The sequence below is a fragment of the Equus przewalskii genome, chromosome 21 (genome assembly GCF_037783145.1).
Source record: "Equus przewalskii isolate Varuska chromosome 21, EquPr2, whole genome shotgun sequence".
Lineage (NCBI taxonomy): Eukaryota > Metazoa > Chordata > Mammalia > Perissodactyla > Equidae > Equus > Equus przewalskii.
In genome coordinates this window covers 12,825,999-12,947,894 of record NC_091851.1, presented here as the reverse complement: position 1 = coordinate 12,947,894, position 121,896 = coordinate 12,825,999, and the positions used below count along the sequence as shown (strand labels likewise).

Here is a 121,896-nt window from a genome sequence, read left to right as displayed (position 1 = left end):
ATTCTGGATACGCTATTGCATGAGCAACATCTTTTATTATCTTTTATTCAACAACACATAAAAAGTGGATGTGTTCTTCTATTGGTCACTTTTTGGAATGGAGTGATTTACTAAGGAGCAGAAAGGACTTCATCTCAATGATGTGATTTCTATATAAAATCAGCTAAGAGTCTGTGGCAAAGATTTGCCTGTATCGTGCTCTCACTTCATCCTTGGGACACAGCTGGACTGTATTTCCCTTACAGCTTGATGTGGTCATGTGCCTGAGCTTTATCCAATGGAATGTGAGTAAAATGATAGGTGCTACTTCCAGGCCTGGCTCATAAAACCCTCTCATCAACCATCTCTTTTCCTTTTTCCCAGGAGCTGACTGAATAGGGATGATCCCTAAGACCTAGAGGAAGGTAGCGCTACTATATAGAAGGAGCTGGGTCCCTGAATAAGCACATGGAAGACTACTTCACCAGAAAAATCCATTACTGGCCAGGGAGAGGCAAGAAAATGAAAACGTTATTGTGGTAAGCCACTGAGATTGAGAGATTGCTTTTTACAGAAGCTAGCCTGGCTTTCCTGATACCGGATTGGTTTATGTCATGACTAGGGTGATGGCTTTATATGATGATAATGGTCCTATTATCTACATCAGGTTGTCTAGATTTTGGTCCTGGCATCTGCCTGATAGCTGATGGATGATTCTGAGCAGATAACTAACGTTCCTTGTTGGTCTCAGTTTCCCAGCAGTAAAATAAAGAGCTGGGACCAAAGTCTTTAAGATAAGTTAAGTTGTTTTGGATTGACAGAAATTCTGACAAACTTAAGCAAAAGGAACTTGTCATAAGATGCAGGTGGCTCAGAGTATCAAAGATGATGTTAGGGAGTCAGGCTCAGAATCAAGTGAAGAGGGGAAGAATCAGGGATGACCTAGTGATCTAGGCAGCAAGAAGTAGTTAAAAATCTTGTCATGGGCCTCTCTGGGATTATCATAGGTCTTTTCCGTCATTGAGCATTGGTTAGCTTTTCTTGTGTAACAAACTACTCCAAAACTTTGTGGCTTAAAATACACTGTGTAGCTCATGATTTTGCAGGTTGAGAGTTTGGGCTGAGCTCAGGTGAACTTTTCTGCAGTTCTGGTCCAGGCCCAGCTGATCTTAGCCAGGGTCATTCATGCATCTTCCATTAGCTGCCATATTGATTGGGGGCTGGTCTATCTAGGACAGCCCAAATGGGATGGCTTGTTTCTACAACACATGGTCTCTCCTCCTCCAGCAAGCCAGCAAGAATTTGTTCATATGTCAGTTGAGCAGGGATGTAAGAGTGGAACTATGCAAGGTCTCTTGAGTCCCATGCTCAGAACTTTCATGTCACTTCTGCCACATTCTTTTGGCCAAAGCAAGTTACAAGGCCAGCCTGGATTCAAGAGGTAGGGAAATAGACTTCACTTCCTCATGAGAGGAGCTGCAAAATTCATCTTGCAAAGCAGTATATGGATATGGGGGCAGTGGTGGAGAAGAAGTGTGACCATTTTTGCAATTCACCAAACCTTACTTGGATCATATATCTATCCCTTGGGTAGGAGAGAGCTGATCAATTTCATACTCTTCCTAAGAGTAAACACAATGTGGGAGAAGTTAGTTCTCCCCCAAAAATTAAAAAGAAGGGGAGATGACCTGTGTTTGACAGACCTGGTTTTGAAACTCATCACCATGAGCTAATGTGTGACCTCAGCAAAACACAGACCCTCTCAGAGACCACTTTCTCATCTACAAAGTGGATTTAGTAATACTTACAAGGCTGTTGTGAGAATTAGAGTTTATAAAAGTAAGGCACGGGTACCATGTCTATCTGTAGTAGGCACCCAGTACCTTCTCCAGTTTTCAGCTTGAATTGACACAGTGGAATGAAATGTAGATACACACATTTCAGGTTTTCCTTTCAGTTCTTCAGAAAGTAGTACAGGAGAACTTTTAACGTTACAGCTTGACCTACTCTTGCTTTTACCACAGCATTTAGAAACATATGATCATTAGGAAGATCTCTCCTCACCATTGTCAGAAACTTAGGCTGCTACAGGGCTGTTTTCAGCTGGTAAGTATTGGGGTGGCCACAGCATATTCTCAGCTTCCTCCTTTCTTATTGGTTGAGTGGTGGGGGTGTGTCTTAGTCCATTCTGGCTGCTATACCAAAAATACCATAGACTGGGTAGCTTGAACAGTGAATATTTATTTCTCACAATTCTGGAGGATGGGAAGTCCAAGATCAAGGAGCCTGCGTCTGGTGAGGACCCGCTTCCTCGTTCCTAGACAGCTGTATTCTTGCTGTGTTATAACATGGTGAAAGGGATGAGGAAGCTCTCTGGGGCCTCTTCTTATTAGGGCACTAATCCCATTCATGATAGCTCCATTCTCATGACCTAATCACCTGCCAGAGGCCTCATGTCCAAACATCATCACATTGGAGATTAGTTGGGGGGACACGAATAGTCAGTCTATAGGAGGGTATCATTCTGATTGGCTGGTGCCCATGCTCTACCATTGTTAGATAGTGTGAATATCCCCTCGACTATATCTAAGGAACATCCCACAACTGCAGCAGGGTTCTCTTCTGGAAAATATTGCAGCTTTACAAAGCCTAAGCTGCCATTTGTCTCCAAAAGTGTTTGACAAATGTGCATTGAAGGGATATTTGAGTGAATGAATAGGTAAATGAGTGACTTGGTGAAATCTCCTAGTTTGCTGGTGACAGCTTTAAAAATAAGGAATATCCTAATTAAATGCAGAGTGTGATCTAGCTCTGAAAGCTGCGGGAAGAGAGATTTTAGGGGCAGAATTGTGGATGTAAACTACCACAAAACTTCTTGCTTGCTTCACCTCTTTTTCTTGAAACGGTTTCTCTCTTCAGTCGAAACTAGCTCTTGAAGTAAGTAACACCAGGATTTGCTGTGTGGAATGTAAAGTTGGATGTCATTAATTTGTCCTAAAACTAGCTGTTCCAAGCTTTTGGGACTGTGTGCAGGGAAAGTACCTCCTAGATTTTTAAACTACAATCGTGAGAGCAGGTTTTGGCGGTTTTGTCCACTGTAGACTCCCAAACTGCAAGTGGAATATAGACAAGGATTGAAATGATGTGACTGCCCTCGTGGTTACCCTACGCCGTCAGGCTTCATGAGGGTTAAAAGTGCATTCAATACCCCTCTCTTCCTCGTTTTTCCAGACGGAAGGCTCTGATGGCTTTCAGCCTGTTTGTGCCTCCTCCTCTCCTCTCCTCTTAGAATCTGGGGGACAACGAGCTCAGGAAGAGGGCAGTGAATGGTCAGCAAAGCCCCTTCTGAGGCTAGAGCAATGAAGTTTCATTAGGACACGGTGGATTCTTTTTGCTAAGCAGATCCCATTCGGAGGACCTGAAAGATGGATACATTACTTATCTCCACGGGGAGGCTCCAAGGATTTATCATTGTGAAGAGGCACAAAGGTCGGGTGAGTGGCTGTGCGGGATGCACTGGTTTGCTTGGGCATTCTTGGTTGACATCTGTTGTTCTGTCATCCACATGGGTTAGCTTTTGTCCTTGCCATTTTCCTTTAAGTGAAGAACTGTTATCCGTATCTGGATTAAAATGATCTGCGAGAGGCCTGGAAGCCCTCCACGTTGTCCTTCCACTCCTCCCATGCCCTTGCCTCGCAGTGTGTGAGGTGGGTGCGGAGTAGATAGGGTTCTCATTTCAACAAGTGGTCAAATCTGAAAAGGAGTAGAGATGACCAATTTTTCTTTCCTAACTCTTTCCAGATACATCAAAATCAACATCTCCCTTTCTAGAACAGCATGCACAATGCATCCAGGCGGGAGTGGCTGCAGTCAGCTAACTTCCTCTGGAGGTGGTGGTGGGAGAGGAACGAAGGCTCTGTTCCTGCCAGACACTCAGTGTAGCAGCCAGTTGTGCCATGGCCCTGGGGCAGCCTGCACAATGCTTCCAAGGCACGCTTTGAATAGAAGATCACTGAAAGTGGCTCTATTAATGATTTGACTGGTCTTTTTGTCACCTGGCTCATGGAATTTAAGATTCTGGAAGTTCATGCTGGTGAAGGTGAACTATTTTTTGTGAATGAGTTTTCTCGATTTGGTTGCATCTTCTTCAAAACCACTTGGAAATCATTGAATAAAATTGTTCAGTGAATGGAGTGTCAAGAAAATTTCAGCAGTTGAAGCTCTTAGAGACCTGAGACTATTGACAAAAAAGTTTACAGATAGGAAGATATTTGAGTTCATTTTTACAAATTAAACATGTTAAACAATGAGGGCTCGAATGGTGTGTGAGATTTCCATTTGAAAATAGAATTATGGTATCGAAAAACTCTTGTGCGAAGTTTTATCTATTGATAGAGCTCCTATTTTTAACCAGATAGAGTTGTATTCTACATACTGGAAGAAAATGAAATTGAGAAGGTCCAGGATTCTGTATCATCGAAGTTTGGCAAAATATTCAAAAATATTATCAATAAAAATGAAGTTGTTTTGAAAAATTTTGCTTGTAAAAATATTTGCCTGAGTTCTCTGAAGAGAGACAAAAGTCTGTACCTGTGAAAATATTTGGGCTGAAATATTTCAATAAAAAGGTAGCCTTGATAATGGCCTTTGCTATCGACCGCACTGTGTAACCCCCCCACCTGCCGCCCCAGTTTATCTGTTGAATATCTGTCCCCCAGTGTGACTACATTTGGAGATACGGTCTATAAGCAGGTATTTAAGGTTAAATGAGATCATAAGGGTGGGGCCCTAATCCAACAGGGTTAGTATCCTTATAAAAAGAGACACACAGGAGCTCTCTCTTGCTTTCTCTCTCTCCCCGCTTCCCTCATCCTCCCTATTCCGTCCTCCATCCTCTCCCTCCTCCTGCTATGTGAGGACACAGCAAGTAGGAGCCCACCTATAAGCCAGGAGGGGAACCTCCAGCAGAAACTGAATTGGCCAGCACCTTGATTTGGACTTCCCAGCCTCCAGAACTGTGAAAAATAAATTTCTACAGTTTAAGCCATCCAGTCTGTCATATTTTGGTATAGCAGACTGAGAAGACTGAGATAGCCTTCATTTAGTAGAATTTGCTGTGAGCTTGGCAAGTAACACAGTAAATGTAAAGAAATTTTCTCTTTAAAAGAATAAAAAGTTTCGCATACTTTAATCATGCAATTCTGAAAAAGAGCTCAGGCATTTTTATGAAAATAAGAAAAATTATGAGATAATGTTGAAAAACATTATGGTATAAGAGACTGATTAACGTATATAAATAAATACAAAGGAAAATCGTTTTGCGTGTGTGTGTGTGTGTGTGTGTGTTGTTGGTGAGGAAGATTTGCTCTGCGCTAACATCTGTTGCCAATCTTGCTCTTTTTCTTTTTCTTTGCTTGAGGAAGCTTAGCCCTGGGCTAACATCTGTGCCAATCTTCCTATGTTTTGTACATGGGTCACCACCACAGCATGGCTTGACAGAGGTGTAGCTCTGCGCCTGGGATCCGAACCCATGGACACATGCTGCCAAAGCAGAGCAGTCTGGACTTAACCCCTCCACCACAGGGCTGGCCCCCTTGTGTTCTTTTTTAATGTTCAGACAATAAATATTGTTTAAAATTTAAAAGATATATATGGCTACATTTTATGTTAATACTTTAGAATATTATTTTTCAAAAATAGTTTTGAATAGAACTACTTTATAGTTCTACTGATAAATTAAAATCAATATGTTGGCTAATTTTTTTAAATTCAAAACATTAGTTCATTTTGTTTATTTTTAACACCTTTTCTCATTCTCAGAATTGTCCCAGATTGGACCAAAAATTATATGGTCACCCCTGGGGCCAGCCCGGTGGTGCAGTGGTTAAGTTTGCACGTTCCGCTGTGGTGGCCTTGGGTTCACCAGTCCGGATCCCGGGTGCAGACCTATGCCGTGCTGTGACAGGCGTCCCACATATAAAGCAGAAGAAGATGGGCACAGATGTTAGCTCAGGGCCAGTCTTCCTCAGCAAAAAAGAGGAGGATTGGCAGCAGATGTACACTCAGGGCTAATCTTCCTCAAAAAAAAAAAAAAAATTGTATAGTCGCTCTTTGTAAAGATGAAATGTTCACTCTGGATAAGGCATTTTCATGGAAGTTTGTAGCTGTTGTCCCTTAATTAACTTACTTTCAGCTCTAGAGCATTATATTAACCATGGTAGAGACATTCATTGTTAGTCCCTAGACCTCTTAAATCTCACCATGATTCATGATTTGTGATGACGATAATGATTGACGTTTCTGAACGGTCACTACTTGTCTGACCCTGTGCTCCGTGCTTCACTTGTGACAATCTGTTAAGTCTTCACAAGCATCCTGTGAGACAGACGCTGTTACTGTCTGTTATGTGTGTACCTGGTGTGTCTAGTAGTTACAGTAAGCACTCAATAAATAGAAATCAATCTCTAGCTTACAGAAGAGAAAACTGAGCTTAGAGCCTAAGTCACTAGCCAGAGCATCTCGTGGGAACGTTCTTTCAAAGAAAGTGCCTTGGGCACCTTCAGTCGTTCTGATTCAGTTTGGGCAGGTTGCAACCCTTCTCGCTAAAGGAAACCATGGCAAGAGAGGGAAAGAAAGTAGTGTGGAACCCTCGAAATTAAAGCAACCCCCATGTTAAAGAGGAATGAGGAAATTCAGATTTCCTAAGTTGGATGTTACCGTTACTTTAAGAAAGAGGGGTATTATATTCCCCCCAACACTAGCCCCCCTCGTCCCCCATGACCCCTTTGCACTGGTTTTGTGAATCAACAGAGAACACAATTCTGCCGAAACGGAGGTAGCCCAGTTTGGCTTCAGGAGCCTGGTCACAAAGAGTCTTCACCTTGACTCTGAGCCAGGAGGGAGAAGCAGCAGACAGAGGATGGAGAGATTTTAGCTGCATGGTCTGGCTCTGTCTTCTCTACCACCAAAAATGACGGAAAAGAAAAGAAGCAGAAAAACAAAACCCCAGACAGAAGGTAGGAGGAGACACTGGGGCAGCTCCAGCTTTCAGCAAGCCGGCTCTGTTCCACTTCCTTTTGATTGTCCAGGAAAGCTAAGAAAAGTAAAAACAGGGCTGCGAGTGCGTGAAAGCAGCCCCGTGGAAACGTTATGTTAAACAATCAGCCAGTGGGTCAATTGTGAAGGGCGTTAATGTGCGAGACCCCGATAAAGAGATTTGCACGAATGGCCACAAAGCATTTCATATTTAAATACGGATCCAAGTTTGTTCTGCACAACAGTATAAATATAACTAAGGTGGGGTGGAGAATGTGATTTGGAAATCAGCCGATTTTAAGGAGGCCAACACAAACACTCCAACAAATGCAGTGTTTCGCACAGGCTTTTGTGCTCATTACTAGTTGTTGGCATGAGCTCATAAAAACAGAAAGGGCCGTGAAACATAGTGATTGAGATTGGTATGCCCTGGTGGTAATAAAGTATACTGTTTACGTGAAAACAGCCTTATTGTCATGTACATTGCCTTTCCTGGAAGATGATGGTCTTGTTTTATTTTGTTTCGTGGTGGTAGTGAAATCCTAGAGAAGTGTACATTTCAGGAGGGCTTCAATTTCTTTCAAAGGCTACCTCCTCATGCAATAGGTCCAAGGGCAAAAGTCTCCAACTTTGAAGGCTTTTTAAATTAGGTTTTTAATATAAAGGAATATATTTTAGCCTCTTTAGCAAATTCATACTGCATGAAAGGGTATTTTATAATAGACTGAGCAGGCTATATAAAATTAAGTAAAGCTGGATCTGGTGCCTGAAAATATTTGGCAGATATCCCTGGAAAGCCACATTTGAACATTTTTAATATATATTATGAGGCAGAAAAGAATAATTATCTTCTATTGAAGTTCCCAAGTGAGAGAAATCTGTTCGTAGAGCCCTTTCAAAGAAAACTGTCTGTGTTGCAAAACTGTTGTGTTTGGGATGATGTCCTCTTGCTCTGGCTTATAGCTCGTGGCTTGTTTCTCATAGAAAAGGCAGGCACGACCCAGACATTACTCCACTATTTCATGAAACTGCTACCTTAAGTAAGGTGTTTTTGCCAAGGGCCTTGAAATACTCGGCTAGGAAGTTTCCAGAATAAAGACTTTTGAACCCTAGGAGTGTGATACCGTGGAGGGTTTGGGAACAAAACCTACCTTGAGTGACTCTCTCTCTTCTTTCTTTCTTTCCTTTTTTTTTTTTTTTGGGGAAGATTAGCCCTGAGCTAACATCTGCTGCCAATCCTCCTCTTTTTTGCTGAGGAAGACTGGCCCTGAGCTAACATCCATGCCCATCTTCCTCTACTTTATATGTGGGACGCCTACCACAGCATGGCTTTTGCCAAGCGGTGCCATGTCTGCACCCAGGATCCGAACTGGCAAACCCTGGGCCACCGAGAAGCAGAACGTGTGAACTTAACCGCTGCACCACCTGGCCGGCCCCTCTCTTCTTTATTTCTAACTGGGCTCTTGATTTAGAATAAATTGCTTCTCTTATTCCTTTCTCCAGAGAGGGGAACCTTTCCCTGGAAGCACTCATGTGTGCCCAAAACACTGCATTTCTGAGGCCAGCCCCGGTTTTAGTTTAGGTTCCCTCAAAGGCAGACCCTCTAATGAGACTTTTGGTGTAAGTAGATTATTTGAGAGTGAATCCTAGGGAGCACACGGAAGGAGTGGGGAAAGTGAGAGAGGGAAGGGAAGAAAGCCAATGAAGGTTGTGAAGGGACAGAATACCTCCACAGGGCTCAGTCCTGCTGGGGACCCTCTGGATCACTGTGTAAAACACAACTGAAAATTGTCCCGTGGAGGATGAGGCAGCTTGGAGATGTATTCACGAACTCTGGTCCCTCTTGTGTTGGGGGTTGCTCCTAAGTTGTTACCATCCAACTGAGACTTTCCAGTCTGCCTTATGTTGGTAGAGCCAGAGCCAGAGAATGGCCTTGGGCAGAGAGAGACGAGGAGAACCAGGTCCATTTATAGTGGAGCTCTTTGCAGGCTCCCTTGGGGATAGGCCAAGTGGATTTCGGTGGGAACCTGGGAGCGTCAGCTACAGCCAACAACTCTGCCAGTTAAGGCAGGCTTCTTACAAACAAAAAGCTTGTAGTTTTGATAAGTGCCCCATTCTGTGTTTTTTTTCTTAGTGTAAATCTCCCTAGTCTTTTGCCGTAAATGGGTAACTGTGGCATTTAATATCCTTAATTGCTAATAAAAGGAATAATTATAGAATTTATCATTTATTGAGTGCTCACCCTGTGTCAAATGTGGCCCTTATCTCATGACATCATATCCTCCACTATCTGAAAGTAGAGCGTTCCTATGAAACTTACATAAGCCAAAATGGCGTAAAGTGAAGCAGCAATTACCATTAATTTGAATGGGGAAAATTTTGAATGTTCCCAGACAGAAAAAAATCACCTACCAAATCAAACCAAATAACACATAAAACCTAAAATAACACTAACATCTAGTGAAAGCAGCAACGATATGATAAATACACAGCCGGTATAAAGTAGAAGTAATTGTATGTACAGTAATTTCACTTACCAGAATTGGGAGGACGGTGAGTGCACTGGAAGACTGGCAAGTGGCAGTGGTGGTAGTGATGTGTTGGGCTGAGTCGTCGGAGGTCGGGGTGGTGGGAGGTACAGGAGACGGGGGTGTATGACAGAGAGGAAGAGGGTCATCTATTAACATCTCATCGTCATCCAACTCTATCAGGACAGGCGGGTCGCTAATGTCTATACTTTCTTCTATGTCTGCCTGCCTCCATGTCGAAGTTTGAGGTTCCTCACCTGCTGTGGCTGATGTGGAAGGCTTGAAATATGACAGTATGCTTGACTGCTTAGCCTTAATAATGGCTCGCTGCAAAACAAATGCTGAACGCTATTTTTGCCTTTTATCATAAAAACAAAAATCCTCTTTGGATTTCTTTTGATTAGCGAAAACAGGCACTAATGTAGGTCTTTTGTAAAAGCAAAGTGGTATAAAGTGAACTTTTGGATAGTGGAGGAAACCTGTATGTAAAAATTAACTCAAACTGAGTTCTAGATCTAAACATAAAAGCTGAAAATAGAAAATTAAAAATAGAAACTAAAAATATAAAACTTTAGAAGACGTGGGGCAAAATCTTCACTACCTTGGGATAGGCAAACCCTTCTTAGATATGACTCAAAAGAACTAATTTTAAAAGGAAAAAAAGGGGCCAGCCCCGTGGCCGAGTGGTTAAGTTCATGAGCTCTGCTTTGGTGGCCCAGGGATTCATGGGTTCAGATCCTGGACCTGGATGTGGCACTGCTCATCAAGCCATGCTGAGGTGGCATCCCACATGCCACAACTAGAAGGACCCACAACTAAAATATACAACTGTGTACTGGGGGGATTCATGAAGGACTTTTATGTAAAATATATAAATAGTTCTTACAATTCAACAATAAGAAGACAGATGACCCAATACAAAAATAGGCAAAAGACTTGAATAGGTATTTCAAAATAGAACTTATACAAATGGCCAATGTTATAGACTGAATATTTGTGCCCCTTCAAAATTCATGTTGAATTTTGCCCAATGTGATGTCTAATGCCCAATGTGATGGCATTTGGAAATGGGGCTTTTGGGAGGTAATATCATTAGAGAGGGTGTAACTGCAGGGCCCTAGTCTGATAAGATTAGTGCCCTTGTAAGAAGAGACATTAGAGAACTTTGTCTCTCTCTCTCTCTCTCTCTCTGTGTCTCTTGTCCCATCCCATCCCCAACCCCTCAACCCCTGCTGTGAGTACACAGCAAAAAAATGGCTGGCTGTAAGCCAGGAAGAGTGCCCAACCATGCTGGAACCATAATCTCAGAGTTCTAGCTCCCAGAACTGTGAGAAAATAAATTCTGTTGTTGTTTAAGCCACTCAGGCTATGGTTTTGTTACAGCAGCCCAAGCTAACACGAAGTCTGTGAAAAGATGTTCAACATTATTAGTCATGAGGGAAATGCAAATTAAACACGCAATGAGGTATCACGCTACACACCCACCGGAAGGATAAATTCTAAAAGATTGACACTACTTGAGACAGAAAGTAGAATGGTGGGTTTCAAGGGGCTGGAGGGAGGGAAAAACAGGGAGTTGTTATTTACAGGGTGTAGAGTTTTAGTTTTGCATGATGAATAGAGTTCTGGAGATGGATGGTGCTGATGGTCACATCACAATGTCAATGTAATTAATGCCACTGAACTGTACACCTAAAATGGTTAAGATAGTAGATTTTGTTATATATATTTTACCACGATTAAAAAAAGAGTCACATAGTTAGAACACAACAGAATGATAGAACCTAAACCCAGGTCATCGGTTCCAAGTTCAAAACACTTTTCTTTACAGCCAGCTGCCTTTTGGATGTTGTTAGGCAGGTTTCTCCCTAGCTGACTTGATAGAGAGGAAAAGCATGAATTTGATCACTTAATACCATGACTTCAGAGATGGTGGGCTAGCCCTGTCTCTCATAAAAGAGGAGCCCTCCTAATTTGCTTGATGCTGCCTGATATTGGACTATTTTAGTGTTTCTCAGTCTTGGCAGTATATTGGAATCACCAGGGAAGATTTAAAAAATATTGATGCCTGGCTTCCACTCCACCTCCCAACCTGAGTATTCTAATGCAACAGACTCTGGGGTGTGGCCTGGGCATCAGGATTCTGAATGCAGCCAAGACTGAGAATGACAGCTCTGTGACGAGATGGGGTGTCTTGATTCCTAATAGCATAGGGTACCCCTGTTCGGCAGAACTCTGGACGTTTCTCAGATCCCAAGTACCTGAGCCAAACTGTAGGCTTAGGTATCTTATCCTCAGCTCCGGAGGAAAGTCTATCAGATCCTTTCCTGAACCTCTTAGAGGGAGGAGGAGTTAACATAACGTGTTTAAAGCAGGGGCCCTGGAGTCTGGCTGCCGGCATTGAAACCCTGGTTGCATCATCTACTCTCTGTGTACCCTCAGCCTAATTGCTTAACCTCTCTGAATTCCCAAATGGGCATGATGCGGTTCCTCACTCACAGAATTATTTGAGGAATGGGTGAGATAATTTCTCTAAAACACAATATCCAGCAAAGCCTGAAAACGTAATGAGTTTTACGACTGATTATGAAGAACTCATAAACTTGAGGTCTGGTATTCTTTTAAAATTTTTTTTCTCAGTTTATAGTGAGACAAATTTCTTCAGCATAATATATAGATGGTATATACTGACTGCCTGCGTGGTATATACTGACTGCCCTGGGTTTCTAAAGGCGAAGAGAGAAAGGGAAGGAGAGAAGAAGGGATAGAGAGAGAGAAAGAAATAAAGGTGAGGGGAGGTGTGTGTGTGTGTGTGTGTGAAAATGGATAAAATAGAACAAGAGAGAATGGTCAGACTACCAAAAGGCATTTACTAAAAGATGGGAATTGGGGAAAATGTTTTGACTTCCTGAACTTGACACCAGATAGAAACAGAAGCTTCGAGAGACCAGAGAGCAAAGATTTAAAGCCTCCTCTGAAGGGAGAGGGCTGCCACCCAGGGATGACAAGAACCTTGGCAGAAGAGATGGGGAGAAGAAAGAATGAAGCTTGGAATCAGCCAGGAGGAAAGAGACTTCAGAGAAAGACCGTGACGGCCAACACTTCAAATATTTATTTTTTTATACTGCTACGTAAAAAGTTAAACTTGGAGGAAAAGCATGTTTGGATTTATATTCTGAATCATTTCTGTAATGAAAAAAGCCCGTCTTTGAACTGTGCGTAGGAGCTACAGAAAATGGACTCTGCCTTGTGGTGAATCCCAATTCACCACCACATCTTCGTCCAGACTTGAGGGTGGCCTGAGCCTCTTGAAGTACTAACCATGAGATCTTGAGTTCTACTCCGGAGAGCTTGCAAGTCTGTTTACCGTACTCCCCCCATGGCCAAAGTCATACCCCCTGCAGTGGGGAGGAAACACTGCCTTGACCAGCTGCAGAGAGCTCAGAGGAGGGAGGCACCTGCCCAAGAAAATGAGCTCAGATCCTCTGATGATGGTGCAGCTGGAGGCTTGGCAGGCATCTGTGAGGGTCCCCCTGGATGGTTTTCATCGTTCAGAAGGGTGTGTTGTCCATGCACCTCAGGGTGGGTGCTGGGAATGTCCGTAGCTCATTCCCAATTGTGTTCGTTCCATCTGCTGACTAATCCTTCTGAGACTTAGTCAGAGGGAAGGGTTTTGGCTGCTCCTTTTTGTGCACAAAACATGGGCCCCCACTATTCTCACTGGTTGGGAGAGTTAGCCCTTTTCTCCATCATCTGGCAAGTCGACAAATTTCTGCTGTAAGACTGGCTACCCTTGCCTTTCACTCCCTCAAAACTCCTCTGTCCCGGAGCTCAAACGGGTCGGAGTGTGCAGTGTCTGAACCTCAAGAGGGTCCTCCATTCTCTTTTCTCTCTGCTCAGCACGTCACTCCACACAGGGGTAGGGAGGCAGTTCGGGCCCCTTCATGCCCATTTTCTACCCGCCCACCAACTTGATGAGTCCCAATGAGATTAACTCAGGGAAAAGAAAATCTCCAAGGAGATCCCACAAGCCAAGGGCTGGGCCCCCTCCCTGGTGCCATTGGGTCGGCTAGCCTACATTTTTTGAAGTTGTATTTTTTTTTTTAATATGACAGTTCAGGCTTGAAAACCAGTACATTTGGAAATATAAACTAGATGAAAACAAGCTATAATGAAAGTGAAAAAAAAAAACGTATCAGTTTACTGCCTATTGAAAATCAGGACCAGATGAGGCTGTGAGGCTCTGGGCATTTAATTCACTGGAGGAGGTCACTGCTTGGCGAAAACCAGGCCCAGCCTGCGTTGGCTTCCCCTCAGCAATATTGTCTTTATTTATTTGTGCCTTTCCCTAGTTTGTGGAGGGAAATAATGAGCCAGATTGTTTGAAGTTCTTCCTGCCTTTCTATATCATGGTGTGTTTCATTTCATTTTATTTCATTTCATTGGAGAGAGGGGTAGGAAAAGGGCATCAGTGGCCAACTTGAGAATCTATTTTGTTTCCTAAAATATGCTGAGGGCTAGAAGAGGGAAGGAGAGGTGTCAATAGGCAGGTAGGATGCTCAGTGAAAGAAAGGTGGGAGATGGAGGCTGCTCCAGCCAGGACTATGAAATATTGGACTTTATATAGTCACTGCATAGGGTGGAGAAAAGCAACATGGAGTAGGAGTACATAGCGGTGCTATTCCAAGTGTGGTCCACGGACTGGCAACATCAGCATCAGCATCGGTATCACCTGAGAGCTTGTTAGAAATACAAATCCTCAGCTGTCACATCAGCCCTTCTAGATCAGAATCCCTGTGATTCTTTTGCTTAGAGGTTGCACACTGGTAAGCCAAAGACCACTTTAAATCAACACACCCGTTTTGTTTGAGCTATAGAGTGTTGGCCTGCAACGTGTTTTTAAAAATTAAATTTGTTTCCAGCATTTACAAATCTGGATGTGAAAGAATCTTGATTTCTGGCTTGTCATGATAAAACTGAAGGTCTAGCATCACTGGGCTCTCAGTCTTGTGTAGCACAATCTACTGGGGCACTGTAGAGCCTGCCCTCTTGGGTGTGTGTGGACTTCCAATGTGTTCTACTCTCTTCTCAGCCTGAGGTCAAATGTCTGCTGCAGTTTAGCATTGCCTTAAGGTCTTCGGTGAGTTGTTCAGGAGTGGGCATGTGACTTAGCCCATTGGCCAAAAAACACGAAGGAAAATCTGAAGAAGGGCTTCTGGGAAAACTTTTTTCCTCTCATGGAATTTTTCTTTTCCCTGTTGATGTCACCATGTGTGTATGTGACATCTGTGCCCATTCCAGCCTGGGAAGGAAACCAGCACTGAGGGGGCACAGTGGAAACATGAAGAGAACGTGGACCCTTGAGGGCCTTGCTGAACGGTTGAATCCACTCACCCTGGATCCTGTCCTACATCTGCGCTTCCTGTTCTGGGTTACAATGTGCTTCCTTATTGTTTAAGCCATTTTGCTACTTGCAACCAAAACCATCCTAACTCATTCAGAGGAAAAGCAATTTGTCAACAGAGAAGGCTGTGTGCTTCTTACATCTGCCATCTTTATTGATTCTATTGTCCACCTGGCATGGGCCTTAAGTTTCTTCATTGGATATCAGCATAATAAGCTCTGCTGACTTTTCTGGGTAGGAGTGTGGTTCAAATACGATCCGTGCATGTGGATGTACCTCGTGCCCCGTGTGAAATGATGTAGTGAAGCACAGTGTGTGCTTAAGACTGTAGGCTCTAGTTCTGATGTTGTTATCTTGATGATCTTGGCAAGTCCCTTAACTCTGCTAAACCTTGATGTCCTCCTCTGTGCACTACCACCCTGCCTTAGAGGGTCATAGTATGGATTGAATGAGAGGATTTGTCCGACCTCAATTTTTGATGTTTGATTGCTGACAACGTTTAAGCCTCACTCCTCTGTCTTTCCCTTGTGCCCCACATCTGAGAACACTGAGAAGAAAGCCTGGTGCTCCTCCTTTTGGAGCTGGTAGGAAATTGAAGCCACACAAGCCCCTGTCTGCACACAGGAACCCTTACCCTGCCCCACCTCCAACGCAATAAAAACACCATGCGTTTCAGACCAGGGTGGGGGGGCCTGCCCTGCTGTCGCTGAAAAGTCTCACGATGAAGTAATACATCTTTTTATACCCTCTTGGTGTGTGTCTAGCATCATCATTCTAGACACCTGAGCCAAATTTTGGGTGGGAGTTCGACCTGTTCCTATGGAGTGGCCACAACCATGATGTATGTAGAGCAGCTTTCATATCACAAGTTCTCAGGAAATGTGAACTCTGCACATCCATTCAATTTAGCATCATCATCATCATCATCATCATCATTATTATTATTAACTTTAAGGATGTTTTCAAACATATCAATGTAGAGAAAACAGTACAGTAAATCCTTTGTGCCCCTCACCCATCTCTAACAACCAGTGTCTTTCTGCCATTCTTGTTTCCTCTATCCTCACTCCTTTTTTTTAAGAAAGTTTTTAAGCAAAACCTAGCAAATTCACTTGTAAGCACTTCCGTGTGTGGCTCTAATAGATAAGGACTTATCTTTCTTTTTGAACATCGACACAAAACCACTATCACTCAACAAAATTAACATTAATTCTTTAACATCATCGAATTCATTGCTGTGTTTAGTTTTCCTCTATTGATTAAAAAATGTGTTTTACAATTAGTTTTCCAATCAGAATCCAAATAAAGTTCACATATCTTTAGTTTTCTACAAAGCACTTAACGTCATTTGATATTTTTCTTACTAATTAATTTGTTTATTGTCTTTTTCATTAGTTAGCTAATCATCTTTGTCCACACTTTAAAACTTTGTTACAATGGAAGCTACATGAATGCATGGACTCTGTCAATTTTGTACGCCACAGTCCCCCAGCACCTTGCTTAGCATACATACTAGATTCTCAACAAATCTCTACTGAAAGAACAAATGAATGAATGAGTGAAAAGACATGTATGGAGATTGCTTTGTCCATACATTAACTTGTGTATATTTGCAACCTCCTTTTGGGAGCCCACAATGCACAGGGTTCATGACTTGCTTCTTCTTTTCCTTTTGCTCAAGAGGAAGAAAAGAAGACTGAAAACTGAGCTAAAAGTCATGAGATGGCCCTGAGGGTGTCCTCAGAAGGCCATACTACATAGTAATGTATTCTGACAAGTTTGAATGATAAATATACAGAGATGACCTTTTTCAAAGGTGAATTAGCTTTATTTAGAGGAATTTACCTAATAAAAGGAGACATAATTTAGAAAGGACTTAAAAATGTATTTACTTCTTTAATCCTTTATTTTATCAGCATCTGTCATAAGAAGTCCAGATTCTTTTGAGCTGGACCTCAATTTAATGCACACTGAACTATATAACAGAAATATTTTGCTCAATTGCCACAAACTCTACAGGAGTTACAATTCAATCTTGAAATGAATGTTTGCTCTGAAACAGCAGGTAGTTTTAAAGTTAATCCATAGGGACTTGAAAAAATGTCCATGAGATTGCAAGGTCATGTACTCTGGCATCATTTCAGAAATGGTACACTTGTATTTTATTTTTTGTAAATTCAAGAAGAGAATCTCACAGAATTTCTCTCATGAAACTAGGTGACTCTTGAAATCTCCTTCCTTTAGGAGGATTGGCAGAATTGGCACAGATGATCGAAAAGACGCAAACTTTGGTCTAAAGGACAAATGGGATCCTTTGGATCTTGTAGATGGCTTGGGAGCCAGCATATGACCTATAGTATTAAAGAGGCTTGGAGAAAGAAGAGTGAAAAGGCAAAAGATAACTTATTTGAGACTCAGGACAAAACTTCAGAAAAAACTCAGTCTCTCCCTCTCAATTATCAGAGAGATATTGAAATACTAAAGACATTTAATATAGAATTAAAATACCTATGCACAAACATACATACATTCAAGTTATCAAGTAGCTCTGGGAAATTCTGTAGTTTTCCCCATTACTTACCCAGATTATGCATGTGGCCCCTAAAAGTAAAATATAAAAGAGGATCAGGGATACCGAAGTTGCCAAGATCACAGAGAGACTGCTATTTTAGATAATCTGAAAAATGTTAATGATCACACACGTAGATCTGAGAGATCCAGAGGCACACAGCTGTGGCTTTCGAACCCCAGCTCTATTTACCATCTGTCTGTTAGCACCATGAGTCTTGGCTGAGAGAACTGCTTTGCAGATCTGAGAATTCTGTCTTTGCTTCCAAGTGCCCTGGGCTGGGCTTTCCAGAGGATTAATGGAACCTAGGAGAAATAACTTTTTTCCCCTCCCATACTTGGGGCAAAAGGAGGGAAGGTTATTGACTTGAAGTTAGTTGTGGAGCCTTTCATATGTTTTTGTTTGTGACTCTGTGGTGGAGACATTAGTCACTCACCTTACATGAAAGGGATCACTTCAAGTAGATGCTCAAGGACTCCACGTCCAAATAGGGTCATTGCTGAATTTGGTGGGGGAAAAAAAGACTTTGTATTTTTGCTGGCTAATACGAGATTTCTAGATGCTCATTAAGCTGTTAAAAAATGTGAAATGATGATTCACTGTGAACCCCTCCCAGCCCCCCTCCCTGCGCCAATTTGCCTGTGGGTTGAAGGAATGTATACCGATTTGAGTTAAAGAAGAAACTTGTGGTTTCCATTATAGTCTGTAAACATCGATTGCTGAAAGCCTCAAGCGAGCTATCATCTCCCGCCACACACATGCTTTATATACAGTTCATCTCGGAAAACAGATCAGGAGAGCACCGTGTTTACAACTCAGCTAATGGGCACTGGGTTTGCCTGCGGGTCTCCAGATCGTCACTGTTCACAGCTAAGTGGAGGTCCCCTCTGATGTCTTCTAAGCCAAAGCATCAAGAGAGAAGCCAAGGCCAATTCTCTTTAAAGAAAGTCCTTCCTGGTGCCTGTGGTGGCCCTTTGCCACCCCATCATCAACATAAGTTTTTTTTTAATCTCTTCGTAGACCAAAAAAAATGCTCTTTGCTTTTCTTTTAGGTTTTATCCTTGAGTCTTTTCCCTAAGGTTGCTTGAAAAGTTGGTTCATCTATCATTTCCAAAGCTATTGGCAATGTTGCAATTTTGGATTCAAGATTAATTACATGGGGGTGGGGGCAGAGGCCAGCCATCCAGGGAATGACTGTATCGGTGGGTAATGGGTTAAAGAGCACCTCAGAGAGAGATTATGGAGGGCATCCGGAGATTTGGAGATTTGCTTGGCGTCCTGACCGTAGCTGATAAGAGCTAACCAGGGGCCAGTTTCTTCTGGAAGGAGGAATCGTGGGTGTGGTATGGTGGAAAAAGTACAGGATGTAATATCAGAGGGTTTGATTTGCCTTCTGGCTTTAACTTTTCATGGCTTTGTGACCTAAGGCACCACTTCTTAAACTGTAACACGGGTACGAATCCCCTGGGGCTTTTGTTAAAATGCAGATTCAGACCCAGTAGGTATGGGAGGGGCCTGAGACTCTGCCTCTCTGATGAGCTGCCCGTGGATGCCCCTGCTGCTCTTTCTTGCTCCAGCTGCGAGTAGCAGGGAATCCAGCAAGACTTGGAACCATTGGAAGTCTCAGTCTCAGTTGGCTCCTTAGTAAAACAGAGTTTACAACGATGTCCAGCTTCCAAGATTATTTTCAGGACTCAGCATTCAGCACGTAAGAGTGACTGGCATGGAGATGGCAAGGATTAGATGTTGGCTTCGGGGTCCGGGAATGTTAATGGTGGAAGACACCTGAGGAAGGATGTAGTTTTCTTTTTTTTTTTGAGGAGGAGGATTAGCCCTGAGCTAACATCTACTGCCAATCCTCCTCTTTTTGCTGAGGAAGACTGGCCCTGAGCTAACATCCGTGCCCATCTTCATCTGCTTTATATGTGGGATGCCTACCACAGCATGGCTTGCCAAGCGGTGCCATGTCAGCACCCGGGTTCCGAACCGGCAAACCCCAGGCTGCTGAAGTGGAACATGCGAACTTAACCTCTGAGCCACTGGGCCAGCCCCAGGAAGGACCTAATTTTACTGCCTCCGTTTACAGATGGAGAAATGGAGGTGTGGGGAAGGTAGTCACTCTTGTTGGGCTCAAGAAGAGCGTCTGCTCTTTGCGTCTACGTGGAGGTCCGGGAGACAGAGGTGTCTGATTTGTACTTAGGGTGGATGTGGCTTACATCTCTGGCATCATCTGACCTATGATTTGATATAAAATGAGTCATCGTTGCAAATATTTCAGTTCCCTGTTTTCTCTTTCTCTTATTTATTTATTTGTTTTTAATAAACTAAGGAGGTCCCATTACAGGCCATGCTGATATCTTTTATTCCAAATAGAAGGGGGCAAGGAGTGTGTGATTTCATTCAGGGTGAGCTAAAGTGTTGGCTTTTCCCTGAGGTCCAATCCCTCACCCCTCCTAACTCCTCATTCTAACTCATCCTTTCCTCAGCTCTTGAGAATGCCGGGCAGTTCTAGTTGCCATCTTTAATCAAGTAACGTGATCAGTAAACACCATAGAATTATGCCTTTCGGCTCTTTCTGCTTTGCAGTAGTGGGGAAGGTACTAATGATGTAATGAAAAGGCTAATTAAAAACCAATAAATTTCACAGTCTTTGAGTTTGGCAAGTGGCTAACAAGAAAGGCCTGATTCTACTGCTTGCTTACTAATAACTCAACGGTCCTTATCAAGAAGTAATTCTCACTGTCTGCTTCTCTTTACTGAGACTGGTAACATAAGGTTGTTGAAAGACCCTCTACAGGGCTCGGCTTCGAAGAGGGCAATGCTTACTGATTTCCCAGCTTTTAGAGTGTTGTGTTTGCCGTCGCCTCTGTTAGCTGTCTGAGCCAGTGGTCTGTTACCATGATACCAATGGTGTTGGAGTTTTCATCCCAGGCATGTTCGTAGGACTCAGCCAGGACACAGAGATAGTTGATTCTCTGACCCAAGCCAGCACTGCTCATGTAAGTTTACTTCCTCTGAATATGAAGAGGACCAGGAGACAGCAGAAGGCTGGCTTGATGAACCCCAAAATCTCTGCTGAGCAAAGGCAAGTCTCTCGCTCTGGAAAAGCTGGGTCAGTGACCTCATCTGAGTTCACAATGGATGGACTCAAGCAGTAAGTGAAGGGGAGCAAAGAAGTGGCATGTTCTTCAAGAATCACCAGGAAAGAGGTTGCACAGGAAGACCCATAGGTTTAGGGCAAGCTGTGGGACTGAATGACAGAGATGGCTGGGGGTAGCAGGACCCCAAACCTAGATATGAAGAGTAGTACCTTTGCTTCCTGATTACTGCTTCAGGTGAGTAATTACTAACTTTCCCTGGCCTGTAACCTCACCTGACCAAAATACAGATCTTCCCTCTCTTCCGGGGTCTGAGGACATCTAGACTCTGAAAGTCCTATGCTGGTGAGTGACCAAAATCAAGTGAGCACGCCAGTCTGACAGTAGAGGCCCAGTTGCTTTGTGGTAACAATGATTAGCAACCAGCAAGGTGAATGTGGTAGGTTGCAAGAATGGCCCAATTCTTTACCATTCCTATCTGTTTTCTCACCTCTTGAGTCTGGGCTGGCTTTATGAGTTCGTTTTGGCCAGTAGTCTGCAGTGAAAGTGATAATGTGACATTTCCAAGCTAAGGACTTAGGAAGCCTTGTACACTTCCACTAGTTCTCTGGATTCCTGTGAGCATCATGTGAACAACCCCCTGCTAGCCTGCTGGAGGATGAAACATGGAGGAGAGCCATCTGAGGGAAGACCATCATAGACCACATAGTCCCCAGTGGATCTACCGTGTCATAGGGTAGATGCATGAGGAAGCCCAGTCTAAATCAGCCTAGCCCATCCAGAGTAAGAAGAACCTATATATTTGTGAACTCAATAAATGTGTGGTTTTTCTTTCAACTTTTTTTTAATTAAAATTTTCAGACATATGGAAGAATTGAAAGATTTTTTCAGTGAACAGCCATATACCCACCACCTAGAATTCTACTATATTTGTTTTATCACCTATCCATCCATCTACCCATCCTTCTATTCATCCATCAGTCATTTTTTCATAGTGATTATTGTTTTTAGCCACTAAATTTTGAGGTGGTTTTCTATATAAGCATTACTCGTGACAGCAGGTAACTGATAGAATAGACATAAAAAGAAGGCTTCGTTAGGGAAGTAAGCAAGGGCTTTGAGAAAAGTGGCTGATTTGGAGTTCTTCGCATGACACTGTTTTCTTACCAAAGGGGATTGGTGAGATCTCCTCTTCCAGGAAGATGTATATTGACCAGAAGATGTGAAATGGCTCCGAGTGCATCAGCAAGCCAGGGCCCCTGATCAGACTGTAGCACTTTCTTATGTTCTGTGTCGCCCTGGCAGTTAGAAAAGCTCAGAACTTTTTGACTGAAAGAGTAGATATTCAGGAAGCAGCTGTCCATGGGGATGAAGAGGAAGAATGTCCCTTACATGTGCATACATTCCCATGGTTTCCAAGTGTTTTTCACACAGATGGATGCTCATTTTGGCATCTTGTAGATTTGGAATCAAAGCTTGGAGAAGTTTCTGACCCATCCAATGTCACCAGTTAGTTTAAGACAGACCTAAGACTCAAACCCAGGCCTTTGTATTTTAAGTTTCTGTGCTCTTTCCACCACAGCTCAACTATCTTTTTTGTTAAAAAAATCAGAAGGATGGTAAGTGAAATTAGGAATGAGAAAGATAGGAAAAGAGAAAAGACATTGCGGGGTACATGATTGATTCATTCTGAACTTGTTTCTGTCAGAAATATTTATTGCAGCTCCATCCAAATATCTGGTGCTGTGCTAGGTACATGGCATGAAGAACCTGCAGTCCAAGTTGGCATGATAGACATAGAGCAAATGCCTCTGGCACTGGCATGCGTCATAGACCCATGATCTGCCTCTGATTTCAGCCCACATGGTGGGAGACAATTCCATGAACTAAAGACTCAACTCCAGCTGTCAGCATCTCACTTCAAGGGTGTGCTGTGTGGCTTTCTCTCTTCTGCCCCAGGGCCTTCTGCCAAGCCATGGGAGCTTGAGCTGGTTTGGCTTGTAAGTGCCACTCAGAAGAGTTGGGGAATCAATACCCCGAGGGTGACGTTCAAGCAGTGGGGGATGAACTCTGGTGGGTAAATGCTCCAGCCTTCTAGCTTGCAATTGGACAATCCCAGGAGGTACTTGCCTGCTTCTTAGTGTGCGTGGTGGAACTGAGCCTTGTTACTTATAGCAGCTACCTTGATAATGTACCCTTGTATTAGCTTTTCCTCTTTCCCATCTCATGCTCTCTGTTCCCTCACTCCTGGTTCCAGGGCCAATTCCCAAACAAGCCACTTAAATCCACATCCTTTTCTCAAGTGCTGCTGCTTTTCCCAAGCTAAGACAAAAAGACAAAACATAGATTCACAAATAAAACCATAAATAATGTAGTGATATAATACTATAAGTCAGTGTGGCATGAAATATATATAGAAAGATAGATAGATAGAGGACACATAATACAAGGGTTGTAAGAAATAAGAAGAAGTCGCTGAAAATTGGAGTCTCTAGAATCAAGCCTTTAAGTGAGAATATGATTTCAATACATCGTTAAATGGAATCCTGGGCATGCGAATCTGTGGGAGAGGATCTTTCTGGGATTCTTATAAACCTCTGTCTTTCTTTGCTTAACCGTCAGCCATTAACAGTGCTTGAGCATCCAGTGGAAACTTCGATCACCAAGTGCCCATCATGAAATAGTGACTTGTTAATTGCTAAGACTACTTGAAACCCAAGTTGTCTTCATTTTTTCTATCTTTGTGGCATAATTTTATTAGGGTTGACCCTTTACATTTTAGAAATGACCATATAGCTCCATTCCCCAGTAGGATATTTATGAACATATTTGATGCCAAAATTACTTATCTAAGTCCCATGGACAAGTAGGATGGGAAAACCAAGGCCAGTTTGTGATTGAACTTGTTAGTCTAGGAGAAGTGCAAATACCATGTGGTTGGCTTTTAAATAAAGATCAGATGGCAAATAGTGTTTGGTGGGTCTTGGCTATACTCCAGTTGTCTAATGCTCAGAAGTCTCACGAAAAGTGGAGCTATTTTTGCCACAGTGAAATTCTGGCATTGGTAGCCAGTTGCCTTGATTTCCATCCCAGATGGCCAGTTCTGCAGCATGACTCGTAAAAGAGGCAGAGAGGAAGGCTTAGAGGGAGAGGGGTGGTCCTATTGGGTCAGCCATCATGCTAGAGAAAGGGCAGGGTGGGGAGGTTCACATCGCAGCTTCCTACGTGGTGCTTGATCTTGTTTTAAGCAGACAGCTTTATTTTCTAGGACTAATTTCTCTCTTGCTCTTCATCAGCTCAATGCCTGAAAGGCAAAAGAGTCTCAAAGGGGAAACAAGAAGGAAGAGCCTCAAAAGGGAAAGAAAATATCTGCACATCATGGAGAGCATAAACAAAATGTAAACCTTTAATAACAGGCACCCATAGGCAGATGAAAGGAATAGAAGCGAATGCCCCCCTCCCAAGTTGCCACAGCTGCACAACTGTCTGTTGAAAACACTTTAGAAGCCCCAAACATTAACTATTTTGTTCTTTTCAAAGTTTATAACCTTTTCCCTTTTTGCTCAGCTGTGTTCTAATGACAATTTTTTTTTTTCTGTTAAAGAGGATCAGTTTATGAGAACAGGATGTTTGTATTAAATATTAAATAGTCAAGGCTTCCTTCAGCCGAAGGTCCCAGCTTGGCTTCAGTTTTGATTGAAATAGACAAACCTGCATTCCTACAGAACTACAGAGAGTACAGAGAGTTTGTCAAATCTTGATAGTGTAACCCTGCGTTGGGCCAAAAACAGAATAAGTGGTTAATGTCTGCATAGTTCTTTGAAGATAGAAAATACTGTGTATGTTCTAAGTAGTATTGAGAGCTGAGCCAGCTCTGGAGGGCCTGACTCTAGGGGTCAGTTGACAAAACTCTTTTCCAAATTGACTTTCGACGAATGAAGTCATTGGCTCATGTAGATGAACAGGATTGTTTGCGGGAGCCATTGGGGTCTAGAAATTGGCCTTCAGCCCTGGAATGCCTATTCTCACCCCTTCTTCTTGGAGGTTTAATTATGGCCTTAGCTGTGTCATCTTTGGCCTTCAGAGGCTGTGCAATGTCCCAGAAGGTGTCCTTCATTTCATGCAAAATATTCTGGGTTTAGGAGGTAGAAATTTGGGAAAATAGGCAAATATATCTTGTAGGATTTACCAACTCTTCAGCAGGATGTCAATACATGGTCCCCAAAATGAAATGAATATGGCAAAATAAGGCTTGGGCGTGTTCATTCCTCCTCTTGGAGAGTCATAAAACAAGTAAGTGTGTTGCATCCATTACAGTTTTTCAAGAAAACCAAACCTACACCAGGTGGTTTAATAGAATTTAATACAGGAACTGTACTCGAGAGTTATTGGAAGAGGTGAAAATAAGGGAAGGTGAGGCAATCTAAAGATGAACAATGCAGGAAACCACTACTGCATCCAGGGTTGGAGGACAGAGCAAGGAGGGAGTGTTAGCAGAGCTCAAGTGTTGCTTGTAGGGATCTGCATCCTAGGAGGAAAGCTCACTTGGCAGGAGCTACAGTCACGGAGAAGATGTAACCTCTGTCCGAGAAACCTCTCAAAGCAGAGAGAGGAGGAGAAATATTCTGGCTTCCTCCTTGCTCCTGCCCCAACCCCCAAGGCCAGTGCTTCCCATGGTCCCAACCTAATTAGAAACAAAATGAGCAAGTGGATCTGTGATCCTTACCCTGCACAGGCCAGCCCTGTGTCCAAAACAGAGCAGGGGAAGAATGGGGAATAGATCCGAGGGTCAAGAGGCAAGTGAATGAATGAAAGGCTCATGAATGAAAGGCACAGAGAAGCCCTGCAGTCATGAGGTCTGTTTATCATGGTCTGACCTAGAGTCAGGCACAACTATTTGGCGGTGGTACTTTTTTCCTTTTTTCTTTCTTCCTTCCTTCCTTCCTTCCTTCCTTCCTTCCTTTCTTCACTTCCCTTGATCCTGTGCAGCCATCTTGTATGGAGTTTCAATAGGATTTCAAATTACTAAGTAACATATGGTAACTTTTCACTGCAGCAGCTTGTTGGTTTGATACTGAGGTTAATCAGAGATGTAGAAGCAAAAGTAATTAGAGGCAGAGACTTGTGGCTTCTCTCAGTGGTTTTCTTTCTTCTCCCTTCTTCACTCGTGTTGTGGAAGCAGGGGCAGGCATGGAGGTATGGGGAGTCTGGTTAGTGCTGGCCGATGGGATGCTGGCAGAGGGAAAGTCCCTTCCAGGGAGCAGGACAGGGGACATTGCATCCCAGGCATGTTGGCCAATGGATGGATAGAGGGGATCCTCCTCAGGGAACTCTGAGGTGGACATTATCAATAAGTTTTGCAAATAGGTATGATTGTCACATGGGAAATTTACAGCCAGGAGTTTGGACTCAAGTGTCAGATCCTCCATTTGGAGTGGGAGTTCTATCACCCCAAGTGCCCTGTAGAGCCACCTACCCATCTTCTCCGTACTCTGGGTCTCCTGTCTTGTTGCCTGATCCTTCGTAGTACTACGACCATTTCCTCTGAGAACCACCTTGGCCTTCAGCCACGTCTGTCTGAAGTGGTTCACAGAAGTGAACATACATTCACAAATGCATATATAAATATATATGTATGTGTGTATATATATATATTTGAAGTATATAAACAACTTTGTAAGTCTTTTGTATAGTGCGCATGTGTGTTGTCTGCATGCATTTATTTCTACTCGTGCACTACAGTGAGATTGTTACAAAGGGCAGTGTAGGTTCTTAAGGGGAGAATTCATCCCACACCTTTCTTGTGACACATCCCTCAGCTTTAGGACCCTTTGGGGTCTGCTACCCTAAGCCATGCCTGGAGACAGGGCATCAATAGTGGATTTGGTACCTAGTGTCAAGGTTTCTTCAGAACAAAAGAAGAGACTTTTCAAAAAGCAGCATCAAGAAATAGACTTATTTTGGCTTTAGGCTTTACCAAAACTTGCATCTCAGATCTAGAAGACGTGCTTGAGAGAGGCACATTGGGTAGAAGACCCTGGTATCCAATGCTCAGGCTGCTGCCATCCGAGGTTGGTGAGTGGCAAGGGAGCTCTACTCTGAATCTGCCACTGCATCCCCCAATCCTTTTCATTTCTTCTCTCTTCTTTGCCACAAAATCCACATATTCGATAAGACCCATCTCTGTAAGTGTGATGCTAAATACTTCACTGACTTCTGACAAGTAATGTGGGTAATTTAGGCCTTGGCAATGAAATATTTAGTAATTTTCAGAACAGGGTGTGGCTTTGTACTTCTCTTAAGATAAATTTTACTGTTTTCCCTCTTGTGCTCTGGACAAATCTCTGCTACTTGAAGCAGATCCTACATTCTAGGGTTTGTCTGGCTGCCTGAGAAGTCTGCTATCTATGTAGTCTGTATCTTCAACTGCCTCATTAACCACATTTTGCCTCTTTCCCAACTTTGGCCAGATCTCTCCTCCTCCTGTTCTTTTCTGCTTCTCCTCCATCAGCATGAGCAAGAAGGCTTTCTGACTAATCAATAAGGCAATCCAGTCTCTTGGAGATACTATCAGTTTATCCCAAACTTCAGACAAATCCCTGAACACTTTTGCACACAATAGGGATTGTTTTCCTAAACAGACCAGACAGACCAGCCCAGGGCTTCTCTTCTAGTCTCAAGATTTAGGGTTCAACTCAATATTATGAGATGAAATATATCACAAGGTGAGAAGGGAGGGGAGATAAAAAAGGTGAATGATTTTATAATTGAAGAAATTAGCTGTCTTCCACCTGCACTAAAAACCAAATGAAAGCTCTTTGGAGGTTACATAAATGAAATTTCCCACAATGTTTGCCTTCTCTGTGCTACTTTACTCTTTTTGATTCTAGCTGAGATAGCAAGCGGAAGTACCAAAAACCACTAGAGAGGCTGTGTTGCGATATTGCCAGCCTGACTGGAAACAGGAAATACCAGGAATCTTGTAATAAATGTGGAGATTTCCAGCCTAATTTCACAGTCTCAGATGTTTGAATAGAGGTTAGACTGGGCTGCAAATGTTGGGTGTACATTTCAACAAAACTTCCGGTCTCATGGTGACCTGCCCTATGTCAGAGAAGTGACTGCTAAACACAGTCTTAGTTATCTAAATTCTGAGATGGACAAGTCTCAATGCCCTTTCACTTTTTGAATGGACCATGAATAGAAGGGCTTGGCTATGTTGAATAATGGGAAGGAGATAGTATCACCTTGATAATTATCTAAAGCCAGATAGGAAACCATTTGCTGTGGCTTAGATAAAGCCCTATTAGGAAAGAGAGGAAGAATCTGGAAAATTACTACTCATAGTAAAAGTATTGCCATCACCTGGGAGCTTGATAGAAACACAGAATCTCAGGTCCCAAACCACACGTACTAGATCAGTCTGGGATTTCATAAGATATTCCAGGGTTTTGTGGGTGCAGTGAAGCATGGCAAACACTGGTTTGGAAGAATTCTGGTAGTTCTTTGGAAGTTTAGTCATTTCTTCTTGGGATGTGAAAGATGAATAGTTTCAATAGGTAGTTATACAGTTACGTAATACTACCTATATAGTGTAGGAAATATTGTAATTTCTGTATACTCTAAAGGCTCCTGTAAGTCTCGTCTCCAATTAATCCTCTCAATTGCTTTTACACTGTAAAGATTTGAGTATATATGCATATGTATGTGTGTGTGCACATATATATGTATCTAAACGCATATATGTGTTTATATGTGTATGTATGCGTATTTCTCCTATTACTGTGTAATAAATTACAATAAACTTAGCAGTTTAAAACAACACAGATTTATTTTCTCACAGTTTCTGTGGGTCAGAAATCTGAATGTGAGTTAGCTGGGCCCTCAGCTCAGGTCTTTTCAGGCTGAAATGAAGGTGTCGCCTGGGACTGGGGTCTTACATGAAACTCAGGTTACTCTTCCAAGCTCACTGACTGTCAGTAGAGTCTATTTCCTTGTGGCTATAGGACTCAGGTCTATGTTTTCTTGCTAGGTCTTGGCTGTAGACTGCTCTCAGCTCTGAGGTCAGTGCCGCATGGCCCTCTCCTTTCACAACATGGCTGTTTGCATCTTCTAGGCCAGCAGAAAAGTATCTGTGGCTGTCTCTTCTCTCTCCTATGGGCTCACCTATGGTCTCAGGCCTACTTGAGAAAGTCTCCCTTTTGATTAACTCAGAGTCAACTTATAGGAACCTTAATTATATCTGCAAAATCCCTTTTGTTAAATAATATAATATAATCATGACAGCAATAACTTGTCATATTCTCAGGTTTTGCCTGCATTCAAAGGGAAGAAATTATACAGAGCATGCGTACCAGGAATATTGGCGGTCATGTGAGAATTCTGCCTGCCATTATAAATACACATACACACCTACATAAATTATCTATAATTCACATGTGTGCAAATTACAGGATTATAGATAAAAATTCTTCGGAATAAAGTTGTTTCCCAAACTACATTGCTTCACGTAACACTGTGATGATTTTTATATAAATTTGAAAAAGCCACACACTGCTCTTTATATATGTTTTTCTTTAAATTGATTCCTTTTTAAACTTAAAAATGTGCTAACAAAGGAAATTTTAATGTCATTAACATAAATTGAAGGCTGTTGTCAAGGCCATACCTTCCTCATGAAATAGAAGGTAAGACAAAATATAAATTCAAGGGAAATAAAACATTATCAAATTAAGCCTACCAATCATTGCTTGAACTTGAAGTCTGCGCCTGATGCTTGGATCTCTTTGTTAAAAAGGGAGGGTAGCAGTGTTGAAAGAGGGATTAAGATCTCCTAACTCCAACCCAAGTTTTTCTCCCTGATATAATCAACTGCTGAGATGAGTGTAAAAAGAATCACTTTCTCACTATGTGATTCAATGTTCTCGAGGCTGTGCAAATGCTCCCTAATTCAAGTGAATCCCACACTTTGTGATACACTGATTTCTGAAGGTCTTTATTAAAACTTATGTCTTTTGTCCTGATTGGGATTGTATATAACCTTTGTTTGTAACCTTAAATTGTTAGGTCTTTGTTGCCTCCTATAGAAAATATTCATGTTATTATATCAAATATTCTGAGAGCACGAGAAATAATTTCTGAGAACTCTGCTAGCTCCAGGATCTATGATTATAAATGATTAATGGTATTAGATAATTGCATGCAATTATTTATTAGATTGACCAACTCTCCACCTAGCAAGGAATAGTTTTCCTTAAAGGATTAGGATGTAGAAAGATGAGAGTGGAATATAAAGACTGAGCCCATCTGAAACATGGACTGTGACTCAAGGAAGGCAGCATGGGATGGTGATGAACTTTTGGTGGTGGTAGTGGACCAGCCGAGGAAGAGATGGATTAGGAAAAGATGACCATTAAAATGTTTTGGAGCTGATTAGAGACAAACTGTTTACCTCGCGTTTGCCTAAGGCACAACCTGACATTCCACAGCATATTTGGTATCTTCCACCTGCGCTTTTAGATCCAGTGCCATATTATTTACCTTACCCTGACTCCTCTGGATCTCCTCTGACTTCCACTTTGGTTGTTCAATGGGAGGCATGAGGAGAAGATGGGAGGACTAGAGAATGATGATGAGTATTTTCCCCCCGGCTCCCTCCCTTCCCTCTAACCTTGGATCCATTGATCCTGACATGGAAGGTTCCTGTAGAAATTCTTCAGCCTTCTAGTAACTGCCTCCAACTCTTGCCCTTTCTGGTTTAGGAGTCCCAAACATGCTCCCTCTCTTGCCATTTCTTGGTGGTCACCTAAACCCTGCCCACCCACTGTATGTAGTCTCTTCCTTAAACTCTCTTCCATTTGTGCATTCAATCTTTTCCCTTTTGGGATCCAGTGACACACACATCATCAGTAAATTTAACTAACATATGTTTTGGAATACTCAAAGCCTGTAAGGAAAAGAGATGCTCTCTTGCTAAGATGCATGTTTTCCACCTTGTTTTGTGAAGTTGGATGTCCTCAACACTCTTCTTAAAGGGCCACACATCCAGTAACCTCATTTGAGTCCTCACTCCACACCACAGACCTGACCTCTATGTAAAAAGGTACTTGGAAATGATAATTTACTGTTTTTTCATTTTAAGAAAAACTATCTTCTGAAGTTGTAGGTAGTAGATTTACTCTGCTAAAGTACAGTTAAGTCTGACCTATTTTTAATTTAATCCCAAAATGACAGAAGTGCTTTTGAACTTGGGAATGCAGTGTGATCTGTCCTTCGCCTTATTAGTATAAAGACTTGACTTGAAATGAGACACTTAGAGCCATTGAACCTTCTCAATTTTGTCTATGAAAAGGATCAAAGTAGTGGATATAAGCCTGGGACAGGACGCTGAGTGTCTCATAAAGGAAAGAAAATTGAGGCTGGATGCCAATTATCCTAGAATTCAATGGTTTCAATTTCAAACGGGATAGAGATTGAAAGTTTTGTTTAAAGTGAACAATTATCGTATTCTAACAAAAGATTAGGTAGGATGAACCTGAATTTGAAGACAAAAAGACGTGAGTATTTCTTTAAAAGGAATAACACTAAGCTAGTTATGTATTATTCTGGTACATCAAAATATGAAGGAAGAGCTCACCCTGTTTTTGGTGACTCAAACTTTCTTCAGCCAGAGTAGGCTTAGAGACTGTCAACAGGGACATTTCAACCAGAAAATTCAATGACAGTTGTTTTCTATGTATGTAACTAGGTGAAATAGTGTGAACAGATGATCATAAGCTCCTTTGTCTATAAATATGAAACAGTCTAGGCTTGTATCAACAGCTTCTCTCTGAAGGATTTGTCTTCCTCATAAGAACAATGACTACTTTTCATTTATTGAGTGATAGAGCTGAGTAAATATGGCTATGAACTGCTGGTGCTGTGGGAAACGTTCGCAGGTGATTCACAGGCAACCCAATAAGTAACACATTTTGTGACAGTTTTTCCCTTTCAATAATCTCTCAGGCCTTCAGATTATGTTAAAGAGCCAGTCTCAGTTTGTTGAAACCAAATTTCATCGATTCTAAGACACACATAATTTTGCATGTTAATGTCATGGGAACTAGGATGGGTCTTACAGTTTGATGCATTTCAAAATTGTTGTCAATCGTATGGCTGTAAGGAGTAATTGCAATGTCCTTGCATGTCTGAACTTCGATGTGGTTACTGTTCATATTGTTGTCACTTCTATCAGTAAATAGGTATAAAATAGATCTTTTAATAAGTATAAAATATAGATTCTAAGTGAAAAGAGAGTGTTGTGTCATAGTTTAATTGGCAGCATTTTCTTTTTCTTTGTGCAACGTCATACAATAATGTGTCTTACCTCTATGATATCTTAGATTATATGAAAAATGCACTCTGAGGCCTGGGGACTGACAGACTGATTTTGCCAAAACTGAGGAGCAGGCTGGACTGAAGTGACACAGCTGCAATAGGGTAGAACCAGAGACTTCTCCACGGATAGCGTGAGCAACCACGTGTGACCTTGGCCAAGCTGTTTAATTTCTCTAAGCCTCAGTTGACACTTTTAGTAAATCAAAATCAAAATAATATCCCCCTGTAAATTGTTGTGAAAATTAGATGAGAATGTATTCATAAGCATGTCTTGTTAAACAATTATGCCTAGAAACATTCTTTACAGGGTTATTTTTCCTAAGAATATACTGGAATTAGCCTAAATGTCCTACAGAAGGAGGTGGCTAAATTATTGTGTGTGCCCACACAATGGATGTTCATGCAGTGCTTTCATACAGTTTAATGGTATGAGGAGATGCATAAGATAAAATATTAGCCTTCAAAAGGAGGATACAAAAACAAATATATTAAAGATAAAGTGAGTAATTTTAAAGTGTTTTATAAGTTGTACGGGTGAGGTATTTCTACCAAAACACAAACAATAACAAGTACATTTCTCATTACAATCTGTAAAGCAGGTTCACCCACATTTTCCCATTTCATCTGCTCACTGGAGCTTTGTAAGCTGCCAAGTACTCTCCAGGGAATTGACATAAGCCTTAGAGATTTGCTGAATGTCGCGATAGCTGCTGCCAGCTGTTCTTTGTCTACCGCGAGGGATGAGTTCATGTCGGGGTCTGTGGTGAGAGGGAAGGGGGCACCTGCAGGGCCACGTGTCAGAAAACCTTGCTTCTCATTCTGGCCTTGGTCCTGAGGCGTTCTGCCACCGGTCACTTTAGGTTTTAGACAAGTCATTCTGAGTCTGAGGTAAATCAGGCCAGAAAAGGAGGTGAAAATGTCATGAGTTTGTTGAAAGCGAATCTGACACTATTCAACTTATGAATCCACAAATTCTATCCCCCCAGTCCAAAGTGTCGGATCGTCCCTCTATTTCCCTGATGCTTCACAGCATCCATCTACTGGGTCACTACTGGTGTTCTCTTCCTCTCTTTCTTTTTTTGAGGAAGGTTGGTCCTGAGCTAACTACTGCCAGTCCTTCTCTTTTTTGCTGAGGAAGCCTGGCCCTGAGCTAACATCCGTGCTCATCTTCCTCTACTTTATATGTGGGACACCTACCACAGCATGGCATGCCAAGTGGTGCCATGTCCGCACCCGGGATCCAAACTGGCAAACGCCGGGCCGCCGAGAAGTGGAACGTGCGCACTTAACTGCTGTGCCACCGGGCCGGCCCCTCCTCTCTCTCTTATATCCACATTCTCTTCCTCACTGCTACCACCTTAGGACAGATCTTCATCAACTCACAGACAGAAACTGACAATTCCCTTTGCCACCTCCAGACCACTAAAGATTTCCATCATCCGTGGACTCTATTCTCCGCAAGTTATTTGCATGTCCTGCTTGATCTTTCTCTGATAGTAGTTTATTAAATCTCAATTATTCTGACTGGTATTTTCGAGGCCTCCATAGTATCGGCTCATCTCTCCTGTTCACTCCATTCCCTTGAGGCCCCTCTCTTTGCATCCCTAACGGTTGTCCTGCGCATTTCCTTCCTCTGGCCTTCTCTCAACTAGAATATTTTCTCCTCTGTCTGCCACAAGCTGATATCACACTCATTCTCCAAGGCCTTCAGCAAGCATCACAGTCTCCACCCTCTCCCAGTGCCTATAACCTTGAGCAAACAATTCAGCTCTCCCCTAGAGACTGAACTATAATGGGTAATCTTATTTTTGCTAATTTAGTTTCACTAGAAACAAGTCATTTTTCTCCTCTGGGCCCAAGACCCCTTTTTTGTCATAAATGGACAACAATACTGCATGTCACATCTGTCACACAGTGGTGTTTTGAAAATCAAATGCTAAAAGTGGGAGAGAACATCGTTTGCAAAGTCAAAGCATCAGACGTCTTATCCCTCAGTGTTGGTCCCTAGAGGCACAAAATCCTGCAAACCAGTCGTAGAGGACGTCGCCAGGGCCCTGAGCAGACCCCTGGGATCACTCCTAGTGGCTCTATGTGCTCACCTTCAGCTTCTGTGTGCTTTATTTTTTGCATCCCTCAGTGCAGCCCGTACCTCATAACTGATGGGTGAGGAAGGTTGAAATCGCAATTCGTTTCCCTGAGGAGGGACAAACTGTGCGGTAGGATCTGTGCTTCAGAGCTCCCCAGGGATCAGGCTGAAGCTGGGATGTCACCTGAGATCACATTCTTGCTTGATGTGTCCTCTTCCCTGCCTGCTTCTGCTACGTGCTTAGCAGTTTCTCTTTGGAGAACCTTCTTGACAAATCACTTATGCACATAACCTCTCCTCAGGTCTGCTCTGGAGAACTCAACCCAGGACATCAGTCTTCAAAGCTTGTTCAGAGATGTGATTTCCACAGAACAGGACGTTTATTGACTCATTCATTCAGGCACAGATTTATATTCACGTGCTTATCGAGTATCTATTATATGGCAGGCACTGTCCTAGGCAGTGAGGTGCAAATGAGTGGTGGAAGTCCCTCCCATTGTGGACATATAGGCATACAATTAAACAGTTACAGAGCCAGGGTCTGAAGAGAATATGTTGCCTTTGAATCCAGCGTTCTTTTCTCTGCTTTCTGTCCATGGATGCAGGATGCTCTCGTATATTTCCCTGATGAGTTTTGAAGGTATAGGGCATTTGTTGATTGTAAGGCTCTCCCAGAGTCACATTAAAGTACTAAAGTACTAAAATGATATTTGTTTTTATATCTCATAAGCAAAGGTGCGTAAAAAATATGTCACATACATCTAGTTTGCTTTTCAGTTCTGCTTCAGTTTCCTGGAAGAAACATGGTAAGTTTAATCAGTCAAAATTGCGTGTAATTCCTACGTTGATCTAGAAATTAGACAAAGGTTTTGGACGAGCCAGGCTTGGCTTCCTAGCAGCCAGCAGTTCCATTCTACTGATGGCTGAGGCTTGAGACAATGGCAAAAACTTATTTATAGGCTTTGTGATAAAACCTTCACATCAAGGATGATATCTCAGGAAGGTAAGGCAGCTTAGCAAAAGGTGTAAGACATGTCTTTCAAAATTTGAGCCACTAATCCCCAAGCTAGGTATTATGTCTACTGATATTTTGAAGTCCAAGGGGAGGGTGGAGCCGCAGATGGAATGCTAAGAAGTTTTCCCATGATGTCAGGCTTGTCACTGTGATTGCTTCTTCAACAGCACAAGCAGACAGTTTGGCCACCTGTGTAGGATTCTGAGTGTCTTCTTGCCACTTGAATCCAGGTTTTTGGTTTCTTGATGCCATAGTCCGGAAAGTTTGAACGTCCGGAAAGTGCAGGAAGAGCACAGGGGAACCATCAAGATCTCTACATTGATCTTAAAACACTCATGCTTAGTGTAATTTATATTTGCACTGACCAATTTAGCACTCCTCCGGGATGGATCACTTAATTAGAAAGAATAAAAAAAGCTGTTGTTTGATGTATGTGTCTTAATTATTTCCAAGCGGCAGAATTGATTCCCCCCCTTATGAATTTGCCTCCATTTGTGAGACTAATGAAGCACCATTAAAGGGAATGGAAGGTCAGAGGTCACCCTTTCTTTACATTTAATGTCCTCAAGCTGATAGATTATTTATGAGGGTTATTATGCCTCGGGTAATGTTCCCAGTTTTTCAGAAGAGCTATATCGATACATAACGATGAGATACCACCCATCGCGACTTCACTTGAGCTCCAGATGTCAACTGGAAAGAAGAAGACTGGGAATATGATTCATTGTCATGAATATTGATAGCAGTCAATATGGCTTTCATCATCTAGGAAATAATGATTTGGCCACTGTGGGTGATAAACCTTGTTCTTACCCAGTGTTGTAGACAGTTCCTTGTATCCTTAAGAGAAAAATAGTGCTTATTTATCAAGAATGCTCATAAACTGGGTTCTGAGATGGTATTTCTTTTGGATTGTGTGCAAACTTTCAAGCCCAAATTTATAACCCTCCCCCAAAATGAGATCATGGAGTATAACTATACAGAAGATTTATCACTTCCTGAATTCAAATACCAATCCTGTTACCCATCATTTCTGTGGTCTTGGGCTAGTTACTTAACATCCCTGTGCCTCAGTTTCCTTATCTGTAAAATGGGCATAAGAGACAATGTTGAGAATTAAATGAATAATTTCACGCAAAAATGCTTAGAATAATTTCTGGCACGTGTTAAGCACTCAATAAATGTTAGCAGTTATCATTGTAAAGATTTAAAATTGACTGTGGGGTTAGTTTCTTCATTTCTGCCCTATTTCTGGCCCACAGTTTAATTCTTGGGCTGGTTCAGTGGGTAGACCCTTTGGTGGGTTATCTGTTTGTTTCACTCTGGTTTGTTCCAACTTTCCCTTAACCCCACACTCTGTCAGCTTCTCTCCCCGTGCCCAGATAGGATTCCCATTACCTCTTTGGGAGGCAGGATGATTTGCCATAGGCAAGTTCTCAACAGGACAGGAGATAGAAAGTCACTGTGCACGTGTTTGTATATGCCCAAGGGGCTGTGGTAGGGTAGTGGTTAGACCATAGATTCTGGAGGCAGAGGGATCAGGTTTGTAGCTCATAACTGGAGCTTTGTAGCTGTATGATCTTGGACAAATTAATTCCTCACTATGAGGCTCAAATATTCACCTATAAAATGGGAACAATTCATAAAGTGATTACGAAAATTAAATGCAACTAAGTCGTTGGCATAATTCCGGGCACATGAGAAGTCTTAAATAAATGTTAGCTACCCTATTTACACATTCATATACATAAAATACATAGTCATCAGCTAATACGAAAGTCCCCACAATATGTGGAGGTTGTTATCTTTTAGAGACTGACTGGTAATTTAAAATTTAAAAATCTGCTATCTAGTTTCTAATCAACACTGTTTCAGTTGCCCTTGTCAGCTTTTGAATGGGGAATCTCACTGAATTATGCAAATACCAAGAGATAAATTTTACCTCTTCCAGTGTGCTAGAGATTCAGACAGTTCTACTCCTCATTCGATCTTCTGTCTTTTGCAGAAAACCCATGGGCTCACTTTCATTTGTTTAGATGGTTGGTGAAATGGTATTCATCATGACCAATAAAAGGCCTGACACACTCCTCAGACAGATGGCTGGGCCTGGGCCCTCATGAATTTGTTATTGCTGTAACTGAAATTACATTTGGGGCTTGTCCTCTGCCGCTGGAGGAGAAATGGGCGGGCATCACTTCGAAAACACAGAGCTGGGAAAATCCTCCAGAAGATGAAATGCGGGTGGGGGCAGGACCAGAACTCCACAGTCATGAGGCAGATGCACAGTCCATGGCTGACCCTGGGTCAGGCACACCTGATTCTTCACAGCTGCAAGAGTTGAGGTGGAAGAGAAGCAGAGAAACCTAGCAGACCCCTAGCTTTGATTCTTTCAAAAATCAGCACATCTGGGAGGGCAGTGTCTTCCTGTCTTCTATTCCACGGGACCACGGGACCTGAGGCAAGTTTGCCCGCCTCCTAAGATCCTGGAGGCCCAGCCTTTGAGGGATGCTATAGCATGTGTCATATCCATCATTGGATGTTAGTGTGGGAGCTGTGATGGAGTTATTTCTGGGGGTCAGTGTATTTTACCTAAAATATCCTAAGATGGATGGAGTGATTTGTGGTGATAGTGGTTCAATCCCATATGACAAATTTCTTCCCAGGTGATGTATTTTAAATAATAATAGCTAAAATGTATTGAGTGCTTACTATGTAGCAATTTAAACATTTAAAATTTATTTATTTTGAGGAAGATCAGCCCTGAGCTAACTACTGCCAATCCTCCTCTTTTTTTTTTTTTTTTTTTTTTTGCTGAGGAAGACTGGCCCTAAGCTAACATCCATGCCCATCTTCCTCTACTTTATACGTGGGACGCCTACCACAGCATGGCTTTTTGCCAAGCGGTGCCATGTCTGCACCCAGGATCCGAACCGGTGAACCCTGGGCCAAAGAGAAGCAGAATGTAGGAACTTAACTGCTGTGCCACTGGGCCGGCCCCAAACGTTTACAATTTATTATCACACTTTTATTCATAGCAGTCTTGAGAGGTAGCTGTCACCATGGTTCTCATTTTACAGATGAGGAATTAGAGCTCAGAGGGAGGGAGTTCCAGAGAAGCCTCATAGCTGGAGAAGAGTCGAGTCACATCAAGACCTAGAATAACTGATACCTGGAGTGATCGTGGAGTTTATTGTCCAAGCTGGGATGTTTTGAGAGCGAGGAGGTGCACTGTCAAACCACAGGCAGGTCTAGGACCAGTCATGCAAACCGGGACACAAGCACTCAACCACCAACCATGTTAACTCCCTATGTTTGTGTATTATTGATATAATATATAATATATTCATATGTATGAAATATATGTATATTTAATAAATCAATCCAGACAAATGATTAAAGATAGATCTTCCAGGCATCTTTTGCTAGGTGAGAAAATGAATGAGTTTTGGGCAGGGAAAACTTTGAACGTTCCTCAAATGTAGGCATAACGTATATGGTTTGTAGGTCCGATTGACGGCTATCTTTCCTTTTGTCATTCTTTTGTAAAATATGCCCTGTGTTCGCCACCCTCAGACCTTTATTTCAACTCCCAAGGATCTTTCCCAAAATCCCAAGGATCTTTTCCCTTTAACATCTAGGCTTTGCTTAGTACTGAATACCACACCTCTGTCACCAATGATCCTGTCCTAAGATAAATCTGATAAACCTGTGAGGTTGTCACAGGCAAGGCTATTTTGAATTTAGTTTTCATGGAAGAAGACATGAGGAGAATCACCTGAATTAAGAATTGCTTAATAGAAAGTTTCAGGCTACGAAGGCAAAGAAAGTCAGAACAGAAAACATTCTGATCATCTTCGTAGGACATGTTCCAGAACACAGGAAGATGGGATCAGCCCAGTTGTGCCAAATACTGATAAGCAATGGCTTTTAGTTAAATATTCATGGAAAGGATGTTTGCTTTTGCCCAGGGGCACAATGGTCTGCTCTGTTCGGGGTAGGTGATGCCATTCACACTTTCTTGGAATAAACACAGATGACCCCAAAATGGATCATCTGGGACTGGTATATTGATAGTCCCTGCAAACTTTTGTTTGGTTGGACAGTACTGCTAAGCAGAAAATTATCTGGACTTCCTTGAAGGGCCTCTTTGTACAAGGGGTACCACCAGATGGGCCTTTGAGGGGGCCCAACTTGTCCCAGAGCTTTGATGTTCTGGTCCCTGAACAAACCAAATGAGGGGGATCCCAAGTGACTCTGTGTTAGTACATGATCTAGTCTGAAGGATATTTTAATAAGCAGGTTTTGACTAAGACTGGCCTTAAGGTGGGTTAAATCTCTTGCTGCCTTCATTTGTAAAGGCCAGAGTTCACACCTGATTGCCAAGGACGGAATGAAGCCTGTGGTGATGCATCGTTTGACCTATACAGTGCGGGTCTTCCTTATATTTTCCAAAAATTTGAACTAGTTGACAAGTAGTAGTCAGAAAATTTTGTATAAATATTTGGATTTTGGGCTTCTTGGAAAGACTGGAAGTTCTAATGACAATTGTCTAATTGTCATAAGCAGATATATCCACATGGATGGGAAGTGGCCCATCTAGGTCCCTGTATGGTCCCTCCCAACATGCCTGCCTCATTTGCCTCAAGGCTATTGAATTTGCTGCCCCCTGAATAAGGTGTTACACCTTTCAAGTTACTTCCCTGTGTTTTCATTTCACTAACCCTCTTCCTTTGAGATAAGCAAGGAATGCATTATTTTTCTTAACATACTTAAAAAAAGAAAGTGAGATCTAGAAAGATTAACTGACTTGAACAGACATATCCAGAGTGTTATTGGTCGAGTCAAAACCAGACACTAAGTCTCCTGACCTTTAGTCTAGCATTTCCACTGCAATGCCAAGCCATGCTCACACACCTAGAACTGTTCCAAATCATGGAGCCAGTGTTAAGTTGTGCCTTATGTAGGTCACACTGTGCTTGCCTTGACACGCACACCAGGTACCCCAGTGTTTCTGCTACAAGTTCTGGCTTTGGAGGGCTATAGCCTGGAAAATGTAACCCAAACAGTCCTGCAAAGATGGTGGTTGTTATTGCTGCTGCTGTCCTTCTTTCTTCTTCTTCTTCTTCCTCCTTTTCCTCCAACTCTTCTCCTCCTCTTTTTTCTCCCTTGTTCTCCTCTTCTTCCTCTTCTTTCTCCTCTTCAACCACTTCCATCTCCTCCTCCTCTTTCTTCCTCCTTTTTCTCTAATACTTTCTTCCTTTCTTCCTCCTCGTTCCTTTCTACATACATAACATTTAGCCAAAAGCTTCCACTTGCATAGTCTTGTAGGAATTAAAGGCTAAAGCATCTCTGGCTGGACACATTTAAGCCCCAGGATCAGGCAGTCTGTCTTTGGTTGGCATCCATCAGAGGCTGATCCCGAGACAAGAATTTAAGTGAAAGTAGTCTTTATTTGGGAGTGGGGAGATTTTAGGAAACACCAGTAAAGACATGGAGAAGTAAGACAAGAGAGGAAGAAAAAAAATCAGTCAATGGTGTGTCATCAAGCAAGTAACTGTGGAAAATTAAAGCTTCATCCCCCTGGGGAACCGTGAGATAGTACAGAACATGTATCTCAGAGTTACCCTGCTCAAGAGGCGAAGGTACTGGAGTGTTTATTTACTAACGCCTGACAGTCACTGAGGGGTGCTCCTTGCCTATTGGACATTAACTCTCTGGCATTTCTAGCTTGCACTGCACATCAGGAGAGTGGACTCCAGCATCCAGAGAGAGTCCTCAGGCAAGGAATCCCAGGAGCTGGAAACTGGACGTGAACCACCATTCACGGAAATGACAAGCGTAAATGGGATATAGATGGGGCATTGACAATACGTGCTATGTAGTCCTTCACAGTGGGGACAAGATAGAAGGCAAAGGGTTGGATGAACCAGGGTGAATCTTTTAAGAACTTATACCTGAGTCTACACGAGTCCCTCAAGGTCATTCCCATGGAGTTGTCCCCATAGTCCCTAACCTAGAGCTGTTTAATATCAATTAGGAAGAATGATATAAAATGACATAATGCCCGAAGTTGAATTTCATGGTAGTTGATGAAATCTCTAAATGTAATTATTGGTGTGTACATGCCTCTGTTTATTTTTTCTAGTTCTTTTCATTCATTCAATGTACAAAGGAGTCTATCATGGCAAAAAGAGTTAAGAACTGCAATTTTAGAATTTACAGATCAAGCTCCAGTGTGTTAGTTACATTTTAACTTTTTGGAAATTTGATATTACTCAATTTAGTCATTTTTGGGGTCATTTTCCTAGATTCTTTTATTTGCATTTTCCATTTTCTTCCTAATGCTACTGAACATATTTTAAATAGTCTGGATCCAAGGTATGGGAACAAAGCATAGACTTTTGAAATGTTGGTTTTTTGTTTGTTTGGTTTGTTTCTTTTTACTCCAGTGGTATTTTCTGATATGAATATTTGGAAATAAATAGACTTGTGTTATCATCTTATATATTTATATATTTATATAGCTCTCACTGGTTATATATATATTTGTGTACCAATACCCCCCATACATAACTTTATTTTTCTATCTAGTTTTGGGGGTAAATCAATCATACTTATTTAATTTCCATTCACTACTATATTTATCTGTCTTTCTGTTTGTCTCCAAACATATACAAACACACATCACACGATTGAACTTGATTTTTCACAGAAATTAAGAACACATAATCAGATTTTTACCCATATTACAAATTCGGCATTTTAGAGAGAGAAGTGGGTCTTCAGATCTCTGGACCCGTATCTAAGTTGCTGGCTGAAGGCTTGTTGAGGAAAACAGGGTTAAGAGGGCTGGTGACAATATTTCCCGATGTAACAACGGAAGGCAGCTGGTACTTAACCAGCTGAAAAAGTTTTAAGGTAGAAACTTTGCCTCTGAGATTTCAGTGAATGCTGGGGCTTTATGCCAAATTCAAGCCTCTGTTAAAACACAGAGGTGTGAAACTTTTGTTCTGTTGGACACAGAGTAACCAGGTTGGCGTTGATTGCATCGATAGGTACATCAAATCTATCTTATCAGGAAGAGATAGATTCTGGTCCAAGAGGGAAGAGCCAAATACTTAAATTCTACCCACAAGTTCATGCCACATCATTTTCTTTCTCTATGAAATATTCATTGAGCGCCTCGTATGCTCCAACCACCCTGCAAGGTGCTGGCTCTCAGTGGCTATTCCTACCCTCTTAACTCATCTTCAGGTAAGGCCCTGAACTTGTGCTTCCTGCCTTCTCTCTCCTTTGCTTCCAGGTGGGCAGGCATGTATACTCCTGTTAATTATTTGCCCAGGCCTTGAACTTTTAAGAGAAGCATTCTAAGTATGGAAAGAATTCTGCTAAGAATTGCATATTGATCATCTACTCTTTAGAATTTTTAAAAGGTCAACTTTATTTGCTCATGTAATCCTCCAAGAAACATGGATATGCCATCTAAAGCATGAAAACAGTGGGATGGCTCTGTGATTCGTTTTTGACCTGAAGTAAGTCATAAACCAGAGAAAGTTAAGCTTTAGCAGAAGGGTGGAGTTGAAGAGTGAGGGCCCTTAGGGATCTGGAGTCAAATGCTGCCTCAATCATTTCTCAGCTATGGAGCAACTTCCATTCTCAGAGTTGGGCCAATGGGGCTCCTACACCGGGCCCTGTGCTGGAGCAAGCCATACCCTGGTTCTCCTTGACTGCATTTCTCCCCATGGGGCAAGATATCCACAGGTCTGGGGGATGTACCCACCTGGAACTCACAGTCTCCCTTTTAGACCATGCACCAGGCAACCTGGATCAGAATTCCCTGCCATATTGCCCTCAGTCCTTTCCAGGGCCCACAGGGGACTCATCTCCCAGAGTATTCTCCTAAGAGTGAATGGCACTGCTGGTGCATTCACTTTTATGTCTGAAGAGTTGCTGTTGGTAGTGTGGTAGATGTGGATGAAGCTTGCACAGGTGGCCTGAGTTGTCTACACGTTGCATGCTCGGCCCCTTGTGAGAAAGATACCCTTGATGGGGTAAAGGGAAGGTGGCAGGCCTCATCTGTATTCTTGCCCTGGCCCCACAGATATTAGGAACAGGCCTGTATCTAACAGTGGACAAGTTATATAACTGCTCCAAGCCTCAGTTTCCCCAAATCTATAGGGCAATAACAATGCTTAAGTGATTGCTCTTATGATAAAAGATCATGCATATAAAAGGCACACAGTTAGCCCTTATTAGAACTTTCCATGCCCAGTGTGTTTAAGAGGGGTACACCTCTATACAAAGGCAGAAAATAAATTGTGTGAGGGAGGAGAAGAAAAGAATATTGAATGTGCTCTGAAAGCATATAAAGAAGATAATGAGAAAATATTTGACATATTATGCCCTTCAGAGATAGTTTATCAAAGGCTGGGGCAGCTTCATTGGTTTCACAAAATCCCCTCGTTATAGGGAAGTTTTCCAGAGCCAGCCTGTGACAGTTGTCTGTGGGTTTCAAGTTCAAAAGAGATTATCATCTCCAAAGTATCATTTTTAAAGACTTTTTTTTCTGGCACAGAATAGGCAATCTAACCTATGCATTTTTTGTAAAGAGGACAAAGGGCTTTGAGTTTCTATAGGAGTGTGTCAGGCAGCTCAAGCAAAAGGAACCAAGTTTGCTACACACCTGAGTGACAGAGGCTGAGGTGGAGAGAGGAGGGGAAATCTCATCAAGCATGTAGTCAATAGTGAATGCTTTCAAAGTGGTAGCATGCAGTGGAGAGTTACTTTGAAAGTTAGAGGTGGAGTTGACCAAGGGCAGCATCCACTTTAGGGTCCTAGTTGCTGAAAATTTTCAAGATCAGTAATGAGGGGTTGTTTCATGTTTCGTTCCCTGGAAGTGGAGCCTGAGACAGGGATTCAGTGCACATGACTTATTGGAGAAGTGCTCTCAGGAGAAAGAGAGTGAGGGAAGTAGGATGGGACAGGGAAGGCACTGAGCAAGTGGGTTGTCTCATCTGCAGCTGAGCTTCAGTCTCATCCATTCCATGGGGAGATCTGGAGATGAACTGTGCTACAGTTGGTCCTACCTTGAGGCAAGTAAACTGGTCTTTTTTTTTTTTAAACATTGTTAATCAATCATTGGCTGCCACTCCATAGCCCCCAGGAGCAAGGAGAGTAACCCTCCAGGTAAGGTAGATCTGGTTGGCCAAAGGCAATTATCCAAATGAGGGAAGAATTTTAAAATACCCACAGCAGCTGGTGGATGGGTACACCAGCCTGTTAAATGTAATTAGGATGGGGAACCAAGAGTGCCCACTACAAGTATTGTGATATGTCATTATACATGTGTGTATGTATGTGGATATACATATATTTAATTTGGAATCTTAGGATTATGTTTACATAAGCATGTTTCCAGGAATCACAAATATGTGCTGCAAATATGATTACATTTTTTTTATGTTTGGATATCTGGAGTCCCATTGTGAGTATTAAAAAGATTTGTAGAAGAACTCGGATCTTTCAAGAGTGTCAGATTCCTACTCTGTGCAAAACTATACACCCTGGGTTAACACCTGGCCCTAGTTCTGTAAACCTTCATACTTACTCCATAAGGTTTTGCTTCATCTTCATTCTGGGGAATGAGTGGAGAGCAATGACTGTGTTTGGAGTGGAGAAGGGGAGAAGGTTTGCACTGAGCCTTTGGAGGCAGACTGTAGAAGAGAGTCCTCCACTGACTGGGTTAGAATTAGATGGAAAGAGAGGGGGAATCCTTTCTCTGGAATTTTTAACACTTGGTAAGCTGGGCTGAGAATGTAGGCAGCTTGGATCCATTCCACCTCTTCGCCTTGCTATGAGTTTCAGTTCCAGGACTCTAGGAGCCTAGACTTGGGTATGCGATGATAGACAAGGCCAGGGTGAATGGGATCTCATGTTTCCAGTTTGCCATGATTTCAAATTCTGCTGCTGAAGGAATGAGGGGTCCCCTGAAATTGACAAACTGTCTACATACTTGCAGCTTGTTATTTGTCAGCAACTGCTGCACTTGTACATCAGAAGGAGGCAAATTAGCTGTAGCATTTCCAACAAATGTGACAAGCTTCATGGCATGGATAAACAAAGCTGGTGAGATACATATATTGCATCTTATAGTAGAAATGAGTACAGTTTCCCTTCCTCCATTTCAGAGGTACACCTAATACAATGAACTAATTGTAGAGAGGAAAAAGACAAATTTTTCCAACAAGTTGCAGTTTACTTTAGATCCAGAAGTAAATTCAAGAAAATAAATTTTCTATTCCTTGGAATAATTTTCTACTCCCAGAAAAATTTTCCATTGGTCATCTGGGGCGGGGCGGGGGGGGGGGACCAATTAAAGAAAGACAGTTAAGCCATATTGTAGAAAAATACTAAGAAATCTTTCAGCTGTATTAAAAAGTTCTCTATCATAAGCCTGCCTGACAAACAGGTCAACAAGAGATAGAGAAGTCACAGAATTTGATAAAGCAAAATAACTTGTACCTTGCAGTTACATTAACATCATGACTTTACTTTCTCCATTGTGGGTTTCTCAATTTACTTAAATTATTTAGGTCTTTTTATTACTTTTTTCATAAGCTTAAGATTTTGGTTTTGTTATGTGTTCTATTATTAATCCTATTACTCTTTGGAGGATGGGTGTGTGGGGTGTTTCTGACGTGTTCATTTAAAAAACAATCAAAGCCATAAGTAAAGTGTGACTGACTTACCCCTGTCCCCATCCCAGAATGCCCTCTCCACCATCACCCAATTAGAAGCTGTAACTGCTTTGCTAACAGTACTGAAAACCCATGCCACTTAAGTATCCAGGAGACAGGAAGTAGGGGAGACTGCTGGGTAGGGCTTACAGTCTTCCAGAACTGCCTCTGACTCTAGTAAGCTGTGTGAAGGGCTCTGGCCAATGGGATGGTGGCAAGTATGATGCAAACAGAGACTTGGAAAATGCTTGAGCATCGGGGCTAGCTCTTTCTTGCTGCTCTCTGGAATGTTGAGACCACCAAGTGAAGAAGCCTGGACTTGACTGCTGGAGGGTAAGAGACACTTGGTTCAATCGTCCCTGTCACCCCAGCTGACCACCAGGCATGTGAACGAGGCTATTCCAGATCAACCAGCTGCTAGCTGAACCCAGGAACAAGCAAGTAAGAGCTCAGAAACGCCAGACAACCTGGCCCAGACCAGAGCTGTCAGTTGACCTACAAAATAATGAGCTAAATAAATGGTTGCAGTTTTAACCCTGTAAGTTTGGGGCTAGTTTAAAGAAAACCAATATAGCCTGGAAAACATACAACCCATATTATTTCTAAGGTCATTTTGTGTCTACAAACTTTTATTTATCTTCAGGTTACTAGAAAGATGGGTGAATTTTTATCTTATGGTGCAATGAATGGGTAGCTATTGAGTTTTTCATTTGCAGGTAGTTTATTCCTTAGGACTTAGCAAACCTGGCACCCCACTAGAGATGAAACCTACCAAAAAAGACTCAGATATCCGCCATGGCCCATCCTGTGCTCAGCCAAGCTCCTATCCCTCTCTTCTCCCGTCCCAAGGGGATCTTAGTGAAGGAATAGCCTCCCTTGCCAGCACCTTCCATAACCACCTGTGGAATAAAGGCCATGTGGGGGACTCTGACTTCGTGTCAGATTCGTTCTGCTCATCCATGTATGTTACAGAACACACAGTGGGCTGGGCTTGATGGCTTAGTGATGTGACCTCACCAACAGCAGGGTCACTGCAAAGCAAGGGCCTGATGGGTGGGGCCCAGGGCTCTAGTCTGAGAGTTGGACCTGGTATAAAGGAAACAAATTACTTAAGGAAAGATTCCGGGTCCTTGATCCATCGGATGTGGGCCTTTACCTGCCTGACATGTGTTAACTTGTTAGCTAACACATTCCACCTGGAACAGTCAACAGGGAAACCCCGACCCTGGCCTGGCTCTGCCTATGGGAATTCCTGACACACACCAACTCACGAACAACGGAGCCTGCAAACAGAGGAGATGTTTTGATCTTAAGCCACTGGTTCCAGACATTTACTTCTAAGAGTTTCTTTACGGATGAAAAGGATTTGCAGAATATAAGGTCCATGAAGAGAAGAGTCAGAAAGCTCGAGTTCTTCTTGCCTGAGCTCTGCCAACTACTGGCTGTGTGACTTTGGCCAAGCCATTGTCCTTTTGAAGTCTTCTATTTTATCACTGGTAAAATGAGGAAGCTTAACTGTATCATCTCTTGGGTCCGTTGAGAGCTGATAGTTATATTGCAGTGGTCTTGGACTTTTAACTAAGTACTGTGGAGAATAGTCTTTCAGGTGGATCCTTGACTAGAGTTAAGCAAGAGATCCTAGATCTGAGCCAGTTGAAAAGAAAGATATTTTTCGAAGTTTTTAACTCTAGTCATAGGATAACAACTAGTACCAACCTTCAGGGCTGGCATTCACGGGAATATAGAATGCTGGATTAATCAGACCATTCTCTCCATCTGGAAGAATTCTGTCTTGGCTTCCCAACAGCACACTCTCCTACTTTTCCACCTACCTCACTGGCCACGTCTTCTCCAACTCCTTCCTCTTCTCATCTAAACCTTGAATATATGGGGCCCAGTGCATTTTAACAAGACCCTCAGGTGATTCTTATGCAAATCAGAGTTTAAGAAGTGCTGCTGTCACTGGGCTTTCTGGGTTGTTAAAATGCACATTCTGATTCAGGAGGTTTGGGGGTGGGCCCTGAGAATCTGCATTTCTGTTAAGCTCCATTAATGATGCTGATGCTGATGCTGCTGGTCCATGGACCACACTTTGAGTAGCAAGATCCTCAGAATGTTTTTCTCATGTTAACCTCTCAATTCCAAGTAGAATAGAAATGTTTATTGCAGGCTAACAAGAGCAAAAGACTTGAAAGTCACAAATCATTTAGATTTGTTGTTTTTCAGTACTCATAGCACGAGGAACCAAGAGATAATTTTTCTTGTGGTTTCCTAAGTGTTTAAAGCTAAATTTATTTCTGGAGTCTCTTCTGATTTTGTTGAGTGCTTCCTGTCAAGACCTTCCTTTCTTACTGTTGTGATTTGGAGTATACTTCCAGAGAGGAATGTCTTAAAAATGGCCTTTGATGTCTCTTATAGAAAACTATTAATTTCACAGTTGAAACATTTCAGGATGACAAAAGTAATCATCAGATTCAGGAGAACAGCTAAAGCTTATGTTACAGTTACAAAAGATCCAGGATGACTGAATTACTTAAAAAAATCAAGAGTGTTTGGTGATTAAAGGACAAATATTTTAGAGGGAATATTGTTCTTTTTTGGGTGTGTCTCTAATTTTTTTAATAGACAATTTTTTTAGAGAAGTTTTAGATTCACAGCAAAATTGAGAGGAAAGTACAGATTTCCCATTTACCCCTGTCCCCACATATGCATAGCCTCCCTCATGATCAACATTTCCCCACCAGAGTGGTGCATTTGTTGCAATTGATGAACCTACATTGACACATCATTATCACTCAAAGACTATTAGGATTCACTCTTACTGTTCATTTTATGAGTCTGGACAAATGTATAATGACGTATATCCACCATTCTAGTATCATACAGAATAGTTCCACTGCCCTAAAAATTCTCTGTACTTCACTTATTCATTCCTGGCTCCCTAACCTGGAAACCGCTGATCTTTTTACTGTCTCCACAATTTTGTCTTTTCCAGAATGTCAAATTGGAATTGTACAGTATGTAACTGTAGGGGAGTAAGACAAATCCTCCGGGTCCTTCTGGCTGAGCTACAAATTAAATTGACATGAAACAGAACAACAAGACAAAGTCAAACAAAGTTGTTTTTATTTTTTTTAAGGTATGCTATTTTTGATGAGGAATATTGGCCCTAAACTAACATCTGTTGCCGATCTTGTTCTTTTTTTTCCTCCCCAAAGCCCCAGCATATAGTTGTACATCCTAGCTGCAAGTCATTCTAGTTCTTCTATGTGGGATGCCGCCACAGCAGGCTTTATGAGTGGTCTGTAGGTCTACGCCCAGGATCTGAACAGGTGAACCCCAGGTCTGAAGGGGAGCATGCGAACTTAGCCACTTGGCCATAGGGCCAGCCCCTCAAACAAAGTTTTATAACATGTATAGAGGGAAGAAACTCAGGAAAATGAAGCAACTTGCCCAAATGGCCAAGATTGTTATCTTAAATACCATCTTCAGCCAAAGACAAAAGAGGACGTTGGGGTTGGGGGAAGTCAGTTATGGGAGATCACCAGAAAAGCACAGTAAACAAGAGTAAGGTTATTATGCAGATTTCAGTCCTTGCCTTCCACATTGATGAGAGTTTCTAGAGATAAGGTCATCCCCCTTCTTCCTGGTACAGAGAGGGAGACACCTTTACAGATGGAGATTTCCTTTACAAGTACATGTCTGTTACAGAGAGTAAATTCTACTTTTCAGAGCTTCTCCCATGTCTGCAGTTTCTTAAAAGTAACCAGTCCAAAATAGTCCTCATGCCAAAGAGACACAATTTGGAGTGGCTAATGCTCATCCCCCACGTAGTCTTTTCAGATTTCTTGTTTCACTTTGTAATAGATGTTTAAATTTCCTCCATGTCTATTCAAGAATTGAAAGTTCATTTCTTTTTAGCACTGAATAATATTCCATTGTCTGGAGGTACCACAGTTTAGTTATTCATTCATTTACTGAGAGACATCATTTTTTTCCCTCCTGGTTGGGGAAGGAAGTGGTGGTGGTAAGAAAGTCTAGGAAATTATTCAGCACTAGGCTTTAAAATAATTTCTGCTCTGGGGCAATGCATTCAACATCAGGGGTTAGAGGGATGAAAGAAGACTGTCCTTTATGTCTTTCTTGAGAAAAAAGAAAAGATGTAATTTTGCTTTGTTTCCCAATAGTTTAAAACTTTTCCACCAATTTTTATTGTTTCCAAAACACTTAGGCGTGGTAATTTCCCCCACTCTCCTTAGCAAAGTCTAGACAGGGGTTACAAACTTAAGTGCCTGCAGGGGCCAGGTGAGTAACATAAATGAGTGAAAGACCAGAGCTAGACATTAAGGAATGGTGGGGATTGTCTAAAATGGAAAATTCATACTCCATCAAGAGAGTATAGCCTTTATGCAGCTCCCTTTCTTCTAAAGAAGTAGGAAATCTCTTAAATTTTTAAGTGTTGAGACTTTCTAAATTTTTGAAGGAAACACTGTATGGGCCCAACAAAACATGCCTACAGTATAGATTTATCCCAGAGAAAGGATTAGCAATAGTTAGAAGATTTCTGGTTTTAGTTACAGATCTAGTCTTTGGTAAGTCACTTTGTACTCCAACCTTCAATATCCTGACCCATGAAAATCTTGACATTATTTATTAAAATGATGATTAAATATTTTGAAATTTGAAGAATTGTGATTAATAATTCTGTTTGTCACATCTCATATTAATAAGAGATCTGCAAGAATTTAAAAGATATGATCTTATCAAAAATATTTCACTGGGAATTGAATATTAAAAAAAGGCATTCAAAAATTTCAGGCAAAACTATGTGTCCTCAAAGATAATTTTTTTATATTAAAGATATATATTTTCTGACCTTCATATCATTGAAAATTTAAATATTCCTAAAATGTAAAAAATAAAATAAAATAAAGGAGAAGGTAAGCGAGGAGAAGGTGCATATAGAGTGAACCAAATTTATAAGGCGTAGAACCGGATGACAACACCTTGATTTTTGTATAGCAATATACACAACATTTTAAATAAACTCTAAATATATGTTGTTATTAAGTATTTTCTCCTTACAGTCTTCAAAGCCGTTGGTATAGATTTCCTATTCTAGAGATGAATTAAGTTTGGTGGGCTTCTCTTTGAAATACTGGACTCTTCCTGCTTCTGTGCATAACCCTTTCTAGGATCTGCTCTGAACTTTGAGGCTGTTTCCTTCTCCTCAACAAGAACATCCCTAAGAAAGTTCCTAAACTCTGTTCCTCTGTAGACACTTCCTTCTTCATAAAGCTCATTCTTTTTCCATAGTTTTGAGTAGAAATCATATGAGGCCAACTTGCACAGTTTGTGGATTACACCCGTGACTTGCCTTCCTTCCAGTTCCCACTGCCATAGCCCTTGCCAAGGACCCTCAACTCCTTGACCTTGATTGTTTTCCCCGTCAGGCTGACCTTATTGAATGCTGCTGATTCTTTCTAGTTCTGGTTATCTAGCCGACCCTCAGCTATCAACCAATGTCAGTTAACATGTTGTATGGTTTTCCTTTGTTTACTTCTCCTTCTGTTATAGTCTTTAGGTCTCCAGGAGGTAATTTATTTCCCAAGGACCAATCTCTGCGTTTATTTTAATGGTTAAAATACATGTGGATGTTATAGCAGCTCAAGGAGGAGAGCCTCAGGTGAAAATGGGTATATGTTCTAGGCTTGTCTTTCCCACTATTAGAAAAATAGTTACCAATTCTGACAACATAAAGTTAACTGAACACTCTTAATTTATATGTGGATGATAGAAAGTAAGTAGCTCTATTGGTCACACATTACTCCACCTCATATGTGCTCACTCCTTTGACTCTCCTATTTCTAGGAATATATTGTCCTCATCACTACTTCATGCTAGTGGAAACATGCATGTAGTTTTTCTACCTTCAAACTCTTCCTTACTCTAATCTAATCTTTGACAGATTTATTAGATATAAAATACTTGCTACATTTCATACCCACTCAAAAAAGCTTTCATTGATTACTTATTTTACTGTAGAAAAAGAAACCTAAAAGCCAAGATGCTTCATAAATTTATCTAAATGACTCTGGCAACATTATCTTCCGGGAGATAAGCTCAATGTTATTTCTGACTGTAGCAGTATCTATCAGTACATCCTTGATAAGTAATAAAAATTAGCCTCCGCTACACTGAATACCTAATATTTCAATGCTTATTTTTTAAAATCTCTCAAGTAAACCATTAGGTTCTTGAGGGGAGGCAATATGCCTTGCAAAAGTGTTTTTTTTTCTTATTATAAAAGCTTTTATTTTGAAATAATTTGAGATTTATAGAAAATTTGCAAAAACATTACAAAAAATTCCCATGAGCCCTTGCCCAAATGTATGTATATGTATATATGTGTGTATATATCTCCTTAGATGTATGTGTGTGTGTGAGATTGTGTGTGGATAGTGTTCTCTGGACTGTTCGAGGGTCGGTTGCAGACACGATGTCTCTTTCACTCCTAAACACCTCACTGGGTATTCTCTCACCTAAACCACAGAATAATGATCAAAATCAGACTATTGAGAATGATGGAGATCTATTGTCTAATCTGCAAACTTTATTGCAATTTCACCAATTGTCCCATTCATTTCCTTTATAGGAAAACAGAGAGAAGTCTGGTCCAGGATCCAGTCTAGGGTCACTTGATGAATTTACTTGCCTCTTATGTCTCTTTTAATCTGAAAAGGTCACTCAGTTTTTCTTGCTTTTCACACCTTGACATTTTTAGAAAGTACAAGCCAGTCATTTTGTAGAATATCCATCAGCTTGGATTTTTCTGAGGTTTCCTCATGATTAAATTCAAGTTATGAAGTTTTTTTGGAAAGAATATCACAGAATTAATGATAAATACTTCTCAGTGCATCATATCAGGAAGCATTTAATTTCCATTTGTCCCGTTAATGGTGATATTAACTTTGGTCACTTGCTTAAGGTGGTATCTGCCAGGTTTCTCCACTGTAAAGTTACTATTTTTCCCTTTGCAGTTAAGCATCTTATAGGGAGATACTTTGAGACTACGTAAATACCTTTTCCTTTTTTTTGAAATAATTTTAGACCTACAGGAAAGTTGCAAAAGTTATACAAAGTTCAAGTATACCCTGTTTCCAGCTTCCTTTTATGTTAGCAACTTACAAATACATACTGCAATTATCAAAATCAGGAAATTAACATTAGTACAGCACTCTTAACGTAGTTCTTGCTGGAATTTCCCCAGTTTCTTTGCTCTAATGCCTTTCTCCTGCTCCAGGATCCGATCCAGTATCCCACATTGTTTCTGTTTGTTGTGTCTTCTTAGTTGCCTCTAATCTACGATTGTCCCTCAGTCTTTCCTTATCTTTCACAACCTTGACACTTCTCATAGGTGCTGGTTATTTATTTTGCAGACTTTCTCTCAGTTAGAGTTTGTCTGCTGTATTCTCCCTATTAGATTGGGTTACTCATTTGTGGCAACAATGCCACAGAACAGATGTTGTGTCCTGCTCAGTGCATATTATCAGGAGGAACGTCATGTTGATATGTCTTATTGATGGTTGTGTTAACCATGATCGCTTGGTTAAGGTGTGTCTGCTGGGTTTCACCACTGTAAAGTTACTATTTTTCCGATTGTGACTGATCAATATCCTGAGGGAGATGGTGGGAGACTATGCAAACATATTATTTCTCTTCAAACTTTCACCATTGATTTTAGCACCCATTAGTAGATTTTGCCTGTAAAAGTTATTACCGTGGTCTTTGCCTAATGGTGGTTTTGTCTGATATACTATTTCTAAACAAACTTTTACTCACTAGTTTTAGCATCCATCAATGATTCTTGACTGGAACAGTTGTTACTATGGTGATTGTCAAATGGTGATACTCTAAATCCTCGATCTTGTTTCTTAATGATGAGTATGAATTTTTCAGGAGCATAAACTAGAACTGGTAAGTTCCTATTGTCAGCTCTGGATCCACTGATTCTACTTTGTGCAGTCCTAATGCTAGACTCTGATTTCTAGATGGTCGTTGAAACCAGGGTTGCTTTGAGAAGACCGATGACCTCAGAGGAATTATTAAGACAGTTCTATAGGGCTATACCATATCTCTGTAATTTTGGAAGTAGTTTTCACCTTAATTGAGTGCTAGGCATAATAGTAGCAATCTCTGACATTTGTTTAGCTCCTTATAATTTGAAAGCAATACTTAAAACACTTTGAAATATATTGTTTGTTATGTCCACAGGCCAGATTTGGCTTACTGGAACTTGCAAATACCTTTGCACAGACGATCTTTTTCTATTTTCTAAATCTTCTTTTTGGGGGAGAGAGGATGGTCAGAGTAAGGAACATGAGCTTATTATAACAAATATCACCAATAGCCCAATCTCAGCAGCTAAACATAATACAAGATTATTTTTTGTTCACAGAAAATATAATGTAGATGTTCTTGACCAGTGAACCTTTCAGAGGGTCAGTCAAGGACCTAGGCTCTTATGTTGTGGATTCCCTTCTCCCAAGGCCTCTTAGTTCTTGCCTGGATTCTCTGCATTTGGATGGCAGAAGAGAGAAGGAATTTGGAGAATTGCTTGGGAGGTTCTTATGGCCAGGCTGGAGATGGCATATAGAACCTCTGCTTGCATACCATTGGCTAGAACTTGGTCACATGGCCCTTCTCACTGCAAGAGAGGCTGGGAAATGTAGTTTTTCTGTATGTCCAGGAGGTAGAGGAAATAGTTTTCTTGAACCTTAGCAGTTTCTGTCACAGTTTTGATTCTTGGTGGTTATCTCATGGCATTATGAAGCCCATAGCTTGGCTCAGAGTTGATTAATTAATGTGTTGTGTTGAAGGCATCAGGTGTATGGGGACATCCGTGAGGTTAGGCCTCTGCCTAATTCATAGAAGGATGTCTTCCTGACTTTTTAATTTCAATCGGCTTTGCAGCAACTTTCCTATTTCACCTAATAGCTCTCCTCCTCTTGAATACACTCTCTCTAAGAATTTTTCACTTCAGTAAATTAGTAAATTAAACTGTCCCTTCACCTAAGCAGTATACCTACACTTTCAGGAAAGAGTCATAAATAACTCTTCAACCCCAAACCAGCATAGAATAATCTGGAAGAGTGAAGGCATCAGAAGCATTCCTAGTGTGGAACTGAAGAACCAACATAGGGAGTAGAGAGAGGACCTTTGGGAGAGAAACCTCTCTCTTGCCTAATTTCTATCAGGAAAAAATGCCAGTTAAAACACTTGGAGTCCTACCATCTGGGGACAAAATGAATTTTTAAAATGATTATTTTTTAAAGCTCATTAGCAACAGTGTGACTAATTTATCCCTCTTTAGCCAGAACAAAGGTGCAGTCTCTTTGAATTTGTACCTCCTTCAAGTTAAAACTCCCACCACCATCCACATAGTAAAGAAATTCTGGTCACTCTATCACATATTGGAAGAGGCCAAAACCCCTAGCAGTTTGGCAATGAACGCCCTCGCTGCTCATTAAATAACCTCATTAGAGAAACCTATTGCATGACGGGTGAGGCAAACCTATTGAAGGCAGGGCGAGAAAATCCTTGTAACTCTTGATGTTTTGTTTTAAAGGAGTGAGGTTCTCACTGGGAATTGCATAAGATTGTACCCTGAGAGAATTAATAAATTTAGTTCAGTATTGAGTTTTCTTTATCAGAAAAGAATTATTCCAAATCCCATATTATGGGTAGAATGAGCTGTTTGTGCATCAGAAGGATGTTAAGGTAATATGACAGGGAAAATGTTTTCAGCTGAACATAATTCCCTGTGATTGATCCTGGCTTCAAAGTTTTCTGACAGCAGAAATTTACAGCAAAGTTGGCAAGGCTGCCCTCACTGTTGTACTGCCACCCCCGCTGTCTGGACAGGCAGACACACACTGGGACACTGTGCTTTTCTCTTCTGAGGCATCACAACGTCATCATATTATTAAAAAGAAGAAAGTGGGGCTTCCCTTCTTGTCTGATCTACATCTAGTTCTGTAATTGATGTGAAACGTGGGTTTTACAGTTGGGGGTCAACTGCCACATGACCTCCCAGCTTCCACTGAGTCATGTCATCAAACTGCTCTTTCTCATTATTATTATTTATTGTTCCTTGAACTCAGCAAGCAAAAGTGGCTCATACAATAACTCTGGCAGTGCCAAGACAAATAGACGCACTCCTGCCCTGAGCTGCTTAGGGTCTGGAGACACAAATGGTACTGTGCAAAAGAAAAATGCAGAACAAATGAAGAATGGAGAAGGCATTTTTCCCCTTTGTCTTATTTCTTATGCCGTCAACTCCACTCTCTTTGATTCAGTGAAGAAAAACATGCTTGAAATATATATCTCCATTTCTGAGTAATTCTTTGAAAAACAATGAGAATATTTAGGTATTTTAATAACTCCTGCAAAAAACTATTTTAAAAATTCCACAGATTTAGAAGTTTCAGTTCTTGGAAGAAAAATAATTCAACTTAATTTTGTGGCTGGTTCTTGAGAAAAGAATACAGCTGAATACTATTGTTAAACCTAAGTGCAAGTAGGGGGAAGAAATGTGAAGGACAGAAATCGCTTAATATCACACCAGAACACACCTCTTTACTACTTGATATTCACAATTTTAACTGAAAATGCTAAATTTTACTGCATGTAGACTTTGGGTTGGAAGGCTTCCCTGGAATTAGTTGAGAAAGTAAACCATTTCCATGCACAGAGGAAGGGGTCAGGTCTTGCTGAAGACTCAAATAAATGATTATCACATGAATGAATGAATGAAGGAAGGAAGGAATGAATGATGGAAACTTCTCGGTTCTTTTCCATCAAATTTCTTCTCCTTCCTTCATTTGTTTAAAAAATTATATGCTACTACATCTCCTCTTGTCCCATCTATTTTTAAAGTACTTTATGTCTGTACATTGGCCCATATGGTGGGCAATTGCTGTTGTTTCTCTGTCCAGTATCTCTTCTGTGTTCTGGTAACAGCATTCACATGTTCCTTCAAGACTTTTCTTCCTCCAAAATCAGGTCATGTGGTTTGGACAGAGCTGACTCCACCTCCATATCCCAGGGTGTTCACATGACCCAGGCTCCTCAGGTGTGAACACATGACCCACATCCACCCAGTTGTAGCAAATCCCAGCACTTTTCCTGCAGATACAGGAGGTATGGAGGGAGGTATAGAGGGAAAGAGGTCTGGGAGATCTTGTCTGTCTGCTGGCATTACTAAGAAGATGAGAAACTGTTCTAGAGCTTCTGAGTGCCATCTTGCTATCTTGGGTCATGGTGGCGGAGTCTATTTTGAGAGGAGTCCCCCAAGAAAGCCGTGATTCCTGGATGTTCTGTGGACATCGTTTGAGTTCCTAGATGTAATACTTCCTGAAACCAGTCATGGGTATCGAGTGAACACAATTTTTATTTTTTCTTACACGAGTTGAGTTGGGTTTGCTGTCAATTTGCTGAAGGGTTTGGACAAATGTGTCCCCCCCAGAAACACTCCAGAATCTTTATTTGAAAGAAGAACATAAGCTAGAATCAGAGCGTGTTTCCTAGATAGTTTTCTTTATTTCTGCTATCACTACTAATTTTTTTGCTCTATTCCTTGGTATTTTCATGCAAGTTAAATGCTGCAAAAATCTCTCTGTGCGTTATTGTCCGCATCCTGAGAATAGAAGAACTTGTCAGGTATACTTTAGATTATTAGAGTGTCATTGTTAGGGCTCTGAGTTAAATTGTGTGACGGCGTAGTCCTTCCCTCATGACTGTACTTTGGCTCAATCCTGTCTCCAGGGAGAGGAAATGTTTCTGTCACTCTCCCTCTTCCTGAGGAAGCATGTCTCCAGGCTTGCAAAGTCATCAGGCCTGAAAAACTCACCACCAGGCTGTGATAACACGACAGATCCCTCCCATGCTGCTAATTATGTTGTTCCCCCCTTAAAGCCACTCACTGAGTGCCCATCACTGAGTGATGGGGTTTTCCTGGAACAAACACGTACAGTTGTGCTATAAATGCAAAATCAGGAAAACGCCAGACAAAGAGAAAAGAGAGGTGCTGCTTTATGTTTTGTTATTTCGAACATGATAGCTTTTATTCCTTCTTCCTTTATTTCACCTTCATTTGACTGGCATTCAGGAGGTGATGGCACATGGAGGTCAGAGAGTCATATCCGGAATCCAGGCCCCTCTGTTCACAAGTATATAATCTTGGGCAAATAACTTAAACTTCTTATTCTATATTCTCCTATTTGTTAAAAATAAGAAAATATTAATAATACATCTCACATGATGATGCTGGCAGAATTAAATAAGATAATATGTAAAGCATTTAGGACAGTGCCTTGTATGCAGTAAGCACTCAATTAAGGTCAGTTCCTGTTTAGTGGTTGTATAGTTTCTCTCTGTCCTCCTGTCCCCAGCATGCCTTCCCTCCCTGCCCCAGGTGAGACTGGTCATCTTCTTTGCTTTTTAGAATGGGCAACCCCTTCCAAATTATGACTTGAGGTGCCTCAGGAAGGATCTTTTGGTACTAAAATACTTATCCCTTTGCGTCTGCTGAAATTTCCCTTGTAATCTCATTCTGTGCTTAATGTTGAAGGCCTCTATTAAAATGCAGCAGCTTCAGTCCTTACATACTCTTAATTCATTTACTGATTCCCAGCAGAGATCACATTCTCGAGATACGAGGAATAGGATGAGTCAGTGGAAGAAGACAGGCCAAAGCTCAGTACTGTGTTTTGTCTCTGATTTCAGAGCTTTGAAAGAGATGAGAACAGGGTGTTAAAAGGAGAGGACCCTGCCTAGTCAACCAGATGGCCAGAGTCAACTGGTGAACAGCGGGTGTCAAACGTCAAGGTGAGAGCTCCATTGCCTCCTTATGGGATGCTGTGGGGGCAGCTCAAGGCTGATGCCCACGCTGGATGGCATAAAGCTACTCTAGGCTGCAGTCAGAGGTCAGTCAGGAGAACAGACACTGATCTAATTTGAAAGCAGAGGAAATTAAAACAGGGAATCAGACACACAGTTGATTGAAGTTCTGAGATGCCAAATAGAGGCTGGTAAAGAAATGCAGAGATTAGCAAAAGCAGGAAGCCATTATCACTCTGGAGCTAGAAGTACAAGGGAGCAGGTGTCATTCCTGAGACTGAGAGTTGAGGCCCCCTAGCAAAATCTAGAACCCCAGTGGACGTCTCTGGCAGGAACCAAAGCCATGGAGAAGGGAAAGTTGCTGCCTGAGACGCTGCCTATGGAAGAGAAGGATGGAGGAAATACCCTGGCCTTTCCCTTATTCCTGCCTCTAACCTCCTGTAGGGCCTCCCAGTGGGTGAACCTGGCTGGAAGCTAGCTGGTGCAGGAGCCTGGAAGACAGAGGCTGAGGGCTCTCCTCCTTGGTACGCAGAGCAGATTGGGAGACAGGGCTAAGAAGGATATAAGAACAATGAAATGATGGGCATAGTACTGAGAGGAAGAAAGAAAACCACTTTCCTATGGTCATATAAGAAGGTGACACTCAGGAATCTGAGCTGTCGAAAGGTCTTCTTTATGTTTGCCACGCAGAGCAGAGATTTTGGCTTGGTTTTTAGGTCTGGGCTTAGAGGTGGAATATTATTCACCTCAGTTTTTCTCAAAGGGTAGATGGTGGAGTCTTTGCACTAGAAACAGCTGTACTGTCGGTTCAATCTGCTAATTCCTGGGCCTCACACCAGATCTTCTAAATGCGTTTACCTTATTGAGGGGCCAACTGGTTTGCCTACTTCTCTCTGTGTTGTTAACTGAGGTTTATGTTCATAAAGCCTTTAGATTTTAAAACCAGGACAATCACTCTCTGAACAAGATTTGCTTCACTTCTTTTTCCTCCTAGATGATGGGTGATGCTGTCCTTATGAAGTTCTAGTCTACTGGCCTGTTCAATATCTATCCAAGGGTTCTGCCCAGGACATTACATGGCTGATGAGAAATGTCTCTTGTCCAAAGATTGATGGTTTAACTCAAGAGAAGGGCAACAAATTCTCAAGCATGTTAACAAATCTCCCATCCCAGGAACAGAGTTGCATAATTGAAAAAGTTAGAAATAGAAACCAGAGGAATTCCTTGGTGCAAGAGGTCAGAGAGATAGACGCACCAGCTGGATCGCAGAGCAATCTGCTCACTGGCCTCGGGAAGCCATTCCGGGTGTTTGAAGCCAATTGCTTTGTATTTCCCACAATGTTGCTGTAAATGATTTGATTTTCACTGCTATAACTGGTGGTGCGTAGGTGCCTGTGTAATGAGCACAACCTTGAATACAGATACTTGAGTTAAGTAGTCCTTTGGCGAACGAGCTCAGACTTGCATCCTCTCTGACCCTGTTTTCATCTGCAGTATGGGGGCATAGCTGCTGTGCTTCCTTTGTAGAATAGTGGGAAGAATCACCTATCTTAATTGAATAAGGATTTAGTTATTGAGAGTCTCTGCTTACTAGATCTCATGTTAGAAATACAAAGACAGAATTCTTGCCTTTGAGGGCATTTCAGCTTGTAAAAAGAGAATCTGCACATAAAAGCAGTCTACGTTTTGCAGTGCTCCGTTGAGTTAAAAGCTATGATTTAAACAGCTATAGTCACGTCACTTGCTGTGGCTGTAGTTGAGATAAGTGAGTATTAGTTTCATACTCATGGGATCTGAAGGACACGTTAGGAACGTCAACTTCTTAAACCTAAGGACCTTCAGAGGGGAGTCATCAATTCCTGGGGTGCTATTGGAAGGTCTAAGTCTTCACTAAGGGGAGGAAGAAGAGAGGGTAAGTAAGAGAAGGACGATTAAAAGACAGCATATGGTGACGACGGCAACTAGACTTTTGATGGTGAACACGATGCAGTCTACTCAGAAGTCGAAATATAATGATGTACACCTGAAATTTTATAGTGTTATAAACCAACGTGACCTCAATAAAAAAATAAAGAAAAATAAAAACCAGGCATGTCTACTTTGCAGAAAAAAAAAAAAAGGCAGGAAAAGAAAAAAGAGTGGAAGGAAATGAAATGCAGAGGAGCGGGGCGTAGCTGCTAACGTCTGTAGCAGCTACTGCTCAAGGCACCGCCTCGCCAAATAATTCCATCCCCATTTTCCCTTTGTGAAATATTTACCACAAGGGATAATATAAACGTGAGCAAAAATCTGTTTTCAGGGAAAACCAAAAGCTTGCCTTTTACATTTTGGAATTGATTTCTTCTTTCTTATACGTGATCGCCCACATTTTGTTTTCTTTGGTGTGTTTTACTTCTGAGGGTGATGGTACCTTTCTTTCATTCTTTCAATTTGGGTTGACACGTTGTGCTATCCTTTAAACACTTCTAATATTTTACCTAATGCTTTCTTTATTTTAACAGCTATTTTCAAACTTTAACTGCGTCAGAATTACCTGGAGGGCTTGTTAAAACGTAGATGGCTGAGCCCCACCTCCAGAATTTCTGATTTTTGTTTCTGGTCTCCATAACTTGCAGTTTAAAAAAATTCCCAGGTAATGATGATGCTGCTTGTTCAGGGGGGACCGCTTTTTTAACATTTCAATAACTTTATTGAATATGTCCTCCTATGGGCCTTGATTTCCCTGTGCTTGGTGGTCTCTCTTCTTCCTATCGAATGTATCCACTGTAGAACATTTTCCTAGAATCTGACATGTTAATTTGTCTATGGATTTTTGTGCAGTTCTCATGCTAGAGATTTGTATTCCAAAATATTTGGGGCTCTGTGTCAATGAGTGATTCTGTATTCATGCCGGCCACGAGCGAAGGCAAGTCCTTGTGTAGGTAAATGCAGAAGATGTGCTTCCTTGGACTCAACTCTTCAGTTCTAAAGTGGAAATAGGAATGTGTGGGTTGGACAGGTGAAATGAATTTAGTCATAGAAATATTGTAAAGAATAATTTCTGGTTTTCAAGAGTGACCCCAACAGAGTAGATATTATTCCTACTTTGGCTTATGTGAGAAGGTCTGACAAGAGAAAGAGAATTGGATGGATGGTCATTGTGCGGGCTTTGAACCAAGTTACGCTACTCTTTAGCTATGCGACTGGCCAAATCCACGATCCTGTCTTTCAGTTGTGAAATGGGACAAATGATCATTTCCCAGACTTGTGGAGTTGCTGGGAGGTTCAAAGGCTGCCAAATATGGAAAGCCTTCATCGATACATCAGCTGTTCCTTATTCGGTTCAGGTTTGCTTTCTTTTCCTACTGTGTCACTGTGGCCTGGTATGTCGCTTCCTGATCTAAGTGAGGTGGTGACAGATTGCTGTGCTACACTGAATGGAAACTGTCCTGCCCAGGGGCTCTTTGCAAGATAAAGAGTCATCATATTATAAGGAAAATTTCCTCACAACCCTTGAAGTGGTATCAAAGCTGCTATTTTCATAAGTTTGGTTGACAGCATGGTGGGGGAGCTGTCAAAATCTCCAACATTAAAGGCAGCAATCTCTTGATTTTGTGTAGAAGTAGATTTGGGGAAAGGAAAGAACTATAATTGTGTTTTCTCTACTGCTTTGTAGAGTCTTTAGCAGTAGTTTACTTATCAGTCTTAGATGGACTTGAAGTTACCCAAGGGAAATTATAGTAGATTATACTGAATTCGGTGCCGTCTGGTATTAGAGAGCAATTTTTAAAAATATGAACTTTTTATTAAAGTGTAACTCACATACAGAAAAGTACACACAGCATAAGTACACAGCTTGATGAATTTTCAAAAACTAAACACTCTCATGCAACCAACACTCAGATCAAGAAACTTTATCAGGACCTGATCTTCTTAATGTTCCTCTCCAGTTACTACCACGCTTTGCCCCAAAGATAAGCACTATCCTGACTTCTAGCACCATAGCCTAATTTTGCCTGTGTTTTTTATTTGATATAAATAGAATCAGATAGGATGTAGTCTTTTTTTTAATTAAGATTATGATAGATTACAACCTTGTGAGATTTCAGTTGTACATTATTGTTAGTCATGTTGTGGGTACACCACTTCCCCCTTTGTGCCCGCCCCCCACCCCTCCTTTTCCCTGGTAACCACCGATCAGTTCTCCTTGTCTATATGTTAACTTCCACCTATGAGTGGAGTCATATAGAGTTTGTCTTTCTCTGTCTGGCTTATTTCGCTTAACATAATACCCTCGAGGTCCATCCATGTTGATGCGAATGGAACCATTTTGCCCTTTTTTATGGCTGAGTAGTATTCCATTGTGTATATATACCATATCTTCTTTATCCAATCATCAGTTTCTGGGCATTTAGGTTGGTTCCACGTCTTGGCTATTGTAAATAATGCTGCGATGAACATAGGGGTGCAAGGGACTCTTGGGATTGCTGATTTCAGGTTCTTAGGATAGATACCCAGTAGTGGGATGGCTGGGTCATAAGGTATTTCTATTTTTAACTTTTTGAGAAATCTCCATACTGTTTTCCATAGTGGCTGCACTAGTTTGCATTCCCACCAACAGTGTATGAGGGTTCCTTTTACTCCACAACCTCTCCAACATTTGTCACTCTTGGATTTGGATATTTTTGCCAATCTAATGGGTGTAAGGTGATATCTTAGTGTAGTTTTGATTTGCATTTCCCTGATGATTAGTGATGATGAACATCTTTTCATGTGTCTGTTGGCCATACTTATATCTTCTTTGGAGAAATGTCTGTTTCATGTCCTCTGCCCATTTTTTGATCGGGTTGTTTGTTTTTTTGTTGTTAAGCTGTGTGAGTTCTTTGTATATTATGGAGATTAACCCTTTGTTGGATAAGTGGCTTGTAAATATTTTTTCCAATTGGTGGGCTGTTTTTTTGTTTCAATCCTGTTTTCCCTTGCCTTGAAGAAGCTCTTTAGTCTGATGAAGTCCCATTTGTTTATTCTTTCTATTGTTTCCCTCAACTGAGGAGTTACAGTGTCCGAAAAGATTCTTTTGAAACTGATGTCAAAGAGTGTACTGCCTATATTCCCTTCTAGAAGACTTATTGTTTCAGGCCTAATCTTTAGGTCTTTGATCCATTTTGAGTTTATTTTGGTGTGTGGTGAAAAAGAATGGTCAATTTTCAATCTTTTGCATGTGGCTGTCCAGTTTTCCCAGCACCGTTTGTTAAAGAGACTTTCTTTTCTCCAATGTAGGCCCTCCGCTCCTTTGTCAAAGATTAGCTGTCCAGAGATGTGTGGTTTTATCTCTGGGCTTTCAATTCTGTTCTATCGATCTGTGCACCTGTTTTTGTACCAGTACCATGCTGTTTTGATCACTGTAGCTTTGTAGTATGTTTTGAAATCGGGGATTGTGATGCCTCCGGCTTTGTTTTTCCTACTAAGGATTGCTTTAGCAATTCGGGGTCTTTTGTTGCCCCATATGAATTTTAGGATTCTTTGTTCAATTTCTGTAAAGAATGTCCTTGGGATTCTGATTGGGATAGCGTTGAATCTATAGATTGCTTTAGGTAGTATGGACATTTTAACTATGTTTATTCTTCCGATCCATGTGCATGGAATGTCTTTCCATCTCTTTATGTCGTTGTCAATTTCTTTCAAGAAAGTCTTGTAGTTTTCATTGTATAAATCTTTCACTTCCTTGGTTAAATTTATCCCAAGGTATTTTATTCTTTTCGTTGCGATTGTGAATGGGATTGAGTTCTTGAGTTCTTTTTCTGATAGTTCATTGTTAGTGTATAGAAATGCTACTGATTTATGTATGTTGATTTTATACCCTGCTACTTTGCTGTAGTTGTTGATTGTTTCTAATAGTTTTTCTATGGATTCTTTGGGGTTTTCTATGTATAAGATCATGTCGTCTGCAAACAGCGAGAGTTTTACTTCTTCATTACCTATTTGGATTCCTTTTATTTCTTTTTCCAGCCGAATTGCTCTGGCCAACACTTCCAGTACTATGTTGAATAGGAGTGGTGAAAGTGGGCACCCTTGTCTTGTTCCTGTCCTCAGAGGGATGGCTTTCAGTTTTTGTCCATTGAGTATGATGTTGGCTGTGTGTTTGTCATATATGGCCTTTATTATGTTGAGGCACTTTCCTTCTACAACCATTTTATTGAGCGTTTTTATCGCAAATGGGTGTTGGATCTTGTCGAATGCTTTCTCTGCATCTATTGAGATGATCATGTGGTTTTTGTTTCTCATTTTGTTAATGTAGTGTATCACATTGATTGACTTGCGGATGTTGAACCATCCCTGTGTCCCTGGTATAAATCCCACTTGATCATGGTGTATAATCTTTTTGATGTATTGCTGTATTTGGTTTGCCAGAATTTTGTTGAGGATTTTTGCATCTATGTTCATCAGTGATATCGGCCTGTAGTTCTCCTTCTTTGTGTTGTCCTTTTCGGGTTTGGGGATCAGAGTGATGCTGGCTTCATAGAATGTGTTAGGGAGTACTCCATCTTCCTCAATTTTCTGGAATAGTTTGAGAAGGATAGGTATGAAATCTTCTTTGAATGTTTGGTAGAATTCTCCAGAGAAGCTGTCTGGTCCTGGACTCTTATTTTGGGGGAGGTTTTTGATTACTGTTTCTATTTCTTTACTTGTGATTGGCCTATTCAGATTCTCCATTTCTTCCTGATTCAGTTTGGGGAGGTTGTAGGAGTCTAGGAATTTGTCCATTTCTTCTAGGTTGCTCAATTTGTTGGCATATAGTTTTTCATAGTATTCTCTTATGATCCCTTGTATTTCATTGGTATCTGTTGTGATTTCTCCTCTCTCATTCCTAATTTTATTTATTCAAGATTTCTCTCTTCTTTTCTTGGTGAGTCTGGCTAAGGGTTTGTTGATTTTGTTAATTTTTTCAAAGAACCAACTCTTTGTTTTGTTGATCCTTTCTACTGTCTTTTTTGTTTCAATATCGTTTATTTCTGCTCTTATTATTATTTCCCTCCTTCTACTGATTCTGGGCTTTGTTTGTTCTTCTTTTTCTAATTCTGTTAGGTGTTGTTTGAGGTTGCTTATGTGAACTTTTTCTTGTTTAGTGAGGTGAGCCTGTATTGCAATGAATTTCCCTCTTAGGACTGCTTTTGCTGCATCCCAAATGATTTGGTATGTCGTGTTCTCATTTTCATTTGTCTCCAAATAATATTTGATTTATTCTTTAATTTCTTCAATAATCCATTGTTTGTTGAGGAGCGTGTTGTTTAGTTTCCACATTTTTGCACCTTTCTCTGCTTTATTCTTGTAGTTGATTTCTAGTTTCATAGCATTATGATCAGAAAAGATGCTTGATATTATTTCAACTCTCTTGTATTTATTGATGCTTGCTTTATTTCCCAAAATATGGTCTATCCTTGAGAATGTTCCATGCGCACTTGAGAAGAATGTGTATCCTGCTGTTTTTGGATGAAGTGTTCTATATATATCTATTAAATCCATCTGGTCTAATTTTTCATTTAATTCTATAATTTCCTTGTTGATTTTCTGTCTGGATGTTCTGTCCATTGGTGTTAATGGTGTGTTGAGGTCCCCTACTATTATTGTATTGTTGTTGATGTCTTCTTTTAGTTCTGTTAAGAGTTGCTTTACAAATTTTGGTGCTCCTGTGTTGGGCGCGTATATATTTATAAGTGTTATGTCTTCTTGGTGGAGAGTCCCTTTGATCATTATATACTGTCCCTCTTTGTCTTTCTTTATCTGTTTTGCTTTGAAGTCTACTTTGTCTGATATTAGTATAACGACACCTGCTTTCTTTTGTTCATTATTAGCTTGGACTATTGTCCTCCATCCTTTCACTCTGAGTCTGTGTTTGTCTTTGGGGCTGAGGTGTGTTTCCTGGAGGCAGCATATTGTTGGGTCTTGTTCTTTGATCCATCCTGCCACTCTGTGTCTTTTGATTGGGGAGTTCAATCCATTTACATTTAGAGTGATTATTGAGATGTGGGGGCCTACTGTTGCCATTTTATGTCTTGTTTTCCGGTTTTCTTCAATTTCCTTTGTTTCTCGTCCCATGGTTTAATCTGTTCTGATGGAGAGCTGCTACTCTCTGTTGTTGTCCTTCTACTTATCTCCTCTGCTCTTGGTTTTGTAGCCCCTTTCCTTTTTTTGATTTTTCAGGAATGAAGGTTTTCCTGAGCATTTCCTGAAGAGGAGGTTTTGTGGCAATGAACTCCCTTAATTTTTGTTTATCTGGGAACATTTTTATTTCTCCATTGTATTTGAAGGATATTTTTGCTGGGTAGAGAATTCTCTGCTGTAGTTTTTTGTCCTTCAGATTTTTGAATATATCATTCCACTCTCTTCTACCCTGTAAAGTTTCTGCTGAGAAATCTGCTGATAGCCTGATGGGGGTTCCTTTGTAGGTTAATTTCTTCTGCCTGGCTGCCCTTAGTATTTTCTCCTTGTCGTTGACTTTTGCTAGCTTCAGGATGTAGTCTTTTGCATCTGCTTTCGCTTACTTAACATTGTGAGGAACACTCATGTCATATGTGTAGTTTGAAATTTGTTCGTTCTAATTGCTCTATAGTATTTCACTGTATAAAGTAACTACAATTTATTTATTGACTCAAATATCGTGGAGATTTTGGTTGTTCTTCGTTTGGGTTTTTATAAATAGTGCTGCCATGAACATTTCAGCACAAGTGTGTGGTGAATATATGAATGCATCTTGTTGGAGTGTAATTGTTGGGTTTTCGGGTGTGCACAGGTTCATCTTTAGCAAACACTGCCAAACAATTTTCCAAAGTGGTGCAACCATGTACACATCAACCAGCAGTGTATGAGAGCTCCAGCTGCTCCACATCTTTGCCAAAACTTAATTTTGACTGTGGTTTTATTTTAGCCATTTTGATGTGTGTGCAAAAACCCAAAAACCCCAAAAAACAACAACATTAAAATGGGTAGAGAATTCTCCCTGCCCCAATATTTGTTTCACGATATACTAAAGAAACTATTCTTTGGTGAGAGTAATCTCCACAAGATGGCTAGTTGAACCTAAATAGAGGACTTGAGTCAGTTTAGATTAACTCCAAGGGCAGCTGCATGAGAGTGAAGCTTGAATATTGCAGCACAGGGAACCTTCTAGGTTTGTTATTGCTACGTACACTAAAATTCTTTTCTAGGCCAGACTCAACGTGGAAATTCTCCTTTACTCACTGAGACCAGGGAGTATAAATCTCTTCAACTGCTGGAATAGAGAACATGTGCACCCATTTTAGAGAAAGAACCTGAGATTCACAGAGGCCGCAGAATAGAGTCCATAACATTGTAGTGTCTGAGATGACATTCCCTGATACTTGGTGCTGGTTGCTGGAAATTTATAGAAAATATTGGAAGAATGAAAGCTTTAAATTATAGCTTTCATTGCATATACAAAGAACAGTAGTAAGGACCCAGGATATTCAGTTAATGGGTGTGTGTCTATGTGTGTGTGTGTGTGTGTACATAAAAGATGAACCTTGAAAATTGCACACAGCAATTTCTCTGCAATCAGTATTAAAAACTGGGTATGAAGAATTGATCATTCTAGTGAGATAGATGTGGGAGAAATAGAATAAATAATTCAAAGGATGATAAAGAAAACAGTATGCAAAGTGTCATAGGACAGAGATATTTGTCTTAGCTATGGCTGACTAAAGATTTCAGGAATTCGCCGTTGAGATAGTGGATAGTAATATCGATGTTCTAATATATTTTATTTATTTATTTTTTTGGTGAGGAAGACTGGCCCTGAGCTAACATCTGTGCCGATCCTCCTCTATCTTGTATGTGGGATGCTGCAACAGCATGGCTTGATGAGCGACGTGTAGGTTTGGACCTGGGATCCGAACCCGTGAACACTGGTTCACCAAAGTGAAGTGCTCGAACTTAACCACCATACCATTGGGCCTGCCCCCATGATTTGATTTTTAATATGTTATATTACAATTAATTTCCAATTTCCTGAAGCCTCACCTCTCTGTAGGAGCTAAGGAAATAATAACTAAATTTCACCGTCACTGTATCAGTTATCTACTGCTACAATAATGCTGTGTAATAATCACAAAACCCACCCATAAATGGCAATAAACATTTAGCCAGCTTATAAGTTTGTGGGGTTCAGATGATCTGCATTGAAGGGGGCAGATTTTGGCTAGACTTGTTTATGTGCCTGTGGTCCCATTTGGCTTAGCTCGGTTACTGTGCTGATCTTGGCTGGGCTTGTGCACATATAGGGGAGTTGGCTCATCTTGCTGAGGTGACTGGGAGTGACTTGGTTCCACCCAAAACTCAGTGGTATACAACAACAAGCATTTATTTACTTTATTTTATTATTTTTTTAAAGATTGGCACATGAGCTAACATTTGTTGCCAATCTTTTTTTTTTTTCCTTCTTCTTCTTCTCCCCAAAGCCCCCCAGTACAGAGTTGTTTATTCTAATTGTAGGCCCCTCTGGCTCTGCCATGTGGGACATCACCTCAGCTTGGCTTGATGAGTGGTGCCATGTCTGCACCTAGGATCTAAACAGGTGAAATCCTGGGCCGCTGAAGCACAATGGGTGAACTTAACTACTTGGCCATGGGGCCAGCCCCAGCAAGCATTTATTTAGTTCACAAAGTTGTGGGTCAGCTGCGAGGTTCTTCTGCCACAAACTTAGTGGCTTAAACAATACACATTTATTGTCTCACAGTTTCTGTGGGTTAGGATTTTGAGTATGGCTTAGCTGGGTTCTCTGCTTCAGTGTCTCAGCAGACTGCAAGCACAATGCTGGCTAGGCTGTGCTTTCATCTGAAGGTTTGATTGGGGAAGGGTATACTTCAAACTCACTCAGTTTGTTGGCAGAATTCAGTTCCATAGAGCTGTAGGAGTGAGGCCCTCGGTTCCTAAAGATCTCTCATGGTTTTTTGTTTGTTTTCTTCCACATGGGCCTCTCCACATTTCACACATTTCTGCTTCCTTCTTCAAGGCCAGCAGGGGGGCAAGAGTGATTCTACTGAGATGGAGTCTTGAATGACCATTATAATCATATGAATGACTTCCTATCATCTTTGCCATACTCTATTGGTTAGAAGTAAGTCACAGGTCCCCTCACTGGAGGAGACTCGAGTGAGTGGACCTGTGGGAGGGGAGGGAATTACATAAAGCTATGAACACCAGGAAGTGAGAATCATTTGTTATCACCTTACAGTCTGTCTGCCTCGGCTGGCCTTGCATACATCTTGGGATTAGCTGTGTCAGCAGATCTAGGGTGGCATGTTCACAAGGCAAAGAGATGCAACAGTGGCAGTGGGAATGCATAAGTGACTTTTCAGTCCTCTGCTAGCGTCCTGTCTGCTAGCATCCCATTTGCCAAACGAAGTCACATGGCTCAGAGATGGAGTGGGAGGACACTACAAGGTTACCTGATAAAGGGTGTGGATACAGGAGGAGTAAAGAATTGGGGCCATGGATACCATACTTACCCTTATCTGCACAATCCAAGAATTCAGCCCGATATAAATCTCATCCCTCTCTTCCTCTGGTCAGCATCTCAGGAAGAACCAAGTGTTCCAGTTGGTGCCTCACAAATACTCACAATCCTGGTTGTTCCTCCTGCTCTGACACACCTTCTAGACTATCTGCTGCCTGCAGACTCCCACATGGATGGGAACTTGCATGACCCCCCTTGCTATGACTAATATCTAAGTAGATATGCTTTCTCCAAAACTCTTTAAGATAAATAACCTTTTTGTTTCCTACCAGAAGAGAGGAGAATGTTATTATTACGCATTCTGTGTCCTATTCCTTGTCTCAGAGAATCATTCATGAATAAATTAATTTCTGTCCACTGTCCCTCTCTTTTCAGGGTGAAGCTAAACTCACAGTGTCCTTCCCACTCACTCTACCACATATTCAGAAACCTATAGAACTAACACCCCTTGTGCTCTTTCCTGATTGAAAGAATACTCTGGGACTTGTTATGGGCCAGGGCTTCTCGACACTGCTTGTACATTAGAGTCACCTGGGGAGTTTTTAAAAATTCCAGTGCCTGAGACACACTCAAGAACAATCTCTGGGAGTTAGTTGCAGACATTAGCATTTTTAAAACTCCCCCAGATGATTCTGAGAAGTAGCCAAGATTGAGAACTCCTATTATGCATAGACATGTAGACCAGGGTGTCTCAAGTAATAACTGCACTTAAGATTTTGGAGCTTCGAGTAGATAGAAAAGTTTATTCCTATTTGACTGTGGCCAAAAGCGTTTTTGTCTTCAAGGGACTTTTCATGAGAAGTTTCTCTCTGCCTCTCTATATAGAGAGAACCACATTTGCTTTGAAATATCCTCTCACCCCTCACCCTGGCACCACAGATGAGGAAAACAAAAGCCCGGAGAGATTTATTCACTTGCCCAAGATCATATGATTAATTAAAGCACAGCTGGGGCTGAGTCATGAATCTTCTTTTTCCTTCTCCAACATCAATCTGTTTTTTTCAAAACATGAACTTAGAAGTTTGGAGAGTAATAAGTTGGGTTCTATAACCTTCCCAATATACATAAAACTACCCACAGTTTCTGTTGACCAAACAATAGAAGGAGGGCTTCAGAAGTTTGTAGGAAATTCTAGAAAAACAAATTACATGGAGCTTTCTACAGTGAAACTCCAAAGGTTATCTAATGTCCTTGGCCCAAAGCTGTCTTCCAGATTATTCTGAAGATTAAACATCAAGTTTTAAAGGGCACACTAGAATGTCTTCATGTGCTATTTGTTATTGAAAATTTTGACTGTCTTTATTCTAATTTAGACACAGCTGTTTTGGGGACATAAAGAAAGAAATAGCTGGTGTTATTTGAAGTTTTCCTGTGTATTTAACGTCTTTAAAGATAATTTCTTCAAATAGTCTATGGATATACATTTAATATTCATACTCAAAGTTGCTCAGTTTTGAGAAAAGGAAAAATTCGAGTCTGTTCTACATACTTACTACTCTTTGTGCTATGTGGAATATAGGAAAACAAATTCTAAAACTGTGGATCTGAAACTATAGTGTGCACCAGAGTCATCTGGAGGACTTGTGAAAAGAAAGACTCTTGGCCTAATGCTCAGAGATTTTGAGTCAGTAGGTCTAGAGTGGTATAGCAACCATGTCTTGTATTGTCTGTATTCTGATGCTTTGACATCTGGGATTTTGCTGATCCTGGAGGAACGGCCCCTCCCAGTGCTAATCAATTGCTAGAGATGTAAACAATTTGCCCTTTGGCACACTTTTCAAAGGTGAACCATTCAATCCAGAGCCCACAGCCCAATCACCTTGTTTATTGGGTTCTCACATCCTAGACCAATATCCACCTGCCCTAATCACCCCAGGACCAGGTACTAGATAACTAGGGAGAGTTCTCACGCCCCAGAGCCTGCTGAAATTATTCAAACTAGCTAGTCCTAAACCTGTGTACCCTGCCTCTCCTGTTCCTTCCCTCGAATCCTCAATAAAGACTCTTGCCCCTCTCTCCCTCCGTCTCCTGACCCAGCCTCATGCCTCACGTGGAGTGGGCTGCCCCTTCCTCTTGGGATCTGTGTGTACAACAAAATATCTTTTTAATGGCAATGATCTCCTGATATATTGGCTTTACCATACACCAATAATAATCAAACCTACATTAAAACAAGTGGGATATAAGAATTTGTATTTCGAACATATTTTCAAGTGATGCTCATGCTGCTTTTGTTGGGGACATACTTTGAGAACCACTTTCCTAAATCATTTGAAAGCTACCATGTTTATGTCTGTTAGTGGCAGAAGGCGAGTGAGGGGCAGAAGCTGATGGAGGGGTCCTGGGGTGACATACAGAGAATGGAGATTTTTGTAAAAGCTGTTTCATCCACTTAACCATTACACTTCTGTGCTCATTTAATCATTTTAACACCTAGTGGAATCCTCATGTGAGAGCTGTGTTATCATTTCTCTATCCTAGTATTATGGTCTTTGTTGAGTTACTTGTGGGAGAATTAGAATACCAGAAAGGGGATTAAGAGCACTTGTTTTAAGTCTAGCCATGGTTCTAACACTGAGTTTCATGACCTTGGGAAATTTCACTTCATATCTTTGAGCCTTAGTTTCCTCTTCTGTTACTTGGAAATAATAACAATATCTACCTCATAGGGTAAATGTTAGGATTAAATGAGTTAAATGTCAAGAAAGTGCTTAGTACAGCCCACGGCATATAGTTAGATTTCAAGATACAAGCTATTGTTATGGAAGTTATTTTGGGGAAAGCACAGGATTGTGATAAATTTCATTGTCTTACCCTTTATATAATATAATCTTATGCCTGGAGTTTTAAATAAAGAACAATGGTGTATGACCAAAAGAATTTAAAAATAAGATCCCATGGCATTTGTTGTTCCACAAAGCAGAAAACCAGAGTCCCTGGAAGAAACTCCCTGAGATTGTTCTCTAAGTGATAAAACTACAACTGATAGGATCTTATGCCAGAAGAAAATCTGCTTCAATTTCAGTCCCATTGGCAAGGCCAATGGTGTGGTGAGGCATGGTGTAATTTCTCCCCACGTGGTTGCGTTGTCAGAGTAGTGGCTGTGCAAAAATGGCCCCTTCCAACCCAACATGTCTGCTGTGTGCCTTGCTTTAAAGTCATGCTACTTCCTGTCACAGACAAGCTTTCACTCACGATTACTTTGAGGTACTCTAACAGGAAGGGAAAATCATTATTTCTTCTTCGATGTCCATCACCAACATAAGTGACAGATATACTCTGATTACAGTATCCTTTTTACTTGTGAGGGCCAAATCAGTAGGAAAAAACCCACTAAATTCCCAAATATCCAGTTGTGTCAGGCTTAAATTTAGTCATTGTGCATTTATGATGCATCTTTTGTGATAAAATGTCTGATGTTCTCTCTGAGCTAACAGCACCAGCAATTTGGCTCAGGAGAAAAGATTACACATTTTAGTGGGAAAGAAAGGAATCTGAAGAAGAATATTTTAGTAGAGTTGATCGAGTGTGCTGAACAAGCAGTGATTGGATAACTGGACGGTGTGGAGATTTCTACATTGAATGGGTTAGGGGCATGAGTGTCACAGATGTCTCCCAAAGTTTAAAGCAATGGTTTTAAAACTGTGACTAACAACACACCTGCAGGTCACAACTGGCATTTCAAAAAATTAAATAAAGCAGAAAGTATCAGAGTGCATCATGTTTGATAAGGGTAAGTCTTTATATACACCTGTGTGTGTGTATGTGTGTGTGTGTGTATAGTTTGCGACATACAGCCCATTTCTTCAGTGAGTCATGGCTGAAAAAAAAGTTTGAAAAACACTGCCTTAGGTATTTCTTGAAATGATTTATTTGGAGTACTGACACAGAGCTAAACACCTTTGGATCCCGTGGTGAGATTCCTTTTCATTCTCTTTCATTTCTTCTGATTCAGTAGACAATCTCCATTTGCTACTAACACGTCTCCATCAGCTCTCGAACTCTCGCTAGTCTCCCTTTCAAAGAAAGAGAAGCAGCCTCAGGCCTAGAGTCTGGGGCAGGAAGACTTTCTGTTTATGGTAAATGCCGCTGACTTTCTGTTGTGTTTGGTTGGAGCTTCTCCCATACTTTGGTTTCCACATTTCTAATTCCATGTTATTCCACAGGATTTATTGTTTCTTTTTCAGTGATTTGATTTAAGCAAAAAAATTGTCGTGAGGAAAATATTAACTAGCTCATCTATGGCAAACAGTGTTGAAGGGGGTCCAAGATAGTCTGGGGAGTTTGGGAATCAGTGCGCTTGGGTGTCTTGGCTGTGTCACCCTCCCTAGAATTCAGGGTCATCTGGTGGACTTCCCCTTGACCAGCACAATCGGAACTCTCTTTATGAAGGCAATTGGACTGATTGCCATGGATGTTCCCAGACTTCCCAGGTGTTGCAGGTGACAGCTGCATTTCCTCCACAAAAATGAAGAAAACACAGGCAGCCATGTCCCAGGAAGTCCTCTGTGCTGGCTTCCCACTGTTAATATCCTATCATTGTGCTAACATTTTCACCAGAGACGATGTCTTGGTTCTTGGAACTATTCATTTTTTCTTAGTTTGGCCACACTATCTTGATTTTCTTTTTTCTTTTTTCTACCTAAGCATTGTCCCAGCAGGAAAAAAAGACCGACTGGATGGGAAAATCAAATGAGGTGATGATGCAGACCCCACTGGGGACAGATGCAAAGCTCACATGCTCAGGTTCAGTGGCTACTCTGAGATCTTGGCTGTACCTTCTGGCCAGATTTCGATGGAAAATTATTTGGGACCTTTGTGTACAGGGAAACCTGAGAAAACCAAGCGTGGTCTGAGGCCTGAAGTCCAACTGGCCCTGTTCTCCTTTCTCTGATGGAAGAGCCTAAAAATAAAATAGAGACAACAAGTGTTAGCACAGGCATCAGTTCTCTTCCTGGTACAGATAACACCTCTTTTAATGCAAGAGTAAGTAGGCCAGAGGGTAAAGTGAGAGTTGCTTTTGTCCCGTCCTGTATCAACACCAGGGCTAATTTTCTCTTTCCTTCAATTAGCTTGGCACAGCCATTATCGTGACTCCCTCTCCAACCCCCAGGGGTGAGAGCCAGGAGAGCTACTAAAATGCAGTCTGCATCCTTGTGACTGGCCACTTCTCATGGGACCTACAGCAATGATCTGGACACGAGTTTTTCCCTCAACTGCGGCAGGAGCCGTGTTGGCACCTTATGTGCCGAGACTCAACTTTCACCCCAAACTGTTGTGAATTTTCTTTCCTCTTCCCTCCTGGATCCCTCCCTGAGTGACATCATTTGGGAGACAGCACTTTGATCCTGAGGGAAGACAGCTTTGTGAAAGGAGGTTGCAGATTTTGAGGGAAAAGCCCATATTTCTGCCCACATGGCTTTGGCTGTACTTGCCTGCTAATTTGAGTACAGAGGAAATGCAGACAGAATGAATTGCCCTGGCGATTTATGCCTTTGGCAAGTTGTTCCGGGGCTTGCGAGAACGAGAAGAGAGGACCAAAGGGTTCCGCATTTCAATTTAAAAATAGCCAGCCTTGGGCTCCTCCTCTTCCTGCTCCTGTCTCCTCTTCTCACAGGGAGAGCTTTTGAAAGGGATTCCCCTCCCCCAGTCCTATTCCCCCTCCCCCATCCCTCCCTTCTTCCACCGCATCTGTGACGCCAGTTCATTTGAATGGCAAGATTTTTCTGAGCTGGGATAAGCAAGATACAGGAAATCACTATTGAAAGACTTCTTTATGCTTGTTGTCATCATCACCTTAGTATGAGGGACAACTAAAGGGTCCAGTGATGAAAGCAGAGGACTGGGCCAGCAAGGATGTCTGAGGACCCAGAGGTGATGGAGACAGAACTGATCATCCACAGAGGTCAGTGGCCACAGCGAGGTGGTGAACCTCGCTTCCTTGGGTCACATCGGTGGAACTTCAGATCACACTCTGAAACCAGATTTTTTAGATGCTTTGTTGTGCTGCTAATGACAATTGGGGTGAGGGAGGCAAACCAAAACACCAAAATACTCCCACCTCCCCCAAAATTCTTGATACTTTGTGCACCTCCATGGCCAGGATTACGTGGTGACCAAAGGAGCTTCCTTAGACTGGAAATTAAGCGACATCTGACCTAACTTCGAGTCTGTTGTGCTCTGCTAGAGCTGAGCTCAGACCCAGGGTGATTCTGTTTATACCAGGGATTATCTACCTTCAGTTTTTGGTTTCCAAAATAGGTAGGTGGAGGCTTCCTTCTTACCTACCCATGGGCCAAAATGTTTAGATGGCTTGAGGCCCCGTAGAACAGAAGGGAGTAATGATAGCTTTCTGTTATTCAGGCATCTACATAGGCTTGGGTCAGTAGTTCTCAAAGTACAGTCCTCAGACCAGCAGCACAGCATCAGCATCAGCATCAGCATCATCCAGGGACTTGCTAGGAATACAATTTCTAAGGTTCCAATCCAGAACCTTGGAATTAGAAATTCTGGAGGTGGGATCTGTGTTTTAACAAGCCCTCCAGGTGATTCTAATGCAGCCTCAAGATTGAGACCCTTTGATTTAGGTAACTCAGCACTGTTTCCTTATTTGCTCATTTTAGACTTGATGGTAAAACCGCTAGGCTTTTACCACCTGTCAGGTGGCACAAATAATTTTCTGCAGCTCACAACTTTTATGGAACATCTCTAATATAGAAATTAGATGTAATTATATATAATTACGGCCAACTTCATGGAATTGTACCCATTCTCAGAGGATTACCATAAGATAGATGTATGTATGTTGAGTCTTTTCCCCTTCACTAATGTTCATTATAATATATATATTTTTTATTGTATTCTTTGTAATATATTTCAGGAGAAATATTTTCTGACTGGAGAAAAGACTGGTCTCAGAAGACCAGAATGTAGCAAGATAAGATTCAGAAAAATCCTTTAAAAACTGTTCTAAGAAAAAAAAAAGGGATCCTTTTCTGGCAACAGCATTTCAAAACTCTTGATAGACATCAGCTATAGATGCCATCATTTCGTGTTTTTATGTTTGGTATTAAATGGCAGTGAAGTTGATAGAGCACACTGAAATGAATAAAATTCTCTTTCCTCTTTTCAAGGTTTCTCAGAGGAATAATAGGATTTTTTCCCCTGCTCAACCACCGTTCCCAAATATTTCATGACTGGCTCTTAGGAATAGGATGATTTGAACAAAAAAAGAAGGACAAGTTTCTAAATGCAGAGGTAAATCTAAGGGAATCGGGGTTACAGAAACATGAGACTTTGGATGCCTAAGCTTTTTTATGATGTAAGTCTTAAGGTCACATAATCTACTAGTTTTTTTTTCAATTATTTGCATAATGAAATCTACCAGCAACTGTCCCAGCGGACATGATAGCCGTCTTGCATGTTCAATGATGTGTGGTTCGCTAACCTCAAATTTGAAATAAAGCAAACAAAAGTAGAAGAAATCTGGGAAATAGCAAGTTGTAGAAAGCAAGATTCCAGAATAAAATGGACTCTAACTTTGTACATCAAATGCTGCCTCCAGGTAGGGCATCCTCCTGAAATCTCAGGTATTTGCAATATCAACACTTGCTAACCTTTGCAGAATATAGCAATATATAGAATATAATATATAAGCAAATATATGATTTGGGTGGTCTTGGAAATCCAGCTTGGCCCTCTCAACCCTCTCATTTCAAACAGTTTAATTTCACTAGAAGTACCTATTTTCATACAGTTTTCAATCATTGTGAAGGAAATAAAAATTATTTTAGAACTTTCTTGATGCATAAATAAATGTCTTTTATATCCATTCTGTTTTGTTAGGAAAATAAATGCGCAAAATACACAAGTTGGCGATTTTTTTTTTCTTAATAGAATTACGCTGTGGCTAAGACCGCTTTTGGCACCTGTTTATTCTCCATATTGCCTCATTTACCAATTCGATCTGCTTAAGAGCCAACGTTGCTGCACTTTTGTTTCCTGTGTAGAGAATTCAGTAGGGGCCTAATAAATTTACTGACTCCTGATTTGCCAATTAATATCTAGAACTTGACCTTTTTTTTGTTTCTCATTCGAGCGCATTTGCTAGTGTAATCTTGAATTTGCACTTTCAGGCCTGAAAGAAAGCTTTGCACTCATATCATGCAACGCTGTGATTTTATAGATGAGGAAACTAAAGCATAGAGATGTTAACTGAAAGTCACACGGGGACTCATGAATAAAAAATCCAGGAGTCGAACCTAGGACCCCCAACTCTCCATCTTGGTCTCTTCCCCTTATGGCCACTGCTATGAACAGTAATTAGCAATCAAGTAGCAAATACTTGGCACGAGCAATGTGGCGTTTCCAGTTTCTGACGCATTTACTTAAGCTTCTTTGCCTGCTCCTACCAGTGCATAAATCACAGAAGGGTGCTCGTAAGAACTGAGCCCCTGAGAGCATGAATTTCTCATTTTTTGAATTTGTAGATTATTTATTTGACAGTGGCTGGCCTTGGGAAAATCCTTAGCTGAAAGGACATTTTTATGTTACTTAAAAAAATAACTTTGCCTTTGGTCTGGCATTATTTCTTTTTCGTTTTTTATAATAAAGTTTCATTACGTTTATTTTCAAACATACTTTTACAAGGAGAGAGAATAGTCTATTGATCTTCCATAACCCAAACAAGATTCAACAATTATGGAGGGTTTGCTATTTGGTTAGTCTTTTCCTTTCTCTTTCTGTCCTTTTTTTCTCCTGAAATATTTTAAAGCAAATTTCATACGTCATTTCATCCCTGCCCTACATTCCTCAGTCCTCGTCTCTAAAGAGTTATGGATATTTTGCTACATAAACCTAATGCTATTATCACACCTAAAAATTATAATTACAAGGTCATCAAATAACCAGTCAGTGTGACAGTTTCCTTGATTGCCTCAAAAATACTTTCAGACTTGCCATTTTCCATTCTTTATATGGGTGGCTATAGTTTTAGGCTTCCAGCAAACACTGCAAACTTAAAAAAGAAGGAAAGAAAGAAGACGAAGTAAACTTACTTAGCAAGAAGTGTTTTCCCAAATTCTCACAGCTCTAATCTGGATACCATTCAGTGTGACAGCCTTCTCGCTGGGTTCCCACAGCTGGTTAGTGTTTTGAATTCCAGCCCCATGAACTCATATCAGCCTACATGGGCTACTGCTCAGCGCCTAACCTAGTGCTGATATCTCTGATGACAGAGTAATGGAGCAACCGCGGGCACTGTCTGCCTCTTTCTAAACGCACTGTCATCTGTGTTATTCTTCCATCTCTGTAGGGAGTGAGTGACTCTAATGCCTCTTGGAAGCATTTAAGCCATTATGGAGGCAAAAGTAATGCCATGCAGGCATCTTTTGTTGAAAGACCAATAAAATAGCCTGATACGTTGTGAACGACCGTCTGGATCGTCGAGGTCACATCAGGCTGGTTTAGATGCACACATCTTCCTGTTCAGGTTTCTGCTTCTATGTTGAGCTTTGAGAAAGATGTATGAAGATAAAATAGGGAGAGAGAGGAAAAATACAAAGACATATCACAGTTAGAGATAGACTAAGTTAGTTTAGGCACTGAATTTTGGTTATGACTTTTCTATCAGCTCCCAACATAGAATTTCTTAGAGAAAAGGCAGTCTTCACTTATTGTAAAGGAAAAATTTTTTCCATAGGAAGCTACATCTAAACGAGAGCTCCTCTACTGGAAAACGTGACGAGCTCTTCTTCAGATGTCCAAGGGATGCTATTTTGGGGACCCCGCTTGACCCTCCCCAGCATCTGAAAGACTATACAGTACTTATTGAAGGATGCCTGAAATTTGAATTGTTTCTCATTTTTCCTAATGGAAATGTTTTGTTTCCTTTCCATTTGTATTGATTTATAACTTAGTGTGAATAAGAATGGGGTTTTTTCCCCAGCTTTATTGAGGTTTAACTGACAAGTGAGACGAGGTTTTGAGAAGGGGTGGGAGGAGAGGGTGTGAATGTTAGACTTGTTAGAAGTGTAGGGGATGTATACTGGACCTATACATATATAAAGAATCTGGTGCCAGGGCCGGCCTAGGGGTGTAGTGGTTAAGTTTGTGTGCTCCACTTTGGTGGCCTGGGGTTCACCAGTTCAGATCCCGGGCACGGTCCTACACACCATTCACCAAGCCCTGCTGTGGTGGCATCCCAAAAGCAAAATAGAGGAAGATTGGCATGTTAGCTCAGCAGCAATTCTCCTCAAGCAAAAAGAGGCAGATTGGCAACACATGTTAGCTCAGGGCCACTCTTCCTCACCAAAAAAAAAAAAAAAAGAAGAAGAATCTGGTGCCTATTCTAATGGAGTTGTACATTCTAGTTGGGGAGAATGGGCCATCAACTCTAATCTTGGGAAGTTGCTACACGGACAGTACTGGAGGGTGTCTGTTGGTAGATACTGAAAGGGGTGTCTGTGGTGGAGGACTACTTTACAAAAATGTGACATTTAAACAGGAACCTGAATGAGCTAAGGAGTCAGTCATGAGAAGGTTCCAGGCAAAGTCCTCAAAGAGGGAATAAACAGGCCTTGCAGAGTTATATATAGCATATATGGCATTTGTGGCTGGAACCTGCAGGTTGGGCTAGATCGTGAGGGCCTTGTAGGTCACAGTAGAGGGAGCTTGGGTCTCAGGCCTGGGTGGCATCTATATAGCAGGTACGCGAGAATCCTTTTATGGCAAAGATTCTCAGACTGTAGTGGCATCAGAATCACCTGAAAAATTTGTTACACCTCAGATTGCTGGCCCCACCCCAAGGGCTTCTAATCGAGCAGGTGTGTGGTGAGGCCTGAGAGTCTGCATCTCTACCAGGTTCCCAGGGGATGCCCAGGCCGCTGGTCCAGGGCCACACTTGGAGAAACACTGCTTAAAAGAGCAGCTCTAGGCAGGTGGTTTTTGTTTATCCTCTGCAGCTACCCCAGAGAAGAGGTTTGCAAGTGGAGGTATTTAGATGGCAGGTATTTCAATGTGATTCCCACTTATCTATCTTTCCCAGAATGCTTTGCTTTTTCTCTTCTTTAGAATGAATCTGAACCTCTGCTTAATATCCGCCCCCAAAGTGGAAAGAGAATTTCCACATGCCATCAAATCACCTTATCAAGTCGCTCCCTCCAGGTTCCCAGACGCCTGTCCTTGTCGGGGCAGTAGGCTGTGACAGGCACTGCACAGGTTGCAAGAAGGGGCTGCTCTCCGCCGTCCCAGGCCCCCTGTGCCCCCATCCTCCTCTCATTCTGGGGCTCCCTGAAAACCCCATCTTCCCAGACATTTATACAAGAGTGAAACAGTTAACAGAGGCCAGCAGCATCACTGAACTCCAACCAGGAAGCGTTCAGACCGTTAGGAAACATGGGCGAGCAAGTGTTTACTGACCGTGTAATTAATATGATGCCTTGCCCTGTCTATCGGCCCTTAGCACCATATTTCCTGTTCAAGGCAGTGGAAAACGAAAATATTAGTTGCTGTTTGACCAAAGGAATAAGTGTCTTCCAAACGAACACATGATCTATTAGCAGTCCTGCCGAGTCTTCCCATGGGAACAGGCATTTTACTTTGTTTTACAGCTAATTTCTTTCCTACAGCAGGTTCCCAGACACATCAAATGCCTCGCATGTGAGCCTGAAGTTAAGATTTATAGTCCAGGCCCATGTAATTCAATGTCAAACAACTCTGATAACATAAGGGCTGGAAGTCAACCATTTTCTCATGAGTTCTCATAAAAAAGTCATTTTAGCCAAATTGAGTTTGAATAGCGGGTGTGTCTCTGTGACTTGATGGATGCTCCCTAGCCATGAGCCCCTGGGAAGAAGCTGGCTACTTTCTTTTGCTACTGTAGCAATAGAATCTGAAAACAGACTAAGTGATTTCTGGTTGATACTTTTGGATTTTGGATTTTGTTGCTTTTTGCTCTATTTATTTCAAAGGGAGAAAAAGAAACGCAACGTTTTCTCCTCTGATGATGCATTGTACCTACCTTTTCTATCTTCAATTTTATCCCCCCTGTCCAATTATTTGCTCAAGCCAGCCCTGGTGGTCTAATGGTTAAGATTTGGGGTTCTCATCACTGCTAGCCACGTTCATTGACCGGTCAGGGGACCACACCACCCTCCTTTTGGTTGTCATACTGTAGCAGCTGCATATTTCTGTGATGCTGAAAGCTATGCCCCTGGTATTTCAAATACCAGCAGGGTCACCCATGGCGGACGGGTTTCAGCAGTGCTTCTAGACTAAGACAGACTAGGAAGAAGGACCTGGCTACCTATTCCGAAAAAATTGGCCGTGGAAACCCTGCAAATAACAGCAGGTCATAGTCTGATGCAGTGCCGGAAGGTGAGAGGATGGCACAAAAAGGAGGGACAGGATTCCCTCCTCTGTCCACAGGGGCGCTAGGTGGCAGAATCGACTGAAGGATGCTAGCAACACATTATTTTCGCAGCATCTCTTTTTGACCCACGCAACGTGAGGGTTTATTTCTCTAAAGTAAAACCACCACCTGTGCCAAGAGTCAGTGGGAAAGGAGAGTTTGGTTCTTATCTGCAAGTTCATGGGTTCGCAGACTCCTCTAGAAGGAAAGACCTTTGGGATCACTTAAAACAGTCCCTATTTCACACTTGAAGGGGAAAGGAAGTTAAGTGGCCTTCATAAGAGTGACACAGCCAGCTAGGAGACAGATCAAGCATCTAGCCGTTCCTTTCCCTCAGCCCCTATATGCTACCTTGAATTGCTAACTGGCTGTGGGATACTAAAGCCAACACAGCGTTTTGCTTCATGTAGCCCAATGCTTTCTAGATTACAACAGGATTGACCACGTGACATAAGGAAGCTGATCATACCCATCCCTCGACAGAGCTCACGTCCTGCCAAGAACACCTCAAAACTCGGGGAAAGACCTGTACTGTGTTGGAGCTGAGCATCCGTGGAGAAAAACTGCTCTGGGTTTTCTAAAGAGTGGAAAACAAGAGAGGTGTTGACAATCGCTTCAGGACCCACAGGGGGCTTCACCTGCAACATAGTGTAGTGAGTTTGTTCTCTTCTCAAAATACCCGGATTAGGAAAAAAGCAAAGCGAATTAGTAAAACACAGAGGAATTCTAAGAGATGGCTTTAGGTCCTACACGAAAGACCCTACAGATCCTAAGATCCTTTAGATCCTACAGATCTGGAATTTCTTTCTTTCTTTACTCGCTTACTCTGGCACAAAGCAAAGTGAACTGTAACAAGCACACACATCTTGCGGAGAAATTTGGATCCCGGAGGGCTTGCAGTTCACAGGAGAGCAAAGGACAGGCAGAGCTCAGACTCTCGGGAACCCTCATGGCCAATAATCTCATTGTGACTCACAGAATGATGACCGTGACACTAATGATGATAAAGACAGAGGGCCCTGAGGATCAAGACAGAGCTTGGGGTAGGGGTGGGGAGGCCAACGGGTCTCTCAAACGATCACACAGACCTAGCCTGAGGTAGTAGCTATAAATATTAGTGACCAAAACACAGGAATCATCCCCCGAACAAGGCAATTGTGGGCATCTCTTCCACATTGTCTGTCCTGCATAAAGCAGTACTACTCCAAGTGTGGTCCCAGGACCGACAGCATCAGTACCACCTGGAAGCTTGTTAGAATGCAAATTCTCAGGCTCACCTCAGACCCAGAGAATGAGAATTTCAGAGTGGGGTCTGGAAATCTGATCAAACAAGCTCTCTAGCTGATTCTTGCTTACCAAGAAGATTGAAAAGTGTTGGTAAGAAGAACTTATATGATGGACATATAAAGGCAACCTTATGGAGAGGATGTGTGTTTGCTAGGACTGTAGGAGGATTTGTTGCTTGAGTGTTAAAGTCTGTTTTTTGTTTTTGTTTTCCTTAGATACCTGGCTATGGAGATAACTGAGATACTAAATGTGAATTTACTTTTCCTTATTTGCTCAACTTGGAATTGATTATAGGAATTATTAATTAACTCTAGGTAATCGAATTAAATCCAGGATTCAGATGGGTATTTCTTAGCATGAAAGGGGACTGAAATTTGGGGTTTTATGCTATCTTTGCATTCAGAAAGTCAGTGTAGAGAAGAAATATAAACTTCTTCCTCTTTGGAATTTCCAGTTTCTACCTGTAGATTTCCCATGGCTTCCTGTGGAGAAAGGGGCACCTGCTTTAGAATCAGATCCTGGTTTCAAAATTTGCCTCTGCCACTTTAAAAACTGTTTCCCTGCACAAGCTGCCAATCTTATTTCAGCCTCTGTTTCTTCATCTGTAAAATGGAAGAATAGCAGCTGCCTCATAGCGTTCTTATGAGGATTAAAAAGGTCAAATGAGGTGGTATAAGCAAAATATCTAGAACCTAGCTTAGCTTGTGGCCAGTTCCCACATAATGGGGCATATGATTATGGTGATGATGGCTGTGATGATAATGATGTTGACTCCTGGTAAACAGGATTGAGGTCAGAGGGTAACAGTCTTTTCCTTAGTAACTTCTTTCAGAGGTTTTAATGTAAATCATATTGAAGGATAATGTATTTGATGAAGGATACAGATCATAAATATGCAGCTCTGTGACTTTTACAAAGCAATTACAAACCAGCACTGAATCAAGAAACAGAACATGGCCAGCCTGAAGTCCCCATACCCCTGGCCAGTCACCATCTGCCTAAGGGTAGCCACTATTTGGTGATTTTAGTACCAGAGACTCATTTTTCCTGGTTTTGAAACTTTATATAAGTGAATCATAGAGTATGTGCTTTTCTGTGTCTGGCTTCTTGTGGTCAAATTTTTTTTTATGGTGAGAATGATCCATATTGTAGCATGTTATTGTAGATTGTTCATTCTCATTGCTAAATAGTATCTTACTGTTTAAATATACCATAATTTTTTTGGTAGGTATCGTTTCCAGTTTTTTAAATTATGATTAGTGCTTTCTGAATATTTGTGAACATTCCTTGATGAACAAATGTATGTGTATCTGCTGGGTATCTACCTAGGAGTAAAATGGCTGGGGCATAGGATATGCATGTGTTCGGTTTTAATAGTCCTGCCAGATGGTTTTCTAACGTAGTTGCACAGATTTATACTCTCACCATCAAAGAATGAGGGTTCTAATTACTCTAATTTCTCGCCAACATTTGATATAGTCTATTCCTTCTCGTGGTGTATGTGGAATCTCACTGGGGTTTTAATTTTCATTTCCCTGAAGAACAGTGAAATTGAGCACCTTTTGACCTGGCCACTTAGATATCCTCTTTTGAGAAATGCACATTTCAATCTTTCTCCCATTAAAAAAAAAATTATGGTCATCTTTTTTCTTATTGATTTGGAAGCATTCTTTATATGTTCTGGAGATTAGTCCTTTGCCAGATATATTTATTTCAAATTCCTTCTCCTGTTCTCTGACTTGCCTGTTTTCATCCCTGGTAAAATCTTGCATGGCTTTTAATTTTCTGAAATTAGAAGCCAGAAAATATAGAACAGCTAGTTACTTTTGAATTTCAAATAAATTACAAATAATTTTCTATATAAGCATGCCCCAAATACACATGGTACATCTTTATAAATACTTATAGGGAAATCCTTACAGTAAATCTTATTCATTGTTTATCTGAATTTCAAATTTCACTGGTTGTCCTGTGTTTCTATTTGCTACATCTGACAATTCTACTCATAAAGCTATTTTCCTTTGGGGGCTCCAGTTTTTTAGGGGTGGAGACACAGAGCATCGAGGCAGGAAGGGGGCACTTGCTTAATCAGTTAGAGAATCTTGGTTTTGGAGCCCCATCCGATATACATCAGAGTATTTTGAAATCCTGTCTTTTAATTTTTTCAACTTAAACTTTCTGTATCTTCTAACTAAACTATTCCTAAGTAATTATCATTGGACATATAACACATTCTTAAACGTGGGGTTCAATTCAATTTGACTTTTCCTCTCTTTGATTCTGAACCAGGCAGTTCCGTCTTCAGTGGCCAATATTAGGGGAGGTCCAAATGGAAAGTGATTCAATACCTCAGCTCTTGCTTCTGTTTACTTTCCTCGGACTTAACTACTTTCCTCAAAGTCAAGTTATTTTTTTTAACTCCCTTCCACTCACCACTTCATGTTTACTGAGGGACTGAGTAGCTTGGAAGTAAAGTACAGGAAAAACAGCTGTTACTGTGGCTGGTGCAAAAAAAAAAAAAAAGATGTATTAGGAGGAAAAGGTCAGAAGAAATTGGAGGATGGATGCAAGAAAGAGAGACAGTAGAGCTGATTCTGTGGAAGGGACTGACTGCCTGGAGTAAGAAGGACTAAAATGGCCAAAACGGGGCAATTTGTGAAAGAGAAAGAACCAGGAGAAGAGGGTTCAATTCCATAAACGTTATTTGAGTAACGTGTTTCAGCCCTCTGCCAGGATTGGAAAAAATCAGAGGATAAAGTGAAATTTAGGTTTGAAATGGGTTAAGGAAATGGACTTGTGAGTTAGAAACTGAAAAGAATGCTATGGATCATATGGTGATGAAGAGAATATGGAAGTCGTGTAAAAGGAGAAGAAAAGACTGAGAATCCATCGGAATGGAGTATCACACATCAGAGAGTCTCTGGGAAGGACACTCAGAGACTGAGTCTGGTCTGATTTCTTCATAATTGTTAAGATATTGGGCAATTTAGTTAGCACCCGTTCCCACTCATTTTCCCCAACTGTGAAGTGATGGCATTGGTCCTCACTATTCAAAGTGTGGTTCCTGGACCAGCAGCATCTGCAGCATCTGGGAGCTTGTTAGAAATGCAGAATCCAGGCCTCTCCCCAGGTCTGCTGAATCAGAATCTCTAGGAGTAGATGTGTTTTAACAATTGCTCTCGGTGGTTATATAGCATTCTGATGTATGAGAAGTAATGGCTTACCCCAGTGCTTTTCAACCTTTAATGTGCATCAGAATCAGAGACTTGTTAAATTCTGGTTCTGTAGCTCTGGGGTAGATCTGACAAGCTCTTAGTAGAAGCTGATACCACTGGTCAGCAGACCACACTTTGAGTAGCAAGGATCTAAAATGGTCTCTAAGCTCCCTATGAATTAAAAAAATAAGAGAAGAACATTAATTAAAGAGAAAAATAAGAGATAAAAGGTAAAAGTAAATCTATATCACTAGATACATTTATATGGACAACAGTGTTTATGAGACCATTTTTCATAGCAATAGTTGTATTGTCCTAGAGAGGAGTAGAAGACAAATAAAACTTTTTTTGTATCTACTCTGTTAGAGATTGTGTTTATGATTTGAAGATAAAGCTCTTCTGGAAAAATCTACATAGGGAACGATGTCTTGATTATCATTGCCCTCATAGCAGAGTGTGTGTAATAGTCTTTCCCCAAATCATGAACTTTTATGAATTTGTACTTGTGCAAGACCCAACCCCCCCCCCCTTAAATATTTGTATACAGACATAGACAGTTTCTTAGTGGCAGCAAATCAGGACAGATTCCTGATCCAGGGTAGGCCACAAATGTCTTGGCCCCAGCATAGCTCCCAGGCCTGAGGAATCCCAGCCTGTACCACATTTTAACAAGGCAAACCCCAGACAGTTAGAGTTCAGGCTACGGGAAGTGGCAGGAAGCTCCTGGCAGGCAGCCCCCAGAACTGAAGATTAACTTGGGAATTTAAGCGCACAAATATCTCTGTCTAGAAAATTGTCACGGTAGGTGAAGGCCTCTTATCATCTGCTGATGTGGAGGGATTCAGGGCAAGAGAAAAGCATCAGGTGGATGTTGGATGAGAAAGATCTGTGTTCCAGGATCTTGTAACACAGAGAAGGATGTGAACAGGGAAAAAAGGATGGATCAGAAGTTCATTTTTCAATCAACATTGATGATGATGATGATGATGATGTATTTTAAGCACTTTAAGTGTCAGTCTCTTTTTCAAAGCTTCATGTGTATTATTTAGTTCTCACAATAGCCTTGTAGGCTGGACTTTATTATTAACTCCATTTTATAAATGAGGAAACAGAGGTCACAAGTTGGTTAGGCAATTTGTACAAAAGTCATACAGCAATGAAGTGCTGAAAGCTTGTCATAAGTCAGAGAGTATATCTCAAAAGCCATCATGCTCATTGTTTCTTGATCCCTATTAGATCATAGGTTAGAGTTTGTGTAACTTAGTGTAGGGTAGCAGAAAGAGTCTTGAAATCTGAAATAGGAATGTTCACTCCTAGTATTGCCACTGATTAGATGGTATGGTGGATCGATTGCAAAAATGGCCCCAAGTCTTCCCTTTTCTGTAACCCATTCTTTGCAATGAGATTTTGCAGCAACTCCCATCAAGCGATAGAAACTATTTCTCTGCCCCTGGCCTTAAGACTTGCTTTGGCCAATCAAATGCAGTAAAAATGAAGCCTGGGCCTCAAGAGGCTTTGCATGCTCTTCTTTGCTGTCTTGGAACACCTCTAACACCATGAGACCTAGTCAAGACTAACTTGCTAAAAGATGGGAGACACATGGCCTAAGCACCTCCGTTGCCCCAGCTTACAACCATTCAACCATCAGACATAGACTGATGCTGTTCTAGCCAGTCAGCTGCCAGGTGACTCACCAGAGTTCGTGAATGAACCCAGCCAAAATCAGCTTAGCTTGGCCCAGATCAGCAAGACTGCCTAGATGACCCATAGCCATATAAGTAACAATTTAGGTTGTTGTTGTAGGGCACTAAGTTTAGGGTGGTTTGTTATGTAGCAACAAATAACTGATACATAGCACGATCCAGCGAAAGCCATTTAAACCCTATGGAATGTTGATGGAATGACACAGGTGAGACCATCCTCCAGACTTATCATAATTCCCTCAACCTTTTCTTGGGAGGGTGTGATATCCTGTTCAGCTTCATCAGGAACTTGGAGCCCACTTTCTTCTCCATGTTACAGATGTTTGTGGGTGGATACAAGGACTAATTCTCAAAGCCCACCATAACCTCGAACCCAACATGTGAACATGTTGGCAGCCCACCATTATGGATCTTGGCTCTACCCCTCACCTTGGCATCTCATTCACAGTGGGGCTCCTCCTTCTCCTTTTGCCTTCCAGGAGATGCTCAGCAATCCACCAAGGTCTATATATGTTTTGCCTCTTTGAAACTTTAATTAGTGGCGTCTTGAATCTTGATTGCTTCAATGGTGGCCAGTTTGTTTGACTTCTTGAAACGGACATGTAGAAGGTGTAAAACATGCTTACTCATTAGATTCAAGAAAAGCAGAGAAGTCCTCATTGTAAATATCCAGGAAGATAGTCCATTTTATTTTCAAACTATCGCTTCGGTAGGCAGATAAATGGTTGGTTTATGGGAGCTGGGTTGCTTTCTATTGTGTATAAACTTTCCCTAGCTATTAATAATGTTAATTTAAATTCTGGAGAGAAGACAGTCTAATCTATTTGCTATGATGTAGGTTCCATTAACTGCTGTGTGAAGGGATAAGATTTTCTCTGTCTCTAGAAAGGGAAGAAAAAGGATCTCAGTTTTGTTGGTTGCTGCCTCACTGAAGCTGTCTGAGTATGCCACATGTGTGTGGTTTAGCTGGCGACCGTGGTGTCTGTATGTATGTGGTCATAGATTTGTTATAACCTCTTGTCTGCCAAGGCAAGACCGCCAGTTCCATTTTAATTCTAAGTTAACCTCAGGCTGGAGCCAATCCACGCTGCTTGAACATAAACGCTGACACTTAATCCACTCATCTTCTTGGCCCCACAATTTGTTTTTCTTTTTCTTTTATTTTTTACTAAGGGAGTTTGAACATTTGTTAGCAATCCAAAACCAACACTTTGTATACAAGACATAGTGATTACATAATCCTTTATAGGTTCTTATACTTTCACTATAATGCAAACTTTGCAGTGGTTTCATAAAATGTCTCAAATTGAAGAGCAATTTCTAAATGACATCCTTGGAGCTAGGGCATCAAATTTTACTGTGGTGATAATTGCAATACTTTTGAGAAATATGGGATCAACAACTTGAGTGGAAGGCTCTCTTTTTAAAGAATGGCCTCAGATAGGCATCTGGTCACTGTGTCTTTTGAAATGGGTATGACCTGGACTTGTGTATTTCCACAGCCTGGTGGTGCAAATGAAAGTGACAAGATGATATTGTGCAAGGAAAATTGAATTATTCCCCCCCTCCAATTTTAACTTTTTGTATGTGTATATGAGGAATATTGTCACTGAGCTGACATCTGTGCCATCTTTCCTCTATTTTGTATGTGGGACGCCACCACAGCATGGCTTGATGAGCACTGTGTAGGTCCATGCCCAGGATCTGAACCTGCAAACTCTGGGCCAGCAAAGCAGAGGGTGCAAACTTAACTACTATGCCACCAGGCTGCCCTGCCTAATTTTAATTTTTAATCAAAGGAAAAGAAGAGATGAGTTTGTTCAGCTAATTTTCAAAACTGATAGTCAATCAGTATTATGTGCATGGCTATGATGGGATTTGCATCCTTAATTCTTAAGTCTGAATTTAAATCTACTAATTCTTAGGCAATCTGAGCAATTGTGAGCTTGACAAAGAGTTGGAAAATTTTTTCCCTAATGTTGTTTTGTGGCAAGCTTACACGGTGGCCTATGTCCACTGGGCCAATTGCAAAAGTTACTTGATTTAAGTATATTTCTATATTTGGAGTTATACTTGTTCTCCGAGACAGCCTGCCCTCTTTCCAGAAACCTCACTCAGTGGCTTGTTTGCAGAAGTAACCAGTTAGACACTTTGTGAAATTGCCAAGGGTTCCTCTCTTAGTAACTAACCAAGTTTTACAAACATCACATTGTCGTGAGTTAAAAATAAATCTTTTTGGGCTGATTGGAGAAGAATGCCATAGTTTACTGCTACAAACATTGGGAGTGTTACGGGTGACACTAAGAAGAGCACTGATGTTTCAGCCAATCACATCTGAATTCCTCCCTGTGGAGAGCTAGATTCAGTCCTTACAGGACTCCTCTGGGATGGAATATCAGGATGTTAAGGGAAGAGTGGAGGAAATACTGGCTTATGAACTCATCAAATGATCTACGTAAGAGCTCCAATTCCATCAGCACACCTCTAATGCACCAGTGATTGGCAAATTGTTCAACTCTATCCAAGCCTCAGTTTTCTCATCTGTAAAATGAGGATAATAAATATTTCAACAGGACTGTGGTGAGGATTATATTAGACACTCTATGCCCAGTGGTTGACCTGACCTGCTTTCTCGCCTCCTTCCCTCCTGCCTTCTCGCCTCCGTCCCTCCTGCCTTCTCCTCCGTTACAGAATACAGCCCAAACTTCCTAAGATGTGTGCTAGGCCTTCTGCAGTCTTCCCTTAGCCTGCCTTTCCTGCAGAGGCTCTCTCCAACCCATCAACCCCACAGGCATCTAATTCTGGCCAGCTCTACACCTCCATGCCTCACGGCTCATGACAGTCCCTTTGCCAGAAATGCCCCTTTATCTCCATTCACATGACAACCCCTGCCCTTTCTCTAAGACTCAGCTCAAACATCACTTTCTCCCAGAAGCTTCCTCTCAGCTGACCCATCTCTACCCTGGTCTCCTCCAGCCTCTGTGTATGCTGCTAGCATAATGTCCCTCATTTTTGCTTAGCATTTACCTACTGAATATGAACATGATGCCACTATTGCTGCCATTATTCTTATTACTAATTCACTTCTATATCTTTCTGCTTCCTTGGCTGCATGATTCCAGATCTATTTTAGGATGTTTCTTTCAATTAGAACTTTAAAAATGTGATTGAATTTGAGTAGTCACCTTCAAGTTGGGCTGACAGGACATGTACAGATAGAAATCTTTGAAGTCTGCTGATAAGAAGCAGCCTAGAATTCCAAGCCTACTCCTTCATTTAATAGATGAGGAAAATAAAGTCAAGAGAGATTGATGGGCTTGACAAAGTCAACATAACTTGGTAGTACAGAGAAAAAGAGACCAGGTGGTCTGATTTCCAGCCCAGTACATGTAGTAGGGAAGAAAATTAAGTCAGAAATAAGCATTCATTTTCCTTCTTTTGCTAACAGTTCTTTGATTTTCCTTTGGGGAGTCATACTTCCTTAACTGTCTGTCCTGGTCTAGCTGAGAGGGATACTTCCCCAGCCCTAAGGGTGGATGTGTGACCCAGGCCAGATGCATTAGCATGTTCTATACCCTCAGCTACACTGATTAGTTTGCAACAGGCCTGTGTTTCAGCTTGGCTCAGTGAGAGTCAATCTCAGAACTTTTGCTTGAACTGTGGAGAAGAAGACTCTTTGGAATTGCTATCCATGAACATGGTTTAGCCTTGGTCTCTTGGAGGTTACCTCGTGAAAGGCTGAGTTGAGAGTGAAGCTAAGGCAAAGAGACAAGATACCAAGAGGGAGGGAAGTAGAGGAAGAGGAGGAGGAAGAGAGTGAGAGCAAGAGAGAATGAGTAAGAGTGTGGAATCCAGAATAAATATATCATTTGAACCCCTGGATCCAGCAGTAGATGGAGTAGGATATCTTGAAAACTTTAGACACATGAGTCTGTAATTCTCTTCTTTGCTTAAGCTAATTTAACTAAGGCTTTTCTGTTACTTGTGATTCAAAGAGTCCTGAATTATATACCATCTAACTCTATTGCTGCTCATTTCTAGAGAGATCCTTAATATTTTAATTCTAGAATTTTCTGGCTCTGTTACTTAAATGTGACTATCTTTCTGAGCCTCAGTTTATTAATATTTTATTGAGAACAATAACACCTACTTCATATTTGGCAAGATAAAATAAGGTACACTTGTAAAGCATCAGCACAGACTAGATGTTCAATTAATGGTATTCATTACGATGATTATTAATCTGATATATCATGCTTTGATATTTGGGTACTATAGTGATTCTTAGTGTGTGTGTGTGTGTGTGTGTGTAGTTTGTTTTTAATTTTCAAATGTAGAACAAATTTTGAAGTCAGTCTGCAGGAGTGTTATCAACATGCCTGCATTAAAAGCACAATGCATGAATACATTTAAGTTATGTAACGCCTCCTACCTGTCAAGCCCTCTTCCAAGCATTTTACAAATATTAATTTATTTAATACTTACAGCAAATTGAGGAGGTGAGTTCTGGTATTATTTCCTTTGTACAGATGGAGAAACTGAGGCACTTAGGAGGTTAAGCATCTTTCCCATTGTCATGTAGTTAATCAGTAGCAGAATTGGGGCCTAAACAAGGCAGTCTAATGCTACAGGCCATACTTTTTGTCACTGTGTTTTACTGCCTCTTAGCAAAAGCTTATAGGCCATGGTCCTGTGACCAATAGCGTCAGCCTCAATGGGGAACTTGTTAGAAATGCATATTCTCAGGTCCGTCTCCAGAACTACTGAATCAGAAACTGTGAATGTGAGGCCCAGCAAGCTCTGTGTTAACAAGCTCTTTAGGTGATTCTGATACAAGCTAAAGTTTGAGAATCCCTGTCCTAGGTCATTAAATTTAAGCTAAAATTCCCAAACCGGTGCTTATAGTGTATTAGAGTGATTATAAAGCAACAAGTGATTATATATGGTGCAACCAGTGATTTGTGAATGCCTGCTACATGCTAGCTACCATTATACTTGAAGGTGTTGCATGCAGAGCAAAACCAGAAGTATTCCCTGGGAAACAAACAGTCAAATATGGACATAAATAAATCCAAGGTCTCAGCTGTCAGCTCTGATAATTTGCAGGAAGGAAAGGAGAAGTGTGATGCTAGAGCACATATCACGGGGTGGAGATGGTGGTGTCATAAAAGTCTTTCCTGAGTAAGTGCTGTGTGAGGACCTGTGAAACTGATGGTTCTCAAATTTGGCTGTACATTGCAATCACCTGGGGAGCCTTAAGAATGCCAGTTCTCAGGCCACATCCCAGACCAATCAAACCAGAAAATCAGGGGTGGGGCCCAGGCATCAATATTTTTAAAGCTCCCAGGTGATTCTAATGTGCAGCCGAGGTCTGGAGTCATCGTGTTATAGGCTGCATAGGAAGTATTTAGGCATGATGGAAGAGTGGGCAGCTGGAAGTTAGTGTCCAAACAAAGAGATTTTGAAAGAGCAAAAAAAAGGAAAAGGCATAAGATTTGTCTATGCATAACGCACTCATTTAATATAATGCATTTAATACATTGATGACTAGAACAGATTAGCTTCTAATTACGAGCTATTAATACATGTATTTAGAAGACATGTTAGGAAACTGGAAAATACAATACTAAGAGATAGATGAGTTCAGCTAGAGGAGTCTGCCTCTTACTTCACATAAAAAATTTCAATAAACCTTTATGGAATGACTACTAAGTGCTCTCTACTAGAAGCTCTGAAGGTATGCCTGAATTTGCAAATCTTTCCCACCCCCCAATAATTTCAAGGTCTGCTGTTGTAAAGCTTCTAGGAAAAGTAATTTTTATTACAATATAAAATTGTACATGATTATGGTTATGTACTGACACAGGGGAAAAATAATTAGAAAATATGTGAGCTGTGTTCGGCTCAACATATTATTTCCAAAGCAATTTAAGTAACTGGATATAATTAGTTGAAGAAGTGTATTGTCTGAGACTAAAATGTGAAGTATTGATTGTATTGTTGGTCTCGGTTAATAGCTCCCCTGCATCCACGTTCTGGGCAATGAGACGTTGCAGCTCCTCCCTATAAAGAGGGTCTATTTCCCCAGCCCTTGACTTTGGGCTGGCCTCGTGATTTGCTTTGACCAGTAGAAAGCAGAGGAATCGATGGTATGCCATTTCTACGTCTCGGCCTCAAGAATTCTTGCATGATTCTGTTTTCTCTTGCTCAGCTAGCCCACTGGAGAATGAGAGAGACCCATGGCCCAATCACCTCTGTTGCCTCAGCCAACAGCCAGTCAACTCTCAGACTCAAGAGCTACCTAGGTGACCCATAGGGACACATGATGGAGCACAGCCGAGACAAGAAGAAACAGTCAGCTGAACCCAACCTAAATTGCTGACCTGCAGAATCATAAGCTAAATAAATGGTTATTGTTTTAAGCCATAATATTTTAGTGTGGTCTTTTACATAGAAATAACTAGCTGATAAATAAGCTCTAGGAAACTTTAAAATAATTTGTGAAGTGGTCAGGAGACTCCTTCTGAACAATAACCGTTGTGAGAACGATGTTAATTAAAAATAAAAGTTATGAATGCTAATTATACTTTTTCTATTGTAGCTGTTAGCCTATGCTGCTTTACTGTAATATAATTATCAAATTAATTTGGTTCAAACCTAAGACAAGGAGGTTTCTATGTAGCAGTGATTTGTCTATCTTGGCAGAAATGGGAATATCAAAGGAACACGTTGAGTTTGTAATTGTGTGACGTTATTTATAAGCAGGAGTGATTTTGGAGCAAGAAGCTCTAATATGGATTTTTGTTCTATGAAAATTAATCATAGAATCCTGTTCCCCTAATTCAAGGCCACAAATAATTTAAAGTAAATAAAACAGGACACACGGACAAGAGAGTCTCTATTTCCCTTACTCTACAACGTGTGTCTCACACTGCATCTGCTTTATTATCAGTCCTGATAAACTCTGGGGGAGAAAAGCCAGGGGTAAGCCACTTGATTTTGTCATGAAATGTCTCCAACACATCTTTGAGTGTGGGATCTTCTTTCAGGCCACCACGTCCAAGTGCCATTTGCTAATGGGCCTTTTCCCATGAGTAAGGAAGCTGGGTCACTTGCAGGACACGTGTCAGGAGGAGACAAGAGAGCATGAGAAACATGCTCACAGCCACAGTTATCCAGGGCTGGAGCGGGTGGAGACGGGTCCTGCTCCATGGTTATATATTCTGGTTATGCCATTTTAATGATCTCTGCATATCTTTTCTATTTCTGAAGATACACATATACACGTACAAGATCAGAATCCCAAGGCTGGGAAACGGGAATCTAAAAAGATATTAAACTCTATTTGGATTTTTAAAACCAGTTATTTGCTGAGTTCCTAAAATATCCATTTTCAGTACATGAAGAGGTCTGCGCTTCTGAGAAGTGCATGGGTTTGCTGGCTGGAAGTGTAGTGGTTCTCCCTCTGTTCATTTCTGCCAGCATCATTCTCCATTTTCCCTCGAATGGAGTCTGAGGGGACCGGCTGCCATGGACCACTGGTCCATGGAAATAGTTCAGATTCTCATGGGCAGACAGTGTCCTGTGGTGGATTTGAGACTAATTTGGAGGTTGGGAGACTTGGCTATAATTCTCACCCTGCCCCTCTTTCCTGAGTGATCCTGGGTATGTCATTTAGCCACCAACTAGTTCTTGTTTCATCTAGAAAACAAGATAATCTCTTAAGTTCCTTAGCAGCTATTTCCTATGACAGCAACTGGGCAACGTTGGAAGATAGTACTCACTGACATGGCCACTGTATATAGGATTTTCATTTGTTTTGTCTCAAGAGCTAAAACATTAGACTAAAAAACTTTAAGGTGTTTCCTCGACCACCCCTCCCTGCCCAGCTCTAAAAGACATGTTTTGAACTTAAAAAGTCTTTAATGCCTTAGTGCCCATATCTAGGTAGTATTTGCAATTGAACCTTGATGGTGAAATAATTTAGAGGTATTTCCATTTAATATGTTTAAAGTGAAAATTTTGATGCTTAAAAGGGGATGTGTCAATTTTTTGGAGTTTTTACTTACATGAACTTGGAATAATGTTTGCAATTCGCTGGTTCTGGACCTTCTTATCAGAGGAGTTACAGCCCTTTTAGCAACTCCATTAAGTTATCTTTACAGAAACATATTCCGATGCCAAGGTTCGGTTAAGGAGTTTTATTGTTATCCAGAGGATGTTGCCATTTTAAGAGAAGAAAGCTTTCCTTTTCAGGAAAAGACTTCTGACCAACTTTGGCTGAGGCTTAAGCAATGGTTTATGGGTTCCAGTTGACCCATTTGTTGTGGGTCTAGGCAAAATGAGTTTTCTATTGATAGGATGTCTCCTCCGATTACGCTTTATCTTCGGAAGGGGATCTAAGGATGGAAGAAGGAGAGATGATGAGAAATGCATCTTCTCTTCCCTGGGAAAGCTTGGGAGAAAGCATCCTATACCACATAGTCCCTCTCTCATTTCATGGATGGTAAACTGTAGTGTGTCACATCCTGAAGTTTGTGTGATCAGATGCACCTTCTCTAGGGTGAGACGCTTTAAGGACAATAGTGAGGAGACTAATGCTTTATGCTACACGACATTTTGCTGTATATTGATGTGACAATTGGGACAGGCTGGTGTATGTGGTGAATTCTTAGAGTATTTCTTATTTGCATGGCTCATTAGAAGCTTCACATTCTAAAGCTTACAAATCTTGACAGTGACAACCTAGTAGGTAATTTTGGTGTTGATTTTGTGTGTGTGTTAGTTTTTTATTGAAGTATGATCCACAGGCACAAAGGTGAACGTGTCATAAGTGGACAGCTTGACGCATTTTATAAACAGAATACACATGTAACCAACGCCCAGATCAAGAAACAGCCCTTTTCCAGCTCCCCAGAACTCTTCCTCCTGCTCCCTCCCTGATGAAGTGTGACCTCTCTCCTGGCTTCTGACAGTTTGGCCTTGCTTATTTTGTCTTTATATAAAATGAATGGCACGTGATTACTCTTTGGGGTCTGGCTTCTTTTGCTCAACATCATGTTTATGGGATTCATCCATATCATTCTCATTACCGTGTAGTAGCCCATTGTATGAACACTCAGAACTCATTTATCCATTTCACTATTGACGTGCTTTTGGGCAATTTCTACTTTGGGGCTATTAGGAATAATGCTGCTCTAATGCATATCTTCCAGTGAAGATACACATTTCTCTTGGGGACATGCCTAAATATGGAATTTGTGGGTCACTGATATACATTTTTTCTAAGTATAATATTAGAGTGGGGAATGAAGAATTGACTAAATTATGAAACCAAAAATTAATTTGTTGGAAACATGAAGTAAGTGCTATTTTGGGAAGAAAGAATAATGTGAAGGCACGTAACAATTTTATCTATGGGAATACATTCCATGTTTTCTGAGCTAACGTTGTCTGTTCTTAAATCTGAATGGCAGGACTTTGAGAGTGTGCTGACATGGCCATTTTCTGCTGGGCTGCTCCTGGCCCAGAGTTCTTGCCACATAAACTCTTCTAGCCCAAACCTTGAAGTGTTATGGGAAATAGCATCAGCTCTTTTGTTTTCTTTTCCGGCACCAGGTTGCTCATCTCTCCCTGTTCCTATTTGAGGTAATATACTGACAGTTGTCAAGATGAATCATGGCTCTTTCTCAGACACAGGGAGACCAAGTTTGTGACTAATAGACAAATCCTCTGGACACAGGATGAGCCACCAAGAGCCACCCTTGTCCAGGCGAGTTCAGGCCTGAGGTTCAACGTCTGACAGCCAGCGGGGAAAGCAAGCATCGGCAGAACAGTAGTGTTATTTGCTTCTCTGATTTTGAAGACATGTAGCTTTCTCTCAACCCCCTCCATTTCCTCCAAAACGTTGTATTAGCTTATTAATGGCCCCTAATGTTTGTCTGCCTATTTATACATGTGCTCAGAATTCAGGGAGTGTGGCATGAATGGAAGCCTCAAGGGAGATATGATCTCAATGCTGATCCCAGTGGTCGTTGAGCAGTGCCTTCCTCCTTCCCATCTTTTACTCTCTCTGACTCTTCCCCCTCCTTTGCACAGATGTTATTGGATTAAAATGATGGAGACTTGGAAGCATTGAAGAGGAAGGAGATGTGAGGAAGGACAATGGGGATCTTTGGGTGTTAGAATATCTGCATAGCTATTTCAGGTCTCCTGAGATTTTCTTGGAGATGCTTTTCCCAATTGTCCCCAGTTTGCCTTCTAAGACATAACTCAAGAGTTGTGCATGCATGTGTGTTAGGAGAATGCCACCACCAGGTTTTGCAATCACCTATATTCTGCTGGTTCTGCAGCCCTCATAGTTGCAAAAGAACATTGGTTGCTACAAGTAGGTGTTTCCTTGTCTATGAGTTGGGTGACATTTTGAATCCCTTGGAATTGGCCTCCTCACTTTGCAACATCCTTCTGCCTTAGTGGCACTCAGAGAGAGACTTGCACCCTCTTGCTTGAAGGACAGAAGAGGTGGGGGTTTAACTTAGTTTCAAATGACTGGACAATTTCAGTCTCACCTGCTGAAAGCACCATCTTTGTTGAAAAGAAACTTTCAGAGTGGGCTCAATTAAGCCCAGATAGTTCAATTTAACTTGTTTATAATTGTAATAGGTTTTTTTTCTGGCACAGAACCACTCAGACTTTCATCTGCGAGTTCTCCAGATAATCTCCATCTTCTTGCACAGTTTTCTCAGCGATGTTCAAAATTCCACTGCAGAGGGACATTCCAGGAATTTTTTTTCATTTTGGGGGATATGCTTTACATCCTTTGAGGGTGTAGAGATTGGTGGAAGTTGGCAGGTTTCCTCATCACAGATCTACAACCTGTCTCCTGAGGTCAAGGTTGTTTCCTGTAGAACTGAAGGGATCCAACAATGGCAGGCTCCATCCTTATATTCAGTAATCCATTCTCTGTCTCAAACTCAAATAAAGGTTGTTATTGTCTGATTATTGTTACGAAGAAGAGCCTATTACCATCTCTAATGAGAAAAGAGTAAGGGTAAAGGTAGGAATGGGGCCGGCCCTGTGGCACAGTGGTTAAGTTCGTGCACTCTGCTTCAGTGGCCCAGGGCTTGCGCATTCGAATCCTGGGCACGAACCTAGACACCACTCATCAAGCCATGCTGTAGAGGCATCCCACATACAAAATAGAGGAACATTGGCACAGATGTTAGCTCAGGGCCAATCTTCATCACCGAAAAAAAAGAAAGAAAGAAGTAAAGAAAGAAAAGGTAGGGATGGAGAAATTAGTGTTCGGCAAGGAGCGGTCATTAATGTCTACCACAGTGGTTTTCAAAGTGTGGTCCCTGCACCTGCAGCATCACTTGGGAACTTCTTAGACAGGCAAACCTACTGAATCAGAAATTCTGGGGCTGGACCCAGCAATCTGTGTTTTAACAAGTAAGTCTGAAACAGACTAAAGTTTGGGATCGGCTTCTCTCATAAAAGATTGCCTTTGCCAGTTTTAAATGTTAAAATAGAGTGGGAGAAGCATCTCTGGATTTTTTTTTTTTTTTGCCATTCATTTTTGGGTTTCAGTGGTGGCAATCTGTATGCAAGTAAGATGACAGATATAAAATGAACACATGTAAAATATTAGCTGCAGTTTTCCTCAAGCCTGGGCTCTTGTTTCTCCAGGGGATCGATGATAGAAGAGCTACTGGGAAGTATATCCTTTCACCTGGTATATATGAAAAGATATGGTCAAGTCTCTAATCTTCAGGTTGTAACCTGAATGCCTTCCAGACCAGGCTCTCTCTTCTGACTTTCTGAATAAAGTTTTTAACTGTCTTTTTTGATGTTTCTTTTGGCATGGTTTCTTCAAAACAGCGTTTTGCTTTTCTATTTTTTCTTATATTTCTTTCTGGAAATTTCTCCTAGGGCATCTTTAATTACTGGCTTCTCTTGGGTATATATGACTGCACAAAACTCTGAGTTGCTATTGGAAAGACTAGAATTCAGAAGAAGGCTGTCTTGCCACTGCTATGTCAACAAGTCATGATAATTGTTCCACAGTGGGATAAGTAAAGGATTGGACGGCTCACTTCCTAAAACATCAAATTCATGTGTGACTTAGCATGAGTGGAGAGGAGAAATCCTGGAGCTACGAATCACAGTGTGTTAATTTTCATGTCAAATTTATGAAAACTTTGATGACTGCCCTTTATTTATTGGATCATCAACTCCAGGTGTCTATCGGGGTTCTAGTTAATGTACAATAGGCTGCCTCTACCTGAATATGTGTAAGAGTTTTTGAAATGTACCTTCTATTTCTTGAGCAGGTTATACCATTGGCTAGTAACTTTCACAACTTCCTTTCTCCTTAAAGCAAGCACAGAGTAGAAATTTAAAACTCCCAGAAAAGAGCATTAGATGAAAAGAATAGTTGATCCCTTTGGAGAACTAGACTTGACGAAAGTACCCCAAAATTTGATCAAATGAATTGAAACTTTAGCAATAGAATGAGCTTTTTAAAAGGATAATTGTCTAATACAGAGACCTCTAATCGCTTATAAAACAATTTCTCAGGTATTTCAGGATGAAGACGACGGTGGTTAATTATATCTGTAGTCAAACTACACTGTAACAACAAATGTAAACATCCAAACCTATGCCTCAGACTAACATTTTCTTTGAAAGAGGAAACCACAGGAGACCTTGCAAATCCTTCAGGAAAAGAAGGCAATACAATTACACATTGGCGAGCAAGCACTGGCTCAGTATTAAAACTGTTTTTCTCTTTGGAACTTGAAAGCTTGGTTCCCCTCTGCTGTCTTCAAAGGCATTCCACACTAGGGAAGCTGGCATAATGATAGCCTCGCTGGCTGAGGCTGGGTGGTGAGGTCTGGAGTGAAGCCTCAGGTCCCTGCCTGCCCTCAGTGACTCTTCTCTACCCTCCTTGCTTCACCTGCCACATCCAGCTGTCTTTACAGGGCCAATCCTTGAGCCAGCTTAGACCCAGAATCCTCTGGAACCCTGACATGCCTGCCTCTTGTCTCATTTGTTTGTTTATTCTCTCCCTGCCAGTCAGACTAAGCTTTTCATTAGGGTGAAGGATACAATCCTTGAATCAAATCCAACTGATAGAGTCTGAGAGCTCTGCTTTCAAACTCACTTGACACATATTAATGTTAGTGTTTTCAGAAAGGTAGTTTTAAAAAAAAATCACTTTACATTGAAGCATAATTTACATACAATAAAATGCCAGATAGTAAGTGTGGAGTTTGATGAGTTAGGCTAATGTATGCAACTGTCCTACCAATTAGGAAATAGAAGATTTTCGTCAGTCCAGAAAGTTCCCTGTTGTCTCTTTGCAGTCATCTCCACCCCTGCCCTAGGCAACCACTCATCTGATTTCTATCACCACAGATTAACTTTGCCTGTCCTAGAACTTCACACAAATGGAGTCATACAGTATATACACTTTTACATCTGGCTTCTTTCACTCAACATAATGTAAACATCCACACTTACACTCCTGCCTAACATTTTCTTTGAAAGACGAGACCATGGGAGACTTGGAGAATCCTTCAGGAATAGAGGCCTATTCACCTGTTTTGCTGCACATATCAGTATTTTGCTCCTTTGCACCACTGTGTAGTATTCTATTATGTGAGTATATCCAACCCCATGTTCATGAATGTTTGTGTTGTTTCCAGTTTTTGGATATTATGAATTAAGATTCTGTGAACACTTATGTACAAGTCCTTTTGTGGGTGTGTTGATTTCTCTTGAGTAAATGCCTAGGGAGTGGAATTGCTTGGTTGTGTTTAACTTCGTGAGCAATTGCCAAATTGCTTTCCAGAGTGGTCGTTCATAGAGAGTCTATCAGGGTTTCAGTTGTTCCACACACTTGTCAATACTTGATATCATCAGTGTTTTAAATTTTAGCCATTCTGGTAGGTTTAAGTGGCCTCTCATTGTGGGGTGGTCAATTTTTTTTTTAAGTTTACCTTTTGTGTTTCCTTGCTGGTAATTCTAACAAGGGACCAATCAGGCTTTTTATTTTATTTTATTTTACTTTTGCTGAGGGAGATTCGCCTGGAGCTAACATCTACTGCCAATCTTCCTCTTTTCGTATGTGAGCCACTGCCAGAGCATGGCCATTGACAGACGAGTGGTATAGATCTGTGCCTGGGAACCAAACTCAGGACACTGAAGCTAAGTGCTCCAAACTTAACCACTAGCCTACTGGTTCTGGCCCAAGGGACCAATCAGTTTTTAATGTAATGTAGGGATGTAAAAAAATTGCCCAGAATAAAACAGACAGAGAGCACTTTAGGGCATTGTTTTTATTTTCTCCCTTTCTTTGAAAATTAATCTACCTGAATACTTCATCTTTCAACATCAAAATTTCTTTGAAGAAGGCAAAAGTTGAAGGAAGACATTGTGGTCATTTCCTGTGGCTGCTGTAACAAATTACCACTAACTTGGTGGCTTAAAACAACAGAAATTGGGGCCGGCTCCGTGGCCGAGTGGTTAAGTTTGCGCGTTCTGCTGTGGCGGCCCAGGGTTCGGATCCTGGGTGCGGACATGGCACTGCTCATCAGGCCATGTTGAGGCGGCGTCCCACATTCCACAACTAGAAGGACCTGCAGCTAAGATATACAACTGTGTACGGGGGGGTTTGGGGAGATAATGTAGAAAAAAAAAAAAAAAAAAACAGAAATTTATCCTCTTATGGTTCTGGAGGCCAGAAGTCCCAAATCAACTTCCCTGGGGCAAAATCAAGGTGTCTGCAGTGCCGTGCTCCCTCCAGGCCCTAGGGGAGAATCTGTTCCCTGCCTCTTCCAGCTTCTGGTGGTTGCTGGCATTTCTTGGCTTGTGGCCACATCACTTCAATCTCTGCCTCTGTCTTCACATCGCTACCTCCTCTGTGTGTGTCTGCCTCTCTTATAAGAACACTTGCGATTGTATTAGGGCCCACCTGGATAATCCAGGATAGTATCCCCATCTCAAAATCCTTCACTTAATCACATCTGCAAAGACCTTTTTCCCAAATAAGGTAATATCTACAGATTCCAAGGATTGGCACCCAATATCTTGGCTGGGGGTTGGGAGTAGAGTTTTCAGCCTACCACAGGCATTCAATCTTAATGCTAGTTGTGTCCAAAGCTGAAGTTCCTTACCTCTTCTGAGGAAGAAGAGTGAAGGATGCCTGGGAGAACAAGAAAAATACGTGAATATCCAGATCCCAGGAACAACTCCTGCAGGTTCCTATGACCCTCTGGAACCTGTCTCTGAATATCAGGAATAAAATGCCATGGTGAGGAGAAATGGAGCCCAAACCCAGGTACGCTAGACTGTATTATTTGTTCATAATTCTTCCTTCTCTCCAGCCCTACTCATGGATTTCCAGTAGGCAGAGTATTCTTCCCCCACTGAGTCTGAGTTTGGCCACATGACCTGGCCAATGGGATGTGAGCAGAAGTGATAGTGGGTAGTTCCAAACTGAGGCTTTAAGAGACTTGACAAGCTTCCATCAGCCCTCTTGGAGCTCTGGTCTCCACATGAAAAGATCTTGCCTCAGGTGGTCATTGCTCCTTCTGCCTGGATCCTGGAAGGAAGGCTTGTGGGACAAACCTGAACCTGAGAGTCCAGCCTGGCCCAGAGAAGCCCAGCTAACTCTTTCTGAATCACAGGTTACCTGAAGATCTGTGGGCATGAATTAAATCTTTGTTGTAAGCTGCTGAGACTTTTAAGTTGTTAGGTAGCATTGCTACAGCAAAAGCTGATTGATACGCCATATTTAAATCTCTGTCTACTCTTCTACTCTGGCAAGCTATCTTGGACAGTTTAGAAGAAAATCTTACAGTGTTCATTACTCTCCTCTCTCTGAAATCCTAAAGCACCAGTTACTCAGCCAGCTCCCCATTTCCTCTTTCTTGGTGCCCCTAGGAAACAGGTCAAAAGAGCTTTCTAAATCAAAGGCACCGTACTCCCCAAAGAAAATGTCAAATCATTTTACTTTAAATGGTTTTCATCATCAAATAACTCTTAACTCTAAAAAGGAAAAGGAGCAAAATAAGCAGTTCTTTTCTCTCACTTAAAGTCAACCTTGGTTTCATAATATCTAGAGTCAAAGGAAGGGGGTGGAAGTCTGCCATCTTTTTCCTGGAATCTCAGGAAATATTCATCTTCCATCTTAATTTTTCGATAGTTGCTGATTTCAGGGACTTAACAAAAGGAAATGGAGAGGAAGGGAGGCAGGAGTTGAGGGCCCAAACCCTGGACTTGAACATCTGTAAAATAGGCAATTACCATGCTTCCCTCATGAATTCCACAATATTGGCTGCACTTTGGTTTTATTCTCAGGCAAAATTTCATTGTGTACAATGCAAATATTTGTAAAACCTGTGCTTATTTGGGGTTAATTTTGGTAAAACAAACAGAAAACCAGCAGTATCCCCTCCCCTAAATTTCACCTAATTATCTTTACTTAATTAACATCAGTGTGCTGTATGCATTCTTCCTATCAGGATCATTGGCAGCAAGTTAAAGCCAAGTCTTTTAATCTACAGAAGCGCTTATCAACCCTAAAATTCCATTGTCTGAGAATTTTTCTTTAAATGAGATTTTTGTTGTTGTTCAACAGTAGAAAAGCAAAGATAATGGAAACTCATAGTTGTCTTAAATGAATTCCTCTCCTGAGTTCAGTATTAGGGTCCCCCCCGCCACCCCGCCTAAAATTGGCAAATGATGCTTAGGGAAAATTATAAAGAACTGCTGATATAAAAGCAGCTCTAAAATGCAATAGTGCTGATAGTAGTATAGGTAGAAGAATGGGCGTGATGGGAGAATGGCGTGTCTTAGAGATGGCAGTTTGTATGTTCCCCTTTGTGAAGTGGTTGGCAGAACACGATGTGTATCATGTCAAGAAACCCTCACCTGTAATAGTAAAGATCTGACTTTGTTCAGCTGGATATATTTAAAGTCATTAAAATGTAACAGATACAAAAGCGGTTCTGTCCCATCCATTTAAAGTTTCCAACATAAATTATTACTTTGCATAGTACACTTAAAGTCAGGTCTGTTTTGTATCAATGCTAAATGAAAATGGAAAAATAAAGCCAGAGAGGATGCTAAAGTTCATTGATGTAGTAAAAAGTGAAAAGGAAAGCAAAATGACATTCCATTTTCCAAAAGGCTACCAGCTCTGCCTTTGATGTTGAGATTGTCCAATTACCATGGAAAGTGAAAGATGTTCCATAATCATTAAATTGTCATTTTCCCCCATCCTGAACATTGTAGTGCATTTCCTGTCTTACTGAAGCAAGATAAATCAGGTTCAGGAGCCTCCATGGAAAAGCGACTTTCATTTCATGTGATACTGACCTTTCTTTCCTGTCTAGTGAGTACAGTCTTGAAGTCCTCTTTACCTGCTGATGCATTCCTCTCTCAGAATGGCGTTCGGGTTCTTATACTTTTGAGCAGTTTTATTCTGTTATGAGACATCTTCTCTGTAGTCTTTGAGTAGTTGGATGCTACTTTGTGCTGCATTTAAGGGAATGGGACCCCTTCTGCATGTCTGTGCTTCTTTGAGATGTAACAGTTGGCACTGGCATTCTAATGGAAAGTAACACAGAGAACTTACTAGTTATTTTTTAAAAATCCACTTTGTTGGATGTATGACGTCTAATCAGCAGAAAGAGAAATAGATATGGTAATGATTATTGGTTGGATCTCAGACTGTTCATCTTGCTTAACACATCCGCCAAGGACAAGTCTTGCTGAAAACATTCACATGCGTACTGTTAACACAGGCAGTTGAAGCTTAGCGAGGTGGCCTGATTGGAGAACCGCGCTCTGTGGTGTGAGGCCCATATTCTAATTCTGGGTCCATCTGGTTTCATTAACCTCTCAAAGTTGATATTATTTGGTTACAACACAGTCAGGGTCAATTTTGTTCATAGTTAGTTCCCACCCATGTGGTGAATGTAATCATCTGCTTGATTCTCTGGCTGGGTTTCTTCTCTCTCTTTGCATAGAGTCCCCTGTACCCCATCTTCAGGTTAAGTTCCACTCAAGAGCCAGAACCAATCTTGTTCTCAGGGGTTCAGTGCCCTGGAAGATGTAGTATTAATGTAACCATATGACCCATTTCTAGAAAGTGGGCTTCTCTCTTGTTTTTGAGGCCCAGCCTAAATATTTGCTCCATTTTCCATTCTGGGTTTTCCTCTCAAGTCCTTCATACACTGTCTTAACAAATGCCTAGAACCAATAATGTTTGGCATACCTGGCTCCGACTCCAGGTCTACAACCAGGGCCTGATTCCCCACTCTCAGGCTGCTCAGTTGCCAAATAATAATAATAATAATAATAATAATAGCTACCTATTAATGGATCCATGCTCACTACAGAGCAAAATACTAAGCTTGTTAAATGCCTCAATGCTTCCCAAAATCAGGACAAACATTTTCATACTACAAATTGTGCAGTTCTCTTGATATGCATTAGAAATACTTTTATTTTAAAAAGTTATGAACTTATTTTAATTGGATCAGAAAAATATGTAAGTCGCATTTCAAACCTGTGATTTCTTGGATATTAGTGCTTGGGCAAGGCTAAAGAAGGTACAGTGAATTCTAAGTGAACAAACATTAAGAATGGCTGTTTTTCTCTTGCTTCTACAGATAGGTCCACAGGGTTTCCAACTTCTGTACAGGCATCTCTTCCTTTATCCCTCCAGCCTATGGGTAGGAATGATTTCTAGTAGTTGCTAATTTATGAATTACCTCAATATCTTCTGGTGACTCTCAGCTTCTCCATCACCTGATGACCAAAGCTCTGTATTAAATTATTTCTGTCATAAATATGTGAAGTGGCTTCTGTTTTCCTGGTTAGACCGTGCCTGAGGCTAGTAGATGTCTTGACCACATCTTTATTTAAAGGGTGAGAAAACTGAAGCTTGATAAGCTTAGCAACTTTCCCAGGAGCTTACAACAAACAAGAGAAGGAACCAGAATTAAAATCTAGGTCCGTTTGATTCAACAGTTTATTCTCTTGACCTCTGCTCTTCTTCACCCTTTTGCTGACCTCACAGGCTTGCCTCAAACCAGTCACATGCCTGAACGGCCATTATGACCTGAAAATATACACTCATGAACAATATTTCTTGACCACAAGTAGAATTGCCCTCAGAAACCTGCTGAACCCAGAGAATTTGCCTATTTCCTGCTCTCCACTCAGTATCTCCCTACCTGTATCGAGTAACCGTTTCATCCTGCTGAGGTTTAGGTCATTATCTGATTCTTCAGAAGATTCCTATAATCCCAGATCTGGAGTGACCCTAGAATCATCTTGACTATATCTGTCAGAATACCAGCAGAAAAGAGATGGTAGAGTCAAATCAAGATAATTCAAGGAGCAGGTGGCAGATTATATTTAGCAAAGATGGCCACACTGATATGTATATGCATATCCTATCCCACATGTTCCCCTTACAATGTGAAGTCGGCATGCCTCCATCAAGAGAAGGGGTCTATATTCCCTCCCCTTGAAACTGAGTGGATCTTTTTAACTGCCTTGATCAACAGAATGCATAAATGATACTCTGTGAATTCAGAGATGAGGCCATAAAAGCCAACATGGCTCTTTCAGTCTCTCTCTGTCTCTCTCTCACACACACTTGCATGTGCATGCACACACACACACACACTTGCTATGGGAAAAACCAGATGCCACCCTCAAAAGACCCCATAGAGAGACCTATATGGTGAGAAATTGAAGCCCTCAACTAACAGCCAACACCAACTTGCTCACCATGTGAGTAAGCCACCACAGAACTGCATCATAGGCCTGAGTGACTGAAGCCCCCGCCAACAGATAACTGCAACCACATGAGGGACCCTAAGCAAGAACTGCCTTGCCAAGCCCTTCCCAAGTTCTTGGCCAACAGGAACTGTGAAAGCTAACACAAAATTGCTATTTTAAGCTACTACCCTTTATGGTGATTTGTTAAGCTGTGATAGGTAACCAAACAAATGATTTAATAAAGAGACTAGTTAAAAAGCTGGACAGGCTGAGCATAATGACGAGAGGTGGTACAGTATCCTGGGGCTTCTAATAACCAGGCTGTCACTAACTCCGGGGCCTTTGAAGCACAGAGCTGTGGAGAGAGCTCCACTTGGAGAGAAGCAGTGACCTTTGGTTGAGGGATGCAGCCAGCCCAGTGCAGTCTCTCAGGGAGATAACTGGAGGGAGTAACACCTTGGCCTCACTCTCTTCTTTCAAGTCTCTGCCTGATGGCCTCCACATTGGCCATTGGCCAAATCCGAGCATCAGAAGGTGAGTTGGCCTTTAATAAACAAAGATACTGGGAGAGTTGATAGGTTTGATTAGCAGGAAATACATATAAGAAAGAAGCAGGCTTTTAACAAGGTATGTCTTATAATGATCCACATTTTATCTCTAGCTCAAGTCTTACTGGTTGTCTACAACCCAGTGCTGTCGTCTTCCGCTAACATTCCACGTATCTCTTTTTTTGTGAACTGTCAACAAAGACACACCTATGTTAGTTAGAGAGCTCTAATCCCTTAAGAGATGCCAGAGAGGGTTTTATTTAGCCAAAATATTCTGTCCAACGAATTGAAGAGTGAATTTCTAGTTTCTCCCTCTATTTTGGTTTTATACTGATAAGTCTTTCCGTTGATCTTTCTTCCTTCTCTCCTGTTTACCATTCTCGTTCATTCCTTCTGCTCCTAATATCCTCAAGCAGTCTGTGTGGGTCACCTCCATGGTCTCACCATCCCTCTCCTGTTTAAATGCCTAATGTATGTTATGTTCCAGTAAGTCAAATTTCATGGGTCAATGCACTTTCCATCCCCTAACGTGTCCAAAACCATCCAGACTTCCTCGGCATCTTCTTTTCATTCACTATCTAGAATAATAAATCAGAGCCATAAGCAAACTACACTCACCTGGTTCCACATTCTTTTAAAAACGTGATCACAACCTAAATTCTCAAACAAGATTGAGAATGTGATTTTCATCCTGAGCAACCTGATACGATATCTTATTGGGGAAGATGATGCTGAATAGTGTGTAAGGTTGGTCAAATTTTGGTCTCATAGAAATCTCCTTTCTCTTTAAATGATAGTCATGATCTTTTATTCATCAGATAAGTAACGGGCATTTCTTATGTCTCTACTGCCATGTTAGATGATGTGGGGAAGAGATGAGTGATCATAATTAGAGTTCCCAAGAAAGTATGATGTCTAATCAATGTCCAAATTTCTTCTTTACTTTAAAGGTTATTTTACTCTCCTCAAAATGAATGTTATTTAGAAAATACCTTATAGATTATTAATAACATTGGCCAAAGAGAAGCCTGTTTATATATCTGCAATCGATGTCACAGATGTTCATAGACAGTCATCTGCATTTATGACACAGGGAGGAGACTGTGTTCCAGAGGTCTAGAGGCGTAGAGACTTAATTAAGGTGATACAACCAATTGGCAGAGATGAAATGATTTTCAATACCTTCCCAGGATTTCCAGTTCAATATTTCTTCTCACTAGACTGAATTTCTTTGCTCTAAAAATTGTGTGGTTTTCCAGATCTATAAAGCCAACATGTATTTTGAGGAACCTTAATATGTTTAAAGGAGAAACCGTCTTCCTACAGAGGGCAAAGTGTCTGGCACACACTAGGTGTTCAGTAATTATTTGCTGACTGAATCAATGACAGGGACCTTCAGATAAACCCAATCAAATTCTTTTTCCTTCTTCAAGTCCGTGTTGTGCAATGTTATCCTCAAGTCAACCCTAAATCTATTTTCCCAGAAGCAGTGAGTGGTTTTCTACAAATATGCTATTTCTGGGATCTTGTTTGGCTCCACTATTTTTTTTTAAAGAGCCTTGACTTTCCAGATTTGAGTAGCAGCTGCTTTTTTGAACGATATATAGGACTACACATGCTTTTTCTGCCTGTTTCTTTCCTCCTGAACCCCAGAGGGACTGACATTAAGGATTGTGATTAATGGTACTTGAGTAATTCCCTTGCCCTCCACTCTTTTGTACTATGAGCATCTTTCTTTAGAAACATCCATCTCCATCTGTGTCTTGGTTTCTCATGTGTTTTTCTTTGCAATGAGAATCTACTTAGCAAGCCCCTTTCCCATTCCTTTGCCCTATTTCCTGTTATTTTATCATCTAATATGATTTCCTTTCCTTCCCCCCATTTTAACACATTGATCATTATTTTTCCCTCTTTCTGGAAGGAAGTTAAATTTATGGGTAGTCTACTATAGACCAAGCAGTGTTCTGGGGCTGTCCATGTATTATCTCTATGAATTCATATAGTCTTATGAGATAAAGTAATATTATTTCTGTTTTTCAGATGGGAAAGCACAGGTACAGTGTTGTCAAGTAATTGGCACAGTTTTACACATTGTAGGTGAATCATCCGTATCCTGCGTTGCTGCCATATATACATCTAGTGATATAGAGATGTACAATGTCTTCTTTTGTCATTTTGGTGGTGACAATACCATCATTTTTTCATTCATTTAATTGGTAAACAGGTAAGTGGGAAGTTAGAATTGAAAAGGCTGATATAGGAAGGAGAAATAGAAAAGAGAAAAAAGGGTAAAGTTTTAATTTTCCCTCAACCTCAGCAGAACCTTCAAGACTACTTCGGATTGTTAGATTGTCTCTCAATTTCCTATGGTAATGCCAAAATTTCGCTCCTCTCTTCAAATCCTTCACTCAGCCTAACTTTTCTCCTTCCCAGGAAGTAATCTCACCTCATATTTGGCTGTCAAAATAGAGAAATAGTAGGCATCTACCTGACTCTCAGCAAAAGAACATGCCTATATTTACTGTTCCCTGGACAGATAAATCCCTCTGTTGACCTGGCCACTCTGACCGTGTAGTTCTCTTTTTCTTCCCAGCCAAGCTACTTGCCAAAGAACTTCAATTACTTTTTCCTCATCTTGTGAACACTTCTCACCTCTCCTCTCCATGCTAAGTCTGACTTGGTTTTGCCTCTCCAATGCTACTGAACCTGACATAATAAAGGTTCCCTCTTCTGTATGGTCCCCTTCATTCCTCTGTGACACCTAACATTACTGACCATTCTGTCTTTGTAACTCTTCAATTTCATGGTTTCTCTGTCATTTGACACCTGATTCTTTTCTCAGACTTCTTTTTATTGGGCTTACCATCTGCTCCCCATCCCTTAACCACTGGTGCTCCTCAAAATTCTGGTCTTAGCTTTCTTTTTCTAATGGAATCCATTCTCATGGTTCGCCACCACCTCAAAATTATCGCTGAATCCTCTTTCAAGCTTTGGATTTACATATGCTAATAGTTGCCTGAATTTCATTTTGAATGAAAGATCCTTCAACTTCTCTGCCTCCCTCTCAGCCTATTCTAGACCTGCTTTTCCTTCTATAATCCGACTCTCAGTGAATGCTATCTCTGTTTCTCTGGTTATGTGAGCCAGAAACCAAGGAGCTACTCATCAATCTTTCTCTTTCCCAGCAAATCAATCCCATCTCATTCCATAAAGTCAATCAATCCCCTAGTCAGGATTATTTTATCTTCAAATACTACTTGAACCTGTCCCTTCTACTCCATTCCTTCTATCATTGCCGTACCATTTCTCACCAGTAGCATAACAGAAGCCGTCAAACTGAGCTCTGATTCCATTTTCCCTTCCGTTACATTCATTCTTGCCAGAGGGAACTGTGGAAAAGGTAAAAAGTGGGCATGTCTCTCTCCTGCTTATCGTTCTTCAGTGGCATCACTGCATGAACATACAAAATTGTAGATGCATAGCACACTGTAAAAGAGCTCCCCTAGCCTGACCCCTGACCACCTCTCTGGTTGCATCTACCGTCTGCCATTGGAAGCCTCCTTACCCCGACTTTCCCCTACTTTAAGTCCTTGTCTAAGCTCTTCTTTTGCTTAGATGCCCTTTTTCCCCTTTCTCTACTTCCACCTGCCTAAGTTATTCCTGTTTTTCAAGTACCAGCTTGAAACTTCCTCGTCGAAGTCTTCCCCAAGTTCCCAATCCAGGTTAGGGGTGTCTATCAATATCCTGACTAAGAGCTTAACAGATGTTTGCTGAACTCTCTTCAAGCTTCTGACCACACCCACGCCTCTTAATTTTATCTCCTAATTTAAAGGAAGTGTGGAAACTTTAGGACAAGAATTCCTTCATCTTCCTGACATACGTAGCAAATTCTTCCTTTATGTTTCTTTATATAGTATTGCTTACATGTTGAATTGGGAGATACTGATGTAAATAGTATTGAGTGTTGTGAGACTTTTTTAATTTTAACTTTTAATTGGCTTTTACAAGTGTGACTTGGTTTCTCCAGAAAAGAGAAGGAACCATATTAAGTCCTCAAAACATTTCAGCTCATGTTATTGTATAAAAATTTCTCATTTTTCCCTGATTAGAGTTGATAAGATGTCTCAAAAAGCATCAGGTGAGCTGGTATTGGTTCCGGATTGAAGATCTCTCTATTTCTCTCGACCGTGAGGAATGTTTTGGGATAGTTTTAATGAGCCATTTCCTTATTTGTTAACGGCTTCATTCTTAGTGTAAAAGTAAAATTACACATTTTTTTTAGCATCTCTGTTGCTGTCTGCTGACCAGTCTTGTTCTGTGGGGCTCTAACTTTCGTATCTGTTACACACAGCACTTAAGCAATACAGAATCTTTCTGTTTCTATAAGTATGACAAATTCTGTTTAATCTTCTAATAGAATAAACAAATTATAAGAAAGTACTTTGGCTTTTGCTTCTTAATTACTCTAATTTGGGCCCCAGCTGGAGCTCATCTCTGACAATCTTCACTCCATCAGATAAAGGGGAATTGTTTAAAACTGTTCTGGGTTTGTTGTAAGCAATTGACCAACTTCTAAAAGGTTTATCTCAAAGTTGATATCTGATAAAAGCAAAATATTAAGGCTGAATCAAAATGAAAAATATTTTGAGACTTCTCCTTGTTCAGATGGTCCCAATTCATTATCATGATGAACCTGAAGACATCTTTTATTTAATAGCTTCATTTAGTTGTTATGAAAGCTTTTAAAAACTTTCTTTTTCAGATATCTTTTATTTTGAAGACTTACTGAGTGACTAAAATCAGGCATTTTTGAAACAGCACAGGAGACAGTACACTGGTGAAAAGAAATAAAGTTAAGATAGTGATGAAGAGACAAATGAAGAAAGAAAAAAGTAGTAATGGGAACAAGAGGAAGTATGGGGCATAGTAAAGATGCACAAGTGGATCATGTGCCCAGGTTCCTTCTTATCTCTCTTTCCATATTATTACGTGTAAGTATTTTGATGGAGAGAAGACAGAGACCACTAGAGCTCATTTAGGAGATATGTGTATCATATGAATGTATATATGAGAGGTTCTCTTGTTTTGTTTTGTTTTTTTTGCTGAAGAAGATTGGCCCTGAGCTAAAATCCATTGCCAATCTTCCTTTTTTTGCTTGAGGAAGATTGTCACTGAGCTAACATCTGTGCCAATCTTCCACTATTTTGTATGTGGGATGCCACCACAGCATAGCTTGATGAGTGGTGTGTAGGTCTGCTGCCAGGATCCAAACTCACGAAACTTGGCCCTCCAAAGCAGAGCATGAACTTAGCCATTAGGACACCAGGCTGGCCCCCCCATTTACTTTTTTTTAAAGAATCAGATGCCACCTGCTACAGGACTCTTTCCTTAGCCTTACAGTAGAGATAATTTCTCCCTAGTTGGGACAAAATTAGCTAGACTCATTGATGGGGACCTGAGGATGAAAAGGGGGTCTTGGCCACAGAGCCAGCATGGTAACAAGCCTTGATGCAGCCGCCCTGGCAAGGTCACATGGCTGTGAAGGAGAGTGTTGAGGAAAATCAAATCATCATAACCATTTAAGGACCCCTCTGGGGAGGAGACCTGGGAGCGGGAACAGCGGTGGGCGGTGGTCACTGGTAGTGCCATGAAGACAGTGGGGATGACAGCTCCAGGGTGAGGGACAGCTCAGGCGGGGCTTTGTGCACTAGCCCAGTGCAGAAGCAGCGGCCTGATCTTCCAGCACAGGGATGTACACAGAGACCTACCTCTAGTGGGTGGGAGGAGGGGGTGACCAGGGCGGAATAAACTGGCAGGAACCTCGGCTGGGGCAAGAGCCGAAGTGGACTGAGAGACCAGAGGCAGAAGAGCACCTCAGCAGGACAACGAGGGGAGTGGGGGAGCATTTAGGGAAATTGAAGGAGGAACTGAATCATGACAACAACAGGAATATCAGATATGGCAGGAGACACACGGTGTTGTAAGCAAACCAAATTCTCCTCATTTATATCTGAGTATCAGGTATGGCGTGAGACAGAAACAATATGGAATGCAAATGGAAAATCAGCATAGAAACAGGGCTAGAGAAGACAAATAGATGACAGGATAAAAAGAAATATAGAATGGAAAGTTGCTACATAAAGATATGAGAAAAATAGAAAAAAAAAGAGTAGGAGTAGAACTAGAGAATAAAAATAGAAATAAAGAGTAAAAAGGAATAATATAGAAATGAAATAGATATAATCAAAAGGACATATAATTATCTTGAGTTACATGGGGAATAGTTAGAACGGATAGAATAACAAATAATTGCAAGTACTATTTTTGGCCACTTCTCATTATATCCTTCTCGTCATTCATTTTCAATAATGTTTAATTTCAGTGCTGATCTCCTCTGTAATAGAAGAATGATTTTAAAATCAGTTTTAAAGTAGTTTCTTTGAAAATCTTATGTTTATCGTGAATATATAATTTATCACAATGTGGCCAAATAATGTGTCCTGTATAAATTTTAATTTTTGAGCATTTCCTAATTTTTCTTTGAAATATACAAACACCATTCTTTTGAAGCTCATTCTTGAGTCATAGCTTAGCTGGATACAGAGTTCTAACTGAAAGCAGTTTTCCCTGAATGATTTAGTGATAATGCGCCGTTATTTTCCAAGCAGCTATTGGAGCTGTTCAGAGGCTGCCGTTAGTGTCTTTGTCATTCTTTTTTAGGCAATTTATAGTTTCTCTGGCAGCTGTAAGGTTATTTTATTTTATTTTGCAATCTCACCAAGATATGGTCACATATGGATTTATTTTACTAACCATACTCCACATTTAACATGCTATTTTAATTTGAAGTCTTACGGAATCCTTCGATCTGGAAAGTTCTCACCTGTTTGAGTATTGACACTCTGCTTCTTCCTCTGTACTTTCCTTCTGGAACTCCTATTGGTAAAGCTACTAAATCCATCCCCTATGTATCTTTATTATTATTGTTACTGAAGTATAATTCACATATCATAAAACACACCCTATTAAGGACTACAGTTTAGCGGTTTTTAGGACATTCTCAAAGTTGTGCAACCATCACCACTGTCTAATTCCAGAACATTTTCATCACCCCCAAAAGAAACCACATACTCATTAGCAGTCACTCCCCATCCCTCATTCCCTCAATCCCTGGAAACCACTAATTTACTTTCTATCCCTATGGATTTACCTATTCTGGACAATTCATATAAACAGAATCATACAATATGTGGCTTTTTGCCCGCCTTCTTTTCCTTAGCATAATGTTTTCAAAGTTAATCCATGTGGTAACATAGATAGTGGTTCGTTAGCTTTTATGGTTGAATAATATTCTATGATAAGGATATGCTATATTTTATTTATCTGTTCTTCAGTTTGTGGACATTTGAATTGTTTATACTTTTTGGCTGTTGTGAATAATGCCTCTGTGAACATTCGTGTGCAAGTTTTTGTGTGAACATATGTTTTCAATTCCCCTGGGTATATACCTAGGAACAGAATTCCTGGGTCATATGGCAACTTTATGTTTAACTTTTCGAGAAACTGCCAAACTATTTTTCTAAGGTGGCTGCACTATTTTACATTCCCATCAGCAATGCATAAGGGTTCCATTTTCTCCACAACCTAGATAATATTTGTTATTGTTTGTCTTTTTGATTATTACCATCCTAGTGGGTGTGAAGATGTACGATATTATAGTTTTGATTTGCATTTCCCTAATGTCTATGATGTTGAATATCTTTACAAGTAATTATGACCATTTGTATATCTTCTTTGGATAAATGTCTCTTCAGTGCCTTTGCTCATTTTTTTAAATTGGGTTCTCTTTTATTACTGAGTTCTAAGAATTCCTTATTCTTTCCTCTAGGTACTAGACCCTTACCAGATATATGATTTGCAAATCTTTTCTGCCCTTATGTAGGTTACCTCTTCACTTTCTTGATGATGTCTTTTGAAGCATAGAAGTTTTTAGTTTTGATGAAGTCCAATTTATCTCGTTTATTATTTGATTGCATATTTTTTTGTGTCATAGCTAAGAAATTACTGTCTAATACAAAGTCGTGAAGATTTACACCAAGGTTTCCTCCTAAGAGTTTCATAGTTTTAGATCTTTGATCCATTTTGAGTAAGTTTTTACACGTGGTATGAGGTTGGAGTCCAATTTCGTTCTTGCTGATGTGGATATTCAGTTGTCCCAGCACCAATTGTTGAAAAGACCATTCTTTCCCCCATTGCATTGTCTTGGTACTCTCACTGGAAGCAACTGACCATAAATATATGGGTGGTGCTGGCTGCTTTTCTTAGCCAACGTGCTCTCTACAGGAGCCCTTCACCAGTCCCCTGACTCACACAGTGACCTTGGCTCTGGTCTCTGGGTGTGCACGGGCCACATTTCCCTGTAAGAACTGAATTCAGGCCACCAGCCCCTCTCTTCAGGCCAGAGCTCAGAAGCTGGCACTGTCAGCTTTTACTTTACTCTCTCTGTTTTCACTTTCTCTTTTCATATTAATGAATAATTTGTTAGCTGGCATTTGTTTTGATTGATTAAGAAATACTGTCTATGTATCTATCATTTTCATATGTATGTATGGGAGTATATTGTCTTATGTGTGCTTCTTTTTGCATTTGACCAGAATACATAATGTCTATAAACAATCCATAGGTTCTGTGTCAGGTATCTATTGTCAAAATAATGCTGTGAAACAACTACAAATCCTCAGCTGCATATAATAATAGCATTTATTGCTCACAGGCCAGAGATGGTTGGCTAGAAAGTCCTGCTGATTTTGGCTAGGCTTCTTTGATGATCTGGAAGTTGGCTGGCTGTTGGCTAATTTAGGCTGGCCTCAGCTAGGATGACTGGGACTTTCAAACTCCAGTCAGCTAGCTCAGGCATTTTCTCACGGGGATGGAGGAAACAAAGAGAGAAGGCAGAAAAACACTATTTCAATCCCCTGCTATTTCTGCTAAGATAACTTTGGCTAAAATAAGTCCCATGCCTGTGTCTGTGCTGCTCCTGTGGGAAGGGCAGGGAACGGTAACATGGAAAAGGGCAGCGTATGGATGGGTATGAAAAGAATTGGGGCCATATTTTGCAATAAATCCACCACAGCAGTTTAAAAAGTGTGTATTCTATGACTCCATAAAATAAAAAGGGAAGAGGAAGAGGAAGTGAAGAGGATAGGAGAAGTCACTGGTGAGAACCATAGAAAATTAGGCTGCGATGGTATCAATAACTGTCAAAGCTGCTTAACAGACACATTGAAGTTCACCATCCTGCTCTCTATACTTCTATGCATGTCTGGAAATTCTCCATAATGAAAAATGGAAATAACGTCTGTTTGATGTTTGTCAGCTATAAAAGTCTTCATCTAGGTCCATTACATATATCAAAGCTGTTGTTTTACTCAAATCTTACAAGTTCCTAGTTATGTTTCCCTATTCTATCATTTTTTTTTCTTATAAAGTTGTATTAAACGCTCCCACTGTGATTGTGTTCTCATCATGGGCTTCTCCCCAAAAACAGTTTTGGAGCATGTTTGAGAAGGTCAGAGGTAATGCGCAGCCCCCCTCCTTGCCCCAGTCCTCTCATAGAAGGGTATGTGTTGAACAGGTCTGTTGTCAAATTTGTGAGGGTATCTGGAAACTGCATACTATTGGTCATTTTTGTTTGGAGATTTCTAAGACAAGAAGCTTGTCCAAGTTGCTCAAGCTCCCTGAGCATTAGTGGTCGGTGCGGGGATTAGGAATGAGATACCTATGTCCATTTCTATGACTTTTAGCTTATGGAAAAGGATCCTGTTAGTTCCTGCAACCTCTGGTATGCTCAGGCTGGGCTTAGCCACCAGGCTGACTTGGTGATAAATTTATTAAGTAATCAGATACATTCCCAGAAGGGAGTATGTAGTTAATGGCTCTCAGGGGCCCTAGAGAAGGTGGCTGCTCTTTTGAGGGTCCTTTGTGCCCAGGAGCAGACAGGGACCTAACTCATGTGCTGGGTAAATATTTTCTTCTTTTTAAAAAATTTTCTATGTAGAGTTTTTAAATTAAAAAAAATTATTTTCATTTATTTGTTATAATAAAATATAATCACTGGAAACTGTAATAATTTTTCAATCCTGTGATAAGGATCTCATGTGATAAGATACCGAGTTGTCAGGAATATTTGGAAAATATTGTAGTCATTACCATTGTTGGTGAAGTAGAGGTAATGAGATAGTAGACATAGGTGACAATTATCTGTTGCTATGCTCTGAAATGTCTGGCCGTTCCCTTTCATTGTTGCCACCTTTTGAAGCACTACTTAACAGGTTGACCTCTGGCTCTTGAAGAGCCCTTTGTTTCCCCTCCCAAGATCACGTTGGAATTTGAAAGAACAGTGGGCCTTTGGTTCATTGCATTCCACTGGGACCCTTCCAACTCCAGCTCATTAGAAACACCCCCGAGTCTGAGGACTAACTATGATGTCATATGTCATAGCAATGAAGTAATTGTGGCAGGCCAAGGCAAAGAACAATTTTGTTTTTGCTGCTTTGAGAAATTTCTTATATTGTTTCAAATGTAACTCCCACATTTCAAGTAAAAATTATTACATGTAGATTCCCAGGGTCATAAGAACAAGTGAAAACTTGTTAGATGGGGTCAACCTGGAATGAGTTGAAGAGACATTTGTGTAGATGACTGCCTTCTCTTGGTTTGGCTCAATATTTGTGTCCCTTTCAGGTGTGTCTAATATTAAACATCTTATTCTGGAAGGATGTAAGTGAGAAACCTGCAAGGAGTTCTGTGAGAGGCCCTGTTGTCTTCTTCGTTTAAGAAGACAAGTCATCATATCTCTTACGCTGACTACAGCTGTCTCCTTTTAGAGACAGTCTTGGAAAGAAAACTGCTAATCTAGAATAGATACACTTCTGTAAGTATATATCAAATAAAAATTTTCCATTAAAAATATTTTCCTGTATTCCATTTTTTTGAGGAAAGTAACTTAAGCAATTTTTACTCTCAACTTTCCTTTACCCTCCACTATAATTTTCAGTGAATAGATAGAAAATTAATGAGCATCGTTATCTACAAACTACTAATTTTAGATGCAATGCTTTATATGTCTTAACTCATTCTCACTACAACAACCTTGGCCAGTTCTTTTCAAACTGTAATAAAGAAACTTTTTATAGTTCTGTTCAGAATATGGGAGACCCACTCTTCCTTGATCACAATCTAAATGCTGGAGTCAGATGACACAAAGAAAGGTAAAGAAAGTTCTAGCATCCAGTAGGGAGAATATCAACAAAAGCTTTGTATTTTGTCTTCTTTTTAACACTCTTTTGAGGTTAAGGTTTGTGAGAAGATGATTTGTGAAACGTTTGTTGTTCTTTTTTCTAAGAAAGCATCCATAGTTTTCATTATATTCTTTCATTATAATTCTTATTATATTATGTTCATTATATTCTCATGGTAGGTGTCCCACCAAATGTTCTAGACTCTCCCAAAACTATAGTGTTACTTACTATTACAAATGCTTTAAAAAGCTATACATAGAGAATAAATGAGATGAAAGGCATAAATGTTTAGCTAGCACATGAGTATATAATGGAAGTGACACATTCTCAGCCACCTAGTTTCGAAATTTCACAGTAAATTGAACTCTTTCCTTTTGCTCATGCCCATACTCCATCAATTGTTCACTTTTCAGAGAAGCAGTGTATCAGTCACATTTTGCTGCAATGATACCTTGTAACAAATAACCTTGGATTCTCAGCAGCTTACACGGACAAACATATTTCTTAGACATAGATCTGGGGTGGATTGGACATATAAACAAAAACGAAGTAAAAAAGAAAATCGGTCTTCCATTCAAAAGTTCATGATGCTGAAGAAGAAATGCAAAATCATCAAATAAGGTAAACAAAACCAGATCAAGATCACTTGGTGAGCCGTCCTAGCTCTCTTTCTCTCTGTGGAATCCCCCTATCAACGCTTCTCAAAAATTCTTTCCTCTGTCCTCTTGTTTGACAAATACTAGGCTTAAATCCTGGCACAAAAATCACATCTAAAATAAAACTCGGCGTCTTCCCCATTGTCTACCTCTTTAACACCTCAGAGTCTACTAAATTGGTTGTTCCCCTTAACCTCATTAATATATTTATTTCACAACCAAAATTTCATAATGATCTTCTGCCCCTCCACGTTTTTTATTCGTCTAACTCAACAATAGATAGAATTATCTTCATCATCTTTTGCACATGGTTCCCTCTCCTGACCCTTTTTAAAAATTATCAAAACTCAGTTTCCCTTCCCTCATCCAGTTCAGTTCAGTTCAGGTCATTTTCACCTCTTTTCTCACTTACCTCTCACATTAGTCTCTTTCCTAGACTAATTAAATTGTTTCCTAACTGGCTGCTTGTTTCCAGTCTCCTAATGTTTAGTCTATTATACCCATGATGCAAGAGTTCCCACAGGAATCAGATTCCTTGGGTTTTGTTTCAAGTTTCTTAAAACTCTGGCTCCACCTGAAGTTTAGAACCGATTACACATCAAATTAAAAATGGTCTCTGTCACACACTGGTCACAGTCTCAATGAGAATCCAGGCACACGAAAAAAAGTAAGTGAGAGGGAAAATAGAATGCTTATTGTGTTCTAGTGAATATACTGCCTAGGACTTGGATGAACAT

The 121,896-nt window shown here is 41.0% G+C and overlaps 2 long non-coding RNA genes across 2 annotated transcripts; one reads left to right on the top strand and one right to left on the bottom strand.

Annotated features, from left to right (window-relative positions):
- The first annotated feature begins 363 nt into the window (after nucleotides 1-363).
- Nucleotides 364-95,277, top strand: LOC139078163 (uncharacterized). The gene is made up of 3 exons (XR_011530977.1): nucleotides 364-518; nucleotides 77,372-77,495; nucleotides 95,064-95,277. It is a non-coding gene; the product is annotated as an uncharacterized lncRNA (long non-coding RNA).
- Nucleotides 74,087-79,430, bottom strand: LOC139078161 (uncharacterized). The gene is made up of 3 exons (XR_011530974.1): nucleotides 79,295-79,430; nucleotides 75,017-75,141; nucleotides 74,087-74,254 (listed from the first exon to the last, which is right to left on the bottom strand). It is a non-coding gene; the product is annotated as an uncharacterized lncRNA (long non-coding RNA).
- Nucleotides 95,278-121,896: the final 26,619 nt, after the last annotated feature.